Source organism: Pelodiscus sinensis, chromosome 14 (assembly GCF_052426305.1).
Source record: "Pelodiscus sinensis isolate ZL-2025 chromosome 14, ASM5242630v1, whole genome shotgun sequence".
Taxonomy (NCBI): Eukaryota; Metazoa; Chordata; order Testudines; family Trionychidae; genus Pelodiscus; species Pelodiscus sinensis.
In genome coordinates this window covers 30,596,903-30,741,081 of record NC_143065.1, presented here as the reverse complement: position 1 = coordinate 30,741,081, position 144,179 = coordinate 30,596,903, and the positions used below count along the sequence as shown (strand labels likewise).

General features: G+C 45.6%; 1 protein-coding gene across 2 annotated transcripts; it reads left to right on the top strand.

Annotated features, from left to right (window-relative positions):
* Positions 1-49,341: 49,341 nt before the first annotated feature.
* On the top strand, positions 49,342-139,430 carry ACAN (aggrecan). 2 transcript variants are annotated; one of them, XM_075897060.2, is made up of 19 exons: positions 49,342-49,781; positions 96,744-96,820; positions 97,290-97,673; positions 100,891-101,065; positions 101,792-101,919; positions 102,604-102,897; positions 105,372-105,830; positions 106,386-106,560; positions 107,445-107,572; positions 107,745-108,038; positions 108,472-108,669; positions 109,912-112,233; positions 113,827-113,940; positions 125,824-125,937; positions 130,596-130,754; positions 133,169-133,251; positions 133,745-133,889; positions 135,859-136,041; positions 139,230-139,430. In XM_075897060.2, exons 2-19 carry the CDS (start codon positions 96,751-96,753, stop codon positions 139,316-139,318), a joined length of 5,514 nt encoding a protein of 1,837 aa, XP_075753175.2. In that variant the 5' UTR covers positions 49,342-49,781; positions 96,744-96,750; the 3' UTR covers positions 139,319-139,430. The 2 variants fall into 2 exon arrangements, with proteins under 2 accessions (XP_075753175.2, XP_075753176.2); XM_075897061.2 differs by lacking the exon at positions 125,824-125,937 and having other exon boundaries at positions 49,343-49,781.
* Positions 139,431-144,179: the final 4,749 nt, after the last annotated feature.

Below are 144,179 nucleotides of genomic sequence, written 5' to 3'. Positions count from 1 at the left end.
AAATAGCCCCATTCCACACATTTTCCTTTGGTTTCTTGAGGTGTAGATGGTTGCAGCTCAGGGAGACTACAGATCCCAACATGCATAGCTCCATCTTGATCTTAGTGGCCTTGAGGCAAATTTGGATGTTCCTGGATTACAGCTCTGTGGTTTACTAATAAAATTCCAGACCAGAATAGATGTTTCTTTAGTTTTATACAAGCCCCATCTACTTGGCTTTTGGAGTCAGCTCTTCTCATCTTTTCCTTCAAAAAGCATTCACGCTAATGCTTTTTGGATAGGTACTAATGGCTGGAGTGTTAGACCCTGCCAGTTCCAGGAGGTTAAACAGATTGTCTTCCTCAGCCAACATTATTGCAATGTGAGTGCATGAAAGAGAGAGAGCAATTCTGAATGGCTCCCATTGTGCTTCTGTTAGCAGCCTAAATCTCTAAAATTCAGGCTCCTCAATGGGAGATGAGCTTGCTAATTAGTTGAGTCAAATGATTGCATGGTAGTTCAGTAGATCTCACTAGCAATCATATTGGTTTGCTACATGGCCTCAGAATACAGTTTGAGAAGACCTGGTATTATATGCCCCTTGTCAGATCTCATAAGCGGATGGGAGACCTTTAGGGTATGTCTAGACTACATCCCTCTGTCATCAGAGGGATGTAAATTAGACATACCGAAATTGCTAATGAAGCGGGGATTTAAATAGCCCCCACTTCATTAGAATAAAAATGGCCACCGCTTTTTGCCGAAGCAGCAATTTGGCAGCAAAAAGAGGCAGTATAGACGGGGATCGGTGAACATGGAAAGCCTTTTCCGACCGATCCTGTAAACCTCGTTGCACAAGGCATAAGGGATCGGTTGGAAAAGGCTTTCCTTGTCGACCGATCCCCATCTAGACTGCTGCTTTTTACCGGCAAATTGCCACGTTGGCAAAAAGCGGTGGCCATTTTTATTCTAATGAAGTGCGGGATATTTAAATCCCCACTTCATTAGCAATTTTGGTATGTCTAATTTACATCCCTCTGGTGACAGAGGGATGTAGTCTAGACAGACCCTTAGGGACTACCTCGGAGTTGCAAGAAGTTGTATCGGCAACTGGATAAGGGACATTCTTTCTCGTTGATTGAGTCACAAAGGCATGTTGTTAGGAAGTGCTATGCTGTTGGAAGCTCTAACCTTCAGAGGAGCAGAGTAAGCACCTTTCCTCTACCCAATAGCTCCTGCCTTTAGCGTCTTCATTGCTGTTACCATGCTCCTTACAGTGCAGTCCTATCTATCTATCTATCTATCTATCTATCTATCTATCTATCTATCTATCTATCTATCTATCTATCTATCTATCTATCTATCTATCCTCTCTTACCACTTGCTGATAAGTAATTTGTCCACTCTCTCCTTGCACTAGTCTCTTCCAAGCCCTCCTCCCAGTCAGTTTTTCCTTCCCTTTCTGGCCCCTCTTCTTCCCTGATGGGTACCTCTGTCTCATTTTCCTCCCATCCACTAGGGACAAAGCACGCAGTCAATGGGAGCTGGAGCCAAACAAGAGTTACCAACCCTCCAGGATTGTCATAGAGTAACTCAGAATTAAAAATTAATCTTTAATTAAAATGATGCTGTGATGAAACCTCCAAGAATATATCCAACCAAAATTGGCTACCCTATGCCAAGCACATAGACAATGTTTATTGACATCATGTATCATACGTGCCATTCATCGGGATGTCTTTTCCACTCACAAAAAAATGTTGGCGGAAACAAAAAAAAAGTGTACATTTCAAAATGTTGTTAAAAGCAACCCAAATCCAAAACATCTTTCTCTCCCTCACACGCACACTGAAAACAGACATTTTCTGTGCAAAGCTCCATTTTGATAAAAAAGCCACTGTTTAAAAAATTTTGACCAGCTCTGCTGGCTTCTCCAATTCACTTTCAATCCTGCTGAGGTGTGTTGCAGTACATTTTCAAACAGCTGTCTCTCCTTGTCCCATTGCCCCTGCTCCACAAGATAGCATCATGAAGAGATTCCACGGTGTACAATATGAACAATGGGAAATTCTGTGGGATCCTTTGAAATGAAAGGTACTAGATAAATAGCACAGCCTGCATTTGGAGCTCTACCACACTCTAAACTCTCACAGCAATTGCAGAGTGCATAAGGGCTACTGTGTTTCCTAGTGCCTATACTGCTATCTGTATTGAGGAGTATTAAGCTTGAGTATGAAAATCCTCATGCAAAAATAGCTGAAGTCTCTACCCAAAACAGTTTTATTACACAAAAATGACTAGAAGGCAACCAGGGATGTAGAGGAGGAGGTATATCTGTCTGTCCTCCTTTACATTGCTTATTTATATATCATGTCTGTGTGCCATTGTGTAACCACATCTATACATACAGGCTGTGTCTACATTGGCATCCCTTTCTGGAAAAGGGATGCTAATGAGACACATCGCAATTTCAAATCCGCGTAGGAATAAGAGATCCTCCAGAAAAGGGCTTATTTTCCGGAGAATCACGTCTAGACTGGCGCTTTTCTCCAGCTTATCCCCAAGCCGGAAAAAAGCGGCAGCCATGTAAATGCAAATTGCAATTGCGATGTGTCTCATTAGCATCCCTTTTCCGGAAAGGGATGCCAATGTAGACACAGCCACATTGTATATCACTAAATGAGTGCTGCTGTGGATTTCAGACCTTCCTTAGGGCATTGTGAGATGCCACCACAAGCCTTTGCAACACAATCACACACAGCCATGTATTATTTGTGTCTGTGAGCATCGACTACAGTTGCAGGCTACTTTCCTAACAAATCCATCAGTTCTTAATTGTTGATTTTACTAATAACTCCTTGGCAGCCTTACAATGGAAAGTATGGAGTGTGTAACGTGTTTGCCAAACTAGGGAAGGAAAAAGCCCAGCCCAAACCTTGAGGCACCCAGGCCTGTTTACAAAATTTCCAAACCTATTCAAACTTCCGGCTCTGCAGTCTGAGGGTGACTTTCCGAGCCTACAAGAGAACCAAATAACACAGCACACATCATTTTTTGGTCAGCTCGGTCATCCCAATCTGGATAGGAGTTATTTAAGGTCAATCTCAAATAAATGGGCCAGATCCCAAAGAGAGAGCATCATCACTTACAAGTAGTATTTATATATTCCTAGGTCCGGTGAGGATTTTTTCCTTTACAGACTGCTCTTTCAAATGGCCATTCAAGGGAAGATTTATATGATGAGCAGCTTCAGCTGGAGAGTCCTATGCCAGTACCATACTTAAGAGCAAACAGAACAGAGATTTTCAGGAGAAGAAAGTCATTCTTGGGTCCTGTTAACATCTTCACATTTTACACTTAGAAAAAATAAGTTCCACTGTTTCTTTCTCTTTTTATTTTTACACTAATTGTTGTAATAAAATAGTCACAGAAGTAACTACTGACTAGATCCTTGGTGGGGATAAACTGGCATAGCTCCTTAGAAATCCATAGATATATCAGCAGAGGGAAGCTTTCTTAGGATCCCACTTAAAGGTAAATGTGAAACCAACATACAGAGTCCTGGGTTTCTCTTCCTGAACTAAGTGCATGCTAACTCTCATTATCTAGATGGGCATGGATGAGAGCTATTTGTACACTGAAATAAACCCACCTTCAATTCCTTCAGTGATTAGATATGAAAACAAACACGCGCTTGTGCATTTCTTTGAATAGGATGCCATTAGTCGTGTAAACTGTTACTGGAAACTCTCATTGCCTATCTGATTGTGTGATCATTGACTCTCATATCACACAACAACACAGATGCAGGTCGTGTGTGTGTCAATTGCAATGTCCTCTGTTTTTTCTGCTGTTTTTTTAAGGCAAGGAAATTAATGGCAAATAACTCTTAGCGGGCTTTATAACCTTCAAGAGTCACAATCAGATTCCTAACTCTGGGGGAAGTCGTCCTTTAGCTATTTCCCCCTATTTCTGCCTCTGACCCAGCTCCTTTGCATTGGTCAGTGCATTTTAGGGGCATCATAGATTCAGAACCTTGGCTCCACCCACTCCCCAGGAGACGAGAAACCTAGTGGTGACTGATGAGGTTCCGGTGCTGGAGATTAACTGCATACACCAGTGCTCCCTATTGAGACCATCTGGAAATGTACAGTGATTGAGATTTTCATGATAATAATAAGGATGGTTATTGTAATTTTGGATTTTTGAATCTTTATGTATATCAAATCTCAGCCAAAACTCCACACCTCATTTGCATTTAAAATCTCTCCCTTGCTTTTCATTAGATATGTTTCTACACAGAGACTATGACAAGTTGAGTTAGGAACACAAGAGAAGAGGAGGGAGAAGCTTCAGGGAACAAAAGATTAGCTCCAAGCTTTTATAAGAATAACACACATTATGGAAAGTAAAATGAAAATTCAAACTCTTTAACAAAGCTGTGACAGTGTCTGTTGATACAACGAAGTCAGAGATTTATCCCAGGATTATGGTCTCCTGCTGCTACAGAAATGCCACAGGGAAGCCAAGATAATAATTTCAGTGCATGAGATCTGAACCTTGAGCTTATGTTTTATCCCAGTGACATTATTTCCTTTTGAAAGGACAGCTGGTAGAGACTGCAGCTTTTTTCCTGATGGATGTTGGAGCAGGAAAGTGAACATTGCCCATGGCCTCATGCTGGAAAAATCACCTTCTGGTTGGCTTGATGGAGGAAATTGACTGTAGATGTCAGCCGATCACAGCTCATCCATCCATCTGTATTTCTATAGCATACAATACTATCCTATTATATGTGCCTTAAGAGTTGGATCCTGCACTGGTATAAATTGTTGGAACTCCTTGGTAATTCAACTATTCCCCTCTCCCCCCCGAGGAGCTAGCCATTGATATGTGATTAAATCCATTTAGGAGAGGCAATTGGAAATATCTTCCCAGCTTCCTCATGAGGCTAAGGTTTGGGTATTTCCTTGATACACAGAGGAGCCAGAGGTTCTTGCCTCATTACCTGAACTGTAAATTGATAAATCCGTATTTAGTGAATTTCCTGTTGGTGGAATTTCATGTTGGATTGACAGGTCTGCAGATAGTCCTCCACTGACCCACAGGCTGGTACAGTATGGTCATTGGCAGAGATGGCTTCTTGCCTCAAACCTGACCTGGAAAGACTATGAAGAGTTGTCAATATGCATGGTTCATTCAGCCCGGAGTTTTTCTTCTGAGTGGGCCAACAAGGGAGCCAGTCAATGCAGGTTGCTTTGGTGGTTCCAGCTCTGTAAATATTTCTTTATTAGGAACAGAACTGAGAACCTCCAACTTATTTTAAACTAGTAGGTGAAGCCCATCATTAACCGGGTAAAGTCATTTTGCATAGATTAGACTTATAGGAACGTTCAAGAAATTAAATACATGTAAAATAATTTTTTATTAATATGCTTGCAAAAGGCAAGCAAAAGAACAGTTTTCAATCTGTAGGATTTCAACCTCAAACATTACTCATTTTCTTGGATAATCACCATGCATAGTAAATTTGAACCAGAAATTCAGAAACCTTCCATTACTCTTCCCATAACTAATTTGAATCGTAACAGTAAAAATTATTTTGTGATTTGTAACAGTAAAAATTTTCTTCCCATTAAAATGACAGTTGAATAGGCAACTCCATTTTAATTTTGTTAGCAAATATTTTTATGAACTCTAATCATAATAGTCATGACTTTTTTCCCATGAAAAGCAAAAATAATTATTTAAACCTTTCACCTAGCATATTCTGGTGTAAAAAGTAGTGCATTCAGCTAATGTAAGTGGCAGGATTGTTTATGCAAAATTTAATATCTGTAGGTAATTGTGAAGTATGACTTAATTTTGCACAAACAAATCCACAAATGAACAAACTCTTCAAAATATATAACAGATGAACACCATTATATGACCGCCACCATATGCCCACCAAAATGGTAAGGAATTGTGGATACTTCCAACTTGCTCCCATATCCTCTTAAGAAGGGAAAGTCCTCTTCTTCCATTACTAGTGCTGTTCAAATAAGTAAAAACTGACTCTAAAAATACTGAGTCCTGTTTGCTATGAGTCAAAGCCATATTATTTTGTAGTCACAACACTTTAACTGGGAACTTATGGAAATATCTGATAGTTTTGTACATTTTGACACACAGATTTATGTGGAAGGAAATCTGGAACCAAAGGCGTATTACTCATGGGATCCTTACCCAGAAGTTGGGAAATCAAGATCAATTCATGAGCAATCAAAAAGAAGGGAAAAAACCCCCAGAAGATCAGTTCATAATTATTACTGATGATGAATAGCTGACCCAGCCATATCATTCAGCAATGCCCCTGAATACCTGTATTCACCACTCTTTTTAAGGTGGCTATTTCCAGGAGCTCTGAGTAATACATAAGAAAAAGAAATACAAGATTCCACCCCTCCCTGATACAATGCCAATTTGTTTATTGAAATAAGAAAAAGTGACCAATGGGGGCAAATGACGGGGAGGCGGGAATGCTGAATAGAAAGGAGGTGTGAGTGTTATTTCCGATCTTGAAATTGCAAGTGAATGATGGTCTTTGCTCCCAAGATCCACTTCAGAGCTAAGCTGAGCCCAGAGGTGGGGCATGTTTTTCTGGCAACCTCCACTCTGATCCCTCTCCTCTCCCTGATGCCTCCCTGATGCCTCTCACAACAGCTCTGAGAGTGCCCGATTTGGGGATCTTACAACTTTCTTCTCCTTGGCATTTCCAATGTGTATTTGCTTTGGCCGCCTGGCTCTGACCTGCTTTCCGTGTCTTATTTTTTGTATTCAGTTGCTTTACACACACTGATCAGCCCTGGCTAGGTGCACACAGCTACTTGTTTGTTTCCCCAGCTGCCGTTAGAGAACATATAGTGCTTGGAACCTACAAAGAAGGGGAAAAATAGAAGAAGGAAAAGGAGAAAGGAGGGGAGGGGAAGGTGGCTTCTGGACCTAGGTAGAGAAGACACTATGGCCAATGAAGGGCTTGAGTGATGGGAATACAGACCTTAGAGGCACTTAGAGGTATGTTGGATTTCCTTTAAACAGACAACAGAAAGCTTTCCAATTAAAGGAACATCACATTAATTAAATGACCCTCTAATCGCACAGCCTCATCCTAGGGATTTGGGCATTTTTTCATCTGCAAGTACTTTTCCTTTACGTTGCCTCTGGCAAAATATCACCTTGCCAGGGCTCTGGCCAACCCAGTTTATTTTACCAGTGATGTGCAGGTGAACTGATGTCAGCATGCTCTGGTGAAATCAATTCAGGGCATGCTGGCTCTTTGCTGCTTGCAAGAGAATATGGAACCCCTTGTCACAGCTGACAGTCTCAGTCTGGGTCTAACTCTGGTTTGGAGCTGCGGCTGTTTCACTTTCCCCAGGATCTCACACGAGGTAATCTTTCATTTCCTTTTTGTAATTCTTATTCATTGTGTCACTAAGCATGTGCATGGCACTTCAAACAACAAGTTTAGGGCTAGACTGTGGTTCTCGCAGGGCAGAAAGGGACCTGTTGCACCCCTATTATTATTTATTTGTAAGGAAATTAAGAATGGGGATCAGGACTCTGCTGGGTTGGGCTTCCTAGAAGAGTTTACAGTCTCAATGGACATGACACATAAAGGTGGGAGAAAGAAAAAAAAGAGGGATCACAAAGAGGGAAACAAGACTAGAGAAACAAAAGGACTTGCCCACATTCACATTGGGAGTCTGGAGAAGAGAAACAAATTGAACACAGAACTTCTGAGCCCTTGATCAGCATCTCAGCTGAAAAGTCATCCTTCCTCTCCCCTCCACCTGCTGTACCTGCACCAACTTTAACCAGCTTCTAGCTCTGTGCATGGGGGGAGAAGGAGGAAGAAGGTGCCAGGCAATTTGCCTGATTCTCCCTTTTGTGAGCAAGTGGGCTGGGAGGAGGTATGGAGAGGTTGGGTGAATGCAGAGACCAGGTTCTGCCCCAGGGTTGACCTGCCACAATTAAGGGCATAAGCTGCCCCCAAAATAGGGTGAAATAATGTATTTCTCCCCAGGGAAGAGGTGAGTTCAGGAGCAGCTGGGCCTTTCTGAAATGGTGCTGTTCATGCATAAGGGCTAATGGCTCCGCCCTTCTCAACTAACAAATTGGGTTTGTGTGAGTTAAAGGACTAATCAGACAAGAGGCCCTGAGATCAATTTCCATCATCCCTTAGGCACAAGCTATCACACCAAGTGAGTTCAGGCTTCACTGGAAACATCTCCAGCTCCCCAGGCACTAAAATGCCAGGGTAATGAACCCCACCATCTGGGAACATGCCCAGTTCCTATTATGGACATCCTCGATTATTACATTTTCCAGACAGTGACACGCTGATGCTGCTTCACAAATGCCCAATGCAAATAGTTAGCCCTTAAGATCTAGAGAAGAGCTAAATAAGCACATAAATAAATAAATAATAAAATGCCTCTTGGAAATGGAACCAGAAACGTTAGCTATGAGAACACTCTATTATGTCTCATCTACCCCATGTGCTGGGGAACGACATGAAATTATTCCCTATACCCCACGTGCTGGTGCTCTGTCCACTCATATTTGAAGTAGGGGTATATATTATGTTGCTGACATGGGAGAATGCCAGAATTTGCCTTTGACAATTAAAAGAACTCTGCCACGTTTTGCCCCTGCAGAGAGGCTGTGGCAGGGTCCAGCACTGAAAAGGTTAAGCTGCAGCAAGAGGTTTGAAAGGCCTCAATGGAATCCACAGACGTCTCCAGACAGGCCATCCCTCTGAAGCAGCGGGTTTGTCCTGGAGCTGCTAAATTCCTTCCCTTGTCCATGGGGCTGTCAGTCATTGACATCTTTTTTTCTATGAGCATATTGGACACGTTCCATACCCTGCCCAGCCAGAGGAGAAAAATAAACAGAAACTAAGGATGGAAGATCCTGGCAGCTGGGCGTCCAGGACATATATGAGGAGGTCTACACTGCAATTAAAAACCAGCAGCTGGCTTGTTCCAGTGGACTAGGGCTCACAGGGCTCGGCTTGGGCTAAGGAGCTGTTTAATTGTGGTGTAGACATGGGCTTGGGCAGGAGCCCAGGCTTTCTGATCCTGCAAGATGGGATGGTCCCAGAGCTCAAGCTACAGCCTGAGCACAAATGTCTACACCACAATTAAACTGCCCCATTAACAGGAGTCTAAGTCAGCTGGCCCAGGCCAGCCATGGGGGTTTAATTACAGTGTGGACATATCCTGGGACATTCTTTAGGTAAACTAATAGCTCCCACCCCATCAGGGCTACTGCCTGCAGTCTCTCCAAGGGGAGCAGAAAAGTACTAGGGTTAGCTGTCCATACCAGGCATCATGGAGAAGGCTAGTGTTGTACATGTGCTGTCCGCTGTATCCATCTGCTGTCAGCCAGGGGTCGTAAGATAGGTTCATTATTTGGTGAAGCCATGGTTTTACAAAAGGTAGATCGTGCCAAACCAACCTGATCTCCTTTTTTGAGCAAGTAACAGATTTTTTAGATAAAGGAAATGCAGTGGATCTAATCTACCTCGACTTTAGTAAGGCATTTGATACAGTACCGCATGGGGAATTATTAGTTAAATTGGAAAAGATAGGGATTAATATGAAAGTTGAGAGGTGGATAAGCAACTGGTTAAAGGGGAGACTACAGCGGGTCATACTGAAAGGTGAACTGTCAGGTTGGAGGAAGGTTACTAGCGGAGTTCCTCAGGGATCAGTTTTGGGGCCAATTTTATTTAATCTTTTTATTGCTGATCTTGGCACCAAAAGTGGAAGTGTCCTAATAAAATTTGCAGATGACACAAAGTTGGGAGCTCTTGCCAATTCAGAAAAGGATCGGGATATCATACAGGAAGATCTGGATGATCTTGTAAATTGGAGTGATAGCAATAGGATGAAATTTAATAGTGAGAAGTGTAAGGTTATGCATTTAGGGATTAATAACAAGAATTTTAGTTATAAGCTGGGGACACATCAGTTGGAAGTACCGGAGGAGGAGAAGGACCTCGGAGTCCTGGTTGATTATAGAATGACTATGAGCCGCCATTGTGACATGGCTGTGAAAAAGGCTAATACGATCTTGGGATGTATTAGGCGAGGTATTTCCAGTAGGGATAAGGAGGTGTTAGTGCCATTATACAAGGCATTGGTGAGACCCCATTTGGAATACTGTGTGCCGTTCTGGTCTCCCATGTTTAAGAAGGATGAATTCAAACTGGAACAGGTACAAAGAAGGGCCACTAGGATGATCCGAGGAATGGAAAACCTGTCTTATGAAAGGAGACTCAAGGAGCTTGGCTTGTTTACTTTAACCAAAAGAAGGCTGAGGGGGGACATGATTGCACTTTTTAAATATATTAAAGGGATAAATACCAGGGAGGGAGAGGAATTATTTAAGTTTAATACCAATGTGGACACAAGAACAAATGGATATAAGCTGGCTAGTAGGAAGTTTAGACTTGAGATTAGATGAAGGTTTCTAACCATTAGAGGAGTGAAGTTCTGGAACGGCCTTCCAAGGGAAGTAGTGGGGGCAAAAGATCTATCTGGTTTCAAGATTAAACTAGATGGGTTTATGAAGGGGATGGTTTGATGAGATAACAGGAGCTTGGTAACTAATTGACCATTCATTATCAGTGGGAAATAGGTCAATGGAGGGATGATAGGAGTTACTATAGAGAACTTTCTGGGTGTCTGGCTGATGAGTCTTGCCCACATGCTCAAGGTTTAGCTGATCGCCATATTTGGGGTCGGGAAGGAATTTTCCTCCAGGGTAGATTGGCAGAGGCCCTGGAGGTTTTTCGCCTTCCTCTGTAGCATGGGGTACAGATCACAGCTAGAGGATTCTCTGCATCTTGGGTCTTCAAAGTATTTGAAGGCTTCAATATCTGAGATATAGGTGAGAGGATTATTCTAGGAGGGGTGGGTGAGATTTTGTGGCCTGCACTGTGCAGGGGGTCAGACTAGATGATCATAATGGTCCCTTCTGACCTTAAAGTCTATGAGTCTAAAGTCTATGGATGGTGTTTACAGACTCTTAGGAAGGCCAGGTGTCAGCCACAAACAGGATTAAAATAGGCACAGTATGAACAATTAGGGCTTACATGTGAGGCCTGGAGCACTTGGCATGCAGTTGTCGCTCCTTTGGTTCACGCTGTGGGTACAGCAGGACCATGGAATTGCTCGAGAGCTGTTCAGAGGAGCCAGGTGTCTCAGAGGAACAGGCCTGTGATCTTCTGAATGAGCAGAGATAAAAGAGGGATCGCAAGCCTGGGGGTAATCCTCTCTGTGCCAAAGACAAGAACTAGAGTGGAAATAAAACTGATCTAGGCCTATCAACAACTACAACTAAAATGGGCCACTGGCTGGCCCTGCTTCCAGGAACTGCTCAAACTGGGAATCACAGGGCATTTAAACGTAGTCATCTTTCCCAAACTGTAAACCTAGGCAGCCCCAGCCCTCTAGAACAAGGGTGGCCAACCCGTTTCAGATGAAGAGCCAAATTAGTGGTGAATACCATGCAAAGGGCTGAGGGAAAAAAGTTGTTGAGCATAAAAAACCCCACCCCGGCTGCTGCGTTTGGTCGAGCAAAAAAATAAAAGGCCTGGCCACAGCCCTTTTAAGAACATTTTGAAGGCGACCATTTTGAAGTCTGCACCGGCATCACATGCAGACAGAAACACGCAGCCCCTTTCGGAGTTCCGGGTGCGGGAGCTGCAATTTTTTCTTTGAAGAGCCGCATGCAGCTCGCGAGCCACGGATTGGCCACCCCTGCTCTAGAGCCCCATACCTCAGCCAACTGCAGACCCTATCAAACATTGAAGTCCAGCTAGTCCACAAACTTCCCCAATCTTTTTGTCCAGCCTGCTCCTGGAGGGATATAAGCCTTGCCACGTTTCCACCAATGGCAGAGCTGTATTCGAGTGACAGGGGTACAGATGCCTGAGTGAGCTGAAAATTGCTCGTACATATTACTGCTGTGGTTTATCAGTTGGAAGGGATGGGCCCTTGCCTCCTAGGAACCCTGGGTGAAGAACTTAGGACCATCTTCAGCTGACTTACCTGAAGCATTTCCTCTCTATCAATAGGCAAAGGAGTGAATCTAGCTAATGATACAAAACCCAACTGTTGTTTTTGTTCATTTATAGAATGTGTCTCTGGATCAGCAGCTCACAGGGATGAGGGAAGGGAAGGTCTTGACCTTTCAGAGTATTTTCCTTTGTGAAAAAACATCTGTATCAATCGGCTGAGTTTTAACATTTCAATCGCATTTGTCACAGAATCACAGAATTGTGAGATTGGAAGGGACCTCAAAAGTCTCCTAGTCCAGTCGCTAGGCAGGACCAAGCACCATCTAACCATTTCTGACAGGTGTCTGTGCAACCTACTCTTAAAAATCCCCAGCGATGAAGATTCCACAGCCTCCTAGGCAACTGATTCCAGCGCTTAGCTACTCTGACAATTAGGAAGATTTTCCTTAAAGTTCAACCTAAACCACTCTTGCTTCAATTTAAGCCTATTGCTTCTTGTCCTATCCTCGGAGGTTAAGAACAATTGTTCTCCCTCCTCCTTATAGCTACCTTTTATGTTCTTAAAAACTGTTAACATGTCTCTTCTTGATTGTCTCTTTTCCAGAGTAAAAAAAGAAACCATATTTTCAGTTTTCCCTCATAGCTCATGTTTTCTAGACCTTTAATAATTTTTGTGGTTCTTCTCTGAACTTTCTCCAATTTATCCACATCTTTTCTGAAATGTGGTGCCAAGAACTGAACACAATGTCTCACTGTTGGCTCATATTTACCTAATGATGCACTATGACCCACATATCCCATTCTGAAGCTCTCCTTGCGAGGCAAGAAGGAGCTTTATTATGGAGCGTTCGCAGTGGTTTCCAGAGCTAATGCAAAACCTTGACACTGGGCCTTTCAAATAGGCTATAGAATGGGGGTGGGCAATAAGTTTTGGTGGGGGGCCACTCCAAATGGTTAAGAGCTGCACTTTTCTATGGAGGGCATGTGGGGTCTAGGATGGAGGTTGGGTGAAGAAAGGCACATGGGGTAAGGGACTGGGGTGCAGGAGATGGTGTGAGGTCTGAGAAGAAGTTTGGGTGAAGGAAGAGGGTATGACCTGGGTCAGGGGGTTGGGGTGTAGTGTCAGGGAGGGAGTATGGGAGCAGGAGAGGATTCTGGCCTGGGGGAGGGGTTTAGGAGGAGGTACAGTCTGGGAGGGAGTTGTGAGCTGGGGAAGGGGGGTGCAGAGGGTTTGGGCGGTGACCTGGGGGAGGGAGTTGGGGTGTAGGAGGGGCATGGGTGCCAGAGACAGGTTCTGGCTGGGAGGCGCTTACCTAAGCATCTCCTGGCCAGCAGCCCTAGAGCATCCCTAAGGCAGGCTGAGCTCCCTGCCTGCTACAGCCCAAGACCACTTAAAACTGCAGGCTGTTCCCTTCAAGTGACTCTCAGCTCCAGGAATGGGAAGAGGCTCACGCTGCCCTGGTCCCCCAGCCCAATCTCTCAGCTCCTATTGGCTGATGGTTTCCATCCAATAGGAGCTGAGGGTCGGGCTAGGGGTGGGGAGATCACCCAAAGTCTCCCCCCAATCCAAAGCAGAGAAACCCATGGAACAGCCTTGCACTTAAAACAGTGGCTGCTGTGTGCCTGAAGGTCCTGGCAAGGGGGTCCGCAGGCCGGATCCGGTGGCTTGTTGGGCCGGATGCAGCCCATGAGATGTATCTTGCCCACCCCTGCTATAGAATAATGTTCCATAGAACAGACATCTCCCATATCCTGTAGTATTCTACCAATCCCTCAGCACAGACTTTGCAAAAGAACTCAACTTTTTCACGAGACTGCGCGGGGAGGGTACTAAACTTAGAGGACTCCTTATCTGAAAACTGTTGCTATTACTGCTACTGGCACAAGCATAGGCAACTAGACCTGCCTAGTTCCCACTAGAATTAGTTATAGTACACTCTAGGCCTGATCTTGCAAGCCCTCCCCATGCAATTCAGCCAGTAGATTCAACTTGAGGCCAGTACACATGGATAGTTGATAGCTGCAGTATCCAATCAGTTCTGAAGCCAACCAGCCACACTCAACTGGCCAAATAGCCACATGTGGCTAGTAGCTAGTGTGTTGGACACCACGGGTTTATACGCACATTGCACTGCTCCAAGAATCAGTAGATTCTGATTGGCTGAAGCAGCAGCATACAATTTCAAACAGTTCTGTATTATTGCTGGAACAATCAGGCAGTGGGGTCATCGCCTTTGTGGAGACACCTTCTGGTGTCAGACAAATAAGATGACCAATACACCCTAAACCTGCCAGAGCTGCACAGATGTATGTATTTCCTCAAGCCATTGTTGTATAAAGATAGGTCCTCTGGCTGAGAACTCAGTACAAATACACAGATGCAGAGAAGTCGCCTTGCTCGGACTCTAATATTCTGTCCTTTGAACCATCTCTCCTGGCTCCTGCCATCCAGTCCTGTGACTAATTGAGAACACAGGTCTCTTTGTAATTCTCCTCCATAAACACACGAGTCAGAGCTGCTGCTCCCATTTCCAGATCATTGAAGTAGCCAGCGGGTCTGCAGTAGATCTTTGCCTTTTAGTGCAATTTTTTTTAAATGCTCTGGATTTAGATCAACTTTCTGGTCTCAATATTTATGACCCATTCACCTGCCTTGAAATGGGGTCTGCAGGCTCTTTGACAAAGGTGTTGGGAGGTCATCCAGTTCCAATGGAGTTTCTATAAGTGGCCTTATACTCTAGTGAAACAATACTGCTTTGGAACATTTAACTTTGTCATTCTGGGTATGACTACACTACAGAGTATTGTCAGAAAAACAGTTGTTTTTCCAACAAAATCTGCATTATGTCCGCACTGCAATCGCGTTCTTCCAAAAGTAAATTGAAAAAACGGGGGGGGGGGGGGTTCCAGCGTTGGTAATCCTCTTTCTACAAGGAAGAAAACTTTTTCCAAAAGAGCTCTTTCAGAAAAAGGCATGTGTGGATGGAAGGAGGGGTTTGGGTTTTTTTGAAAGAAGAGGCCTCCAGGAAATAACACATGTGCCCTGGTGGACACTCTGTCCAAAGTAATTAGGACTCTATAGTTCCTGTCTCCTGGCCCCTCTTAAAGCTGCAGGAGAGTATCACCTGGGCTGCTTAGGCTGGACATCGTGCTGTGGTCCATGCACGTGGAACCACGTGCAGTGTTAGTGTGCAGCATTAGTGTGCACCACAGGTGGGATCCTGCTGCCAGGCTCAGGGGATGCTACACACATCCGGCCAGGTGTGGTGGGGAGGCGGCCAGATGGAAGGGGGGGACTTTCCAGAACCTGCCATGGCTGGAAGTAGGCTAGCCACAAGGGTACAGGCACGATGCCAGACACACGGAGGAGTGCCGCACACAGCACACGGCCACGCCTGCACATGCGAGGCACTACCCACTCCTGTAGGGCAGCGCTGCAACCCCGGGGAAGGCCAGGATGCTTCCAGCTCCTCTGCCGCCCACAGGGGGGATCCCACTGGGCTGGACACATGCCTTGCCTGCTTGTCTGTGGGCTGGCGGGTGGGAAATGGGCAGCACGGCCCCCTAAGCACCTCAGGGCCCCTGTGAGGCATGGCCCACTGTGCAGGCCACACATGGCCTTGCTCCCAGGATCCCCCTGGACAGCCGTTTCTCTGCTTCTGCTGTGTGCTTGCATACCTCTTCAAGGGACAGCAAAGCTCTTGCAGTGCCTACTGTGGATGCCTCAGCTTTTTCCTTCGAGCCATGGAGCCGGAGCTGCCCCTGGGCATGTGATGGCCCCACACAGCCATGCTGCAGTTTTTGCAGCACTTTGTGCTGACCAAGCTCAACCCCAAGCTCATTCTGGGAACCCTCCCCGCAGCCCTCAGACAAGCAGGCAAGGGAAGTGTCCGGCCCCAGTGGGATCCTCTCATGGGCAGCAGAGAGGTCCCTTTAAGAGCATGTCTCTACTAGACCCTGGCACCAGGAAGCAACTGGTGACCTCAAGCCCTGCCTGAAGTGGTTCCGGGTGGCCTTTTATGCGAGAGAGCATCCAACCAGTCTGGACGTTCTCTTACTGAAGCTGGGATCCATCTTGGACATTGTATTTTTCCACGAGAGCAGAGGGGACGTTTAGACTGAACACAAAGGATTCCTGCCTTCTGCAAAACCTACTCAAGGGAGGAGAATGAGGTAATCTCGGTTGTTGGTTCTCTATGCCTGCCTGGCGCAGGATGACTGCTGAAAACATCTAAGGCTGAACTGGGGGAAGGATCAGGCCCAGGCTGGAAGGGTTTCCAGTCTGTGAAAAAAGTTTATTAGAACAACATTGAGGGTGAGATTTTACATGCAACTAGTTTCTTTAGGGCATTAAGCTTAGCTTGAGAGTTCTGTTTTGTTTTTCTTAGTAACCTACATTGTTCTGTCTGCTGTCTCTTATAACTACTTACATCCCACCTTTTATACTTTTATATATTAATAAAACCTATTTAAGGCAGGAGAATGAGGTAATCTTGATAGTCACGGGTTATTACTAAACCCAATGTAAGTAATTGTTGCTGGGGGTGCAAGGAGTCTGTGCACTTCTCTTTACATTGAGAAAGAGGGTGAATTTCATGAACTCATACTGGACAGATCGCTGTACAGCATAAGACAGATTTATCTAGGGTTCACCTCCCAGAGGGGCTGGTATCAGAGGGTATGTCTAGACTATAGGCTTTTGTCAACAGAAGTTTTGTTGACAGATGCTGTCGACAAGGCTTCTATCGACAAAGAGCATCTAGACTACATCCAGTTCTGTCGACAAAGCAAGCCGCTTTGTCGACATGACAGTGTAGATGCAAAGAACAGTGTATATGCAATAACGCCTTCTGTTGAAAGAACTCTGTTGACAAAAGGTGTTATTCCTCACAGAATGAGGTTTACAGCTGTTGACAAAACTGCTGAGTTCTGTCAATGTTATGTCAACAGAACTCAGCAGCAGTGTAGACACAGGTATAGTTTTGTCTACAAAAGTCCACTTTTGTCGACAAAACCCTGTAGTCTAGACACACCCTGAGTGCTGGAGACTGATATCTCACCATGCTGTTTTCAGTTAAGGTCTGCAGCTTTGGGGTCCATGTGTCTGTGTTGCAGCAGGCTTGTGTCTGACTCAACAAGACAGGGTACTGGAGGCCCAAGGTGGCAGGGAAAACAGGCTCAGTGCAGGCTCAGTGCAGTCCAAAGGGAGCCCAGCACATCCTTCAACTAAGTGCAAGTTGCTATCTAGCCCATACCAACACCTTAGCTTTCACACAGGACTTTCTGTTTGAAAGGCTGGATGGACAATAAACAACTCCTGATACCTGATGAAAAGCGGCAGGTGAATCAGTGTTGTTATCCCCATTTTACAGCTTGGGATGTTAGATCTCAGGAGTGTTTGGCCTCGGTCCTGTGTTCAGAGACACCTTTCACACACCAAACCTCCTCCGTCAATTCCCAGAAGGCTACCTTGTCTCTGCAGATCCTTCAGTTTAGCAATGGCTTGTATAACATATTCAGGAGATGGAATGGGAAGGACATCAGTAGGCAGCTGCCCTTCACCCCAGCCCTATCCCAAAGCCATTGGCTTTGCTTAGTTGTGCTGTTCTGGCTGTGCCTTTTTCAGACTTTGTGGGTGGTTCTCTCTCTCTAGTCTACAGCCTGCAATCTTACCCCCAATGTTGTGTATTGGCCAAACATGGAGTTATGCTCATACCAGGTCATTTTTACAGTTTAATAACCACCCATTACAGCCCAGGATTATTTGTTACAGGAGCAGCAATATTTTCAAAAGAGCAGCAGGCAAAGTAGCCTAGATACGATGGGGAAGGTGCTCAGCCGAAAATGGCTGCACTGCCAAGCCAATGAGTGTGCAGCGAAGTGCCGGGGACATGTGCGAGGGTTTCTAAACAAGAACCGATTTGTGAGCAGAGAGCTGCAGGACTTCCAGTTCTTCCCCCAAAGTCAGTGTCCCAGAGTCGCTGCTCCCTGCCAGATTCCTGTGGTCATCTGCTTCTTGGCACAGGCAGCCAAGACAAGACGTCCAGAACTGTCTTTCCTCTGCCGAATCACAGAGCTATGCAAATTGCTTGCCGGTTTAACAAATTGCTTTAATTTAAACACAAGCATGCTTTTCATTTGGAGCCTACAGCATAATCAGCACCACCACTGAACACAGGAACTCCCCTCCTTCCTCCTTCAGGGCCTGAAAGAAGTCAGAGACTACGTGCACCTTAGTGTTTGTTCACAGCTCCCCTGCTTATCCAATACTATGCCTTTGCACCAATCCTCACCAATGGCTCTCAGTCCTGTCTACAACACCCTGTTAATCCAGTCCTGGGCTCTGTCATGCATCTTAGCGCTGATCTGGAACCACTCCCTGCTGTTGTAGCCTTGTGCTCTGGGCCTCTTTTGGTTTTCTGATGTGTTTAAATGCCTCCTGGTGACTTCGGAGGGCTCTCCTTTATGTCTTTACCAGCGCTGGCTCACAGGAGATGGCAATGAAAGTTATCTGGAAAATCTTTCTAGTGAAGGGATGAAGGACTCCAAGGCAGGAGTGTCCTAATCAGTTTGCACCAAGCCCTTCATGGTCCCATTGCTCAAAGTCCCTGAGCCGGTTGTATGGCCGTGCAGGGTGTGTCTGATGGCCAAGATTATCTACACATGGCTTCACTAGAGTGACTACTGGCCAACACCAGCACAGTTTGGCTGCTACTAGTGTGGCTGAAGGAGGAGATCATTGCTTGCAGCAGGCCCAGCCTAGTCTCTGGGCAGGCTGCTCCCAGCTGTGACCAGCTCGGGGAGATTCCTGCAGCTCCCTACCAATAAAACTGCAGCGTATGGCTCCTGTAAAACACCTGTATATGCAGGGCCACGCGCCCGATTGCAGCTGGAAGGTGTGCAGTGCACTGGGGTGCGGGGCCACGCATGCGTCGCGCACCCGCTGCCCGGGGCGCAGGAATGGCTCGAGCCGGCCCTGCATATACAGGTGTTTTACTGCAATCTAGAGACACCCTTTGAGCCCTGGATACCCATGACAGAAGGTTTCTAAATCCCTGGGAGGTGCCTAGCTCAATTCCAGTTGTCGGAGGAGGGCTCATGACACTAGGGCTGCCACAGGCTCCATCCCATACTCTGAATACAGCTGGGCAAGCTCTTCACTAAGCCACTAAACTGGTTTCTGGCCACAAGGAGGAGCAGCTCAATAGCATGAGACATATCCTAGACTAATGGACTAAGTACTATGTTGTATTACTTGTCTACATCACCACAGGCCATCAACCTAAGTTAAGTAACTCCAGCTACATGAATAATGTAGCTGAAGTTGACTTACTTAGTTCTGCTTACAGCGGTATTTTCACCATGGTAGGTCAACCGTTGATGCTATCCCATGGACTCCACTTACTCTTCTCATTTTGGTGGAGTACCAGAATGGATGCGAGAACAGTTGGAGCACTATTAGATGCGATAAATTGACCCCAGCTGGATCAATCAAACCCATCGATCCAGCCTGTAGTGAAGATATGCCCTTAGAAAGCAGGCCAGGAAACACGGTTTACCTTGTTATTTGCTATTTTATACCACTCTGGAGCCCCGTCTTCTTCATCTCCTTGCTGCATTCAACAGTCTTATGATCAGGCTCTCCTGGGTTAACTTTTTGCCATGTTGAAAACTACCCATATATTCCTATTCCATGTGTTCAGTCACTTAGCTGTTTCTAATCCTGTTTTTTTAGACTGTGAGCAATTTGGGTCAGGAACTGTCATGTATTATACATCTGTATAGCACAAGGGGGCCTTCGGTAATATTTTTTACCACCACATAAATGGTAAATAACTATACTAATAAGACACATAATACTCTCATTCCATGGCGACTCAGTGTCCTGAATAGCCTCTTGTGGAAGACTTTGCCAAAGGCTTTTTGAAAGCCCAAATATTTATATCAGACTGTCCTCCTTTATCCACTATTTTGTTGACACAAGCCAAGAGTGCTGAGAGATTAGAAGTACACTTTACAGAATTCGTGCTGCTGTGTTCCTTTCATGCCACGTTCATTGAGTTGTTTGATAATTCTACTGTTAATTAGCTTGTCAATCAATGTATCGGTCCACCCATCTGTAGTTCCCCGGATCCATCTTTTTAAAGATAAGCCCAACATGTTCTGTTCTTCGGTGCTCTGGGACAGTAGCTGGCTTTCAGGACAGATCGCATGTTTTTGTTAGCAGCCAAGCCGTTTCACTGTTAAATTTCTCAAGACTCTTGGGTGTGGGCAAGCCTGAGCTGAGGAGTGGTCACTGATTACTTTATTAGTTTGATCCAGCACAATTTCTTTTGATATCTAAATATGTGAGGCTGCCATCTTTTTATTACCTGAAAAGATTAGGGCTGTGATCAGTGTCTCTCAGCATCTTCTATGGTGAAGACTGATGTCAAAGACCCCTGTTAGCATTTCTGCAATGTCCATATTCCTTTTTATTTGCCCCTTTCCCACTAGAGGATGCACCAATTCTCTTGCAAGCTCCCTGCATCCAGTGTACTCGAAAACATTCTATTTATTTATTTACTCTTAAAATTCCCTCTTAACCCTACTGATTTCATTCTCACATGTTGCCAGATAATGATTCTGTTCATTCACTTGTGCTGGATTTCCATTTTCTGAAGGATATCTGTTTGACTTGAATAGCCCTTGAACTTTTCTATGTAGCCTGTCTTTTGGCATTTTGCTTGCTCCTTTTTTATTTAGTATTATGCAGGGAAACTCCAGTTCCAATATACTGTGAGTCTCAGATGGCATGTGCTGAGATCACAGTTAAGGTGGGGCTTTCGCGTTTGCAGGTAGCAATGGCTGAGAGGTGACATTCCCAGTTTCTATGCTCTGGTCTATACTAGAGAGTTACTTCAAAATAACTCCCCTTATTTCAAAATAACAAGCAGAGTGTCCACACTACTATGCCTGTTATTTCAAAATAACAGGCTGGTTATTTCAAAATAATAATTCCTGCTTTCCTTGAGGAATAATGCTTATTTTGAAATAGTTATTTTGAAATAGCGGTAGTGCAGACGTTCCACTGCCACTATTTCAAAATAACTACCCCCCAGAGTCATTCAAAGTAATTACTCCCCAGGGCTTCCTGGAGTCAATAAGTCGAGCTAGTGAGTCCACATTAAGGAAGCCTGCCTTGGACTAATTTCAAGGCTCCCCTGTAGTGTGGACACGCTATTTTGAAATAGTTATATCAGGAATTATTATTTTAAAATAAGCTAGTTCCAAATAATTTTCTAGTGTAGACATGTCCTACATGTGCAAGATGACTTGTTCCCAAGAAATCTTTAACTTGGTCCCATTGTGGCTCTCACAGCACATACAGCCCTCTTCTGCGTACGGTGTCCCAGCACTTGCTCCAGGTGCAGATAGACACCTGTGAATGGTAATGGAGATCAATATTCCAGCTGCATGGTGTCTTTGGAAAGGATCCCTGAAAAGAGCTCAGTGTTCAGGGTGGGAATAAGGTATGTTTTGGGCCACCTTCTTTTAAAACCTTTCTCCCCTTGCCTGTGCCTCCTATTTCCTCCTGCTTACTCTCTCCAGTTGCGCTGAGCTGCATACTGAATAGATACAGGCCAAAGCTTGCTGTGTCTTTGGCTTTTTAAACCAGAGATATCCCAGCAGCTTATTCACCCGCCTCAGCAGGGAAAGGATTAACGTCACAGACCAAACACAATGCTAAGAGAGGTGGAAAATTAGCCGGGAAGAGAGCAGTGCAATTCCAGTGTCTGTGGAAGCAGCAGAACGGAACTGCCCAGAGACAGACACGGGGAAGGAAAATTGCTGCAGCTCTGGCTAGCTGTGCCATTGGTCTCCCCTTCCCTCCTCCATCTTTTGTTTCATCAGACCTGCAGGCAGTTCTGCCAACTCTGCTCAACGCTGCTGCCAGCTCCCCACCTTCTCCTCCAGACTTGCAAGCAAACAATGTGGTTTTAACTGAGGCGAGGCAGGAATGGAGAGATGGCAACTTTCTATGTCTCTCAGGGACACCCTGTTTTCCCTCCCTGCACTTCGCCCCCATTGCCACAGTCTGGGTGAGATAGACACCCCGTTGTTTGGATATGATCGCAGCAGTGGCATTTCCAGGGCCTTGTGCTTGGCAGGAGACAAAGAACCAACCCACAGACAGGACAAATGGAAAAATCCAACCTGGTCATTTTGCTCATCTCTGGCTGGTGAAGGTACGTTTCTGATGTACCATAAAGGAGAGCAGGGAAACCACCCTCATCTCTCTCATGCCTCCCAATTGCTTTACCACCTGCTGGCACTATCCCTGAGACCTTCCTGTCTACACACATCTGGACTCTACCCCAAATATCCACTTACTTATCTAGGTCCAGATATCTTATTATCCCTGTAACTCGTCCGCCAGGTGGAGCCAGCAGCAGCCAGAGACAGGTTCAATATCAAGGCGTTCTTTTCCATTTATCCAACAAAAAATTGGCTTGAGTCCCCACCCAGTGACCTGGGAAATTCACACACCACCCTGGAGTGCCTCTGAGAGGTAATACTTCCCCACTCATATGCATAGAGTCTCAGTGTAGAAAAGAAACTTTTAATACAAGGAGGGAAGTACTTGGTCATTAATGTGCGAAAACACAGCAAACAGGTTCATAAACATAAACCATGAGTAAAAGATCCACCCTGAATAGGTTGGGCAGGGTTCTTTTCTCCTCAGGTCTTTAAGTCGAGCATCCAAAAACTTGACACCACTTGCAGTTGCTGCCTGTGGTCAGGGCAGACTCAGAGTTCAAAGGTGATCTGCAGAGTTCACTTCCCATCCTGGATGGAGGGAGGTAAAGTAGCATCTTACTTCTCAGCTAGTCACCCGTCCTTACACCCGTCCTCCCACAATAAGTACAAACATTATAACCATATTTCACTATGCCTGCATTCAATACTTTCCCTGGGGGCTATGGGGGCTGGGGACAACTTCCCCCTCTGCTCCAGGCTTTGCTCTCATCCCGCCACTTCCTGCCCCTGCTCTGCTCCTTCCCTGCCCCCATTCTGTTCCTTCCCCCAAAGCCATCTTCCCTGAGCAACACAACCCACCTCCCAGGACTAGTGGGCATGGGCAGCAGGGGTCAGTGGCGGGAAGCATAACAACCTGGTCTTAGCCTGCTCCAGTACCCCAGCTCCATCGCTCTGCTTTCTGCCACTGTGATGAAGCAAAGTGATGCTGGAAGCTACCGGAGCAGAGGAGGCAGGGGCTGGGTCATTTTGCTTCCTGCTTCTGGTGAGTGAAAGGGCAGGCGTGACCCCTACTGCCAGCGCCAGCACCAGGCCTCCCCCACCCTTTCCTGCTAATCTCCTTGGTTGCTCTGGGCCCCTGGGAACCCCCCAAAGCATGGGGCCTGAGGCAGCTGCCCCAAACTTTCCAGTGGGCAGGACAGCTCTACCTGCCTTTAAAACAAACTTAGCTGGGATTGGGTCACAAATTAAGTTGATAACAATGAAAAAAAATCCTCTCCATCTACTGACTATCTAGCAAATGTAAGCAAAGCAGGAGCAAACTGTATCTACACACTCTGGCTGCATCTAGACTGGCAAGATTTTGCGCAAAAGCAAGTGCTTTTGCGCAAAAACTTGCCAGCTGTACTGGCAATACTGAACACCACTGAACACCACTGGTTAATTTGCTAACATCACCTACCTAGCAGGCCTCTAAATATATTTTAAACATATGGCAAATGATTCAGCAAATTCACATAAAGCCTACAACAAGCCAGCCACGGCTCACTAGGGGTATGATGCAATGTACTGCAGGCCAAGGCAAACTTCCCACTGCCTGCCAGTGCTGAGCTTCATCTCGGTTACTGCCCAGCCCTTGCCCCTTCCCCTTCATGCACAGCCCTCCAGAGTTACAGAGCCAGAAGTTTTCTAGAAGATACAAAGAGATGGGACTCAAGAGGCAGGGTTGCCTGGGAGATGAACAAACAGCTCACCCCAGAACTGGAGTGAATTCTGATGCGTACGCACCCAGAGAGGGCCCAAAATTGGGTTGAGCTCTGAGGTACAGAGAGACATAGGGTCCCTTATTATTAATTGAAAACATTTTACATGCTTAAAGAATCTTTCACAGCAGAGGACATCAAAGCAATTTACAAATTCACAGTGAAATGCAGTCTCTGCAGTTGTGGTTTATAATAGTCAGCCGCATCCCTGTACATAGGTAGGGTATGTCTACACTACCACCCTAGTTCGAACTACGTGCGACACGCGGCACGGACTAGGTAGTTCGGACTAGGCTTCCTCGTTTCATGAGGAGTAACGGTAGTTCGGAGTAGGAAGCCTAGTCCGAACTACCTAGTCCGTGCCGTGTGTAGCCGCGCGGCACAGAGTCCGCACTAGCGAACATTTAAAAATGGCGGAACCCGGCTTTATGCAAATGAAGCCCGGGAAATTCAAATCCCGGGCTTCATTTGCAACTCCGGTTACCTACATTACCACCCTAGTTCGAAGTAGGGTGGTGGTGTAGACATACCCGTAGTGACTAAGAATCCTGTAGACATTAGGGATGCGAGAGGTTAACTGTTTAACCAGTAAACATTATCCTTAACAGGTGATGCTTGCCAGTTCTGGTTAGCCAGTGGGAGCTGGAGCAGCTCCCCACCTGCTGCAGGCAGGGGGCTGCTCCATCCCCAGGAGGCCCACCGCAGATAGGGCCTGCTCCAGCCATCTGCAAAAGCCCCTGTTCATGGTAGGCACGAGCACATCACAAGCAGCTAGGCAGGGGTTGCTCCCCCTGCCCAGTTGAGCTGGAGCAGCTGCTCCATCCACTCCCTCTTTAATTGGTTAACCAGTTAAACATCATGTTTAACCAGTTATCCAATTAAATGGGATTTTACATCCCTACTAGACATCTGAAATAGTCTGCAAGAGAAACTAATTGAGGTAGAAATGACCTAAAGTACAATCTGTCTAGGGCAGTGGGGCTAATACACAGACACTTACAGAAAATACAATGGAATCTTTACTGAGTACAGGTACCCAGGCCTTCTATTTACATCACGTCTAGCAGCAACACGTCGTCACACACCTTAGCTCCTGCATGGGGCATTTGGCTCAGTAGAGCTGCAGGAGGGAGGAGTGCTTCCTATGAAGGGGCTTATCTACGCTTAACATGATACAGCAGAACAACCACTTCCTATGCTGATGGGAGAGGTTCTCCTATTGGCGGAGTTAATCCATCTCCCCAGGGATGGTATCTAGGTTGATGGAAGAATTCTTCTGTCAACCTAGCACTTTATTCACCAGGGGTCAGGATAGCTTAACTATGTCACTCAGGAGCATGAATTTTTTACCCCGGGGTGATGTAGCTGCATCAACTTAAGTTCTTTAGAGTAGACCTGGCCTCAGTCACTCAAAATCAATCCAGGCATCATCTGGCTGTTCTTGGGAAATCTCCTTTCCATCCATTCAACTCATTCTTTGCTTGTTCAATCCCGGGACAAACTGACACAGCATCCTACCAGCACACCTATCAGGGAGTTACATGTAATTATACCCATATATACGCAGATGGGGAATGTGAGAAAGTCATGTGACCTACCCCCAAGTCACATAGTTAGTCAGTGGCATTATTGTGACTAGAATCCAGGGGTCCTGATTCCTAGCTCCCTGCACTAATTACCATCCAACACTCCTCTTGAAGGTCTAATAGCAGCTAGCAGGAGCATTTACTCTGAGTGCTACCTGGAGTAAAAGGCTCTGGAGCTGCTATTTTATTCCCACTTTACCCCCACGGTAACCCAGGGAAAGGAGGCTGCTATATGATAGAAAAGGCACTGCTGGGGATGGACTGATGTAGGTGGTTTTGACATGGAGCAAGCAGTAATAGTAAGGAATAGAAATACTGGATTACTGTTTGCTTCCAACTCCCCGCAGAGAGCCCTGCAGTCTGTTATTAGAGGAGAGCAGAATCTGGAGGCAGACAAGTCCAGATGTGGCTTGGCCTCAGTTTTGGGAGAAGATAGCAGAGGTTTAGAGCTATTGCTAGATACCTGAAAATACGTAAAGAAAAGATAACCTTGGGCAAGACCCTTATTCTCTCTGTGCCTCAGCTCCCCATCTGTGTGATGGTATGATAATCTTTTCCTGCCACATAGAGATGTTATGAGAATAAATCCATGCATGGGTATTAGGTACTCAGATACCAGAAATGGAAGCCATATAAAAATCTACCAACCTGGGTACCACAAACACATCACACCTGACCTCTGCTCTTAACTCCGGCTTCCTCTAGACAAGTGAGCAATGTTTCCTCTAATTTTTTCCATTCATGTGTAGTATAAATTTTGTTATGTGCACTAAGGCATGTGCAGATGTGAACCACCAGTAGAAACACATGCTGCCAGCTGTAGGCAGCTGTGAGCACTCTGCTAATCAGCTGGGCAGGATTTTAATCTCCCCTGGGCAGCCACCCAAGTGCTCAGCTGACAGGGAACACTGCTAGTGAGTCAAGTTCCTGGTCCTTATCTTCAAGGCATTGAGTCCAGGGTATCTAAAATATTGACTAAACCTCCAAGGATAAGCACTATGATGTGATATGTATTGAGGCAACCTGAAGTACCCATCCATGTAAAAGCATTATCACCATCTTACAGCAAGAGGGAACCCCATATGTGATCACCAGGGGTAACCATCTACAGCCTGTCAACACAGACTGTCTGCTCCTGGAACTAGGGTTACCAGATAGTTTAACCAAAAATACCGAACCCCCCCCCCCCAAAAAAAAACCCACTGGGGAAAAAATTCGGTTGAGAAAAAAAGGGGGGAGAGCAAAGTTGCTGAGGGAAAAAAAGGACCCCGAGAGTTATTAAGCAAAAAATAAATAAATAAATAACCCCAGCATGGTCCCTTTAAGAACTGCCTTTGAGGCTTTTTGGCCCTAACAGGCTGCTGGCAGCCATCTACCATCTTGTGTTCCTGCTCCGGGCTGGACAACTCCCCTGCAGAACCAGGTAAGCACCTGGGATTTTCACCTCCTAGCTAGGAAAAAATCAGAAAATACCGGACATTTTAGTTGTCTGGTATTTTCTGCATTTTTTTTTACCGGCCAGGAGGTGAAAATACTGGACAATCCAGGTCAATACCGGACACCTGGCAACCCTACCTGGAACCTCTCTGTTTCTTTCTGCAGGCTATCAGTTTAAACACCCTGTTTTGTTACTCTTTCATGCCTAGCCCCTTATTTTCTGAACCCCTGCAATGTACTTTGATCCACTGCCTCCATGGAAGTGGTGCATGCCTGTTCACTGGTTTCAGCTTTGCTCAACACTCTCACAAATAACTGAGACGTGTCTATAGTAAAACCAAACCAAAGTGTATTTACTAGAGAGCTCGAGAGAAAGATTCAAATAAAAGCCATACACACATTTGGGACTATACATTTACAGGTAAAAGAAACATGAAGCATAGTCAATGGCCTGTACATATTAACAAGTTACTTTCCTGCCTAATAAGGTATTTCAAGGATAGTCCTTGCAGCTCTGGGGATCCACCTTTCATGAAACACCATGGCTAGTAGTTTCCTCTCTGTAATGAACAACAGCTTGGGCCATTTTTTTTTTTTTTTTGCTCTTATACAAGTACAAGCTATTAGTTTATTAGGCTATTATAATGTCTCAGCTTAGGGGACCTCCCGTTCAGAGAACTTTCATGGGGTTTGTCTTCATAAATGCAAAGTGTGCATTTGGTCCAGACAGTAAACAAAGATGTCCACTGTTCTCAACTTCAATGTTGATTGTGTTAGCTGGGAGACCTTCCACCTCTCCTCAGGTAACACTTCAATGATTTGCCTAATATTCTACATTTTACATGTCACTTAACCTAGTTACTGCACAAACATCTCTCAATAGCTATTACCATAAGCCAGTGTTTAGCTTTCAGCAGAAACCACCCCCACCCCCCCCTTTGGTCAGCTTCCGCCGCTTGCCACCAAGTGGAAACTGGGAGAGCTTGGCAAGAAGGAAGGACCAAGGTCCTTGTCACTGGGGGGTGAGCCAGACCACTAATCTTGTCATCTCTTCCCAACTTGGGAATAGACTGTTCACCAGGGCTCTATAGGGGTAGGTCTGCACAGCAGTGTTATTTCAGAATAACAGACATTATTCCGAAATAACATAGTGTGCGTCCACACCACAAACCTTTATTTCAAAATAATGTCGAACTGGAGGACTTACTCTAACTCACGGTAAGCCTCATTGACGAGGAGTAAGGGAAGTCGAAGGAAGAGTGCTCTTCCTTCGACTTTCTGCTGGGTAGACAGCACCAAAAGCCGAATTAAGCTATTTCGACTTCAGCCACGCAATTAAGCAATGGGTATAAGAAGCCAAGTGATCCTCTCTAGGTTGGCTTATTCCAGGTACCTGATGTGGCTGCTGAGCTCCTGAGCAGTTTCTTTCTTGCAGTTTGAACACACTACATTGTCTCACCCACTCTTTTGCAAGCAGGGTTCTTCTCTTGGTGGCTAGTTGTTAACACAAGTTCCCCTTGTTCTGTCCCTTGAAATTTCCAGTAAAAGGTCTTTAATACAATCTCTCTGTGGCTGCTCTAATTATGTGTGAAATATTTCCCCCTGTAAACCAAAGAAAACAAATCAACACAGTAAGATTTTTTCTCTTCTGCTATTTGGCAGGCTACACTCTTCCAAAAAGTTACCCCAGGTCCACAAAGCCCAGGCTGTCTCTTTATAATTGTACTTTCAGGCTCCTGTAGAAGAATCCAACAAAGGAAGGAGCAAAACAAAACACAGAGCCCTGAAAGGATATTTTATTTCTATTTTTCCACCTGGATATTTGCCAGCTACTGGACATGCTGTTTGCAGGGCAACAAAATATACATGCTGCTAGTCAGGGCTGTACTGAGGGGGTTGGAAACTTATTTCTTGGAAGCAGGGGGGCTTGCACCATTAATCAGAAGTGATTTAAAACATGTCCGACTGAATGTAGAGAATTGGGGGGGGGGGCTAGGATACATTTGATTTGTACAACTTGCCCCAGGGAGTGAGGCTGTGAATTTTTTGCACATGCAGGTAAGGGGCTGTTCCTCCCTATTAGTGCATCTCAGCACCCTGCCATTCCAATCCTGTGCAAGACACGGTCTTCAGATGCTCCCCTCTATTTCAGTCTTGCTGCCCCCACGTCCTCCCTGGCACACACATCTCTGCCAATACACCTCGGTGCCTCCCAACACACAGTCCCAGTCCCTTTCCTCCAACACAAAGCTCCACTGAGGCATCTCAGCCCTGGCTTGCAGCAGTCTCTGCTCTCTCCCACTGTCCAGATCCTGTGTCCCTCATACATTCCTGTGCCAGGGCCCCTCCCTCCTGCAGCAGCCCTTGCTAATCAAGTTCTGGGATTTTCCTGACCGTGGCAGTCGTGCTGCTTAATTTTACATGTTTTAAAACAACCAGTTGCTTCTCAGTCTGGTCTCTCTTGTAGCCATTGCTGCTTCTACTCTGTGGGCACGTTTCTGTCCCTTTCCAGTGGTAACTGGAGAGAAGATAACCTAAGCTGCTTAGAGAAAGGGCTTTACAACTAAGCTGCTTTCCCTCCGTGCAGAGAGCATATTTTCCTTCTACAAGCACTGAACTCCAATACTGAACACCACTGGTTAATTTGCTAACATCACCTACCTAGCAGGCCTCTAAATATATTTTAAACATATGGCAAATGATTCAGCAAATTCACATAAAGCCTACAACAAGCCAGCCACGGCTCACTAGGGGTATGATGCAATGTACTGCAGTCCTGGTCTGTTCTAGCCTAGCTTTAGGCATGAGGTGGATAAGCCAACAAAGAGGTGTTCTGTGTGCTGCAGGGAGATCTGGCCTCTGCTACAGCCCTGGTTAGGAACAAGGCTGTGATGTCACTATAACAAACCAGGCCTCTTATCCACCCCTCTGATGCTGTAACATCACTGTACCCAAGGCTTAGCCTCTTACCCTCACCGCCTACTTGGAGCTGTAACATCACTGCCCCAAGGCCAAGTTTTTACCCACCCCTCTGGAGCTCGCAGGAGAATTTTTAATTCCTGTCTTAGAAGATCAAGGCGTGGTGATTTCTCACCTTGGTACAGGGGGAGGGGACAGCCACACAGGGTGGGCCTGCCAGGGGCCATGTTGGCCGTATGTGCAGCCCCTCCAAGGTCCAAACCTCATCCTGGAGCAGTAGCCCTGGATCCTGCTCAGGGGAGCTTGTTTCTGGAAGCAGCTGCCTGGGGCCCTTCCTACTTGGCAAATATTGACATTGTGATCTCTGAGTCTCAGCTCAGAAACAACATTTCCAGGGAGCCTTGGACCTACAGAGTTTTTTTTTTTTTTTTAAATTAAGTGGAGAGAACTGGGATTTTAGCCCCTCACCTCTCTGCTATGGTCATTGCTCAGACAGACATACTCAATCTCCGTGCAATCCCACCCCTTCCTCAGGGAATCCATGGAGAGCTCCCAGAAATGCCTCCCTAGCGGCACGCTGCCTGAAGGCCATTCTGTACAGACTGTATGAGGGTGTTTCCCAGGAAATACACAAGCCAAAGGCGGCAGCAGCAGCCAGCAGGTTGGCCTGTTAGTTTTAAATGCAGCTGCCCTCCTCCAAAGCCTGTCAGTGTGCCATCTTTGCTGAAGCTGGAGGGGGGGGGGAAGGAACCCTGCATGCTGGGCGCACGGTAATTAGCCACCATGCTCTTCAAAAGCTTTTCCAATGCTATTTGTGGGTGTGACTCTAGTGGTAGTGAAAGATGCAAGACCAGGGTCCGTCACAAGACAGGTGCAACCTAGGCAGGGACAGGCCAGTTTACCTCAACCTCGTGGGTGGAGAGCATAAGAGGCAGGGGAAGGAAATGCCTTTCCAAAAAGCCAAGCCAGCCCTGCCCCACCTCCGCTCCCAGCCCCCTTCAGTGGGGCTTCCCATGGACTGTCTGGGATTCCGCCCCATTGAGGTTGGGGCGCCCCCCTCCCCAGTGCTCTGGCTGGAGCCAGGGAAGGATGAGGCCAAGTGCCACCCACTATATTCCCCTGCCCCCCGCTCAGGTTAGGGCCACGTGCCGCCCACTCTCCCCCCGATACCTGTATACTCAGGCTGGTGCCATGCACTGCCTGCTCTCTACCCACTGCTCTCAGGTTGGGGGGAAGCTGGGGCTGTACACCACCATTGGGGGAGGGGTGGTCTGCCCCTCTAGGGAAAGGGAGAACTTGGCTCCCATGGGGCCCTGGGTGGGAGAAGAGAAGCTTCAGGCAGAAGGGGCTGGGCTGGAGGCTCACTTCCCCCAGCCCTAGGTTCACGCACTGTCCATTCTCAGCCTGCCTGACGGATCAGCCTCAGCCCAACTCTAGAGGCACAACTTTTGCCGTGTCCACCCTGAATGAGACTGCCATATTTTTCCTGGGCCTAGCAGAGGATTCAGAGTGGAGCTAAAGAAGACACACATTGCCTCAATGCCAACAACACTCCCCACAAGGGCAAAATTCAGAGACCATCCATTGGAGTTCCTACTCCCAGGCAATGGTGGATGGAGAAACTCTTGAAAACAGGCCATGTAGTTACACTGTAAGAAGTTGGAGGAAGACAGAGAAAGAGGCTCTAGAGCTGGGGTGATGGCACCTGGCCTCCACATGGACAATCCTGGTAGATCCCCAGAGATGGCTCTTTCTGGGGGCAGAATCTCTTGTTGATTTCATGTAGGAGGGAAACATGGAGATTTCTCCTTCCCTGTTCTGCTGAGTTTTTCATGGCAGCCAGAATGTCCAGAACAAAGAGGCAAGGGGGTGACACCTGGCATCAGATGGAGGAGAACAAAGGGATGTTATTATTAGTAACCTGAAGGACATTTTGTAACTTTTTTGCATTAATACCCCAGCCCCACCCTTCCCCACAGTCCAAACAGAAAAATCCACTCCCTCTGCAAACAAAAACACATTCCTTGGAAAACAAGGGGAAATCACTGAAACTACAGGATGAGGTTTCCTGGGCAAATAAGCAAAAGAAAAAGAAATACTAATAATAAATCCAATTGCGGGGGAAGCAACAAACTGCTAACTCACCTGCTGGCCCGGGGGTTGGCTGGTCCATCAGCCACACTCATCAAAGGCCTTTGTGCAGCTTGTCTGGAAGTACCCAGTATCTCCCTCACTTTCAATCCAAAATCACTCTAGAAGAGGAAGGGTTAATGGCTCAGTCGGTGGCAAGTTTCATGAGCCCATGATGCCTGTGCTCCATCAATGTTCAAACATGTGGGCCTGGCCCCACCAATGTTTGGTATTATATTGTCAGAGCCATCCCATCCATAGGACAAAGTGGGATGACTGAACTGGGCCCGCGCTTTGGGAAGCCCTATGCTTCAGGGGGCATGAGGTTCATGGTGGTCTGTGGGCTTAAGGGGGGGCCTGGTGCCAGCAGCTGTGAGTGACCTGGCCCCAGCTCACCCCACTGTTCCTCTAAACCCCTGTCCCTAGCCTTGCACTTCTTGCCAGAATCTGCCCCCTTTCTGCCCCTTTCCTCAAGCCTTTGCCCCATCTCTTTCAAGCTTCTGCCCTCTCCCGTGAGCAGCACTGGGAGCCAGTAGGGTGGAGGAGACTGGGACCTGGTCAATCCACATTCTAAGCAGATCCTATCTTGCATCACGTCATGTTACCTCAGGCTGTAAAAATGTGCCTGCACAAATGACTCTGCCCAAAGGGGAAATTATAGGTTGTTAATCATTGGACAGCATGGTAGAGATAAATCAGTCAGGAAAAGTCAACCTAGGAGTTGCCTAGTAAATAGCAACCTTCAAGGAGTCTGGATACAGCTTTGCAAGGCTGAGAAATAGACACCCCCCCCCCCCCCACTTGGTTTCCAGAGATAGTATGTGTAAGACTTGATCATGGGTTATATCAGCTTCACGACAGAAGTCTTGACTGTGTTCATCCAACCACTTACGTTAATTGCTGGTTTCATTTCATATTATGGTCAATTTGTTGATTTAGTGACTCAGTTCTAATTGTGATTTTGATATGCTTATTGTGCTGTTCAAGTTTTACGTAGTTTAGTAAAATTTATAGTGAGAAATTTGTTCAGCTTTGTTTGCCTTTTTGTTAATTTGTAAAAAAAAAAAAATCATAAAAATCACATGTATCTTTCAAAATTGCCATGATACTGGGATCATGATACTGTTCCCAAGAGCAAAGGTTTTTTAGTAAAATATCGAAGAACTACTTAGCTCTGTCCCTAAATACCCACGTCCTTCTCACAAATGCTTCCTAATTCGGATCTATAGCAACCATGGCTAGCCCAAATCTGGGCTGCCCCCTCAGCTATAGCAATGCCTCTTGAGCCTGACTTACAGCACCCTCTGCGATTCCACTCCTGGGCTCATGCACAGCTCTGCCAATGCACCGCAAGCCTAAACTGCCACCACCCCACCCCTGCTGTTCCAGACCTTTGTCCCTGCTACAGTTCTGCAGAGCTTTCTTCCTGACCTGCAGTGCCTCCTGATATCCCATTTCCGAGCCCTACCAGCGCCCCCCAGTGCTGACCTGGGAGCTACCTGTAAAGACTGGTCATTATTTGCTGCAAGGATTCTGCATCATGGGCAAATGAACTTGGGAAAGAGGCTGAGGCCATTAGATGTATTTGGTTTTGCCTCTATCCAGGGTTTCAACTCAGTCTGCCGGAGGCACTTCCCTCTTCTAGTCCATCCCTCACTTCTCTGGTAACAAAGGGCACATACGGTCCATGACAACACCTGAGTTATGGAAAGCCCTGAACATGATTAAATCCTGTTCCCACCTTTGCAGGGGGTTTCTATACAGTGATCCCCATGCGAACGGCGCCGTTGGGTCTCCGTGCAGCTGCTAGGCAACAAATGTCCATGCCACAAAAACCTCAACACCACAGTAATAACTGCCCCCCTCATTGGCAATATTAGCAGAAAGGCAAAAGATCAGCTGAGCTTCAAAGAGGAAGCCTCCTATCTCCCAACTTTATCCCCAGAGTGGCGCACTCCAGGATTGTCAGTCAAGCTGACCCCTTCCCCAGGGTTGGGCCATTGGTGTTTCTGTGATGACACCTCCTGAGGGTCTTGCCCCCACATCACAGGCTCAGATAAACTGACCCTTTTCCTCAGTATAGAGTTCACTAGTGAGAGAAACCCCTGGCCCCAAATTAACATGTATCAGAAGGTAAATCTTTCTCTGAAGTCCCCCCTCCCAACAAACAGATTTCCTTGGAGTCAACAAGTTCCTTTCACTTCTCTCTGCTGTATCTCTCCAGTGAGAGGGGTGTGACAGGGTGACTGACCCTGCTTCAGAGTCCAGCGCTGCCCTTAGTAGTAAGTGTGCATATTGTCAGTAATCTCCACAGCCAGGGGAAGAGGGTGCGAGGCCACAAATATCAACCCTGCCTCCCCTGACGTAATCTCCATCAGCTTCCAAAATCAATAGTGAGCTGTTTGTACTGTGTTGAACTAGGAAGGGAATTCTGGGAGAAAAGCAAACAGGGGAGATGTCCTGTGTCTATACAAAAGGCGCTGTATTCCTGACTCACTCCCTCTTGGGCTGGGAGGAACATAAAATTAGCACTGTGTTCATTTGTTCATTGTATCAATACCATGCTTTGTGCCGGCCCCTTAGCTTTCTTGCTGAGCTTTCAGGTTTCCATGGGGCAAACTGAAAAGGAAGACTGAGGTGAGTTTTTAGAAACCGCCTACTGACAGGGTGAAACCAGGGCAAGCCTGCGAAAAAGGAGGTCGCGCCAAACTGAAATGGGGCGTGAGAGAGAAATACGTGCAGAGGGATAAAATTTAAAAAACAACAAAAGGTCTTGCAGCACCTTAGAGACTAACAAAAATGTAGATAGTTGCATGAGCTTTCGTGGGCACAACCCACTTCTTCAGATGGATGGAGTTGTACCTCTGGACCCCTTGCTCCATTCATCTGAAGATGTGGGTTGTGCCCAGGAAAGCTCATGATATCACCTACGTTTTGTATTAGTCTCTAAGGTGATGCAGGACCTTTCACTGTTTTTTTAAGTTTTTTCAGTTACAGACTAACACAGCCTCCCCCCTGAGACTTTTGCACAGAGGGAAGTAGAGCTGACACCAGAAGAGGGAGAGACTTGGCTTGGCTTTAGGGAATAAGTCGGCCACTCTCACCAGAGGAAATGACACTTCACCCTATGCTCTCCAGAGAACAATTATCAGACTGTTGGAATGATACTGGTGGCAGAATAGTAATGCTGAGGGAACCATACTGTGGTGGCATCTAATGCCATGGGGGATAGTCTTTGCTTGTTTCTGTGTAACATGGCTGCAGCTTTTATTAGGGATGAATTAGAATTGTACTGGGTTATAAGTATCCATCAGAACAACACCCACCTCACCCACATACCCAAAGACCCAGTCACTGACATCCAGAATCTTTCCCTGAAATTGAAACACAGAGACTTGCTAGGGGTATCTATGAGAATGAGCTGTTTTCACTATGCCTGCACCAGAGAGGCTAAATCCCCAGAGTCCTGACTCAGCACGCGTTGTATGTAACCCTATGGAATGGTTCTCCTGAGGAGTCTGTGGTTGTTCCAAAGTGTAGTCAGGAAGATGGAGGGAAATTATCATCCGAATACCATGGGCTTGGAGCCCCTTCCACAGAAACAGGTGCCCAGCTGGCAGACACCATCTGTGTATCTGATTCATTGATCATTCAGGGTCCTCCGAATGATGCGGCCCACCACTCCAAGCTGGTGAGAAGCAAAACAAGCCTCTTTCAGTTTGATTCTTTGAGGCCCTCTGGAAAATGAAGTGATAACAGGTGCCAACATCCTGGAAGCATTGAGTTTCCAATCCCTGGAGATTTAAACTGATCAATTTCCTGCCATCCCTTTTCCCACGATGGAACATTAACCCTCTACAGGAGGCAAACAGATCCCCAGCAGAGCCCCAAGTCAGGGCCAGTAGCTTTGTTTTCAGATCATAGAATCATAGGGCTGGAAAAGACCCCATGAGATCATTGAGTCCAACCCTCTGCCCAAGCAGGACCGATCCCAACTAAATCAACCCAGCCAGGGCCTTGTCAAGCCAGGACTTAAAAACCTCTAGGGATGGAGATTCCACCACCTCCCTAGGTGACCCATTCCAGTGCTTCGCCACCCTCCTAGAGAAATAGTTTTTCCTAATATCCAACCTAGACCTCCCCCAATGTAACTTGAAACCATTGCTGCTCCTTCTGTCACTTCTGAGAACAGCCTCTCTCCATCCTCTTTGGAACCACCATTCAGGTAGTTGATGGCTGCTATCAAATCGCCCCTCACTCTTCTGTAGACTAAATAAGCCCAAATCCCTCCGCCTCTCCTCGTAAATCATGCGCTACAGCCCCCTAATCATTTTTGTTACTCTCCTCTGGACTTTCTCCAATGTGTCCACAACCTTTCTGTATTGGGGGGCCCAGCATTGGACACAATAGCCCAGATGTGGTGTCACCAGTGCTGAATAACAAGACAATGGCAAAAAAGACAGGAACCCCCTGAAAGCAAAGACTGGCACTAGCGAAGCAGCCTGTGCTGCCTAGTGCTGGATCTGGAGGTATCTGGTTCCAGATATACCCGCTGAGCAGTTGGAAGGACACTGAGAGGATATGGAAAGTGAAAAACATAACAGCTAAACAAACCCCACACTGTGAGCGTCAGCCTACCTGGAGACCTCAGCTTCTATTTTTATCGGATGATGAATAAACCACCATATTGGGGCTGGGGGAGTAGAGGGGGCAGTGAAGGGAGCGCTGCTGTTTATGTCTGAAAGTTTAAGAGATGCCCAGTGTGAGCAGGGAGAAGGCGACTCATTCAGAGGGATCCAGGGTAGAGTTCCAGTTGCTGCAGGTTGAATAGGTGCATTGTCCTGGAGCCGTAGGCTCAGAAAAGGCTCCGTTTCCAACCAGGGGACCAAACCGGGCTGTGAGGGCAGATCACTTCCCAAAAGTAAGGGGTGTATTTCCCATTCATACCAACAGGAGAGCAAAGGAAGTTTGGGGTCAAGGGAACTGGGGTGCCACCATAAGCCCTAAGGACACCCCAATTTTCTTTGCCTCCCATTCCTACAAGGCTCCCTGTCACCATTCCCTGTGCTATCTGGAGAGGCCTAGATTTGATTCTCTTAGGACCAGTTAGGGCCCCTCCTAAATGTTGTTTTGAAGCATTTCTGCAGCTTCTCCCTCCATCTCCCCATGGCCTGCATGGCAACCCCCAGAGCAGAGCCGGGAGACAAGCCCTCATGGATGTGTGAGCTGCACTTTGTGAAATAATGGAAGCACAGTGTGATCAGTGCCCCACGCTCAGCACTGTTTGCCCCAAAATGATTCAGTCTGGTGAGGCCTGCACCAAGGCTGCCCTCCTAGCAAGGTGCCAGTGCTATATATGTACTAAATTAGGGGAGGACAAAGGGAGCAAAGGGACAAAGGCCTCAGGGCCTGATGATTCAGAGGGGCATGGGGCTCCCGGCTGCCATCGATGGCTGGAGCCCCAGGCCCTTTAAATCACTGCTGTGCACTCTGGGTGGCTCTGAGGGCTGGCAAGGACTGGAGTGGTGCGCTCTGGGTAGCACAGAGGGCTGACTGCCCCAGCCCCACCCCCTGCACCTGAGGCTCCGCCCCTTCTGGAAATGCAGAGCCAGCCCCCACCACCACCTTGTTCAGGGGCCCACAGAGGCTGTCAGTGGCCCTACCTTTGCCCAGGCTGCCCATGTCATAAGGGATGTGTTCACTGTGCAGCGAGAGGCGACTGCCACAGCTGCTCTCTTGAGAATGCATCAACAGAGAGTGGGGCTTATTCCAATGTTTTACTAAATGAGTGAAATGCCAGGTACTGGTTTGACTTAGCACTCGGCCGACATTGGTCTCTGAATTACAAGGGCCTCAGCAGTTAGAGAGGCCCCCAACCCTGTGTCTTGGTGCCCTCAACGTGCAAACAAAGGACATGAGGCTGCCTGTAAAGAGAGGTGTTTTGAAATGGCGTCTGTATTTGTTATACAGGCCCTGCTATTCATGCATCTCAAAGCTCTTCACGGACATTCGTGGGAGGTGATGTTAGAATGATCATCTCCCTTTTACAGAGGGATGAAATTGAAGCACAAGGACAGGACGTGGGCTGTCAGCATGGAAGAATCCAAGAGGAGTGATTAGAATCCAAGAGGCGTGATGCCCAGTCCTGCACGCTCTCAACTAGGCAGCATCTGATTCATAATGTTAATGGCACTCAGGATGCTGCCTACGAGGGGTGTGCAGATGTGACTTCACACAGCATTTAGCATCTCTACTCATGTGCCTGTATCCATGCTACCTTGTGCAGCCACTTAGATATTAATCTGTGTATCTGCTGATAAGTAACCCAATGCCACTAGTGAAATATTCTCAGCTACAGAACTGATTCAGAAATGCACCTTAGCCCAGCACTGGGAGTAAGTCCCGTTTCTTCGTTCCCTACCCCCAGATAACACTGGAGAAATGTGAATTACTCAATGGCCACACTTGTCAGGAACATTGGTACACCTGCCTGGGGCTTGTGCAGGATCTAGCTTTTCCATGCAGGGCCTACAATGAAATGGAGTTGTCACATTCGGATTTTCTCAGGGTTCTGAGCCTGTTGCAATTGGGACCAATTTTTTTATGACAAGTGAAACCCAAGGAGTGTTGCAAAATGTCAAGCAACTGAGCAGGAAATACACAACATGCCTAACACACCTCAAATTAGTGACTCGTTTCCATATTCAGTCAATGAGGTGACAATCATTAGCATGCAAAAGGAGCTTGGAGTGTTTCTGTTTTGGCAGCAGTTATCTTGTTCATGCTGCCACAGGAGCTGATGATCTTTTGGCCTTTCATTTCTAAATGCTCTGCAGTACCATCTCACCATGAACTGAGGCTAGATGCTCAGATTCTCAACTCACAAGCAATGTTCCTGAGTTCAGAACTGGCCATCAGACTGGACTTTTATTTCCTACCCTACTAAAAGGATGGCAGAGTTTTTTGAGTGACCAATCTGCTCTCTCTCGATTAGGGGGAAAATACCAATTTTCCATTGCTAACATGCCATTCTCACATGGTGGTGATGGTTCCTGAGCCATTTTAGAGCATCAAGAACTTTGTCTGCTTCTTCATGAGAAAGATCTGGACCCTCTCCTAGCCATCCCAAGTCTGAATGGCAATGTGGTCCCACCAGTCTGTGCTTGTGGCCCTGCTGCACATGCAGCAATCTATGCAAGCGGAATCTGCAATGAAAAGACAACAGCAGGCATGAGCAACAACAGCTGGGAGGCAGCTGGCTTGTCAGTGTCCTGCTCTGAGAAGGGCCTTCAGTAGTTCAAAAGCTGCAGATGAAATATCCACTAAGAACTCCCAGATGTTCTGCTGTTGTCCTGAAATAGCACTGACAGCATGAGGCAGAGATCCCGGGATCATGTGGATGGCTGTCTATGTTGGGAGTGTGCAGACACAAAATGGCTCAAGACTAGCACCGCATCAGCTGGCCACGGTGGTAGGAACCCATATACACAGTTGAAGTTCTGACCCAGATGTGCGTACTACAGTATGGACACACCAGCACAGTTGTGAAGCCCAGATTGCCTTGACAGTGCAGATACTCAAGTGTGGGCTTGGAAAAGTGAGTCCACAAGCCCAGATCCTACAGACTGGGGCTTTCTGAGTTGTGTAGACAGAATTGCCGTACCTCTGTGCAAGATGGCGGGGGGAGTATCTCTGTGCTTCTGCCCCCTTTTCTCCCCTGCTCCTCTCTTGGTGGACCTGTGTATAAACATACCTAAGCTGTTTAAGGAAGAGGGTGGGACTGGGAATCGGGATTCCTAGATTCCTTTCCTGGCTTTTCCATAAACTTTCTGTGTAACCAGGGGCAAGTCACTTCACCTCTGTTGGCCATCTGGACAATGGATATTGTTTGTGTAGCAGTCTCAGTGCTTCATAATGGGTGCCAAGTAACTGTGTAGTAGTTGTTGGTTATTGGTCTATAAGGCATCATAAATTAATGCTTGCAAAGTACTTTGCAATAGTGAACACCTCAGTGTCAGACACTGTAAAAGTACTTAGCGGAGGTTAAGTGAATAGCTAAAGCCTCAGACTCCTGGGTTTAATGGTTTCTTAATATGACCTGCTATAGAATCTTAAATACGGGAGTTGTCCATTCAGCCCCCTTCGTACCACATAGCCAATACACTCTGTCCCCTGGTGACCTTCCTTCTATAGCCACGCAGTAAATCTTTTTAAATGACTTATTAATGTTTAACATGCAATAACTACAAATACTAAATGAAGTGCACACGGGGGACTTTAAACAAAGGGGTAACTGACTCTTCCAATAATTCTCCTGTTCTGAGAAAAGGTGCCATTCTTAATGAGAAAGGTCAAAGCCGCCCCATGGCACAGAGACAGAATCCACCTCTGCCAACTGGCACAAGCTTGGAAGGGCTGGAGTCCCTGGGATCCTGCTGTGTGTGGAGCAACAAAGGCTGCAAACAACAGGAGATACTAAGGATGATCTCCAAAGGATGGGCCCTTTCTAATCCTGGGAGGAATGCCAGTAACAACTTATAGGACAGCTGGGACATCTGTGTGAGAGACTTCCAGCTGAGAGATAAGACAGCAGCAGCACAAGGGGGCTTGGTTCAAAAGGAGGACAGGGATTCCCTATAACACAGCATTCGGAGTAGCAGGACAGGAGGTCCTGGCAGCACCAGGGTCTACATTTTACAGCAGTTGGCTCTAGAGCTGGACAATAAGTGTCACCATTTTTGTTTCATTGAATTCCAGCCAGAAACTTGCTGTTTCACACTGTGTGTTCTATCCTTCCACCCTTCCCAGTGAGATCCAGAAGGGAGCATCGCCCTCATTAAAAGGGAGGAGAGGGCATTTTGGGAAGGAGCCATTCATTCTGAAACTCCATCCTCTCCAACTTGGTCTTCCACTGCACAAAGTAAATAACCTTCTGGTTCCAGAGATAGGGCTGCCAACTCCAATTAACACTATCCCAGGAGATTTTTCCCCCCAAAAAATGACTTACTGTCATTTTCTTAAAATCTCTGGGATTGCTTTCAATAGTCACCCAGAGATTAGTGATAATTCCAGAGGACTCTAGGCCAATCTTGAAGGGGTTGGCAACCCTACTCTGGGCTGCTGGTAAGGGCTGCTTCACCTGCTGGATTAAATAAGACAAGGGGGAGAAGTAGGGTTGCATAGGGTGATTGTGGAACTATAATTACTGTGTTAGTTGTACAATTTGTTACACAGCCTGAGGATTTTATTCCTTGGCTACGTCTAGACTGGTATGATTTTCCAGAAATGCTTTTAACAGAAAAGTTTTCCGTTAAAAGCATTTTCGGAAAAGAGCATCTAGATTGTCATGGACGCTTTTCTGCAAAAGCACTTTTTGCAGAAAAGCGTCTGTGGCCAATCTAGACGCGCTTTTGCGGAAAAAAGCCCCAATTGCCATTTTCGCGATCGGGGCTTTTTTGCGCAAAACAAATCTCAGCTGTCTACACTGGCCCTTTTGCGCAAAAGTTTTGCGCAAAAGGGACTTTTGCCCGAACGGGAGCAGCATAGTATTTCCGCAAAAAGCACTGATTTCTTACAGTAGGAAGTCAGTGCTTTTGCAGAAATTCAAGCGGCCAGTGTAGACAGCTGGCAAGATTTTCTGGAAAAGTGGCTGATTTTCCAGAAAAACTGGCCGGTCTAGACACAGCCCTTGTGTCTTGGGTGTTTTATATTTTATAAAATCAGTCAGCATTCTGCCTCAGGGTTTTCTTGATAAAGTGAAATTAATTCACAAATTCAGAATTATTCTAAGGGTTATTTACCCCTTCACATAACACAAGTATCAGGGGAACACCCAATGAAATTAATAGGCAGCAGGTTTAAAGTATTTCTTCACACAACGCACAGTCAACCTGTGGAACTCATTGCCCAGGTGAGTTGTGAAGGCTAAAATTATAACCGGGTAGAAAAAGAATGAGATAAGTTCATGGGGAATAGGTCAATCAATGGCTATTAGCCAGGATGGTCAGGGGTAGTCTGACTGCCGGATATATGGCGCTTGATGACATTTGGATCACTTGGATCACTCAGTTCTGTTCATTCTTTCTGAAGCTTTCGGCACTGGCCACTGTCAGAAGACAGGTTCTGTAGCTAGACTATTGGTCTGATCCAATATGGCTGTTCTTAACCCTCAGGGCCCGATTAAGTGGGGGGGCTAGCTGGGCAGCTGCCCAGGGCACTAACCTATGGAGGGCACCTGATGGCAGCTGTAAGGGACGCCGCGCACCCAGGGCCAGGGGCCACACGGCACCCCTTAAAGCTGCCATCAGGCACTATGCACCCGGGGCCAGGGGCCGTTCGGCGCCCCTTAGAGGTACAATCAGGCGCCGCACGCCCAACTGCAGCTTTAAAGTGCACAGCATGCCGGGGGGCGGGGGAGGGGCTGCTCATGTGCCGTGTGCCCGGGGGCGGAGCTGCGCATGCGTCGCACGCCCGCTGCCCAGAGCACAGGAATGGCCCGAGCCAGCCCTGCTTACCCTCTATGCATTTTTATTGTGTCCATTATTTATTGTTGCAATTTAGGTGGGGGGGAGGGTATGTGCTTTTTTCCAGTGTAGTGGTTGTTTTGAGAAAGGTCACCAGTTTTCAGTTTAAACCCATCTTCACTCCAAAATGGATTTTTTTTTAACTACAGGCCATTTGCTATCAAAATATTTGCACCCCCGCTACTGAATTCTTCATGCAAATGATCCCTTTTTAAAATTAATGTTTTTAAAACAAACAATACTACCTACTTGAAATGGAAATACTTTGGAAAGATGTTACAAGTATTTCACAAACCTCTACATTTCTGCTTCCTCTGTTAAAATAACAGTCAGATGACTTTTCTTCCCTCCTGCAAGAACATGGGGATATATTTGGTCTTTTTATTTTGTAATGCCCCTAAAATAGCTATTCTTCCATTACAATTTCTGTGAAAATATGCTGCTTTATCCACTAGTTCTCTCCATTGACAAGAAACTGGGGTAGATAGCAGGTACTGAACATTTTTTGTCCTTTTTCTGAAATTGCAAATGAAGAGAAGAGAAGAGAAGAGAAGAGAAGAGAAGAGAAGAGAAGAGAAGAGAAGAGAAGAGAAGAGAAGAGAAGAGAAGAGAAGAGAAGAGAAGAGAAGAGAAGAGAAGAGAAGAGAAGAGAATTCCACTTTCCCTCTGCTCACTTCTAAAGTGGCATTTTCTTAACGCCTTTGGCTTCTGCCCACAAAAGGTTTAAATGGCTTCTTGTCTCTAAACTTCAATGGCACCAGAGGACAATCCAGGGTGCACATTTTCATGGTGAAACAAAACAATGCTGGTTCATTTCCCTGTGGACTATTTCTGTTATGGCGAGAAAGGGCTGAACTTTGTGCTGCGGATTGTGTGGAATAGTGAGGGCGCCAAGGCTGAGGCCAGGTCTACACTAAAGGGGAAGGTCAAATTAAGATGTACAACTCCAGCTATGTTAATGATGTAGCTGGAGTCGATGTACCTTGATTCGAGTTTCCCCACCATCCCCACAGCGGGAGGCCAATGGGAGCAAACACTCCTGTCAGCTTCCCTTGCTCCCCACAGGAGCAGGCGTACTGGGCCCTATCGGGGGCACCCTCTGAGTTTGATTTAGTACAGGTTGAACCTCTGTTAACCAGGACTCCCTGGTCCAGCAACATCCCTGGTCCAGCAGGACCATGGAAGTTCCAGGACCAGAGAGTCCCCATGGAAGGCTGGTGGCTGGGTTCTCTGCAGCTGAACCGCTAGGTACAACCCAGTGAGGCTGCCTGGAGGAGCCAGGAGCCTAGTGCACTGAAGCAGGGCTCCCAGCATGGCCAGGAATCTGGTGTGCTGCAGTGGGGGCTGCCCGACATGGCCAGGAGCCTGGCACACAGGGAGCAGGGCTGGAGAGGGACTGCCCAGCTTAGCAGGGAAGGGGAATGGACTGGCAGGACAACAGAGCTGGCAGTGGGGAGAGGATGGGGAGCAAAGCCGACCAAGAGGCCAGTGGCCAGTCCAGGGTTGGGGTGGGATCGGTAGCAGGAGGTCCAGATATGACCTCCCCAGTCTGGCAAAATCACTCATCCAGGACCAGTCAGCTCCCAAGGGTGCTAGACCAGGGAGGGCCAACTTGTAGGTCTTTACTAGACTGGCTAAACTGAACTCCAGAAGATCAATTGTGGCAGCCTCACTTTTCCACAGAGTGAAGACATAACTGAGATGTGTTTGGAGTACATTAAGTCCTGGAGATCCAAAGCAGACTCTAAGGTAACTAGCCTCAGAGAAGTAGCTGTGTTAGTCTGTATCTGTAAAAACAACGAGGAGTCCTGCGGCACATTAAAAATTAACAGATTTATTTGGGCATAAACTTTTGTGGGTAAAAACCACTTCATCAGATGTCACGTTGAGCTGATGAAGGAGATGGGGAAATGATTTAGCTCTATGCCCCAGTCTGCATGGCATCCGATGAAGTGGCTTTTATCCACGAAAGCTTATGCCCATCAGCCTTTAAGGTGCCACAGGACTCCCTCTTGTTTCTGAGGTAACAATTACTAGAGGGATCCTGCTTCTTCACTCCATTTCTGAATATTTTGAAATATCCAAAACTGCTCGTATGAGTATCACTCATAGGACAAAGCAGACATACTCAGTCTGAACTGATTCTTATCTTAGGTCAAAAAAGCTGAACGGTAGTGTCCCCATGAGAGACCAGTATGCATATGCTGGGCACTCATGTGCATGTAAGTCTCTCCCTTGTTACAGGTTGTAAGCAACTCAATAATATGTCTGCCATCTCTGGGCCTGGTCCAATGCCTATTATGTCAGTGATAGGCTCTTCTCTTCCTGTCGGTGGATGGTGGATCAGGGCCCCTGCAGACAGACTGAGTTCCTAAGCATGTAAAGGCATAAGACGCATCAAACAAAGGTGTAAGACGCTGCAAGGTATGTCTCTAGAGCTACGCCAATTCTATTGACTGCAGAGAGATTTCTTCCATTGCCTTTTTGACCTCTCACATTATGGAACCTGGGAAATAAAAATCTCACATTGAGTTGATGAAGGAGATGGGGAAATGATTTAGCTCTATGCCCTAATCAGCAAGGGTATGTCTACACTACAGCGCTAATTCGAACTAAGCTAATTTGAACTAACGCATCCAGACTAAAAAACTAGCTCGAATTAGCGTTTTGCTAATTCGAACTAGCATGTCCACATTAAGTGGACCCTGAACCGGGGTTAAGGATGGCCAGAAGCAGTGCCGGCAGGGCATCAGAGGAGGACTTAGAGCGTGGAGCTGCTGTCTCAGGCTAGCCGAGGGCTGTGCTTAAAGGGACCCGACCCCCACCCCGGACAGACAGTTCTCAGGGGTGCCCCGATTGCAAAGCAGTCCTGGCTTGGAGTGCCCGGAGTGCCCAGACTGGGCACATCACAGCACTCGGCCATCAGACCGGCTGCACTTGCCGCAGGCTGCCATCTGGGGAGAGGGGACAATTGGGGGGCTTCAGGAGAGCTTCCACCCCCAGAAGCCTGCAGAGCCAGCCCAGTCCTCCCCATCGGGGGCTCGTACCCCATTCCTCCCTCACCTCCTTCCACTTACCCCTCCCTAACCCCCCTTCCTGATGTACTAAATAAAGGACAAATGTGTTCAAAAATAGAATCTCTCTTTATTGAACAATACTGGGGGAGACTGGGAAAAGGAGGTGGGAGAGGGGAAGAGAGAGGGTGGGAGAGAGGAGGGCAACTAAAATGATGAGGGGTTTGGAACGGGTCCCATATGAAGAGAGGCTAAAGAGACTGGGACTTTTCAGCTTAGAAAAGAGAAGATGGAGGGGGGGATATGATAGAGGTCTATAAAAGCATGAGTGGGGTGGAGAGGGTGCATCCAGAAAAGTTCATCATTAGTTCCCATAATAGAAGGACTAGAGGACACCAAAGGAAAGGAATGGGTAGCAGGCTTCAAACTAGTAACAGAAAGTTGTTCTTCACAATGCAGAGTCAACCTGTGGAACTCCTTGCTGCAGGAGGCTGTGAAGGCTACAACTAGAACAGAGTTTAAAGAGAAGTGAGATAAAGTGATGGAGGTTGGGTCCATGGAGTGGTATTAGCCAGGGGGTAGGAGTGGTGTCCCTGCCCAAAGTTTGTGGAAGGCTGGAGAGGGATGGCACGAGAAAAATGGCTTGGTCACTATCTTCGGTCCATCCCCTCCAGGATCCCTAGGGTTGGCCGCTGTCGGCAGACAGGCTACTGGGCTAGATGGACCTTTGGTCTGACCCAGTACGGCCATTGTAAGTTCAGGGCTCAGGGTCGGGGGTCTCAGTGGACCACCTTGATTTTCATGCACACCTGCTCCTGGGTGGCCAGGCTGGCAGCTCTCGTGCCCTAGACGGCCACTTTCCTGAGCCTAGTGCAGAGGTCATGGACGAGGTCCACGATGTCCGCACTAGACCAGGCGGGTGCCCGCCTCTTGCGGTCCCGGGCAAGCTCCCGGGAGCCGCCAGCCTGGTCCCGGGAAGAGGGGGAGGGCTGGGGGGCATTGGGTGGCTGGCTCAAGCCGTGCCAGGTGCAGGGTCTGCTAGCTGGGTGCTGGTAGGCTTGCACCTGGCACGGGCACCGTAGCCAGCCTGTGCCCCTTTAATGGGTCCGGGGCCGGGAGGGGGGCAATAGAGTTTCCCTGGTGTTGGCCAGAGTGGCCACCAGGGAAAACTGGGGAGGGCTAGCCTCCCACTAGTTCGAATTAAGGGCTACACACCCCTTAATTCGAACTAGTAAGTTCGAACTAGGCTTAGTCCTCGTACAATGAGGTTTACCTAGTTCGAACTAAGCGCTCCGCTAGTTCGAATTAAGTTCGAACTAGCGGAGCGCTTGTGTAGCGCCTATCAAAGTTAATTCGAACTAACGTCCATTAGTTCGAATTAACTTTGTAGTGTAGACATACCCCAACTGAGTTATGATGAGTTACTTGTGGATAGGCAGGTCACCTACATGTGTTTCTCCAGGCTCTGTGATTTTCTGGATTAGCTATTGAATAAAAAAAATCAAGTATTTGCTTGGCTCTAATCATGAGAAAGGCAGTGGACGTGTGGCTAAGGAAATAGCAGACTTTGGATGGAAGGGACTCAGAAGCTCCTTGATGGAAAATATGATTCCTATTGGCCTTGTGCATGTGCCTGTTTTTAGCACCCTGGCGACTCCTAGTCACACAGCCAGTTGTAAGGAGCTTTCTCTAGGTCTTTCTGTCTTTCTCTCCTGTGAGGTATGGAAGTGGGGAGATGGCTTCCTTTTAAGAAGACCAGCATCTCTTTGCTCTGAAGTCCTGTGTTTTCCCATGGGGTTCTGTGCTTTGACATGGTGAGCCTCCTTGTTTGTCATTGCAGAATTTCCTGATCAAACGTGGACCACGTCGAGGTAAAAAGATGGTATTTTTAACTGTGCTATTCCAAACAGATGCTCTGGGGGTGGGCACATATGAAATGAGGGATAAACACTCAGCATAACCTGGAGAGGCCTCTGTAGGTATGAGAGGAGAGATCTGTTCCATGGCCCAATCATTTCTTGGTTTTTCTATTGAAGTTGCTACTAAGGTGTATCATTTGGGAGGTTACCAAGAGGACACCTGTCAATGAGATTGAACCCAGCTACTCTTTTCATATAGGCTGCCCCACAGGCATCATAGAGTATCAGCTTTTGATTGCTACTTGCCTAGGATGGATTGGATATGGCAAACTGGAGATGGAATTCTAGGCAACGTGCCACAATTCACACCCTCTACCACCCAGTCTTTCCACCAGCCAGGGTTTAAATCTGCAAAAGCAAATCTGCAAAAGCAAATATGTTCGGAGACCAACTTCTCTGCCACCAGAACTTGCTCACAGCCAGTGGAGTGAACACCCATTGCCATGTTTCAAATCTCTGCACCCTCAGCACTTCCCCCATCAGACTCACTCCAGATTAAGACTGCATTTAGTTATTAGAAACAAACTGAGGGTTTTTTGGTCATTGCTTCATTCCCAAGCTCTTCCTGGCTCAGTATTTTCTCCCATCTCATCTTTTATTCCTCCCAGCCTTTAAACAGGTTTCTTTCATTGACAGTATCTTGTTACTTCATTACTTTTAAGTGGCTCATTGGCTGCTGAGGTTTTGGGACCCTTTCCATTCCTTAGTGCTAGAAATCCTCATCATATTTCCATCTCCAAATTCCTCTTTCTTCTGCCTGTCCCCCTCTTCTTCCTACTCTTGATCCCTCCCCTCACTAAGGGTGCATCTACACTGTAGGTCTTAACTCAAAATAAGCTATGCAAATTGTGCCATGTCAATTGTGTATTTTATTTCAAAATAGGGAGTGTCTACCCAGCACTAATTTTGAAATAGAGCATTCTTCCTCCGACTTCCCTTATTCCTCATACAATGAGGGTTACAGGAGTTGGATTAAGAAGTTCTCCAGCTTGACAGTATTTTGACACTATTTAAAAATAACTGCCTGCTGTGTACACATGGACTAAGTTATTTCGGACTAGCGCTAGTTATTTCAAAATAGTGTTGCAGTGTAGATGTACCAGTCAAACAGTCAAAACCACACCAGAATGCACTAAACTAGTGGTTCTCAGCTTATGGTCTGTGGACTCCTGGTCTGCAGACTATATCTAAGGGGTCCATGAAAGGTGGTTGTTACCATAGAACGGTGGTTTTCAACCTGTGGTCTGCAGGTCCTCAGACTATGTGTAAAATTTCCAAAGGGGTCCATGCAAAATATTTAGGGTTCTGCAAATGAAAAAAGTTTGAGAACCATTGCTCTAAACTTTTTTTTGATGTTTCTAATTCTGGGCTCTTCCCATTCTACATTACTCCAAATAAGTCTGTTAATTCCTGTCCGCCTGCAGGCACACTCTAACACTTTTCACTCACCTTCTTTAATTAGATTTCTTCTATTTTATTTTGCATAAACCCCATATGGCTCTCTTCTCTCATTACCTAACTTATTCCTTTCTATCAATCACTTGTGGTTCCCAGTCTAACTAGTTCCAAACCGGAAAGCCATGTTAAATCCCCAACCCCTCCTCCCCATTCAGTTTTCTCCCTTTGCAGTTTTTTTTAAGTCATCTTTTCTTTTCTTTTGCTGCTTTTTTCCCCCTTCTTTCCAAGAGGCTGGGCAGGGCTTCTGTTTCTGTCCCAGAGCCCTCCTATTTCCCCCTGCCCATGTGTTATTTCCTCTGGATGCCTGCCTACCTTTACTCTGAGAGTCGAGGAGGATCCAATACATTTAGTAATCTGCCAGCTATTCCAGGAGGTATCTAAGGAGGCTGACAGGAGGAGTCTAAAGGTCTCTCTTACAGCCAGTGGCAGCTAAACGTGGTCTGATGTTGCAAACCGTCTCTCTTTTTTCACACTCACGTATAGTACTCTTCAACCGTGCTGCTGCTCCTGCTGCCACTGTCTGAAAGGAACCTGACATACCACACAGGGAATTTTGATTTCTTCTGGGGGGACAAAAAAAAAAAAAGGCTGGAAACACCATCTGGAGGCTGTGAAGAAGACATACAGTAGTAGCAAGAAGTGGCAAGCCCTTTCCTTATTAAACCCAAAAAAAGGAGAAAACCTAACTTCTCTGCCAGGTGTATGGGACTTAGATTCTTGAAACACTGCACTGAACTGTTAAAGGTAATGTATAACACTTTCATCCATCATCTCTGCTTTGATTGTTTTTAACCTTTTGTTTTCTTTTCTCAGTGCCCTAAGGAAGCAGGGTACAGATATGTGGATTGGTGAGCAGGGGTTGGAGGATGTGAGGGAATTTGCTAATAGATTGACTCCAAACTTCTCTAACAAGTTCTACTTGTGCACAGCTCCAGAAAGATAAAAGTTTGTCTAGAACATAAGTACTGTTTAAGGTTGCCAGGAGCACTTTCTGGATATTAAACCTCCAGTCAGAAGTAGCAACTATGTATTGAGTTTGTTGGTTCCTTTGGCAAAAAAAAAAGAAAAGAAAAACCCTCTGTAGCTGATTTTAAAGAAACCACTGCCAAGATCAACAGGTGGACGTAGAGGAGAGGATTTTCCTCCTTCCTCCCAAGCGACCCCCCAAACTCTGAATGTCTCTTTAAGACTTATTTCAGCTGGCAGCTGAGCACCGAGGACAGTTCTCATAGTAATGATGAGCACTATGGAAAGGAGCCTCTGCTTTTTATTTTCTTTAGAAATGTCCTAACCTGGGTTGTTGTTACTGCTGCTGCTGATGGTGATGACGATGATGATGATTATGCTCCATAGAGGGCAAAGGGAATAACTTAGTTAAAGGACTGTTGAACCCTGAAAAGGGGGTGGCTGGTACATCAGCTCATCCCCATGATGGGAATAACATGGGACTGGATCCTGAAAGTGTGACAGTGAACACTGCTTGTAAAAGAGTTATGGCACTGGAGCTGAGTGACCTGTAATGAAAGAGCATCTAGCAGAACCTGCCTCTCTTTCTGAATGAATGCACAGACAGTGTATGTCCTGAGCAATAGCCTACAGAGAGTGCAGGCTTTGTGTATTCAGGGGAATTCCTCCTTTCTCCCAACCAGCATCAGACCGTTCTTCTTAAATCAGTTCATTACTTTTGGAAGTTTTCATTTAAATCTGATGCCACATAAATATCTTTCTGCCAGGTGCCCCTGAAAGCTTGCTCTAGTTTAACTCTTTCCTTGTGAGTTTTCTAACCAAGAACTAAAAGCTTTAGTTTGTAAACTTTAATTTTCACCAAATGCATTATTTTTAGTGTGCAAAAAGGGGATCCCAAGAGGGAAAATAACAATGAGGTGCTGAGCCTTTCTCCTGCTTTGGTTTTTTTTTTATTTTATCTTTTTTTCCCCGGGTAGTGATCGATGAAATCCAGGTAAGGGACTTCAGTTTTGAGGGAGGAAACATTTTTCTCAGACTCTTCACCCACCCAAAGGCATCACACAAATTTGGAAGTTGAGCTACTGGCCTGCTTCCAGTAGGAGCTGCTTATTTACAACTTTAACATCTGGGGAAGCAAACTTTGATCTGTAGAAATCTTGGGTAGCTCTGAAATAATCCCCTCCCCTTGGCATTGCTAGTTGCTCTAGTTGAGTTTTGCCACACTTAATCTGATTTTTATTTTTACATTACATTCCCATGCTTGCTGTAAGTAGATAGATGACTGTTTCTGTCGCTAGAATGACAGATCAAAGGGGGTTGTCCCCTCTCACTGTCATTTCAAGTTGGTGTCAGAGTGCTGGATTGGGGGGAGACATGCTATAGACACAAAGATGTTGTTTGCTCACATGCTTCCCAGGTTAGGTTCAGTGGCTGAATTCCGGCAGCTAAAAAAGTCTGAAGAATTACACACACAGGCTGTCTGTTCCCAATAATACGCATGGCCTTTGGGGAGAATTTCCATCTGTTCCACTTGAACTATTATTTAATGTTCAACTACACCTCTGGCAGCAGTTACTTGAGAGCAGCACAACGCCTTGGACAATCAGTGGGGGAAAAAAGCCAGGAAGATAGGAAAGTGAGGGAGTGGGAAAAAGGAATATGAGTGAGACCAACTGCAAAGAAGTGTTAACATTTAGCAGGCATCTGAGCTTTACATCTGCAGAACAAATAGGAATTCATCACTACTACACGCTCAACTAATTCGAATGGGAAGGTAAAGTGTCAAGGGCAGGGAAAAGAATGGTTAATACCAAATAAAGTTAGAAATGATTAATATATACAGAACTGATGGAGGATCCCAAGTTATTTTTGGTTTGTTGCATGCTCTGATAGCTAACCAGGGATTCATACAGGAGCCTGAAGTTTGGGGGAAAGCAACTGTTAGCTCCAGTAAAATGGAAACAAAATGGGTTATACTATTGAGCTTTCCTTTCCCATCTGTGGTGCAGATCCTCAGCCAGTATAAATCAGCATAGCTCCGTTGACTTCACTGGAGCTATTTCCATTTGCACCAGCAGAGGATCTAAGCATGAATTCAGTTGTGGGCTAGAGGGACTGTGGCCAGCTGTTCCGTTGCCCACACCCACCCATTTTAAAAATCAACAGAGTCCTTCTACCATAATGAGGCGTCTTTCCCCCTTCACCCGCCGGCACTGTCTGCCCCTTTCCTTTTGCGGCTGTAGAGAGGGGTGTTCTGCTCCCCCAAGATGATGCCAGTTTTGCCTGGTCTCCCTCCACACACTCCAATTTCCATGTGCTGAATAAACCGGTCTGTGTGTGTAGTTCACAGCCAGCTTCCCAGCAGCAGCAACAAAAGCCGTGTTCATGGCCGGGTCTGGACCACATACAGTGCCAGCCAGAACTCAGCTGCTACAGAGCCACTTAGAACATTCAGGGCCATTTAAAGAGTGAAAGAGAGAGAGAGAAGGGAAAGAGAGGGAGCCGTTATATATATATAAAAAAATACTTGAGCCCAGTGCAAGAACGGAAACCTTACAGTTTACTTTTAAAAACTCAGTGCCTCCTTGTGAAAGAGCAGAACAGCTCAGCCTGTGTGTGCAGAGCTGATCTGCGGGCTCCAGCTGTATGAGTGGGGAGAGTGTGTGAGTGGCTCTCTCTCCCTTGCTTTCAATGAACATACAGTATAAATCTAAAGAAGCTTTTTGTTGGGCTCATGAATAGATGCGGGGAGGGATTTGTAATGGTCACCATCCAGCTTTTTAGATTCTCTTCACGTTGAGGCTTTGCCTGGGTTTTTTGTGTGTTTCTTTGTTTTTCAATAAAAATTTCCACTTCTTCCCTGGAAGATGCTGCATCTCATTCAGGAACTTGCCTTCGTCACATGGCTCAAAGCTGGACTAGATGCAGATCCAGATGAGCAAGGGTACAAGGTGCAGATGAGCATGTGGGCGAATAGTAGGACATTTGGCTTTGATCCCAAATGGTGCCCAAAAGCCTTGGTGATCCCTGGCTTGGAAACTCCCAGGCTGTTGACTGGCAGGCAGGCTGGAGGCTTTGTTCCAGTTGCTAAGGTTTCCTCCTCTACTTAATAAATCCATCCCTGCTGGAAATTTATTGGCTTTAATGGACTTACACTAGAGATGGAGTTAGCCCATTGCATGATTAATCTTCATGAGTCTCCATGAGACAGGTGGATATATATTTTTGGATATATACTATTGTCCCCATTTAGCAGATGGGTACATCTGAGACAGAATGAGATGAAGTAACTTGCCGAAGACAACAGAGTGGAGTCAGAGTCAGGGCATGGATTGTGTATGATTGAGGATGATTAAGCTACTAGGCAGAGAAATGTTACTCTGAGAGATAGAGTTGGCATTGGAGAGAAATGGGAGGCTGTGGTGTGTGGTCTAGATTTGGACTTTCTGCTTTGCCATTAGTAGCTTCACCAACCAAGTCACCACTGCATGGAAGTTCACTAAGGCCTTCGTGCTGGACTCGAATGTGAGCTACAGATAAGCAAAGATGGTTATGTAACCAGTGTGAAAAGTATATAATCAACACTGCTAACCCTGAAACTGGGGGCAGGGAGGCAGGCTTACAGCATGAAGAGGAGTGGTTATTATTACAAGGGATTTTGGTGAGAAGGTATCTTGGGAAAGGAAGGTCTGTGCTCCAGGACCTGGGACATGAACATGAGCTGGTGTAGAACTTTCTCCTATAACCCCAGGTGCTGGGACAGAGATCCCAGTAGCAGGGCACCTGGTGCTGGCAGAGGCAATATCCAGGCAGCAAATTAAGGAGCATTTATGAATTGAAGACTACCCTAGAAAACCTCCCTGTCTTAGAGGTAGAAAATGTGTGTGATGGGAACCTATTTGGTGGGGGCAGGGAGTGGCTATAGTTAGACCAGAGAGGGTTGAAACTGTCTGTTGAACCATGGCCAATAAGCTAGCTTACATTAGGAAAAAATGTGGAACAAAACTGTCATGATCCAAGGCTTAAGCCAACCACTAACTGCCTAGTGTTGGAAGAAACTTCTACCTCAGCAGTTTATTCCATGTTTCTCCATGATGGGAGCTTTACACTCCAAAGCTTTTCATGCTGACCACTTGTCAGGGACAGGATATTAGCTTAACTGAACCCTTTGTTAGCTCTGGGATGGCAATTCCTATTTGCCTATGGCTTCTGGAATGACACAGGTTAGCATCAGTCAGAAATCCATCTCTGAGACTTTGTCTTCAATAACAGAGGAAAAAACAGAAGGAAAGGAGTATTTATCTTAGACAGCTCAATAAGTAACAGCCTTAAATTAATGAAGAGGGATTTTAGACTAGATAAGAAGTTTAATTCCATAATAGAACAGACTCTGTGGCTGTGTCCAGACTCAGGGGGTTTTTCGGAAAAAGTAGCTTTTTTCCGAAAAAACTTCACCTGCGTCTAGACTGCAGCCGTGTTCTTTCAAAATTAAATTGAAAGAATGCGGCTTTTCTTTCGACGGCGGTAAACCTCATTTTACGAGGAAGAATGCCTTTTTTCGAAAGTGCTCTTTCGAAAAAAGGCGTTCTTGAATGCAAACAGGGGTTTTTCAAAAGAGAGCATCCAGACTGCCTTTCAAAAAAGCGGCTTGCTTTTTCAAAAGTTCCACTTGCAGTCTAGACGCTCTTTTTCGAAAGAGGCTTTTTCGAAAGTATCTTTCGAAAAAGCCTCTTTCGAAAGAGGCTTGCAGTCTAGACATAGCCCAAGAGAAGGCATTTGAGGACAACAAAGGGAAACATCCAATGTGAGATTAGACAGCAAACTCCAAAGGGAAAATTGCCAAATAATACTTGCTGGGAACAAGCAGTTGATGAAACAGGTGGTCTTGAACAGTGATTTCTCTCCAACTGAAGTCCATATTCTTCATTAGCATTTTCTCCTGAAGCCTCTAGTAACCTGTAACTCTTACTTACATGGCACCTGCACAGAATTACTCAATACATACCCTGTAACAGCATAAGAAATACTGATCACTGCAGACCATTACACAGGTTGGGCCATTGATTTTAATAGCTTATTCTGGTTTTATAGAGCAGAAGTAGATTCAAAATGAATAACCATTGTATGATTTGCAACATAGTTTCAAGATCCACAATAACTAAGTAATTCATTTAGAAATGCTAGTATAGTTTCCATGTACATAATAACCTGCCATTGGTTACTTAGCTTGTAAATAATATCCACGTCTGTATAGTATTTGGTTTGTTAATAACACCCTGCTACTCTATAGGATTTAGCCTGTAGCTAATACTTGAGGCTGTATGGTAGTGATTACCCTTCCAGTCTATATTAAGTGGCTTGGAAATAATATCTTTTCCCTCTAATAGAAATCACACCCTGCTGCTACTCCATAGAATCTGGCCTGTAAATAATACCTTTCCCTGGTATAGTATTTGGTGTTTAAATGTTACCCTGCCCCTGTATAGGACTTGACATGTAAATGTCCCCCAGTCCCTATATAGTATTTGGTGTGTCAATAATACAAATGTACTGTAGTAAATGATACCACTCCACTCCTTACTACTTGCCCTGTACATAATACCCTGCTGCTTTGTGTAGCATTTATTGTATAAATGGTACCCTGCTGCTTTATAGCAGCTGATATATACATAATACCCTGTGGCTGTGTAGTGCTTAGTTTGCAGTTATGACTATTACCTGCCATCAGAGAGTTTGTGGGCTATAAATAATCCTAGGATTGGAAGTGACCTTGATAGGTCATCCAGTCCAGTCCCCTATACTCATGGCAGGGCCAAGTATTTCTAGACCAGGGGTGGGCAATAAGCAGCCCACAGGTGGCTGTGGTCCACCAGGGGTAGTCCATGATGGGCTACCAGATGCTTTATTTACCTGCACATCCACAGGTACGGCCACTCATAGCTCCCATTGGCCACAGATCGCTGCTGGAGCGGACTGGGACATAGCTTCCCACAGCTCCCATTGGCCAGGAACAGCAAGCTGTAGCCAATAGGTGCTGGAAGCAGCCATACCTGTGGATGCCAACCCCTGGTCTAGATCATCCTTATCCCAGAGGAGTATAGTATTTGGAGCACAACTGCTTGGTGAAGGTCTCCCATCTAAACTTTAAGAATTTAGGCCACTGTGTATTACTTCTGCTCTATATCTGTTCTAAACGCACCCTGGAGAGTAGTGAAAGGCACTCAGAATCTACAGCCACATATGTGACAAAGTGAGGAGGATATCCCTTGGGCTTGAGCTCAACAGCCAAGTCGGTGCAGCAGTCTGGCTCATCCCTCAGTTCATAGGCATGTGCAGCACATTTCTTTAGGGCAGTGGTCCCCCACACTGTGCCCATGGATGCCATAGCGCCTGCCGGGCCATTTCTGTGCGCTCGCCGAGTGATCGGGCTGGCCCCACCCCTGGGTGTGTGGTGCATGGGCTGTGCCGGCCCCAAGAGTGCAGCATATGGGCATCCCCACCCCTGGGCGCGTGGCACAGGAGCAGCGCCGGCCCCAGGCATGCAGTGCATGGGCTGCTCCAGTCCCAGGCACGTGGCATATGGGCAGCCCTGCCCCTGGGCACGCAGCACAGGAGCAGCGCCAGCCCCAGGCATGTAGCGCATGGGCTGCTCTGGCCCAAGGCGTGCGGCATATGGGCGGCCCCGCCCCTGGGTGCACAGCACAAGAGCGGCGCCAGCCCCGGGCGCGTGGCTTATGGGCAGCTCCACCCCTGGGCGTGCGGCACAGGAGTGGCGCCAGCCCTGGGAGTATGGCGCATGGGTGGCACCAGCACTGGGCATGCAGCGTGGGGTGCCCGGTGCGTGAGTGGCCCTGCCTCAGGGCACCCGGCAGCCCCGAAAGGATGGGGACCACTGCTTTAGGGTGTGCACCCAGGGAATTTAATTTTTTATTTTTTTTAAAGGCGAGCATTTATTGAATACTCAATCATAAAGGACATTATTTTTATTCATCAAACAAACTACAGAAACTAAAACTAAACTTATTTTTTTAAAATTAACAACTAAACTTTCTTAAAAGAGCATATCATGCGATTAAATTAAAATGCAAAGCCACTTTTTTTGAGACATTAGGGTGTGCCTGGGCACACCTGGCACACTCCCTATGCACGCCTATGCCTCAGCTGCAAGGGTCATTGCTGTCCCTGACAACATGGGTGAGCCAAAGTAGATCCCCAAGGGAAGTGATGGTTTCTCCCAGGCTTTTAATTTCCTTTGCTGTATGTTTGCAGATGTAATGTGATTGTGTGGGATATTGCAGGGACAAGTTGAGATCACGGGATCCTTCTCTACCTTGGACCTTTTCCACCCATGCTACGTCTACATTGGCCCCTTCTCCGGAAGAGGCATGCTAATTTCTAACTTTGGAATAGGGAAATCCGCAGGGGATTTAAATATCCCCCGCGGGATTTAAATAAACATGGCCGCCGCTTTTTTTTCGGCTTGGGGAAAAGCCGGAAAAGAGCATCCAGACTGGTGCGATCCTCTGGAATAAAGCCCTTGAAAGTAGGAATAAGAGATCCTCTGGAAAAGGGCTTTATTCCGGAGGATCACACCAGTCTGGACGCTCTTTCCCTATTCCAAAGTTAGAAATTAGCATGCCTCTTCCGGAGAAGGGGCCAGTGTAGACGTAGCCCCAGTGTTTGGTCTCTCTGCTTTTGGAATCAGATTGCCCCTGGGCTTGGATCCCACAAAACTGAGCAAGCCAAAGAACACTGGACATGATCAGTACTTGTGTCTAGATGATTTTCCCAGGACACAGCCACTAAGGCCATGTCTATCCTTAACCTGGAAGGTTGGCTTAAGGTACGCAACTCCAGCTACATAAATAATGGTCGACATACCTTAAGATGAGCTTGGTGCCATCTTCACACTGGGAGGTCAATGGGTGCAAACACTTCAATCAGCTTCCCTTACTCCTCACAACTGTGAGGAGTACCAGCATTGACTGGGGCACCCTCAGGGTTTGATTAGGTGGATTTTTACTAGACCCACTAAATCAAACACCAGAAGAACGATCTCTGTTGCAAAAGTATAGATGTGGCCTAAGACTACTCATATTACGGCATATTATGTTGTAGTATCAACTTGCACTTGTGATGGCAATGCAATTCTGTATGTGGTGGCATTAGGGCTGCAGCTGCCTGTTATAATTCTGCTGGCTTTGGCCCACTCTCGTTCCTTTACCTATTCCTACCACAATTACATCTGCACCTGTAACTTTTTTAATTTGCTGATAACATCATCAGAGATGTGGGATAGCCTAATGATTTCCTCTGTCTGTTTCCACAGCATATGATTGTAGCTCTGGTCTGGTTTAATGTTTCCAGATGTTGTCTTTGAGCCATGATAGGCAACCTAGGCTAGTGAGTGGGCCACAGGAGTGGCCCTCCTCCATCTCAGTGGGCCACAAGATTGTTGTAATCAAGACGGTCTCTCAGAATAGGATAGTTTTGCTAACTGCATTTGATATCTAGAATTTGCAGGGTGTGCCAATTGAATGATAGCCGCAAATATGCCTAAATATTGATGGCAGAGATGGATCCTTTAAAATGGTATAGTGAGGCACACTGTTGTGTTATTCCAAAGAAAATATACAATACTGTAGTTACAGAAGCTTATAGAAATCTATAATAAAGCTTGTTTTGTTCAGAATTTAAAATGCCAGTATAAGGACAAGTAATAATTAATTTTTTTTTTAAAAAGAGTCTCACTTAAATTTCCAAAGAGTAAAGACAGGTAAATTACCTGGTGGCCTGATCCATTGAATTTTCCATTGAAAATAGTAATGTTGCAATTTACTTCAATGGTAGTAGGACTGGGCCCCTGTTTAGGACTACAAACTGGTCTAGACATTAATTTAATTTTAATGAGAAGTTGTTTCCTATAATTGTTTTGGAACCCTTAAAGATTTCCACCAAGAGAATTCTGAGACCTAGAAAGTTTGGATGGAGATTCTGATATTCACACAAAAAAGTAATTAACACCAAAGGTAAATCCAATTTGTCTTAGCAGACAGAGTTAAAAACTGAAATTAATAATAAAGAGAACTTAGGAGTTATTGAAAAGACAATACAACCTACAAATTAGATCAATTCCATGGCTATGATAAAAAAAAACCACCTAAGCCATGGATGTGCATCATTCCATGTGATTTAAGTTAAACCATGAAATATGGACATTATCCATTAAAAACTGCCAAGGAAGTGGCAACTGACTTCTCAAAAGCACAAATACTTTTAGCTTTTTATACAGAAAATGCATTCTGGAAAATAAAGTCAGATGTGTCATGCTCTAAGCTAGTAAAGTTTAACACAAATGTATTATAAATTGAAGTAAATGCCATTTGGTATTAGTTCCGCCCCTGAGATATTTCAGAGTCACTGCCCAAATCATTGAGGAATTATGAAGTGCTAAAGTTATAGGGTAAGATCTTCATCCCTGCTCCAGCCCCTTAAGGGCCAGACTATTTCACAAAGACCCTAAAAGACTCATACCTAGCTAGGAAAGGAGTTCCCTGATATAGGCACAAAGAAGCAGCTGAACAACTACCTGCCAAGGATACCCTCACAAGCCATATTGTAGGTAGGATTCTGGAAGTGGTGCCAGGATTGCCACCTGTCCATTTTTTCCTGAAATCATCCCTTTTTAAAGGTAGCTGTCCTGGAAAATCTGTAAGGGTGTGCAGAACATGGTAGCTGTCTAGTTTTTTGGGCTCAGGGTCATCTGGGATGTCCTACAATTTTATACCAAACTGGTATCAACTTTGGTAGGGTTATAGGGCCATGTCTAAAGTAAGGCAACAGGATAAAGGCTGAGCTGTAACTTGGGAGGCTATATATAGCCCTAAATGGGTTGGGTCTGGAGTATCTGAAGGACTGTCTTCTCCCATATGAATCTACCCAGTGATTGAGGTCATTTGGGAGGCTTTGCTTCATGTTCCTGCACTTGTAAAGATAAGATTAACATCTATCCGGAGCAGGGCCTTCTCAGCTTTTGCTCCCAGGCCATGGAATTCTCGCCCCTGGGATATTCACATGGAGCCAACATTAGCATTGTTTCAGCATCAGGCTAACACCACTCTTTTTACTTGTGCTTTTATTGATGTTTGAGTCTGTGTGTGTCCCTCCCCTCGAGATGACTTAGCAGGTTTTCTGTCCCCCCGGGATCTCGTATTTTATTTTTTTTATATATATTTATATTGTGTTTTAAAAAAATAGTAAGAAACGTTGAATATTTTAAATAGAGAGTTGGGGTAAAAATATTTTAAATAAATAAATAAATACTAGGTTTGAATTTGGGTTAGTGATGTTAAAGGAGACAATGGAAGGTTTAGGTGAGTGTTGCTGAGAGCAAGTGAAAGACACTTAAGACTGGACACTAAAAAGCAACAAGTAGTCTAACAAAAGTCACTCCTACATAACAAAATCAGAGGTTGATTATTAAATCAGATATAATAATAGGAGTAGCTAAAATGTATGCACCACATCATAAAATAGATTTACAGAGATTTATGGGCATGTTGAAACATTTAGCATAATTAATTTCCAATCTGGTTAATAGTGCCAAATTTTCAAAGGTATTTATGCACCTATAGAGGTAGACAGGGGATTTAGGCACCCAGATACTTTTGCGAATCTCACTACACACCTATCTGCATCTGTAGATGCCTAAATACATTTGTAAATCTGGCCCTAATCCATTAACGTAGCTCCTTGGAAATGTCATAAACTCAGATAACAAACATGATTACTCCTACAAAAGCAAATACCACTCTGACAGATACAGCTGGAAGAAAGGCAAAAGAAACAAAACTTGTTAGTGTAACACAAATACACAATTGTTCAGCCTGACAGCTGAGCAGCCTCAAAGACAATGGTAAGCAACGTTGTGGCCCATCAGGGTTTTATCTGTGATCTGTGAGACATTTTATTTACTCCTGCCTACATGCAGGGTTGCCAGATTCTGCTGGTTTACATCGGCATAGTCTTTCCCCCACCAGTATTACTAAAGTGATACACATATAAAGCAAGGGCATGTGAAGTAAGATGTGCTAACTGCACACAACATTGACAGCAAATATCATTCACTCCCTCTACATCCAATTTGAATCAGTTTGCTCTGCAGTCACTGCACCTACGAGGGGATCTGTGTTGCTGCCTTGATATTCTCCCAGAATCTGAATGCCTTTGGCTTTAACTGCTCTCCATACCTTTGGAAAAATAATATTTTCTGTTTCACTTTATGGTGTATTTCACCAAATACATAGCTCCTTGTTGGCTTGTATTTTCAACCACATCTCATGCACAGGATTTTTTCCTTCTCAGAAAACCTTCTATTTCTATTTAATAGTTCCTCTGGTTTCCTTCATTCCTAGCTTTCTCTTTTGAAAATGAGGCTGCATGAACTCTGCTCATTCCATACCAAGTTCAGTCAATGTCTATACGATGGGTATTGTACTAACATAGCTATGGCACCGCAACTATTGCAACATAATCCTGTAGTGTAGACAAAACCGGCAATGACAAAAGTGGTTTTTCCTTTGCCGTAGGAATACCACCTGCCCCAATAATGTTAGCTGGGTTGATGGAAGCTACACAAGTGAGTATGTTGACATAGCTATGGTGCTCAGGAGTATGGATTTTTCACACCCCTGAGTGCCATAGCTATAGTGACATTAATTTTAACTTTAGGCCAGGCTTCAGAACCCAGATCTTCACTTCACTAACTTCATGGGTTCTACAAATGTCCATGTCTTGGTACAACAATCTGTGGGGGTTCCCAGAGCTGTGAGCCACTGTGTTACATCTCAGCCTCAGAGAGTGAGAGCTTTGTCACCTCCCTAACACACCAGCTGTCTGCCTTGCCAGCAAACTCTCCTAGACTCTGCCACAACAGACCTTGACTAGCACGTAATGATCAGTGAACACCAATTTCTGAGTTCCTCAGTGACATCTTATTCTGCAGTGTTCACCACCTCTTATTGTAGCACCTTATCAAGCTCACTGCTCCTTTAAAGAAGTAGAACACACCAAATGATTAACTTAATTGTGGCTGACAAACCCTCCACTTCAATTTAAAGACTGAAATGTTTTTTGGAAAAAGTAAAACAAGTTTATTAACAAAAGGACATAGATTTAAGTGATACCAAGTATAAGAAATAAGGGTAGGAATGGTTACGAACAAGCAAAAGTAAATACACTTCCAAGTCATAAATTCAATTTAAACTAGAATATTTTGTTCAAAGATACTTTTCTTAATGCATGTTTGGCCTGTGCTTTGGACTCTTTCTTTCCTCTTCTTTTTATAGCCCAGTACATCTTTGAAATGTGTCCTTTGAAAAGTTAGCTTGGACCAAGTTTCTCTCTCATACTGGTGCATAGATGCATAGATGCTGTGCTGTCTTTTTCCCTGTTTGTTAGCTGGATCGCTTTATTTCCCTTATATGTAAATGTGCCTTCATTATCTTTGCCTGACAGCCAGGCTGGTTAAACAAGCACATACACATACCTTTGTCTTGGGCAGGGATGGGCAATAATTGGCCCACAGGATGCAGTTCACCCATGGGTCACTTATTGGTCACCCCTGGTCTAGGGCATACTGGGTTTATACATTGTTGGCCAACCACATTTTAAGAACATAATTATAGCATGTTTTTATAACTCCTTGTACACACAGGGCTCGTCTACACTGGCCCCTTTTCCGGAAGGGGCATGTTAATTTCAGCTATCGTAGTAGGGAAATCCGCGGGGGATTTAAATATCCCCCGCGGCATTTAAATAAAAATGTCCGCCGCTTTTTTCCGGCTTTTAGAAAAGCCGGAAAAGAGCGTCTACACTGGCCCCGATCCTCCGGAAAAAGCGCCCTTTTCCGGAAGCTCTTATTCCTACTTCGAAGTAGGAATAAGAGCTTCCGGAAAAGGGCGCTTTTTCCGGAGGATCGGGGGCCAGTGTAGACGCTCTTTTCCGGCTTTTCTAAAAGCCGGAAAAAAGCGGCGGACATTTTTATTTAAATGCCGCGGGGGATATTTAAATCCCCCGCGGATTTCCCTACTACGATAGCTGAAATTAACATGCCCCTTCCGGAAAAGGGGCCAGTGTAGACGTAGCCATACTGTACATTTACTACAGAATTATTTTTCAGGACCAGCACATTACCAGTTTCTATATGATACAGATTATGAGGACAGTGTGTTTGGTGCAGTCAGTATTGTCAGGCCTGACAAAAGTTGCTCACACAGAGCAGGAAGGTCACCAGTGGGCCACACTTAGGTTACAGTTAAATTGATTTCTCATCTGCACCTCACATGGTGATTTTCTATTTAACGGGGGGGTTGGGAGGCTAGCTTTTACTAAGGAATCACAATGGCTCCCCAAATTTATGTTTGACCTTTTGACTTTGTTAGTCACATAGTTCTCAAATGATACGTTCTTTGAGGCAGGGACCTAGTCTTTATACGTGTTTGTGCAGAACGAGGGGTCCCAACGTCTCTGCAATATAAATATGAAGTAAAAATAACATCTCTCCGTGCATTCATGTGGCCATGACCTGAGAATAAAAACAAATGTCTCTTATAAATCATTTTGATTCTCTTAAATGTATCCACCTCCCTTAGTGTGTTTAAAATGAAAACTGAGTTTGAACTAAAGGGGAGAAAATACCAAGTTAGTAAATGAAACTAGTTAGGGGTGACTGTTGGTGTCTTATTGCTAGTATTAATGGTGCGAGCTGGTGCATGACTACAAGTACTGGGAGGAGGGGTAGAGATGTTATTTTACAATGTCCAACAGTGTGCTAAGTACCTCAATGCACAGAGACATGGCCCCTCATCGTGGGATGAGGTTTTCCGGGGCGGTCGACAAAAGGGTTTTCTGTCAACAGGGGAACGTCTAGACTGACCCGCTCTGCCGACAAACAGCTGATTGGCAGAGCGGGGCAGCCATTTAAATGAAGCCGCGATTTAAATAATCGCGGCTTCATTTCCCTCTGCCGATATGTCTAATCTACATGCCTCCGTAGACGGAGGCATGTAGTCTAGACACACCCTAAGAGAATTAAAACAAATGGAAGGATGAAGGCTAAATTAACTGGATATATGCCATATGGCTTAGCTAAGTGAATGGGGGACTGTATGGGAGCACTCTACTACAGGGGTGGGAACCTTTTTCTGACCCACAGAAAAAAATCAGCCAGGAGCTGCACACAAGTGAGAAGCCCCAGGTTGAGAAGGAAAAAGGCACTCTTCACATTCCCCTTGCACACCGGAGTGTTGGGGGACCAGGCTAGTAGATTTTGTGTGCTCCTACCCTGTGGGTGGGTGGCAGGGGCCTGGAGCACCAGTGCAGGCTCCCCAGTGTTGGGGGGGGGATTCCTGAACCTCGAGGACCGGATCCAGGCAAGCCAGGGGCCACATCCGACCCCTGAGCCTGAGGTTCTCCACCCCTGCTCTACAAGTATGTGAAGGCTGTAAATACAGAAGAAGGAGAGGAAAGTAGCACGCAGAAGTGTAATTAGTGGTCATAAAATGACAGTTACCACCGGAATAAATCAGCATGAATATAAAGAAAAATGTCCCAAGAGTGAGGTGTGCTGGGCTGTGGAAGAGTCTCTCAAGAGAAGTGCAGGAAATCTTGTGGACTAAGCTAATCAAAAGTAGATGACATACTGAATGGAACAGTCCTAGGCTTGCTGGGAGTTGTGGACAATGTGACTTAATAGGTCTTTTGCAACAATCTTTGATTCTGTGATGTGGCAAAAGGACGAGGGATCTGAGACTGCTGCTTTTGTACCAGACACAGAGTATATACAATGTATATGCTAGAAAACTGGCGATGCTGAATTCTGCAAACAAACATGTGAATCTCCACATGCTGTGGAATGAAACTTCCCAACTCTCAACATGCTTCTTTTTAAAGATTATTTGAAGTGCTGGGGAAACATGCTCTAGAGACTGAAGTTCCATGTTACCTGCAGAGCAGATAGTGGTGCAACACAGGCAGCAATCATTCCGCTCACCCTGTCCAGGTCTTGGAGGGAAGAGGCAAATGCACTCTTCATGGCCTATTTAATCCTTAGCATCTCTGCTCGAACTGACACCAATGAGGCTAAGCATGGTGCTGTCTGGGATGTGGACTGAGATGGCCACCTACTTTCACACAATGTAGACCGCAGAATAGTTTAAGTGTGGTAGTGACACCCAGTCACTGTTGACCTCAGCCTGATTAGGCCCAGCAGCATAAAAGTGAAAGACTTTGTTTCCTAGGCCTAATCTGTGAAGCATACAATTCTCCGATCTAGAGCCAGAGTGGTACTGCTGATGTAGTGCTGAAAGGCTGTGTCCCATCTTTGATCCCTGAGCCATTTAGTCCCACTTTTCCTGGAGCAGCAGGACATTTCTGAGCCACATGAGTTCCCATCTGAGAAAGCTCCACCTCATGTTTAAAAAGGGAATGTGCTTCCTATGTCAGAGTCTCCTTCTCAGATTAAATTTGGAATGCCATAGCAGTGGAACTAGACTGCAAATGTAACATAGGGACACCTGCTCTGTGTGAAATCCTCAGATACCAAGTATAGCTCTACAAAAACCATAGACACACAGATAGCTGTAAAGAGACACTTATTCAAATGCCAGAGTTTCAGGGGGGAAGCCATGTTAGTCTGTCTTAGCAAAACCAAGGAGGAGTCCCGTGACACTTTAAAGACTAACAAGTTTATTTGGGCATAATCTTTCCTAGGGCTGGAGATGCAGGAAGTGGAATCTTCAGTTTGGCAGGGATATTTACACATGTGCAACACTCACATAACACTCCCATCTTTGCACATGTGTAAACAAAAGATTCCACTTCCTGCATGTGATGAAGTGAACGCCAGCCCATGAAGACCTATGCCCAAATAAATCTGTGAGCCTTTAAGGTGCTGCAGGACTCCTTGTTTTTTACTCAGAAGTGTTGCACAAGTCCTTTTTCAGACACAGATGAGTAGGAGGATCTTTGTCATCGGTAACAAAGCTCACACTTGCTTTAATGCCAGGAGCCCATGGTGCTCCAGGAAGACATCTAAACTGCTTCGTGAATGCTGGTGCCTAGTTGAGCATGAATGAAAGAACAAATGGCTCTCTTTTGCTACAAGGATCTCTCCGCCTTGGAAAATGATGCACTTGCCAGTTTGAAGCAACCATGCTGATGTCATGTTTATTACACATTTGTTCAGGTGGATATTCAGAGGCAACTGATTTCTCACTGTGTTTTCCCAAAGCTCGAAGAAAGCAAAGGATGTTTGCCACCAATATCTGGTTACACCAGTTATCAATGCCACCAGTATCTGCCACCAATATCAATGATCTCAGTAAAATCAAAATAATTCATCCTGTCTGAGGAAATTCCAGGGCTGTGAAGAAAATAGTTGGAAAAAGATTGAGTATCATACCCTAACCTCAAATCTTTTACAATATTTACATCAGCGGTATGTACATGGCCCATTGGTGCTGCGAGTGAATATCACAAGAGAGAACATCTTTCCCTTTCGCAATTGCTTTCCAGAAATGCACAGGATTCCTCCCATTGAAAGATGCTTTAATTTACTCTATTGTCTACCAGTTGCCAACAAGGTTACAAGGGGTGAAGGTTTCATCTTACAGATGAAGCTAAATTGTTCATTCCCTGAAATTATGAGACAGGAAACATTTTGGTAGGAATGTTTGAGCTGAAACAGCCTTGTTTAAGAGATTCCAAGTCCCGTGTTTACACAGTGTCTGGAATTAATGCAGAGAAACTTTCAGGTGCCAGCACTGGGAAGCAAAAATAAGGAGCAGGAAGGGGCAGAAACTGAACCTGAAATTTCATTGCCTAAATGGAATGGATGGTTGGAAAGTTGCTTTTCCCATTCTACACAACAGGGAGACATGTCATTTTATATCATATGCCATAAGCACCAGTCTGGTGGGCAGTCCCAGATTATGTCGTTAGGCTGTGTCTACATTGGCATGATCTTGCACAAATACTCTTTAACGCAAGAGTTCTTGCATTAAAGTATTTGTGCAAGAGAGATCTACACTGGCATGTGCCTTTGCGCAAGAGATGTGGTTTTGCTCAAGAGCATCCGTGCTAGTGTAGATGCTCTCTTGCACAAGAAAGCTCTGATGGCCATTTTAACCATCGGGCTTTCTTGCACAAGAAATTCAGTTGCGCAAGAGGGCTTATTCCTGAGTGGGGGCATCATAGTTCTTGCGCAAGAAGCACTTATTTCACACATTAGAACGTCAGTGTTCTTGCGCAAGAACTCCCCGCCAGTGTAGACAGGCAGCATGTTTTTAAGCAAAAGCGGCCACTTTGGCGCAAGATCATGCCAATGTAGACACAGCCTTAGAGTCAGCTTAAGGTGTAGTCATATGAAAAAGCATATGATTAATAATATCTGTGTATGCCATCATGTGCTATGTTATAAATGACAATAGATATAGTTATAAGATGTGGCTTTTATAGACACCAGGTTTGAAAGCTGTATGTCTATCACCATGTGCACTAACATGGCCCTGTGAGTCCCTAATCCTAGGTGTGAACTCACTTCAGATGCAAATCTTTGTAGTAAGTGGCTAAGTCCCAGACACGGGTCTACTCTGTGACTTGCATGACAGGGGTGACAAACTTCTCCACAGTAATGACTTTACATTGACAAATTCGTCACTTACCCTTGTTGACTTTAATGCTGACATCTAGGTGCCGCTTCCTACCCCTATGCTCTTGAGTAACATAAGGACATGAAGCCACCCAATGAGTGGTCAGAAACTAGAGCAAATGTGGCCAATTATTGGTGTCTCCCATCTGGTGGTTGACTGTGCATGGACAGTCTGCATACCACCACAGCAGCGCCTCAGCCGAGTGTTCTCTGTGTGCACCTGATCAAGAGGGAGGTGCCCATTGCTCATGAGGCTGGTGGGAGGTAGCGGGCTGTTTTTTGTGTTTTTTTTTAATGCAGCCCTTTGCTGCAATGTGCATAAATTAAAGGCTTCATGACAGTGCTTTTGCATGACAGGTGGCTCAGCCAGGGCCAGGGACTGGATCGCTCCTAGATGAGTAAGTGGCATGGCTGGAAGTTACTGCCGTATCAGACTCGGCCCCCATATTTGGGGATTTGGGGCCAGTTTTTAAAGTATTTAGGCACCCAAACAAAACGGAGCAAAACGGAGCAGTAGCCCCAGGGCCCAGCGACTCAAAGGGGCCCGGGGCTCCCACCCGCCACTGCTGTTACTGCAGCAGTGAGGGTGGACAGTGCCCCAGGCCCTTTAAATTACTGCTGAAGTGTTGCACGGTGCACTCCAGAGCCCTGGGTAGCATGCTCTGGATGGCGCTGAGGGCACGGGGGGCACAGTGTGGTCTAGGCAGCACTGAAGGCTGGCTTCCCCAGCTCTTCCCCTACATCCAAGCCCCCATCCCCTCCACCCAAAGCCCTACCCCTTCCAGGATTGTGGAACCAACCTCCTCCCCATGGTTCCAAACTTGCCCAGGGGCCCAGCGGGTGTATTGGCTTCCCTGAGCAGCAGGACTGAGCCATAAAGCAAACCCCAGGAGGTGGTGGGGAAGCAGGATAGCTCTGTTAATGCTGCAGGACAGGACTGAGTCAGGAAACAGGGCATCAGGTGAGAGAGAGGGAAGCAGAGGAGCCTGCTGAAATATTAGAGGACAGGGCAAAGCTGGGTGGGTTTGGGGGAAAACAGAACCCGCTAAATACGTAGAAAATATTTTCTGTCCAATTTCTGGCCATGTGAATGTGTTGCAGAGATTTCCCCAATTTCTCTTGTTCATGGGCTTTCTGTGTCATGACATGCACTCGTTGACTTTCACTTTTATTTAATTAACTGTCCAGGCCATTTGTGGCATTGTGGGAAAGCCCCGGCACACCAGGAAAGGAAACTGCTTTGGACTTGGAGAGTCAAAATTCCCTGAGGATGAAATTGCCCAACGTGCACAGGAGCCAGCACAGGCTCCTCTTGTGTCCCACTCAGGGTCATTGGGCCATAACCTCAACTGATGTAAATAAGCCTCATTAGGCTCTGGCTCTTTGTTTAGCTCATTGCATGCAGGCTACTAAGACCAGCTCTATACTACACCCAGAAGGTCGGCTTATAGTACGCAATTCCAGCTATGTAAATAACATACCTTAAGCTGAGCTTGGCACCATCTCTAGAGCGGGAAGTCGATGGAAGCAAATGCTTCTATCGACTTCCCTTACTCCTCATGAATCAAGGAGTACCAGTGCCGACCAGGGGCACCCTCAGCATTTGATTTAGCGGGTCCTTACTAGACCTGCTAAATCAAAAGCCAGTATATTGATCTCAAGACAGTAAGTATAGATGTGGCCTAATTGGTGCTTCAGAAAGAGTAAAAACTGCAAAAGTGGCCAGTCTGACACCCCAACAAAATGCTAACAAAACCAAATGCCCGCTCCAGTGCTCCTCTTCTGTCCTCTCCCTTTTGTCCTGTATTAGGTTTTGGGGAACTTCAGTGGCAGATGGTTCTTGCACTCTGGCTGATGTAAACTTAGATAGTAGGGATCTGCGATTCACCTCCATAAACAATGTTAGTATATCCCCTGGGTACCTTTTAAAAAGCCAATGTGTTCAATTAGGAATGGTTTGATTAAGAGCTCTTTAAAAGCCCCTATTGCACTTCCCTGGCTCACAGCCCATGCCTCTGTCTCCATCCTTGGCACCCAGGGAGAGATCACTTTCTAAGCTGACTTTTCTTTGGCAATGTTTGACATTTTGCTTCCAGCCCAGAATGCTGCTGGGGGCTAGCAGTGGAACTGGAAACCAATTGTTACTAAACACTTGTTTGGTGTGTGCAGGGCTGTTTGGTGACAAGAGGCTGCTAAAGGATAATATTACATTTCAATATTCATTCTCCTCCCTCTGACAAAATTTCTGGCTCTGATCATATCTAAGTGGACTTGAGTCAGAACCTTAGAGTAGGATCCATGAAAGTGCCCCATCCCTAAAGTCCTGCCTTAAGGCTCTACAGCAACCCACAAAACACCTGCTTGGCTGTCACCTAGCATTGTGGGTGCCTAAGCTCACTTGGCTGCTAAGTTTTTACTAAGGTATGAACATCCAGCCTTGCTCTAGGCATCTGGGCGCCTATGTCCTCCTGATTCCCAGATCCATTCACAAAGGTGGAAAGACAAGCATTCAGTTTATGTGCAGGGGCACCAGGTTATGGGCCGGTGCACCACAGGTGTCTCCTGAGTGTGCCTGCTAAATCAGACCCTTATGCCAGGAATAAGAGGAGCCAGCGACTTCCTTATAAGTGTTAGCCTATTGTACTCAACTAGTATGTGGAAGACCCTCAATTTGAGGTGCCTCCTGAAGGGGAGAAGGGATGTAAGTATATAGATTTGCCATCTCACTAGGCCTTAGAGTAATTCTAAATGCTGTTTCTGGTTCAAGTAGTATTTAAATATTCCACTTATTACAGTTTAATTACAGTGGAATGTCAACAGGAGAGATTGAAGGAAACTATGTCAGAATATTCCATACCACATGCGCCTAGGAGGTGATCGATCCCTGTTCAAATCCCTTCTCCCATACCGGAGGTGAAGGGTGCTATCCTAGGGGTCTCTCACATCCTGGGTGAGTACATGAGGCTAAAGGCAATAATGAAGTGCACCCCTGCTAGTTCTCTTGCTTCAGGTCCCACATTCCACTTAGGGCTGTGTACCTGTCTTCACTGTTGTTGGATCAGTAGCAGAGCTAGACACTTTCCTGCAGCCTAGACAGGGAATCTAGCATATCTGTGAGGAGATGCCAAAATAAGGGTCACATTATTTCGGCATCTCAGTAAACCTCATTCCACGAGGGTTAAATGATGTCTCTAAATGGCACATTATTTTGAAAATTTGGAACTGTGTAGACGCACTAAATTTCAAAATAAGCTATTTCTAAATAGATTCTTATTTTGAGTTTAGGGTGCTGTGTAGATGCTCCCTTTGTGAATTACTTCATAAAGGGTGCACCTACACAGCAGGGCTTACCTCAAATTAAGCTACGCAAATTGAGCAACGTCAATTGAGTAGCTTATTTCGAAATAGCTTATTTCAAAATTGGGAGCGTCTACACAGCACTTATTTTGAAATAGAGCACTCTTCTTCCAATTTCCCTTATTCCTCATACAATGAGGGTTACAGGACTCGGAGTAAGAAGTCCTCCAGTTTGACAGTACAGGCAGTCCCCGGGTTACGTACAAGATAGGGACTGTAGGTTTGTTCTTAAGTTGAATTTGTATGTAAGTCGGAACTGGTACATATTGTAGGGGAAACTCTAGCCAAACATTTCTCCAGAGCTCAGTTTTATTCTCCCACACCTCACTTCCCTCAGTCCTTTATTCTCAAGCTGAGGTGTCTGCTGAGAAAAGCCGCTCCGTGTCTCCCTGGTCTGCTGGGGGGGCGCTAGCTTTGCATCTCCCTGGTCTGCTGGGGGAAAGCAGCTAGTGCGGGGTTGCCTCACCCCGTTTGTAAGTAGGGATCCGATGTAAGTTGGATCCATGTAACCCGGGGACTGCCTGTATTTTGACATTATTTCACAGACTAAGTTATTTTGAAATAACGTTGCTGTGTAATGTACTCAAAGCTAAAGCAAATCAACTTTACTTTTAACACAAGTGGGTTTTAGGTCTCTTTTTAAAAAAAAATTATCCCAAAAAAGTTAGTGGTTTCAAAAATGTTTTCCACAAATAAGTTATGCTTTTTATATTTTTGCTGATTTTTTATTGAAAACACTATAAAATAGTTATACATTTTTCATTTACAGAAAACCCAGGTTTTGATAAATGAAACATAGCTTTCACAATCAGCTAATACTTTTTATTATTTTAAATAACAATTTTTAACTGTTTAAACAGTTTTGATCCAGTTTTTTATTTTTTTTAAACATATTGGGAATAAAATGTGCTTAAAAGGGGTTTTAAAAAGGAAAATTGGCTCTGTTTCCAACTCTTCCAATTTTCAGACATTTTTATGAACTTAATAGACCATCTCTAATGAAAACTACTAATCAGTACTATTAAAATATAAAATGATTCATCTATATCATTCAGGTGTGTTAGGTAGCTGATATATTTTCCAAGCATAGAGACTGGGTGCTTCTAGATTTATACCTCCTGCATGTGCAGGGGTGAAGAAATTTGATATGATGGAGTTAGAGAGAGAAGTCTGGATTGGCTTTCTGACACCCTTTAAAGTGCTACTAGACTATTTGTTGTTTTTTAATTTTTTACTGTGTGAACTGACTGTATTACTTTGTGGCATAAGAAGGAGAACCTGTATGGCCTGAGCTTGTGAAGGAAGCTCAGGTCAGGTCTATACTACAGAGTTAGGTCAATGCAAGCCAGGTTACATCAACCTAACTACGGAAGTGGCTACACTTAAATTTCACTCCTGCCAACATTAACTGCTATGCAGACTTAATAACTCCACCTCCATAAGTGGCGTAGAATGAAGGTCAGTATAGTTAGGCCTACATACAGATCAGTATAGACATTGTGTTGCTTATGTCAAATGTTACTGGCTTTCTGCTGCTTCACACTGATGGTATAATTGATACAATCATTCCTGGTGGGAACATACTCTGTGGACACAAGGAACAAAGTGTGGACATGCACAAGTGATGTAATTTCTTCACTGGCTACATGCCAACGAAAGTTAAGTTGACTTAATTTTGTAGTCAAGACATGGCCTCAATGACACAGAGAAAGTTTCAAGATCTCTACACAGGCTCCCAGCCTACAGAAAGAAATGCTCGCACCTGGGGGGAAAAGAGAGTCTATTCCTTAGAGTTGTTAAAAGTATCATAAAAGTGCTGGGTGAACAGTAACAATATGGACTAAACTGGCTGTTTTTCTAAAAGCTTTTTATGTTTAAGCCAATGCACTCCTATGTCCACTGGACTTGCAAATGTTCATGCAAACTGGGCAGAGACAAAAGATGACTGTGCCCATGGGCAATTGCCCTCTTTTTCCCCTTTCCCATCAGTGGAGCTGTCCTAGACAGCAATGATGTGAACTGGGATTTCCAGAGTGGACAGAGAGGAATGGATGGATTTTACAAATAGAGAAAAAACTAGAATGGATCACAGCCTGCATGTGAAGTGAAGAGGAAAAGGCAGAGTCAAAAGTACCAAATCTATGAAGAAAGATTAAAATTAGTGGGCATGTTTAGTCTTGGGAATAGATGATTCTGGTGGGGATCTGACAAAAGTTTCAAAATATGATAATGGTTATTACAATAAGGAAGATGACCAATTGTTGTCCATCTCGGTTCAAGGTAGGACAAGAAGTAATTGGCTCAATCTGTAGCAATGAAGAGTGAGGCTAGATATTAGGAAAAACTTTCTAACTGTAAGCAGGGGCAGATGAGGATTTTGGGGGGCCCAGGGCAGCACAATTTCACAGGACCCCCCCTTTGACACGGCGCATGCGCGATGGCACCACGCGCATGCGTGGGGCTTCTTGAAGCATGGGGCCCAGGGCGGCCGCCCCGCTCGCCCTGCCCTATATCCGCCTGACTGTAAGAATAGTTAAGCACTGGTGCAGGCTTCTGAGGGAGGCTACCGACTCTCCGTCATTCGAGGTTTTTAGGAACAGGTTACAAATACTGGTCAGGGTTGGCTGCGTATATTTAGTTTTGTCTCAGTGCTTGGGCCTGGACTAAATGACCTCTCAAAGTCCTTACCAGCCCTACATGTCTATGATTCTATAATTCCAAGTCTGCAAGCTTGAGTGACAGGAAGAATAGCAGAATTATCGCCAATGTCAGTGAAAGCAGGGTGGGGAGAGGGATCCAGAGAACAGATGAGTCCAGGTTCATCTCTATTTATTTCAGCAGAACAGATTGGAAGAGATGCAAGTTTGGCTGTAAGCAGTGTGGATCAAATAGATGCAGTTCAAAGTACTTAAAAGCTCCACTGCCAAAGCCTACAGAGTTTCTACAATGAACAAGTTACGTAGTGATGGATTTTTCCCATTTCCTCAAAACTCAGCAAGTCCCCATCATTCTGTTTCTCCCTGCTGTGCTAATATAGCCTTTTTGCACATATGCAGCATTATCTTCCTGTGCACAAAGCAGTCTTTAGCCCCACACTCACACCTATGCACACTGCTCTCCTTTCTCCTCCGTGCTCCCTTCTCTCAGCGAGCTCCCACCTCTAATCTCCACTTGGACACTATCTACCAGAGACTTCATAGACTTATAGAATCATAGAAGATTAGGGTTGGAAGAGACTCAGGAGGTCATCTAATCCAGCCCCCTGCTCAAAGCAGGACCAGCGCAAATTAAATCATCCATCTCAACCAGGGCTTTGTCAAGCTGGGCCTTAAAAACCTCTACAGTCCCAGCACCATCCTAGAAAATCCATTCCAGTGCTTCACCACCCTCATAGTGAAATGCTTTTTCCTAATATCCAACCTAGACTTCCCCCAATGTGAGACCATTGCTCTTTGTTCTGTCATCTGCCACCAGAATAGTCTGGTTCCAACCTCTTTAGAATCCCCCTTCAGGTACTTGAATGCTGCTATCAAATCCCCCCTTGCTCGTCTCTTCTGCAGAATAAATAAGTCCAATTCCCTCAGTGTCTCCTCATAAGTCACATGCCCCAACCCCCTAATCATTTTTGTTGTTCTCCATTGGACTCTCTCCAGTTTGTCCACATCCTTTCTGCAGGAGGCCCAAATACTCCTGATGTGGCCTCACCAGTGCCAAATAAAGGGGAATAATCACTTTCTTCGATCTGCTGGCAATGCTCCTACTAATGCAGCTCAATATGCCATTAACATTCTTGGCAACAGGGCACACTGTTGACTCATATTCAGGTTTTCATCCATTGTAATCCCTAAATCCTTTTCTGCTGAACTGCCATTTAGCCAGTCAGTCCCCAGCCTGTAGCAGTTCATGGGATTCTTCTGTCCTAAGTGCAGGACTCTGTACTTGTCCTTATTGAACCTCATCAGATTTCATCTTGTCAAATCCTCCAATTTCTCTGGGTCACTCCAGACCCAATCCCTACCCTACAGCATATCTATCTCTTTCTCCAGTTTAGTGTAATCCATGAACTTGCTGAGGGCGCAATCCATCCCATCATCCAGATCATTAATGAACATGTAGAAGAAAACCAACCCCAGGAACAGCACCTGGAGCACTCCACTTGATAGCAGCTGCCAACTAGATATTGAGCCATTGATTGCTGCCCATTGAGCCGGATGATCTAGCCAGCTTTCTATCCACCTTAGTCCATTCATACAAACCAGGTTTCCTTAACCTGCTAGCAAGAATACTGTGGGATTGAAAGCTTTGCTAAAGTCAAGGTATATCACATCCACCACTTTCCCCACATCCAGAGTCAGTTATCTCATCACTGAAGGCAATTAGGTTGATCAGGCATGATTTGCCTTTGGTGAATACACGTTGACTGTTCCTGATCACTATCCTCTCCTCCAAGTATTTCAAAATGGATTCCTTGAGGACCCACTTCATGATTTTTCCAATGACTGAGGTGAGACTGACCGGATTTATTACTAATCAGTGAGTTAGACCCAGATGATACAGTATGTAAGCTATTTGAGGCAGGTACCTTGTTCTCCTACAAGTTTATAAAACTATGCCCACGTGTGGTACTAAACAATGGTGGTTGGGGGTGGGGTGTAGTCTGTTACATCTGCCTCATTAGTAGTCTGAGCAATGAGAGGAACTATTGTGTAAGTGAAAAGTTAAGACTTGAACCAGGACCTTTGAGGTCTGGAAGGTCTTCTAGACAAGATGGGTGAGATAGTATCTTTTATTAGACCAGCTTCTGCTGGTGAGAGAGACAAGCTTCCAAGACACACAGAGCTCTTCCTGTCTGGGAAAAGTACTCTCAGTGTCACAACTAAATGCAAAGTGAGAGAAAAAATTTAGTACAAGTTGGATCTTCCTGGTCCAGCACCCTCGGGACCTGACTGGTCCTGAACGAGGGAATTTGCCAGACCAGGGTCAACTGCAACAGGCCCCACAACCCCTAGCCCCTCAGTCCTGCCAGGTCTGGCCCCATTCTGGCTGCTGGACACTGGCCCTCCTGCTGGTCACTGTTCCTGCCACTAGGCTCCTGGGGCTGTCTGGTTCAGGAACATCTGCAGTCCTGCCAGACCAAGGATGTTGCCGGACTAGCGAGTGCCAGTTTTGGGAAGTGCAGCCTGTATAAGTAGTTAGCACATATTGCAAAGGACCATTCAAGGCAGAGTGGCAGGGGGGATTAGTGGATTACAGATTATTCTAATAAGCCATAAATCCAGTTTCTGTTCAGTCCACGAAGTTTAGTGTCTAGCACAGTTACGAATTTAAGCTTTAAGCTCCCAGACTCATCTTTTCAAAGTGTTGTGCAGGTTTCCTTTGAGGAAGAAGACTGATAGGTCAGCTATAGAGTGAGCGCTTTGTAGAAAGTGCTCCCCCATAGCTGGCTTTGTCTTATATCGTTTTCCTGTGTGAGTCCATTGGAGAGTATAGTGCTCATCCAGTTTAATCCACATCATTGTTATTGAGGCATTTAATGCAGGGCACCGGGTACATGGATCTAGGATTCATGGATCTGATAAGGGGTGTTGTGGGAAGCGCTGATCATTATAGCAATGGAGCTATGCCTGCAAGTTTTGCATCTGTTGTTCTGGCAGGGTCCGGTGCTGCATTGAGTTGGTGTGTCCTGGCCTATGGTGAACTTGCATCTGATGATGAGCCTGGAGAAGTTGAGGTGGGGAGGGAGGTTGTTTGAAGGTCAAAAGATGGGGTTTCAGAAAAGATTTCTTTCAAGATGGAGTCCCCATCCAGTATGGACTGTAGTGGTTTGATCATGCCCCATCTGGGTTCAAGTCTGATATCCTATGTGACACTAGGGGTGTGAGGTTGGAGAGGTTTTAATTTTTTCTGTATAGAATCAGATTCTCTCTGGATATTTGGGTGGCCTGTTCCATGATGTAATAGACTTCTCTTGTGGAGTGTCCTTGTTCGGTGAATTCATTGAGGAGCATATTCTGGGCTTTCTCTTTGGAGCATACTCCCTGGTATCTGAGTACCTGGCTGTAAAGAACTGACTTTGTGGTGTGTTTCGAGTGTTTAGTGGATCTATGAAAGGAGGTGTGGTGATCTGTTGGGTTTCTGGTACATGGTTGTCCATGGGGCTCCATTACTGAAGCTGATTGTGGGTCCAGGAAGCTGATGCTAGTGTGGGAGTGTTAGAGAAGGCTTAGTGGACAAGTACTGCAGGTAAGATGAGAGTAAACAGTTCAGTGAGGGAGGGCAGGATATGTGCTGAGCTGTTCTCCAGTGAAAATCATTCCCCTGAGCAAGTCATACAAGCCATGCTGAGGTGTTGGATTTCATGCTGCCGTGTGACGTTTTACTGGAGGATACACTAAGAACAACATTCAAGAGCAAATGAACAGGTGCCAAGTTTCTAGTCATGCCTGCTAATGACACTAGATGCCAGGAATAATTTAGGGCAAACTTCACACAGAAGAGAGGGAACGTGGGCTACCCTGTCTCTGTAGTTCAGTGTTTCTCAAAGTGGGCTGTAGTTCCATGAGGAGTACACTGCACATGTCAGTATTATGACTGAAGCAGGAGTTGCGTACTGGGCAGGAGACTAGCATATTTGCAGACTGTTTGCAAGATTCTCACTTAACATTAGTGCACTTATGCTAGGTACACAGTGAAACTAGTACACAAGATCAGTCCTATTAAGCAACCTCCTATCTTCAGCATCTGCCCCAAAGTATCCCCACGTTTACAGAGTGCAGTCCTGTAACACCTCTATTAGGAGACCCAGCACTGTTAAATAGCCACTGTTGATTGGCTTCTTAAATGGTGGTTTATCATACTGAATTCAGCCATTCTTTTCTCTCTCTTTCTATCTACAATACAATTAATGCATCACACATAGAGCTAGAGTTCAGCGGATACATGAGTCAGTTAATTTGTGTTTAAAACACTATTTCCCACTGTTCATTTATTTATCGATCCGTGCTTCTGCTGGGAATTTGTTTCCCTGGTGTAGACTCTACCATTGCCTGCTTGCATGTTGTTGCTGAGAGATTGATCCTTTTGGAGGGCAATAAATTGATTTCTCTATATGAAGATATTTCTGAAATGTTAGAAGTACAGTGTTGAGATTCTTTAGCAATAACAAGCAAAGGGATTTATGTAAGAAAGGAGCCACAAAAACCTTTGTAGAGAGCTCTAACAGGACCAGAACTCTCTTTAGGTTTTAAGAAAAGCCAGGTATATCAGAAACAATTTCCTTCATCAAAATACCATTGCAGAGGTTGTTCTCCTGATCCTTCTAGAAGGTATTGGAAATTTCATGGCAGGATCTATTGTGGTGGCATTTCTAGCTTGGTTTACAGACCAGAAAGATTCAAAAAAGTATCCAAGCTTTTAGGTAAGAAATGAGATTTCTAAACAGTTTTTTTTTAACTTTCCATATCATGGTGCCTCATCTGAGTTATAGTTTGGACATCTTATGTCACCATTCTGAACTGTATCTCCTATGAATACAACTTCCATTCAGCTGTAGTCATCTTTCTACTTCATAGGGCTGAGCTAAATTCCCAAAGGAATGCAAAAGCTATGTAGGTGGTTTTTCAACTGCTTATTCCACTGCACAGGTCACCCTAAAGCAGTTGAAAAACAGAGATTTTACCTTGTGACAATTTCTGGTATTTCAAAATTTGTCTTTGTCCTTGTATCAGAGTTTTCACCTTGTGGCAACTTTTGGTATTTCCAAATTTGTCTTTGTCCTTTTACAGGACCATGGCCTATCATAGACCCCCCTTCCTGAATGGGTCCAAATTTGCAGTTGCTTAGTCAGCTTCCTCTCTGGGGAACCCTGTCTGGAACCCTCCAGGGAAACAGTTTCCAGCAATGCTAGTTGTTTTGTTTTATTTCAAGTCTTCTTTACACGATCAAAGCTTCATAGAGTGTTCCCTCAAAGTCTGTGCAGACCATGTAGTCCCTTCCCCAAGTCTGTCCTGTGTACCAGTATGTTCATCAGCTCATATTTCCTGTCTCTCACCTCAGAACTTCAGGATATGTCTCCAATTGCCACAGCAGAGATCGATCTTCTGGCATTCGATTTAGCAGGTCTAGTAAAGACCCACTAAATTGAACACTGAGGGCACATCTAGACTACATGGCTCCGTCGATGGAGCCATGTAGATTAGGGTTGTAGGCAAAGGGAAATGAAGCGGAGATTTAAAGAATCGCCGCTTCATTTAAATTAAAATGTCTGCTGCACTGTGCCGATCAGCTGTTTGGCGGCACAGCACTGTAGTCTGGATGCTCCGCGGTCAACATCAAAGGCATTTGTCAACCTCCCCATTATTCCTCGTGGGATGAGGTTTACCAGGGAGGTCGACAAATGCCTTTGATGTCGACCGCGAAGCGTCCAGACTACAGCACTGTGCCGCCAAACAGCTGATCGGCACAGCCATTTTAATTTAAATGAAGTGGCAATTATTTAAATTGCCACTTCATTTCCCCTTGCCAAGTAAACAAATCTACATGGCTCTGTCGACGGAGCCATGTAGTCTAGACGTGCCCTGAGAGCACCCACAGTTGGCACCAGTACTCCTTGCAGTTGCAAGGAATAAAGGAAACCACTGTGAAGACAGTGCCAACCTCGGCTTAAGATATGTCAACTCCATCTATGTTATTTGCATAGATGGAGTTGTGTACCGTAAACCAGCCTTCCAGGTCTAGTATAAACCTGGACTCAGAGATAACAGGACACCCACAGCCACCCTCCTGTGCTTCTGGTTCTTAGAGCACTTCCTTTCTGCACCAGCCACAGTCCTGCCCTTCAGCTTTCTGACAGGAATTGCAATCCTTCTGTTGCCTTTTTCATGGTGCCTCTTTGGAGTTGTAATTGGGATATCTTATGCTCCTGTTCTGGACTGTATCTCCCATGATGCACCATGGTAATTAAACAAAAGAAGAGACTGCTATGCATCATGGGAGATATAGTCCAGCAGGAAACCTGGCTCATGGAGGATAATGGAGGCATGAGAAACTCCAGCAGCTCACAGACTAACACAAAACCAAAAAAATAATTTTGATTTTCCCAGAAGAAAAATCAAAAATGTTAGGCAACATCAAGAAATTACATTTTCTATTGAAAAGAAAACTTTTCAACAGAAAATCTCTAACCAGTTCTAGTCAGAAGTCATAGATCTGAGAGCCAGGATATGTCAGTTTTATTTCAGAGGAAGGAGACTCTTGTGGTATAAGGGACTGCTGTCTATTCTGGCTCCAGAGAGAGACAGTGTTTATCATAGTTAATTGAGTGGACTGGGAATCTGCATGTCTCCGTGCAAATCTGTCACTGTACAAGCCACTTCTCTGCTCTGTGTCTTGGTCTCCCCATGAGCAGAAAGGAGATGATGAGCCTTGCCCTTCCGTACTTCATGGCCGTGTTGTGAGGCTTGGTTAACTAACTTTCGTGGAGACTTTTGTGATCATCAGATGGTGCATGTAGACAAGAGCAAAGGACTATTATGCTTGCTTACATTTGGCACCTATGGATGCCCTCAGCTTCGATAGATAAACTAACACATTGACAGAGCCAGGATCAAGATAACTGAAGGCATTTGCCCCAGACCAACTATTTGCCAGTAAGAATTAGATCTATGAAGAGCATGTTCTCTTTTAAGGGTACAGGGAGAATGATCACCTAATCCTGTGTAACAGCTGGTGGAACAGACACTCCCATCATAGGTACACAGGCAGCAAAAGGAATTTGAGACCTAGAATCCATGCCAAAGATTGAAACCCCTCTGGGTGACAATGAGTAGTTAATGAGAGTTTTCCTTTATTTACCCCCACTAAATGCTTTGGATGTGTTGTGGGAGTCAGCAGGGAAGCCAGAGAGATGGGGTCTCCTAAGCATTCATTTAGCTGATGGCAATGCTCCCTGTAAGTTGTGCGCTTGTATGCTTGCTCAGGAGAGATTCAAATGCCACCCAGCTGATTAGCAGAGAACCCACAATAGGTTTTTTGTTTCTACTCGTGGTACACATTTGCACATGCCTCAGTGCACATGGATGGAAAAGATTAGAGGGAACATTTGCTGACAGTCAAACAAATGTACAGATACAAGTAGAAACTGACGTGGGAGATCTTTCTTTCCTGAATCACTGAGCAAAGTTTTGAGATAAGGACGTGGTCTCCATACAAGACCTGCACGGGGAAGCATGGCACCTCACAAGTAATTTAGTGCTGATGTTGTATCTAGCATGAAGGTTTCCTGCTCATTCCCCAAGATATTACACCTTAGTCTTGAATGGTGGAAAAGTAAATGCTGCCCATTGTAAGTGGCAGTGTGATCTGCTCTCTGCTACTAGTTTTATGAGAGATCTGTTGGATAATTAATGTTAGTGGTTGGCTGGGAGATATGATTGTGCTGTTGCGGGCAAGAAGGACAATATGTCCAGCCTGATTTTGCTCTCACTCATACTGCTGTGACACTGGAGGAACTCTGCTGATGTCACTGGAGTTACGTTGGTGTGAGACTGGTGTAAATGAGAGAGACTTAGGCCCACTGTGTGTTGGATACTGTGCCAACAGTAGTTTATATGGCAGGGGCGGGCAAGTGGCCATCAGCAGGTTGGATCCGGCCTGCCAAACTGCTGGATCTGGCCCACGGCCGCTTCCCCAGAACCGTTAGGTAGAGAGCAGCTCACACTATGCTCTGGATGCTGGGAAGGGAGGAGGGAAGCTCTGCGTGCTTTCCCGCCTCCCAGCAAAATCTCTCAGTTCTTATTGGCCAGATTCTGAGGTGAGAAATCTTGCTGGGGGGAACGGCAGGGTGTGAAGCCTCCCTCCTTTTCCCCCCACACTCCCTCCTGCACTCCAGTCCCCTACCCCAAGCTCCCTTCTGCACCCAACCTCCATACCAGACCCTGCACCCCCTCCATAGAAATGGAGCCCATGACCACTTGCCAAGATCTTGGAGTGGCCCTCCCCCCATTACAAATTTTGCCCACCCCTGTTATATGGTATTATGTGTTCAAAGGGAAATCCGCTCCAGGCAAATTGTTGGGGGTTGAATCTCCACTACCTGAAACTTAGCAGGTTGTTGGTTGTTCAGATTGTTACTGGAATCTCATCCTGGCATCTCTTCTCAGAGGATGGGAGCAAATCCTCCTTGGAAATGGAATGTGAGATAATTGTATCAGTTATCCTTGACAGCTTTAGTTTTATTTTGGTTTAAGTCTATGTGTGGATATTTTTATTTTGATATAAGATTGCCTTTATGTTGATTTAGTTAAGCTGGAAGTTATAAGGAAACAGGGCTCTTATACTGAAATAAGAGTGGGCACAGAGGCCGTGTCCAGACTCAGGGGTTTTTTCGGGAAAAGTAGCCTTTTCCCGAAAAAACTTCCCCTGCGTCCAGACTCAAGCCGCGTTCTTTCGAAATTATTTCGAAAGAACGCGGCTTTTCTTTCGATGGCGGTAAACCTCGTTTCACGAGGAAGAACGCCTTCTTTCGAAAGTTCCTCTTTCGAAAGAAGGCGTTCTACAATGTAAAGAGGCCGTCTTCGAAAGAGAGCATCTAGACTCGCTGGGTGCTCTCTTTCGAAAAAGCGGATTTCTCTTTCGAAAGATCCGCCTGCAGTCTAGACATAGCCAAAGAGACTTGACCTGAAATAACCCAGTGTGTGGATTAGAGCAGGTCTAGTTATTCTGGCTCCATTTACTGCATACCCAAACTAAAAGAGAAGGAAGCTACGTCTACACTGCCTCTTTTTTGCAGAAGAGGCAATGCAAATGAAATGCTCATTAACATATCATGCTTCATTTGCATATTCTCTTCCGATGCTTTTTGCGCAAGAGGTTTTTGCACAAAAACAAGCACTGTAGGTAGATCTGTTTTGCGCGAAAAACCCCTTTTGAATAAGATCCTTATGCCTCAAAAAAGAAGGCATACAGATCTTGTGCAAAAGGGGGGGGTTGCGCAAAACGGACCCGCCTACACAGCTTGTTTTTGCGCAAAAACCTGTTGTGCAAAAAGCATCGGGCAGAGAATATGCAAATGAAGCATGAGAAGTTGCTAATGAGTGCTTCATTAGCATACTCTCTGCCAGCGAGAGGCAGTGTAGACATAGCCAGAGTGAGCCATGAGTTGTTATTACAGAGGGGCACAATATTCCTGTCAATCCAGTCAACAGGGAAGGGCCAAGTCCCGCCAGCCCAGTGAGCAAGCTGTGTGCAGGAGAGCCCTTGACCACAGTAACAAGAGGTACTTCCGGATAGATGTGAGATACGTTGGCCGTGGTGTGTGAGGAAATCTGTTTCTGTACTGAGCCCAGAGTAATCTTGCCTTTTCTTGCTGCCCTCGCTCTAATAAAATCTCTTTCTGTGCTTCCAACTTGCTGGCTGAAGCAGGAAGCTGACGAGAGGTAAGTCAGCCCCTGTCAAGCTGTGGGCAACACACCACAATGACACAATATCACAGTAACCGCTGCCACGTTTCATTCTTGATTCAAAAAGGACTTTCTTGTCCCAGGAATCACGTCAAAAACAGCTCTGGCAGGAGCAACAGCCAAGCAGCCCACTGCATAAAGGGCTCAGTCTCAGAATGGTTTGGAAGCCAGACAGAATGGAATCGTTTTTCTATTTTCTTTACAGCTGAGAAAACACAAAAAGTCACAGGAGCATATTCATTACTATACTTCTATTCCAAAACTTGCCTTATTTGAAAAAAATAAAATTGTTTCTCCCTTCTCTCTTTTTTTCCCTCCCTCCCCTCCCATTTCCTGGACCAGACTGGGATTAGAACAGAAAAGCTCAGTCCTGAAAAAGAGCTTGTAGCATGCAGAGACAATGGAGGGTTTGTTCATGGAGATGAGAGAGAAGTATTCCTTATTCTCACTGAAACAAAAAGCCATTGGCAGGTTTGAAGACTGAAGGAACCTGGGACACCCCATAGACATGTCTGTCAAGAGGAGATACATTTTCTGAATTCTCCTTAAGCCTTCATTCAAAGTGTTGCCATCATATTAAGTCCTGAACATAGCAGAACTGGAAGAGTTAGTTGAAATAAACAAGATTGACTGGAGATGTTTGAAATTCCCGAGAGAAGCTGAGGTGCATTCCCTGGAGGGTAAGAACGGAATAGAGACTAAATATTTGAGGGAAGAGAGTCCATTAAAGTATCGCTGATTTGATCTCCTAGTAGATGCTTCTTTACATCCAAATGTAAAGGACTATGTTCTCCTGGAAAATGCTGTTATACTAAAAGGCACATGCACCTGCCCATGAATGCTGTTTTATTACCAGTCCAAGAGCCTACTAAGGTTTATTAAAAGTTTTCCAAATCTTGCAATGTGCCTGGATCAAATCAAAGAATGGAAGCTACGTGGAGTTTTGCTCACATAATTTGCAATGAGATGACATTTGTATTGTCATGAAGATGGTGTATCAGTGATGTAACATCAAGATGTGTTATAGTGTCCACTTTGTCCCAAATTTCAAAAGCAGCACATTTCTGAAAGGGTAGCAGACTGAGAAACAAGGTGTGAAATGAACCCAAGAAAAGAGACAGCATTAAGGGTGATTAAAATAAACTTGCTGCAAGGTTGATTAATATGAAATGAACAACCAAAAGCAGCAGGAGAAACTGTGGAAGGGATAGACTCAAAAGCAAGCTAGAAAAAAGACTGGCAAATGCATGCCAAAAAGCAAACAAATTGTCTAGACAGATTGAGCTTTAAATAGGCGGCATGTCTGCCTGCCTTCCTGGGATGTTACTATGCAGGCACTTTGTTGGATATAGAAATTTCCTTGCCTCTAAAATACCATTTTTACTCTCACAAGATTTTTTAGTTCTGTGAAAATCTGGGTAAAGAGGTAGAAAGAGAGAGGGGTTTAAAAAATCCCAAATACTCAGATTTCTCAAACATGCACTTTTACTTGCTGTCCACTTGTGATTGTTTGCATACAATCCCGGATGCAGGAGCCCAAATGAGAGGCTGCACACATGCATAAGTGGGCTAAATATAAAGTGGCAATAAACCCAAGTTAAAGTAGCAATGGGCCTCCAGGACAGAAATCTCCTGTGCTACCCAATCCTTTCCAGTTCTGTCTGGTTTGGAAACTCAGGGAACTCAATTACATCCAGATCTGACTGAATTAGGAAGATAGACAGAGCTGTCCTTACAATTTATGGGGACTTATCCAATTCACTGAGGCCACCCTTCTCCCCAGTGCAGCTTCAGGGCTTGGGGCTTCCCTCTCCCACACAGTTTCTGGGAGACCTGGGACTTCCCTCCTCCCCCCCCCACCCGCAGTGTGGGTTTACCAGCACTTGGGGCTTCCCTGGGGCTGGAGCAGAGCCACAGAGTCTGAGGGCTCCTCTCCACCCCCAGTCTAGCAGAAGGGAGTCCCCATTTAGCAGTCGGCTGCTGACAGAGAGGAGCATGTAGAGGGGGGGGACAGAGAGAAGACCTGCCACCAGTCGGAGAGAGCAGCCAGGTGCAGGGGCTTCAGAGGAGCCTGGCACTGGAGGTGACAGAGCTGTCCTTAGGCACATAAGCACACACAGTTGCAATTTGGTGCCCCAAATTTTCAGGTGTCCTACACTGCCGTGTAGTTCATGTATGCCTAGGGATGGCCCTGAAGGCAGATACATAAATAAATCCAAGGAAAAATGCTAACCCAGCCTAGTTCCAATTCCTGTTCATGTTTAGAGAACAGGAAGACTGGCTGGAATTTTGGGTGAGCAGTAAGCCTGAATGCTTTTCATCCAGACTAGCTGGCCTAGGATGTGCTCTGACACTCCGTGTGGGTAGCAGTAACCCTGTATAATATCTCCTGCCTCCTCCTCTCTCTCTGCTCCACAAAAGCCAGAAGAAATTGTCTTGAACACTCCGTCTGACGAGTTTCAATTGATCTGCAATCCTGTTCAGCACAAACAAAGCTTGTAAACTTAAAGGAAGTCACCTCACATTTAATAACGCGCTCTACTTTACATTTAATAAAGTGCTCCCATTGCTAGGCATACAAGAAATACACGGCTGTGTGCTCTACTCTGCACTGATTAGGCCTCAACTGGAGTAGTGTGTCCAGTTCTGTGGAGTAGTGTGAAAGATGTGGAGAAATTGGACAGGGTCCAGAGAAGAGCAACAAGAATGATGAAAAGTCTAGAAAACATGAGCAATGAGGGAAGACTGAAAGAATTGGGCTTGTTTAGTTCAGAAAGGTGAAGACTGAGAGGAGACATGATAGCAGTTTTCAAGTATCTAAAAGGGTGTTACAAGGAAGAGGGAGAAAAATTGTTCTCCTTGGCCTCTGATGATAAGACAAGAAGCAATGGGCTTAATCTGCAGCAAGGGAGGTTTAGGTTGGACATTAGGAAAATCTTCCTAACTGTCAGGGTGGTTAAACACTGGAATAAATTGCCTAGGGAGGTTGTGGACTCTCCATCACTGGAGATATTTAAGAACAGGATAGACAAACATCAGTCAGGGATGATTTAGACAGTGCTTGGTTCTACCATGAGGGCAGAGGACTGGACTTGATGATCTCTCAAGGTCCCTTTCAGTTCTAGTGTTCTGTGATTGATTGGGGGCTGGGAATTGTTGTTCCTATAACGCAAACTCCTCTGAGATTCTCAGTACAATCCTGATTCTCCATTTGTGGCACTGGCTGCCATCAGAAACAATTTTCAGTTTATGAGGGTGATTTGTAGAATCTATCTTCTCAGTATAATCTAATCAGACACATATACCCTCCAAAAGGTACCCATCCTCAGAATCTCTCTGCATAGTGGGGGAGGTTTTCTACAGAAGGATAATGACACCAACAGGTAATTTGTGTTTCTCGGAAGGGACATCTAGTGGTTCGTGTGAGTTAATGAACTAATTTTCTATTAGTACAGATACTCAGAAACATTCAAACTGAGGCATTTAATCTGTACCTTTATAGAACTTCTGTGTCACTTATTTTACTTCTTAAGCATTCTATGTAGACAGCTTAATTATATCCCTAACCCTATGTTAAAATTCATCTTTTTAACACTATCCTTAACCTTAACTGACCCTAACCACAACCTTAATTGTAACCCTACATTAGCCCTAACCCTCAAATAATATTGTATGTACTCAAAGAGGTTCAGACCCCTAACAGACTGGCCCTGGGGATGTGGGTGAGGATGGAGCTTTGTAACAGTCTTTGGGCCCTATAAAAGCACTCAATCTTTTGCTCTTTTCTTTGTGAAAAGCCTTGATAATGCAACTCATGCTGGCGAAACCTACAATCCTATATCCCAATTCAAGAGCCAGTGGGGATCCATTTCCTAACCCCTAGACCTCAGTCCCCAGCTAACTAATCACTGCTTGGCCAGAGCCCACAGAATCACTTTCCTGCTACCACTCAGCTGCTGTTGGAGGCCACCTGGTGGAACTTCATGGAGGTCCTGAGGTGTGGGCAGACCCTTCTCTCCTTAAACCCTCCAGACTCCATGCTTCAAACAGTCACACAATTAATGGTCACAAAGTTCCTTCCTTTCCTTAGAAGCCTATGACGCATCCCAGCCATAGCAACTGCATACCACTCCTGATTTGCCCAGCACTGGATAGACTACAGCATCACACGCTGAGGGCTTTCGACAAGGGCCTGTTGTTTATTCGGTGATAGGAGCTCTCTTTAAAGTGGAGATAGTCACCCACTGTCGTGTACCAGATGCTCTAATAAATAATAATCGCTGAAAGAAAACGGAATCATAAAACAGTAGGATATAAAATCATTGTTGCTAATGATAGCAAATTATCCAGCACCATCTACGCAGCATAGACCTGGGCTTTGTATGAGCTGTAGAATAAGATTTCCCTGCAGTAGTTAGAATACTGAGAAATGGAGAACATGTTGCAAACATGATCATGAGAAGTAAGCACCAGATTGAATTTCTCACTGGTAGGGAGTCAGGGATCTGAAGCCGGCAGAATGTACTCTATACAATTATTCTAATGTGTTTAAGTTGCCATTGAGAGAAAGAATTCACTGTCTGTGGGATACTGCAGGGGAGGGAATATGGAGGGAGGGTGTTTCTTTTTCATAAATAAGCCAAATGTAAGTTGGAAAAGTTCCTGCTCTTACTGTATGATGAAATAACCCCTGTGTGAAGGACCAGAAAAAAACAAAGTGGGATTTCAGGGGTGAATGGGATTTGTGTAGGAGTGAATTTGATCCATTCAAACTCTGCAAATTCTAACCAGCACTGGCATGACTCTGCTCCCCTTCCTCATTTGCCTCTGGCAATGAATATTGACACAGAAACTTCTTTTGCTGCAACTTTTCAGTGCCCAGTGGCAATACCAGCCTATAATAGGTAAAAGCCCTGAAGGTGTTTTTAGCCAGTCGGCGCCCATTATATTTGATTTCTCAGTTTCGGTGCTCTAAGATGTTTCAATCCAGGCTTCTTCTGCAGAGAAATCAGACAAAGGGATGCCTGTCTCTTTGCTTAATGGCATGTGATGCACTAAGCCAAGGCTATTTAATTTAAATTGTTTTGAGCAGAATGCTCACGCTGCTGCAAGGTACAAGATTTGTTGACACTAGAGAAGTGGCATGTTTTGTTTAAAGCTAGAAAAGCTATGATGGTACAAGGTTTCCCACAGGCTGATCCTTCTAAATGTACCTTCTGCCTTGGAGGCCTCCCCCACCATGACACTTAGTGATGATAGGGGACTTCCATCTCCATGGCGTATTCAATCCTTGGCCTCTCTATTGATTCTGTCATCATGAGATCCAATTAGTCCTCAAGGCTGCTTATTATAATTGCATATTTTTCATGATATCCACACGTTAGAAACTGGACTGAGCTCCCCTCTCCCTGTTCCCAATTCATTTAGCATCATCAGGGGGTGACATGGGGCTTGTGCTGGCTTTCCAAACAGGAGTGAATGTCACCCATTCAGAATAACCATGCTTGGCAAATCCTAACCCGCGCTGGTGTGAACCTGCTCTCCTGCTTCATTTCCCTCATCGGCAATGAATATTGACACAGAAACAACTTTATTGCTGCAACTTTTAGTGCTCAGTGGTAATACCGGCCTATAATAATAAATGCCCTGGAGGTGTTTCAGACAGCCAGGCCCTTATATTTAATTTCTCTGTTCTGAGATATTTCAATTCCAAACTTCTTCTGCAGAAACTCCCTGTAAGGCTACACTTCAAGTTGGAAGATGTAATTTCCAGCCTGAGGAAACATAACCCACACTAGCACCTTGTCAACAATATATGGAAGATCGCCGCTGCCACCATCAATCTTCCAGAGTTTGATTTAATGAGTCTAGTTAAGACTCTCTAAATCAAACTCAGAGGGCACTGGCATCCTCCTCCAGTATTCCAGTTTTTTGTGAGAAGGAAGGGAAGCTGACTGGAAGATTTGCTCCCATCAGCCTCCCACTGTGGGGACACCGCCAAGCTCGGCTTAGAGTAAAATAACTCCAGCTACGTAATCTACATAATGTAGACCTGGCCTAGCTCTGATCAAGCTAACACACTAAAAATAGAGCTAGACACCTGAGCACAAGCCCATCTGAAACACTCATGTGGCTAGCCCCCCTTATCCCTCTCTGCCCTCACACCTCTGCCACTCAGTCTGCCATGGCTAATCTCTATATTAAGTGCAGTAACTTGATTGGAGCTAGTGCAGGTATGTCCCCTGGAGCTAGAATTCAGTGCAGACACAACCTAAGTCACCAAAGACCTGGACCTTATTAAAACTAGTGTCCTATTAGTGGCCTCTCTGTTAAATAAACAATCTCCTGAGTTATGCTCTCTCCTAGCATTTGTTCTTTCTAACAAACATGCAAGGGCTCCATTTATGGGGATTAGGAGACAATAGCCCTCTCCCTTGAAGTTGGAACCTCTGGATTTAATTCTTGAGGTCTGCTTAAAGCTGCATGCCCTGGCTCCAAATGCAACAGTCTGAGCTGCTTGCAGCTTTGCCTTTGGGGCAGGGAGTTCATTATAAAAAAAATGGAGGTTGTGACTGAGAATAACAAAAGGCTGGTCATTCAAGTAATTGAAGGATCACTAGATCCTCATGAAAACATCGGTAGTATTTAAAAGATGGGGGGGTAGCAGTGAGTGTTATGCTGCTGGGATTTGAATTTGGACTAGTACTGTTAAACTTATAAATGTTCTTATAAAGGGGGTAAATAGTGAGGTGGCAAAACTTGCAGATGATATAAAATTACTAAAAATAATGAAGTCCAAAACAGACTGTAAAGAGTTACACAAACCTGGATGATTGGGCAACACAAGGGAAGACGGAATTCAGTGTTGATAAATGCAGAGTAATGCACATGGAAAAATATAATTTCAACTATACATACAAAAATGATGGGGTCTAAATAACCATTCAAGGTAGAGATTTTGGAATCATTGTGGATAGTTCCCTGACAACACCTGCTCAATGTGCAGTGGCAGTCTAAAAACTAAAAAGCTAACAGAACATTGGGAATCATTAAGAAATGAATAGATAACACAGAAAATATCATATTTCCTCTATATAAAATCATGGTATGCCCACATCTTGAATATTGTATACAGATTTGCTAACTCCATCTAAAAAGATCTATTGGATTTGGAGAAGGTACAGAAAGGGCAACAGAAATGATTAGGGGTAAGGAACAGTTTCCAAATGAAGAGAGATTAACAAGACTGAAGCAAAACGCAGGACTATGTAGCACTTTAAAGACTAACAAGATGGTTTATTAGATGATGAGCTTTCGTGGGCCAGACCCACTTCCTCAGATCAAATAGTGGAAGAAAATAGTCACAACCATATATACCAAAGGATACAATTTAAAAAAAGGATACAATTTAAAAAAATGAACACATATGAAAAGGTCACCTAGGGTATGTCTAAACTACATGCCTCTGTCGGCAGAGGCATGTAGATTTGTTTGTTCAGCAAAGGCAAATGAAGCCGCGATTTAAATGATCGCGGCTTCATTTACATTTACATGGCTGCCGCGCTGAGCCGACAAACAGCTGATCAGCTGTTTGTTGGCTCGCGCGCTAGTGTGGACGTTCCCCCTGTCGACATCAAAGCCCTTTGTCGGCAGCCCCGGTAAACCTCATTCCACGAGGAATAACGGGGCTGCCGACAAAGGGCTTTGATGTTGACAGGGGGAACGTCCAGACTAGCGCGCGAGCCGACAAACAGCTGATCAGCTGTTTGTCGGCTCTGCGCGGCAGCCATGTAAATGTAAATGAAGCCGCGATCATTTAAATCGTGGCTTCATTTGCCTTTGCTGAACAAACAAATCTACATGCCTCTGCCGACAGAGGCATGTAGTCTAGACACAGCCCTAATGAAATGTATAGGCAGCAGATTTAAAACAAATTATTTCTTCATAGTCAACCTGTAGAACTCTTTACCAGCAGAGGGTGGGAAGGCACAAACTATAACAGGGTTCCAATAAGAATAATATAAGTTTTCCAGAAGATGGGAATGGGCGACAGGGGATGGATCATTTGATGAATGCCACTTCTGTTTATGCTTTCTGAAGCACCTGACATTGGCCACTCTTGGCAGTCAGGATACTGGGCTACATGGACCATTGATCTGACCTTTCTGATCTTATATATCTGATGGCCTTTCTGATCTTATATAGAGCCCAAATGTATCTGTCCTCTGCAACCCACTAGACCCACTCCACTTCCAGAGCTAAGATAGAGCCCAAGAGTCCTGGCAGTCTCTCTCTTTCGCTCTCATTAATGGATCTCCAAGTCACCTGTTGTTTCAGGCCAATGCCACAAGCCAAATACACTGGGAATGGTTGGAGCTTAACTTCACTTATAAATTTGATTGTTATAAAAATGGAATGAACAGGGATATCAGCTGACTCTCACACTACTTTCCACATCCTAATGACTTAACCAAACAAACAAACAATGGAGGTGCTAATTGTGCCCAGGAAAGCTCATGATACCATCTATATGTTTTGTTAGTCTATAAAGTGCTACCAGACCATTTGTTGTTTTTTAAATGTATCCTATACAGGCTAACTCAACTACCCCCTGAAGCTTCTAATTGTTCTTATCAGCCTCTTGTAACTTGAACAATCTTTTCGCTGTCTTTTTTCTCCTTTTTTCCCTCTCCTTTCCCTACCTCCATTCACTTATTTATTCTTGAATCTGGACTTTTATTACTCCAGTCATCTGAAGAAGTGGGTTTTGCTCACAAAAGCTCATGATGCCATCTCCATGTTTTGTTAGTCTTTAAGGTGATACTAGACTATTCATTGTTTTTTAAGTTTGTCTAGTTACAGACTAACTCGGCTACCCCTCTGAAGCTTAAGAAAGTAAGGATATATATTAACATTTTAAGGCTAACCAGTGTCCCTTAAGTGGCTTGCCACAAGATGTGGGAATGTTAATATTAGAGCTGAGTGGATCTAATATTTATTTAAATGTTCTTTATTTTATATAAGAATTAACTGAGTCAACTACTTGCTAAGTTATCTGCCCAAAAGACTAGAGTTTTCCAGTGCCTTAGTAGACCTAGACAGGTGATATGTATGTGGGGGGAAAGTGAACAGAATCGGTCCCCCCAATTTGCTTCTTGGCTTGTACTGAGTATGCTAAGTAACACTGCTGAAGCCGCTGTCCTCAGTCTTCACTCCCGCCCCCCTCCATGCTCTCACTCCCTTTCCCCTCCCCCATTAGGGCATGCACAGATCAGCACACACACACCCCAAAAAAATCTGAAATGGTGCCCCTGCAAACCTTAGCAAGTTAGAGAAATGGTCAGAGGTAAACAGGATGAAGTTTAATAAAGAGAAATGCAAAGTGCTCCACTTAGGAAGGAACAATCAGTTCCATACATACAAGATGGGAAGTGACTGTCTAGGAAGGAGCATGGCAGAAAGGGATCTAGGGGTCATAGTGGACCACAAGTTGAATATGAGTCAACAGTGTGATGCTGTTGCAAAAAAAGCAAATATGGTTCTAGGTTGTATCAACAGGTATGTTGTAAGCAAAACTCATGAAGTCATTCTGCCGCTCTACTCTGCACTAGTTAGGCCTCAGCTGGAATACTGTGTCCAGTTCTGGGCACCACATTTTAAGAAAGATGTGGAGAAATTGGAAAGGATACAGAGAAGAGCGACAAGAATGATTAAAGGTCTAGAGAAATGACCTATGAAGCCAGGCTTCATGAACTGGGCTTGTTTAGTCTGGAAAAAAGAAGATTAAGAGGGGACATGATAGCGGTTTTCAAATATCTAAAAGGGTGTCACAAGGAGGAAGGAGAAAATGTGTTCCTCTTGGTTTCTGAGGACAGGACAAGGAGTAATGGGCTTAAAGTGCAGCAGGGGAGGTTTAGATTGGACATTAGGAAAAAATTCCTAACTGTCAGGGTGGTCAAATATTGGAATAAATTGCCAAGGGAGGTGGTGGAATCTCCCTCTCTGGAGATATTTAAGAACAGGTTAGATAGACATCTGTCAGGGATGGTGTAGACGGAGTTTGGTCCTGCCTTGAGGGCGGGGGGCTGGACTCGATGACCTCTTAAGGTCCCTTCCAGTCCTATAATTCTATGATTCTATGAAACAGTGGGTACATTTCTGACATTTGGCTTGAGCTTCTTCCCCTTCCTATCCCCACAGACACCCCATGCTAAAGTCCTTACCTAGAGTCTAAGACTGAGGGTATGTCTACACTTGCCCCCTACTTCGAAGTAGGGAGGCAAATCAAGCCTAGGATTTAAATATCCCATGCTTTATTTGCATGTTCCCGGCCGGTCATTTTAGAAATTCACTAGCCCGGAGTAACTGCCCGTATCTACATGCGGCAGTAAAACAGAAGTCCAATTTAAAGCCCCAAATTCAAATTAGCTGGTAAACCTCATTACAGGAGTAATACCAGCTAATTTGAGTTAGGGCTTTAAATCGGACTCCTGTTTCACTGCCGCATGTAGACGCGGGCAGTTACTCTGGGCTAGTGAATTTGTAAAATGGCGACCAGCCAGGAATATGCAAATCAAGCGCAGGATATTTAAATCCCGGGCTTGATTTGCAACTTCGGTATGCTTCATTTGCCTCCCTACTTCGAAGTAGGGGGCAAGTGTAGACATACCCATAGTCTGTCCATTTTTAAGGCTTTGTGTCTAAAGTGGGACTTCCATCCTCTTGGCATACAAATAAATAATAGCTTAAAACTTAACAGGGATGGGTACATAACTTCTGCAGCCAGCGAGAAACTATAGTGTTTCCCTGTGATACAAATTAATATCTTACTCCCTGTCTCTTGCTGCTTAGCTTTCTATTTGACCTCGGCATTGCTGTTTGACAAAATGCTATGGGACACTGTGCAGACTGAGCAATGGCAGTCTGATTCTGGTTATTTATTTATTTGTTTGTTTGTTTGTTTGTTTGTTTGTTTTACAGGGTACTTTTCATGGATACTATGAAAGATGCTTACAAATATACGTGTGAAGTAATCATTCGTAAAAATGACTTTTTGTACTGCCTAGAGCCACACATAATAAATAATACATGAGCAAAGATTGAGACTTCTCATACATATTTCAGTCCTACCCTGCAGCACCCATTGATGTTCTAATCCCAGACATCAACACAGCTCTGCTGATTCTCCTTAATGTTGTCTGGCAGCCCTTCCTCCCCTCCCCTCACCCTCACCCTCAACCCCCCATACACATCAGTCCTGACATGCAACAACCCACGTTTTACAAATCTAGGCCCACACACATCTCTGCCAATGAACCTCAGCCCTGACCCACCACAGCTCTTGCTTGTTCAATGTTTAGCCTCTCTGGAGTAGAGAAGGGCTTAATATTTTTTTCATGTCAATAACAGTTCACTATGTACCAAGTTGAAACTTTGAAACACATTTTCTCTTTTGACTTAAGTAGGATTTGAACCCAATTCTTCAGAAGTGAAACCCTAAAGGCCTGCCTTCATACAATGTAATTTATATTTTCCCTTGTCCTGTGCCATGCTTTCAAGTATACTAGTTAATGAACTTTACTACTAAGCCAAAAGAAATCTACACAGTCTCCCATAATGTTTTCTGGCTACAGTGACACCCACACAACCTGAGATCTCTAGCTCTCAGGAGACAAACAACCAGTATTTGGATAGGTGACTGAAAAGGAAAACCTAAATGACTGAGGAGGTGGGCCTCTTCCTTCTGACTCTGTTGAATCAGTCCTACAGGGCAGAGTTAGTGGGTGCTGTGCCGTCTTTTGGAGGCAACACAAAACTGAGATTCTGCCCACTTATGGTTATTTAAAATCCCATGGCATTATACACAAGACTAGAGGCATTCCCATTTGTGTGATTCCTTCCACCTCCCTTCATTCCTTCTGCCATTTCATCTAGATACAGGATAGTCCCCCACTTCCTGTTCTGAAGTGGTGAGCTCCCTGATGAAAGGGATCCCTACTGGATAGATGTGTCATGTAGGCCTTAGAGTGAAGTTGCTGAAGAGCTGTGGAATCCATTCGTATTTAAAGTGATATAGACTGTAAAGACAGGCTAACTGGTTGTGTGGTGACCTTTGACCTTTTCACTCTGAAGGGACCAGACTTCCGCTAGAATAGCCTGAGTGGTACAAAGTACATCCGAGCAGCTGGCCAAGGATTCCATGTTGGCTTGGTAGAGGAAGGATATCGGTAATGTGAAGGAGCTTCTACTTTGGGTGTTCCAAGTGGTAGCTGAAGTGTAAGTTTAAATATAGAGAGCATCTGACCGAGTGGACATTGCTAGAATAGATGTAAAATAAATGAGATGCTCCATGGCAAAATCGTCTTTCTGACCAGATGTGAAGATCACAAGAGAGAGTGTGAGAACAGAATAGTAATGCTTAGGGATGTTAAATTTAGTTGACTCAACTAATCGACTACTCGATGGAATTTCCATCGACTAGTCAATTAGTTGATAAGCAGGGAAGCTGCAGTGGGGTTAGCTCCTGGGACTGGGAGCTAACCCTGCTGCGGCTCTGCTTCTAAACGTATTAAGAGCTGGCTCTTAATACATTTAAAAAGCAGAAGTGCAGCGGGGGGAGGATACGGCGCAAGCCAGGAATGAGCTGTCCCAGCTCGCGCCAGATCCCCCATGCTGTGCACCAGTCTTTTAAATGTAATAAGAGCTTGCACAGCACCTGAGATTGGGTGCAAGCCGAGAATCAGCTGATTCCCAGCTCATGCCCAGTCCCTACTACCTCTCTGTCTCCCCTGTGACCCCACAAAGTCGGTGCGGGGGGGAACCAGCTTTTAAGCCAGCTCCCCCCAGCACCGGCTCCTGCTCCCCCGCCTTGCTGCCACTGATAGAGGCAGCAAGGGGCAGGGGAAGAAGTGAAAGCTGAGGGACTAGTTGACTATCTGATAAGCTTGTGCTTATAGGGTAGTCAACTAGTCGCTTACATCCCTAGTAATGCTACTGTACGTAATGAACACTCTTTGTCTGGAGCAATACTCTCTCTATTAGACAAAGTGTTGCCCAGAAAACTCTCTCTTGTTACTGGTTATATTTTAAAACATCCTGTGTTTAGATATTGTAGGTTAATGAGCTTGTTCCCTCTTAAGAGTCCTGTAAAGATTTCATTCCCCTATGATCGGCCAGCTGTAATTAACCCCTGCTTCCATGTTTTGTTTGTTACAGGTAAACTATGACCACTTTACTATTAGTGTTTGTGTGTTTGCGAATCATCACTGCAGCGACCTCTGTGGAAGTTTCAGGTAGGTACAGTTGTCAGGATCACTGTTCAGTGCAGGAGACCATACATGCAACAGGCTAACATACCCCTCACACAGCAGACAACAAATCTACCTATGAGCGGTCTAATTTTACCCTCCATTGCCAAGGGCCTCCTCTCTGAGCTGCTGCAACACCATGACATGCTGTTGCTGTGTTTGGTGGGGTGGAAGACAGTCCGAGCTGCTTGTATCCTCATGCCAAGTCCCACACTACATTCACTATAATAGTGTAATATTCCACCAGGGTTGTTACCAAGGCGCTGGTGCTCTTTTAGGAACATCAATAACTTCAATTTATATTGACTAGAATATACAAAAACTATGTGCTAATATTGTGGGTGTAGATCGATGAGCTAGACTGAGGCTATTTCGAAAACATTGATAGTTATGACTGATGATTGTTATCGATTATTAATCCGCACTTTGTCTCCCTCCACATTGGGATTGGCAGATCATGGTAGCACATTGAGTGTGAGCATACCTGAACAGTCTCCTCTGCGTGTCGCCCTGGGAAACTCTCTGACTATCCCCTGCTACTTCATCGAATCATTGGATCATGTCGCCACAGCCCTCTATACACCTCCTCTGACCCCAAGAATCAAATGGAGCAGACTCTCTAATGGGAAGGAAGTCGTCTTACTAGTGGCCACAGAGGGGCAGGTTCGAATCAACACAGAGTACAAGGAGTTGATCTCTCTGCCCAATTACCCTGCCATTCCCACCGATGCCACCTTGGAAATCAAAGCTCTGAGGTCCAATGACACTGGGACCTATCGTTGTGAGGTGATGCATGGTATTGATGACAGCCAGGATACGGTAAAGGTTGAAGTGAAAGGTGAGGCCATTACTTTAATGCTTTCTCTTGGTGATAGTGTTGATGCTTACACTGATTTGACTGGGGAAAAAGAGGGAGGAAGAAATCTGACCAGCTGCATCATGAATAGGAGTGGGAACATTTTACCATTTCCATGAACATCTGGCATCACTCGCTGTTATACAAAGGTCTCAGACTTGATGGATCATTGGTATGATCTTGTATATAAGTAGGAACCAAACAAATGGATCATTCATTTATTCTAATGTAGGCAGGATCTGGCACACCAGATTAAACAGACCAACAGTGTCTCCCAGTGTGGTAGAAGATGACACCAGTGTGTTTTGATATGGGCAGGAGATGGAACATTGGATGAGATGGACTGGTGGTCTGATGTGGTGTAGCAGGAAACACAACATTGGACCTATCTAAGGATATGTCTACACTACAGCGCTAATTCGAACTAACTAAGCTAATTCGAACTAACGCATCCAGACTAAAAAACTAGTTCGAATTAGCATTTTGCTAATTCGAACTAGCATGTCCACATTAAGTGGACCCTGAACCGGGGTTAAGGATGGCCGGAAGCAGTGCCGGCAGGGCATCAGAGTAGGACTTAGAGCGTGGAGCTACTGTCTCAGGCTAGCCGAGGGCTGTGCTTAAAGGGACCCGACCCCCACCCCGGACAGGCAGTTCTCAGGGGTGCCCCGCTTGCAAAGCAGTCCTGGCTTGGAGTGCCCTGAGTGCCCACACTGGGCACATCACAGCACTCAGCCATCAGATCGGCTGCACTTGCCGCAGGCTGCCATCTGGGGAGAGGGGGCAATTGGGGGGCTGCAGGAGAGCTTCCACCCCCAGAAGCCCGCAGAGCCAGCCCAGTCCTCCCCATCGGGGGCTCGTACCCCATTCCTCCCTCACCTCCTTCCACTTACCCTTCCCTAGCCCCCCTTCCTGATGTACAAAATAAAGGACAATTGTGGTCAAAAATAGAATCTGTCTTTATTGAACAAAACTTGGGGAGACTGGGAAAAGGAGGTGGGAGAGGGGAAGAGAGAGTGTGGGAGAGGGGAGGGCAACTAAAATGATCAGAGGTTTGGAACAGGTCCCATATGAAGAGAGGCTAAAGAGACTGGGACTTTTCAGTTTAGAAAAGAGGAGACTGAGGGGGGATAGGCTAGAGGTCTATAAAAGCATGAGTGGGGTGGAGAGGGTGCATAAAGAAAAGTTCTTCATTAGTTCCCATAATAGAAGGACTAGAGGACACCAAAGGAAAGGAATGGGTAGCAGGCTTCAAACTAGTAACAGAAAGTTGTTCTTCACAAAGCAGAGTCAACCTGTGGAACTCCTTGCTGCAGGAGGCTGTGAAGGCTACAACTAGAACAGAGTTTAAAGAGAAGTGAGATAAAGTGATGGAAGTTGGGTCCATGGAGTGGTATTAGCCAGGGGGTAGGAGTGGTGTCCCTACCCAAAGTTTGTGGAAGGCTGGAGAGGGATTGCACGAGACAAATGGCTTGGTCGCTGTCTTTGGTCCATCCCCTCCAGGGTTCCTAGGGTTGGCCGCTGTCGGCAGACAGGCTACTGGGCTAGATGGACCTTTGGTCTGACCTAGTATGGCCATTCTAAGCTCAGGGCTCAGGGTCGGGGGTCTCAGTGGACCCCCTTGATTTTCATGCACACCTGCTCCTGGGTGGCCAGGCTGGAAGCTCTCCTGCCCTAGACGGCCACTTTCCTGTGCCTAGTGCGGAGGTCATAGACGAGGTCCACGATGTCCGCACTAGACCAGGCGGGTGCCCGCCTCTTGCGGTCCCAGGCAAGCTCCCAGTAGCCGCCAGCCTGGTCCCGGGAAGAGGGGGAGGGCTGGGGGGCATCGGGTGGCTGGCTCGAGCCGTGCCAGGTGCAGGGTCTGCTAGCTGGGTGCTGGCAGGCTTGCACCTGGCATGGGCACCGTAGCCAGCCCGTGCCCCTTTAAGGGCTCCGGGGCCGGGAGGGGGGCAATAGAGTTTCCCTGGTGTTGGCCAGAGTGGCCACCAGGGAAAGCTGGGGAGGGCTAGCCTCCCACTAGTTCGAATTAAGGGGCTACACACCCCTTAATTCAAACTAGTAAGTTCTAACTAGGCTTAGTCCTCGTACAATGAGGTTTACCTAGTTCGAACTAAGCGCTCCGCTAGTTTGAATTAAGTTCGAACTAGCGGAGCGCTAGTGTAGCGCCTTTGAAAGTTAATTCGAACTAACGTTCATTAGTTCGAATTAACTTTGTAGTGTAGACATACCTTAACCTAGTATGTTAGGAGATGGGATATTGTATGGATGGCCTCATCCGTCTGTTTCGGTAAAGACATTGTTATATTCTTTCAAGAAATGTAAAAGTGGTTTAGTTCACTGATATGTAGATAATATAACACACAATTAACTTTCCCCAGTGGATATTGTTTCTCTCACCAATGAAACTGGTGAGTGAGAAGAGGGACCAAAAAAGAGAGGGTGCAAGGAGGTTTAACCCTTGTTGATGTTTATGCATATAGCCACCCACTCCTTTTAAAAGTCCCTCTCTCTGGAATGCTGTGTCTTAACTACATTTGCAGTACAGACAACTTTTCAAAGCACATTTGCTTTGTATGAAATAAAGGAATCCTTAAGGCAAGGGCCATGCTTTCCTGTGTGTTCGGACAGGGCCCCATGCTTTGGAGCCTCTATCCTGATTGGGCTATTGGACATACACAAGTCTATAATAAATAATTCACCATTATACTGATAACACACAATTAGCCAATTTCCATAGAGGGTTTTCACAATACTGTGCTGTGCAATGCCAGACACTGTAAATGTCTTGAATGTTTTGAATCCTTCTGACTGACGTGTTCGTTGCATTTTGGTTTATGGTGAAGCAGTTAGCATTAAAACACTGGATTTAGATGTACCAAGTGTGCTCCAACATCATAGGATAAAAAACCCTGGACTGAATGGCAGGTCTGTTCACCAAAGGGAGCACATCTCATTGCCCTGAGATTGAAGCCTGGTGGACGTGGGATGGTGGAATATAGCATTGGGGAAACATAGTATCTTCAGGGCACAGTGGACTATCCTTGCAATATGAGCAATCCGTGGCAAATGCATGATTTTCCACATGAGTTAGAATGCCTCTTCTCTGACTTGTTGACCCCTTCGAAAGGGAAACTGGCGAGGGGCTGGTTCTTCACTGACTGATGCGTGTGTGTGTACTGGTGAATGTGTTTTCCAGGAATCGTGTTCCATTACAGAGCCATCTCCTCCAGGTATACTTTGGACTTCGAGAAGGCAAAGCAGGCGTGTATCCAGAATAGTGCTGTCATTGCTACCCCTGAACAGCTGCAGGCTGCCTATGATGATGGGTTTGATCAGTGTGATGCCGGCTGGCTGGCTGACCAGACTGTCAGGTAATCAACTGAAAGAAAGGAAGCCAGGTGGCCAAGAGGGAAGAAAAGAGGGCTATACAGGCAGGAAGGGAAATGGGACACAAAGCTTTTCACATGAAAATAGTTAGGTTAAGCCTGTTTCAGGTAAATAATGACTATCAGTTACCATCTGATAGTCATATGGTGTGGAATGAGCTGGTGGATCTCAGTCCATTTCTCAATAGATAAGTATCCACGTCATAAAACCACTCTCACAACCAGCCCCTTTGTTTGGTGGTCACAGCTGAGAAACTAAGGACTGAATGGCCCAGAGACTTGAGAGTGGTGGTTAAATCCTCATCCACCTACCCTCTCCTTTTGCCCATGCAAACTGCATAGGTTACGTGCCAAGCTCAACAGATGTGGTGGTATTTTGCACACATCTAGGAGTCATCTAGCTGGGCTCAGAGAAGTCTGAAAACCAGCAATTTCCCTTCATCAGAGAGACACCTGGAGGGCTCCTCTCCCCTTCCCTGCATTGTCAAGAATAGAAAGGAATAAGTTAAGTTCAACTTCTGTTCAGGAAAAATTCTGGGGTTTTATCCTGCTCCAATTCCTCCCTCCCTCCAGAATGTCATATCCCAATTCTTATTCTCCACCATTTGTTCAGCTCATCCTGATGGTACCACAGAGCCATGTGGCTGTCATCTTTCCAATGAAACTTCTGTCTGCTCACTAGACATTTCCTGTGTGTACTCTCACTCTCAGGTACCCAATGCACCATCCCCGAGAGGGTTGCTATGGTGACAAGGATACGTTTCCTGGAGTGAGGACCTATGGCATTCGTGAGACAAATGAAACATACGATGTTTATTGTTACGCAGAGGAAATGCAAGGTACTTTTGGGTTTCTCTTATGTAATTCCCATGGGGCTGAGCAGGCAATATTATGAGCACCTTCACTGCAAATAAGGATAAAATGAGAGGCAAGGAACTAGAAGTCAGAGGCATTAGAGATGCAAAAGCCATGTCATGTGAGATTCCAAACTAGTCCCATCCCCTGCCAAGGCTGGATTATCCCCTAAAGCCTAGTTTTTCTGGGCTTTGTTCACTCTAGTTTTAATGACTAAAGCCAAGGAGCTCCCATTATTTACCTCAGGGAGAAATTCCATATTCTGGTATCTCTCATTGGGAAATGATGTTCACAGATGCTGACCACCAATGCTTACAACTGATGTCAATGGGAGCAGTGGGGGCTCAGTGCCTCTGAAAAACAGGCTAAAAATATTCTTTCACTTAATGTCATCACATGACTCCAAGTAGAACATACACCCCTTTGTTCTACCCTAGAAATTCCGCTCCCTCCTTGAGGTTTGTACCTTCCTAATACTGGTCTTCCCCCATAGTTGTGCGTCTCCCCCCTTAGTTGTCACTCGTCCAGGCTGTAAACATCCAGTGTTTTTAACGTTTCCTTCATCCCGCCAGCCCCTAGGGAAAGAATGCAAAGGGAAGAGAGAGGTTGATGGAACAGGAACTAAACACTGCAGTGAATTCTTGAGTCCATGGTTTGTGTAATTGCAGGTGAAGTCTTCTATGCCAGCTCCCCACAGCAGTTCACGTTCCAGGAAGCCGCAGAGAAGTGCCATAGACTTGGAGCCCGTTTGGCCACCACCGGAGAGCTATACCTGGCATGGAAGGGTGGCATGGATGTGTGCAGTGCAGGTTGGCTGGCAGACCGCAGCGTTCGGTATCCCATCTCCAAGGCACGTCCCAACTGTGGCGGGAACCTGGTGGGAGTGCGGACGGTGTACCTCCATGTCAATCAGACGGGGTACCCTTACCCCCACTCGCGCTATGATGCAATCTGCTACATAGGTGAGTTGCACTTCTTTTGCTGAATTAAGTACCTCTGTCAGTATTTTTTAAGCAGCAGGCTCCAGGAGCTGTATATAGGACTTTCCCATGGAAATTAGAGACAAAAAACTGTTATTCTTGTCCAATGCCTGTTTATTTGTCATTGTCTGTTCCACACTGGTGTGTCTATGCCAGTTTTTAGTAAGTCAGGTGATAGGACTTCCATAATTTCCCTTGAGAGACCATTTCACAGTCTATTTTATTACAAAATTAATTAAATTAACAGTAGCAATCATAGTGATAAATAATAAAAATAGCTATAATCACAGGGATCCCATTACATTTCCCTCCACTTTTGATACTTCCTTCAAATACGTTCTGATCCCCTCTTAATCATGGCAGTGCACAATTAACTCAGATATTATAGTATATAGGAGTGCTACGTCACTTGTACTCTTTCCCCACTGATCGCTTATGATGTCCGTCTCTGAATGCCTTTGACTCTGTTGCAATCTCCTCTTCTGGATTAACACTGAAAAGCTTCTTACAGTTTCACTTAAAGAAAGAAAGCAAATGTCAGTTTACATCAGGGGTGGGCAATAATTTTTGATGGGGGCCACTCCCAAGATTTTGTAAAGTGGTCAAGGGCTGTACTCTTCCATGGATTAATGGGGGAAGTATGGTGTCTGAGATGGAAGTTGGGTGCAGAAGGAAGCTTGGAGTAAGGGGATTGGGGTGCAGAAGGGAGAATGGAGTCTGGGAGGGAATTTGGGTGAAGGAAATAATTGTGACCTAGGGCAGAGAACTGGAGTGCAGGGTTTTGGGATGTGACTTAGGGTAAGAGGGGATTATGATCTCAGGCAGGAGATTGGGGTGCCAGATCTGGGAAGGAGTATGGGTACATGTGGAGTAGTGAGGCAGGAGTGGGGGGAAGAGGATTGAGGAAGGAAGGGGTGGAGGTGTCAGAGGCAGGTTCTCATCAGGAGACTTACCAGCCTGCCTACCTACCTGCAGACCTAAAGGCTTGCAGAGCTTAAAATGTTTCTGCCTGCTCGGTCATGTGTTTGAGGGAGTGAGCAGGAGGGTTGTGCTTTCTGGCTGCCTGTTATTGAAACAGGCAGCTCCCATTAGCCAGTGTCTGTTCAGAAACTAGCCAATGGGATTGTGCTGGGGGCAGGAGCAGTGTCTGAATCTTCGCTCCTCCCCTCTTCTCCTCTGGACTCAAAGGGTGTGTTTAGACTACATGGCTCCATCGATGGAGCCATGTAAACTAGTTTACCCGGCATAGTCAATGAAGCGGGGATTTAAATAATCCCCGCTTCATTAAAATAAACATGACCGCCACTCTGTGCCAATGATCAGCTGATCCGGCACAGCACAACAGTCTAGATGCGGCTCTGTCAGCTGGGGAAGCCTTTGCCGACCGATCCCCTATGCCTCGTGAAATGAGGTTTACAGGATCAGTCAGCAAAGGCTTCCCCAGCCAACAGATCCGCATCTAGACTGCCGCGCTGTGCCGGATCAGCTGATCATCAGCACAGCGCAGTGGCCATGTTTATTTTAATGAAGTGGGGATTATTTAAATCCCCGCTTCATTGACTATGCCGGGTAAAGTAGTTTACATGACTCCATTGATGGAGCCATGTAGTCTAGACATACCCAAAGAGAAAATGCCTTGAAATATGACAGGAGATTCCTTATCTCCCCACATCTCTCTGGGCTGCACTCCCAGGCTGAGCCTGCAGTGCAGCATTATGGGAGCATCCTTTCCTCTCCCCATTTTAAGCTTTGTATTTTAAATTCCCTGCTGCTGGCACTAGAGATCACAAAAGACTAGACTTAGTGTGCGGTGTGCTAGAGGTTTAGAATCAGGAGTATAATGGGGGTGGTCAGGCAACAAAGGGAGTTCTTACTCCCTAACACATGTGAAAGGTAGAGAACAGATGGGAAAAAACCAAGAGACTCGCCTTTTAACTCAATATCCATTGTAGGAGGTTTTAGAGGGAAGAGAGCAGTAGAAGGAGAAATGGTCACTATTTTACTATTTAAAAGGTAGAAGCCATCCTCTAAACAGGGGCACTCAGTACCCAGCAGGCCAGTGCCCCACAGTCTCAGTGAATCCCTCTGCAAAATCGAATAATTCCCAGAGTATCCACATGTTCTCACTCATCACGGCACCTGTTCACATGGTTTATATCTCCCATCACGCACATGCCTTGTGCAGTAACAGATCCCCTCACAACACTTGCACAATCACCCCATTATCTACCATAGCTCTCGTCACATTACCTGCCCCATCTCCCATCACACCCCCCTATCTTTTGGCCAGGTTCCCCTCACAACCTCCTTATTCCTCTGATCACCGTCCCTGTCTCACACCAGAGCGTCCACACGTCCAGTCCTTCTCTGAGTGTCCGTACACAGATTTGTTTCCAAAGCCTGAGCCTGTGCCCCTTGGAGATGTCAGTAAAGGAAACGTTTGCCTCTTGTTGTAGATGAGGACTTAGCCCCTGAAAACTTCACCATCCAGACCGTCACTGAGAGAGAAGAAGAGATGCCTCCCTCACACAGTGTCACCGAGGAGGAAGCCCGAGGTAGCATTGCAACTCTAGAGCCAATCAACCTCACGGCCACTGCGTCAGAGCTGTATGAAGGCTTCACTGTGACTCCAGATCTCTTTGCCACTGGTATCACTGCCGAGACGGCTTTCACCGAGGCAGAGAACGTGACTGAAGAGGCAGTCACAGCTGTAGGGGTGACTCCTGAGGAGGTCACCACCTCGGTCTTGGAGACTCTTTTCACCAGTGAGGCCCTGGAGGCGAGCTCTGTGAAGGAGGTCATGGGGGTGACTGCCACACCGGAACTAGAGTCTGCCTCGATGGAAGAGGCGATTGTGCCAGTGACAGCCGCTCCTGAAAGTGGCCTTATTCCCAAGAAGCCCATTTCTCCCACTGGTAAGTCACAGGGACAACAAGAAACCTCACAATCCATTTCTTCCAGGGCCAGCCACACCACTGCTTCAGCTGACAAAATCTGACCTCTGTCCATCTAGCAATGAATCTGGCTCTACTGGGGAAGGTGTGTCTGGTCAGGCACTCCCAGCCTTTCTTCTGCTTCTAGCAGTTCATGGCAGGACTAGTTACCTGCCCACTGCCAGCAGCTCTCCTCTGCGTGGCACAGGAATGGGCAGGGGAGCCTTGAGGGCACCTCATCTTGTTGTAGAATGACCCCCTCTGTCTGATAAACCAGATTCCTAAGGTCGGTGAGTTTCCTTCTACAACTGAAAGGGAGGTCATTGCATTGTAATGGTTGAGGAGGAGGAGATCCCCAGGGTAACCCCTCCCTTTATAGCCTCTTTAATAACAGCAGAAATCTGTTAACATGGCACTTTAATCCACGTTACTCCAGAAGGTCCAGCTCCTACCAGGATGGTTTTGAAGGCCCTTCCATCCAGGATGCATGGAGATCTCCATGTCTGTCCATCACAGCTCTCTCCTCTTTCCCAACAGGTGTCGTGTTTCATTACCGACCAGCCTCCGACAGGTATTCCCTCACCTTCACCAAAGCCCAGCAGGCCTGCCTGGATAACAATGCCGTCATTGCCACACCCGAACAGCTGCAGGCTGCCTACGAGGCTGGTTTTGATCAGTGTGATGCTGGCTGGTTGAGGGACCAGACTGTCAGGTAAGGACAGCTCAGGCCAGGTCGAGATTCCCATGAAAGAAATGTTCAGCCATGAAACTGAGTCACTTGGGTTACAGCAAATGTGCTGCATGGCCCCTCATGGATGCAGGATCCAGTGATAACACAGTCGCAGCGGCACCTGACATGGGTCAAACACATATCGGTCTGTGGCATAATGGGAACATGCTCCCTGCATTTTCCCATGTTGTGTGTCCACAACAGGTTTCCAAATCATACTAATGAAAAGCCCAATATAACATCCAGATATTACCATCAGGGCACCTCTAAATGCTAAGTAGGTACTCTGCCATTCAGCTGGGTTGTACTCTCCTGGGTGGCTACTCAAGCGCTTAGCTTACAGGTAATACTGCTTACCTCCCTTCCATATGAACACCCACCAGGTGCATCTAGACTGGCAAGATTTTGCGCAAAAACTTTCCAGCTGTCTACACTGGCCGCTTGAATTTGAGCAAGAGCACTGACATTCTAATGTAAGAATTCAGTGCTTCTTGTGCAAATACTTTGACGCTCCCACTCAGGGATAAGCCCTCTTGCGCAAGAATACTTGCGCAAGAGGGCCAGTGTAGACAGGCACCTTCATTTTTTGCGCAAGAAAGCCCAATGGCTAAAATGGCCATTGGAGCTTTCTTGCGCAAAAGCGCATCTATACTGGGCACGGATGCTTTTATGCAAAAGCACTTTTTGCGCAAAAGCATCCGTGCCAATGTAGATGCTCTTTTGCAGAAATACTTTTAACGGAAAAGTTTTTCTGTTAAAAATATTTCCGCAAAATCATGGCAGTCTAGATGCAGCCACCGAGATTCTTCAATCACAGTGTATACAGCACCATCACCAGAGAGGCCCCTTTCTTTCTGTTTTGGCAGATACCCCATTGTGAACCCACGGAGTAAATGCATAGGAGACAAGGACAGCTCCCCAGGCGTTCGGACGTATGGAATGCGCCCAGCTTCTGAGATGTTCGACGTGTACTGCTACATAGACAAATTACAGGGTATGTTCTTCACATGCCTGTGAGAAAGTACTGTTTTTAGGGAGTGTGTGTTTGTCTGTGTGTGTGTGTGTGTGTGTGTGTGTGTGTGTGTGTGTGTGTAATGTACAGCAGAGGGGCAGAAATGTCCAGAGTTTCTATGTGTCAGTGACTCACACTTGACTTTTTCCCCTAGGCGAGGTGTTTTTTGCAACCCAGCCAGACGAGTTCACCTTCTTAGAAGCCCAGGAATACTGTGAGACCCAGAATGCCACCCTGGCCTCTGTTGGGCAACTTCATGCCGCCTGGAAGCTGGGCCTGGATAGATGCCATGCTGGCTGGCTTGCTGATGGCAGCATCCGATATCCCATTGTGACCCCACGTCCTGCTTGTGGGGGAGACAAACCTGGTGTGAGAACCATCTACTTGCACCCCAACCAGACAGGATTCCCTGATCCACTGTCAAGACACCAGGCATTCTGTTTCCGAGGTACTGACCCACTCTTCAGAGCCATGTACATAGCACACAATGTCGATAGCACAAGGAAATCTCTACATTCTGTAGGGGAGGGATTTCATGAAGGAGATGATTACACAGGGGTTCCACTCTATGATGTTTACCAAAAGGAGTTGTTCCTCCCAAGGACACACAGGGATGGCATATTGCTTATACTTCTGCAGTCGTTTCATTCTCAAATCAGAAAATTTGAGATGGAAATGAGCTATGAAGTCTCCTCTGCCCCTATTTTCTCCAGTCTAATTTAGTCTATTTATCTCCTAGTATGAGAAATGTCATGTATTTAATTATAGAAAGCTCTATATTGCTCGTCACCATGGTATCAGGATGGTTTATGGAGCAGCAGCAGGCTTCTGAGAGAGCCAATGCAGTCTTAGAAATTGTCTTTAATACCTTTCGGTTCCAGCCCTGCCATCTCTGCAAGAGGTTGAAGAGGTCACCCCATTCTTTGTTGAGGAGCACATTGTACCCCAGATGATCCCTGGATTGGAGGAAGTACCCTCTGGAGAGGAGACAACTGTGGAAACTGAGTTTACCACTGAACCTGAAAATCAGACGGAGTGGGGAACGGAAGTCTTTCCAACTGACATTTCCTTGCTATCAGGTGGGTCTAAACACAGCAGGCTGGCGGAGGACCGGGGCAATCCAGAAATAAAAGTACTGTGTCCTTACTAAGACGAATCCCTGTCTGAATCCAGCTGAGAAGTAGTATGATGAAGGAGGAAGCTTTGAACTGCAGCACTCTCTTCAGGGGGAGTCCGTTCTCTAGCAGAGTAATCCAGATTTGCCTCTCATGCACCTTTAGCCAAGCCAATCTCTGAGGCCTGGAGCTCAAGGCATCTCTCCCTTGGATCACACTGAGTGAAATATGGCATTGTTCATAGACACTACATTATTCACATGCAGGCAACCCAGGGCAAATGGGGCTTTATGTGACTGTAGAAAGGGAATTCTGAGACAAGGAAGTGAGGGCTCTTTTACAGCAAATAAAACCAAGAACTCTCACCTGTATCAGCTCTGCTTGTGACAGGAATCTTTTTTTTAAACCTGTTAGCAAAATCCAGGTAATTCATTATGGCCCGGATTTTCAAAATTGCCCATACAGAAGATGTGCGTACAGATACCACAAAGCCAGATGCCAGTTTTGTACATGCTTTTTTCCACATGCAGTTCTGGAAAACTGAGCTCAAATTGTGCTTATTTTTTGAAACAATGATTCAGTGCACATCTTTTTACAATAAAAATAGTCAAAACCAAAGTATTGGACTTATCAGCCAACCCTACACTGATAAACCAGTGCTAATAGCCCAGCATTCATTAACTACCTTATACACATTGATGTGCATGTAAAGAGGGAAAAATACAGCCAAGAAACATATTTTAGTTTCTGGCTTTCCAGTGTAGGGAGGGGGTACAGCTTTACTGGAAGCAACATTGAGACAAGAACAGCAGGACAGCTTTAGATTTTTTTTTCTGTGGAACAGCAGCAGCAGTTTCCATCCACTAATGGTAGCTGGGAATGCTGGCTTTGTTCTGCTGATTATCCTTTGGGAATTTATGTTGCAATTGTACTGTCACAGGAGGCAATAAATTGAACCACTTTTCCAGAATTACTGTATTTGAGATAAATCCTCATTAACAGAGTTTAGGGGAGAGAGAGCTATCTGGAATGTGTATAGGATCTTCAGAGTCTGTGAGTATTTTGGTATATGTCAATTTTTGTGCACAAACAGGAAATTTTCAAAAGCTTCTTGAAACTGATTTGTTAAATTCTTCTTCTCTGCTCTCTTGCTCTTCTCTCCTTTCTCCTCCCCCTCCTCCCCCCTCCCCCCCGCTTCTTCTCCAGTGAGTCCATCAGCTTTCCCTCCTGTTAGTGCAATACCAGAGGAGCCAAGTGCAGAGACTTCTCTCAGTGGAGTGCCTTCAGGAGAGATATCTGCATCTGGAGTACCTGAAACCAGTGGTGAACCATCAGCTTCTGGATGGATATCTGGAGAATCAGCTTCTGGAGCATTGGAACCTAGTGGAGAGCCTTCAGGGATCGAAGAAAGTGGATTGCCATCAGTAGACCTGGATTTCAGTGGACTTCCTTCTGGACTGCCATCAGGGGATGATAGTGGGATGCCCTCGGGTATTGAAGTCAGTGGGTTACCGTCTGGCGAGGAAGACGTGTCTGCTTCTGGAATCCCGGAACTTAGTGGGATAACATCTGGACTGCAAGAAACCAGTGGAATTCCAGAAACCAGTGGGCTGCCTTCTGGAGAAGTCTCTGGTGTTGATCTTCCTAGTGGCCTGCCATCCGGAGAGTATGATGAAAGCGGACTCCCATCTGGGTTTCCAACTGTCTCTCTTGTGGATACGACTTTGGTGGAAGTTGTCACAACAGTAGCAGGAAGGGAACTGGAAGGAAAAGGAACAATTGGGCTCAGTGGAGAAGGAGACCTATCGGGGTTACCATCTGCTGAATGGGACATTAGTGGGAAAATCAGTGGATTGCCCTCAGGATTTGATTTCAGTGGAGCACCCTCTGGGATACCTGACATCAGCGGAGCACCCTCTGGGATACCTGATATCAGTGGAGCACCCTCTGGGATACCTGATATCAGCGGAGCACCCTCTGGGATACCTGATATCAGTGGAGCACCCTCTGGGATACCTGATATCAGCGGAGCACCCTCTGGGATACCTGATATCAGTGGAGCACCATCTGGGTTACCTGATATCAGTGGAGCACCATCTGCGATACCCGATTTAAGTGGCCTCATAGACCTAAGTGGCTTCGTTTCTGGTGTTGATATAAGTGGAGAGTCCTCAGGCATAACCTTTTTAAATGCCAGTTTGGTTGAAGTGACAACCCCATCTATTACGGAAGCAGAAGCAAAAAAGTTTTTGGAAATCAGTGGCTTGCCCTCTGGTGATGAAGATATATCAGGCACAGTGTCTGGAATTTTGGATGCTAGTGGTCATCCTTCTGGGCAAATAGACTTCAGTGGTGGGGTTTCTGGAGCTCCTGAAATGAGTGGACTGCCATCTGGAATTTATGATTATAGTGGACTCCCATCTGGCTTTCCCACTATCTCTCTTGTGGATACAACTTTAATGGAAGTTGTAACCCCGACATCTGTTGCACAAGAGGTAGGAGAAGGGCCATCTGGGATATTAGAAATCAGTGGACTTCCTTCAGGGGAAAGAGAAACATCTGGAGAAGTATCAGGAGTTATGGATATTAGTGGGTTGCCATCAGCAACAATAGACATCAGTGGAGAGCCATCAGGAGTCCCATATTTTAGTGGAGAGATTTCTGGAGTCACAGACTTAAGTGGAGAATCCTCAGCAGTGACTGGAGTCAGTGGGGAGGCCTCAGGACTTCCAGGAGTCACCTTGGTTACTTCTGAGTTGGTGGAAGTTGTGACAAAACCAACAGTTTCACAGGAGCTAGGTGGAGAAACAGCCGTCACACTCCCCCATATTTTTGAGTCAAGTGGGGATGGCTCTGCATCTGGAGAAATTGGTAGAGAGACCTCAGCATTTCCTGAAATTACTGTAGAAATATCTGGAATTCCTGAAATTAGCATAGAAACATCTACAGCTCCTGAAACTAGTGGTGAAACATCTGGATTGCCTGTAATTACCATAGAAATTTCTACAGTTCACGAAACTAGTGGTGAAACATCTGCAATATCTGAAATTAGCATAGAAACTTCTACAGTACACGAAACCAGGGACAAAGAATCTGTATTGCCTGAAATTAGCTTAGAAACGTCAACAGTTTACAAAACTAGTGGTGAAACATCTATAATACCTGAAGTTAACACAGAAACATCTGACATAGCTGTGGTCAGTGGTGAATCTCCTGCGGTACCAGAAGAGAGAAGAGAAGATTCTTCAGGAACATCCACACCCACACTCCCATTTCCAGATGTTTCAGGGGAAACCTTTGTGCCAGATGTTGTAATTAATACCAGTATGCCAGACATTGAATTAACACAAGATCCCATGGGTCCTGAAGAGGCCCAGCTTGAAATACAGTTCTCTACCCCCATGGCATCAGAACAGGAGACAGAAGTAGCTGTTGTTCTAGAAACTCTAGAGATAGTACCTACTGCCACTGCTATCTTGCCTCAGGTTTCACCAGAAGCCACCGATGTGCCAGAACCCACTGCAAAAGGTATTCTTAAAAATATTTCTTGCTTTTCTAGCAAACCTTTTTCTATAGAAAGGGGGTGGAAAGTTCCCTTCTGTGTACAGCAGAGGGAACATAATGAAAAGGTATTTAAGCAGTATTTTATCTGAGTGGAAAGCTATAGAGAGGTAGGATTTGCCACACCAGATCACACCATTAAGCCCTCAAGCCTAGTAGACTACCTCTCAGAGTGGCTGACAAATGATGTAAAAAGGAGGAGGTAAATAGGATGAAGTTTAATAAGGACAAATGCAAAGTAATCCACTTAGGAAGGAACAATCCATTTCACACATACAGAATGAGAAGTAACTGTCTAGGAAGGAATACTGCAGAAAGAAATCTAGGGGTCATAGTGGACCACAAGCTAAATATGAGTCGACAGTGTAGCGCTGTTGCAAAAAATAGCAAACATGATTTTGGGATGCATTAACAGGAGTGTTGTGGGCAAGACACGAAAAGTCATTCTTCTGCTCTACTCTGCGCTGATCAGGCCTCAATTGGAGTATTGTGTCCAGTTCTGGACACCACATTTCAAGAAAGATGTGGAAAATTGGAGAGGATCCAGAGAAGAGCAACAAAAATGATTAACAGTCCAGAGAACATGACCTATGAAAGAAGACTGAAAGAATTGGGCTTGTTTAGTTTGGAAAGGAAAAGACTGAGAGGGGACATGATAGCGGTTTTCAGGTATCTAAAAGAGTGTCACAAGAAGGAGGGAGAAAAATTATTCTCCTGGGTCTCTGAGGATGGGACAAGAAGCAATGGGCTTAAACTGCAGCAAGGGAGATTTAGGTTGGACATTAGGAAAAACTTCCTAACTCTCAGGGTGGTTAAACACAGGAATAAATTCCCTAGGGCGATTGTGGAATCTCCATCTCTGGAGATATTTCAGAGCAGGTTAGATAGACATCTACCAGGGATGGTCTAGATCAGTGTTTCTGAAAGTGTACCACAGAAACACTTTCAGAAACACATTAACTGGCCGCCCTGGTTTATTTATGTACCGGCGCCGCAGCCACGGAGCCTTGCGGCTCCCATTGGCTCTGTTTCGTCCTTTGCAGCCAAGGGGAGCCGCAGGAAGCAGCCAGGGCTAGGCTCAGAAACACGGGTCTAGACGGTACTGGGTCCTCCCCTTCCAGTTCTAGTGTTCTATGATTCTATGGTTCTATGATGGAACAATCATAATGCACCAGGCCAGTTGTACAGTTCTGCAGATGGAGGGAATGTGAGGAATGGCTCCTTTCCCACACCTGCAGCAATTTTGAGTTATGCCTGGAAACACAAAATATCCAACTGCTTTTATCTTCACAAGCACAACTGCTGTTGTTGGCCCTACAATTATCCAGCCCTCATCCATCCCCATTACTTGACTCTGACCTTCTGTGGCAGTGTAGCCAAAGTAAAGTACTCTTAAACCAAAGCTAACTTCAGAGTAACATGGCAAGTAGAGAGTGAACCAGCACAGAGATGTGAGTGGCTGGCATCTCTCCACATCGGGCAGCAACAGTAGTCATGCTGCATAACTGCAAAAGGCATTGGTATAATTTGGCTGATATTCCTTTCTCCTGTGAGTTACAGCTACACCCATTACATGTGATGAGAAGCCCTGTGGAGCTGGGACCTGCCAGGAAATAGATGGAAACATCACCTGCTTGTGCCCACCTGGGTACATGGGTGACCACTGTGCTATAGGTAAGTTCTGTCCTCTGCTTTGTTTGGGGATGTGCAGTAGGATAGTGGGGAGAGAGAATATATAGATAAAAAACCTAAAGTGAGTGCAGTTGTGGACATGTCCAGGAGCACAGCAGATCTGGAGGAAACCATGAAGAGTTCACTTCCCTTTCACTATCACTGTTAAATGCTGTTCCAGCCCAGAGAAAATAGGGATGCACTGTTCTTCTGAAGCCCTAGAAAAGGCATCTGCTCCTTCCATTCCTGATCAATAGGGAAATTTTATCCTGGCAACTCAGGGGTGAGAGGAAGAGGCAGAGAAGTACTGTAACATGGAATATTCACCATTGTTGGTCCTATTTCTTTAGCCTCCCACCCTTAGCTACACATATATGCCCTGAATTTAGAGCACTAGAATCTATATGTACTTATGGATGGAGGCCTTGTGTTTCATTCTGTTGCTGGGGTGCAGTAGGTTTGCTACCATGGACTCCCTGGCCTCTTCTGTGGCACTCAAGGTAAAAAACAAGCCAGTATGAAAATCAGAACTTTCTGCTCTCTGAGCTGGATGCAGTACATGCACATGCCAACCCATGTTCCTAGCCTTTGCATTGTCCACTGGCAACTGTTGGCAGGCAACCCCTCACCACCCATCGCTTAGCCTGGGTCCCCTTCTGTCACCAGAATTTGTCACTTCATTGCCTATGGCAGCTAGGACTTGCCATATCCAAAAAGGATCTTTTGGTGGACCTTCATCCCCATCTAAGGTGCAAGTGACTTGGCATCAGTTTGTCAGGCCCAGTTATGCATTGGGAATGAAAGAAAATCTATTTCTTCAAAGCTTTCAAGGAAGAGAAGTGAACTGCAGTTCTGCCTGATGTCCTGTGTCTTGTGCCTCTGTTTGTGGGGACTGGCTCCAAAGGGTACTATGCATGAGATGGGGTCTAATTCAGATTAACTCTTACTTTTTATTAGCTCTTTTGGCATATGTCTGTTTCACTCCTCTCTTTCAATCTGTGCATTGGTGGGCTTATTCACTGGTGTACGTATACATTGTTCTGGAACTTACAAACAGCTCAATATTATTCATACAGTGAAGGCATGTCTACACTAGGAAACTATTCTGAAATAACTAAAATTGATTTAATAACTCCCAAAGTAACAAAATCAAAATAGCCCAAAATTAATCCGAGGCAGGTTCCATTATTGTGATCACGCTACCTTGACTTAGAACCCCAGGAAGCACTGGGGAGCAATTATTCAAATTACTCTGGGGAGTCTTAAACCCTTGTACTCTGAGTAGAGCATAGGTCATCTACAAGTCTCCTCCACTTCACTCTGTCTCAAGACAAAACTTCCTGGAGTACCCCAGTTGTTGTCCTTCAATCTCAGTAGATCTTCTCCACGTTGTCCAAAGTCTTCCTCTTTTGCGTTTTCCTTGCAGGTTCCATTTGAGAGCTTAACAGACTATGCTGGATGATGGTTTTCTGAGAGTGTGGCCTAGCTATCCCCACTTTCTTCTCTTGATTTGAACGTCAAGTGGTTCTTGTCCTGCTCTGTTCCAAAGAGTAGTTATTTCAAAATAACAGCACTGGATTATCCACACTATTTTGAAATAACAATTTCGAAATAAGCTTTTTTCCCTGAGGAAAGCAGGAGTACAGATTTCAAAATAATCAGCCTATTATTTCAAAATAACAGGCTTGGTAGTGTGGAAGCTCCACTTGTTATTTCTAAATAAGGGGGGTAATTTTCAAATAACTCCCTAGTGTAGACCAGCTCTGAGTGTGTAAGCTGCCTAACCTAATGTACTGGAAGATTACTGAAGAAAAAGTCATTCCTTAGCAATTAATTGGGAATTTTCTTCCACAGCAATCACCTATCTGGCTATTGCTGTCGGCCAGGGTGAGGAGAACTATGTGAAGGATAACATAGAATTCCTTGGCACGTCCCATTTCTGGATAGCAAAACAGAATGTACCCTAGGCTAGACCAAGTCAAGGTTGCAATATGGAAGGATGGACATGCCTTCTGTATAAAATAAGGGTCTCTTTAAGTAATTGTGCCTCACAGTTGTTAACATGGTGTGTGTGTGTGTGTGTTTGGTTGCCTCTCTCTCTATGGCTATGTCTAGACTGGCAAGTTTTTCCGCAAAAGCACTTGCTTTTGCGGAAAAACTTGCCAGCTGTCTACACTGGCCGCTTGAATTTCCGCAAGAACACTGACTTCTTATTGTCTGAAATCAGTGCTTCTTGTGGAAATACTATGCTGCTCCCATTCAGGCAAAAGTCCCTTTTGCGCAAAGGCTTTGCGCAAAAGGGCCAGTGTAGACAGCTCAGATTTGTTTTGCGCAAAAAAGCCCCAATCACGAAAATGTCGATTGGGACTTTTTTGCGGAAAAGCGTGTTTAGATTGGCACAGACGTTTTTCCGCAAAAAGTGCTTTTGCGGAAAAGCGTCCGTGCCAATCTAGATGCTCTTTTCCGCAAATGCTTTTAACGGAAAAACTTTTCCATTAAAAGCATTTGCGGAAAATCATGCCAGTCTAGATGTAGCCTATATATCAAACGAGAGTACAATCCATGGATGCAACCAGACTTAGTCATTTCTGGTTAAAAAAAATTATCAGCAGCCCCCCCAGAACTATTTTCTCACTTTAACTCAATTATACCACTAGTGCAAACTGCTTTGGAGGTAGGCAGGGGCTTTTAGAAGCATTGGAGATGAGAGATGGGTTCTGATTCTGTACCTGCCACTGAATCGCTGCACTCTCTGTGCTTCACTTTTCTCATCTATAAAATAGAAATAGTATTAATTACCCATCTCTGAGGTAGATTGTGAGGCTTAATTCATTTCTGTTCATAAAACACTTCTTAGGTGAATGGTGCTATGGTAATACAAAGTATTATTTTGTCTCTGAGATCTGAATTGACCATCAAGCTTGTTATATTTCTGACTTTTCAGTGCCCTCTTGCTCTCTCCCCACTGCCTTCTCTTTTTGACTTACTAATAAAATGTTTACTTTGTCCGGTGGTTTCTTGATGGTGTATCCCATGCATGTGATCATCTCTGCAAATCTTGCCCACACCTGTGGCGGATTATGAAACTGCAGTCTCTTCTTGTTTGCAAGGTTACCAACACAACTCCAGGCATAGATCATGTATGAAGAAAGAAACCCTGAAATCACAACCTTGTCGGTTCTTAATACATGATGATGGAGAATAGGTGACAGGAGCCAGCATCTATTTTCTTTAAGTTGTAGTATTGTGGAGGCTACATGCCTCACTACAGTCTGCATCTCATTTGAGGTGTTGTCTCTTTCCTTTGCTCCAGAATCAGTGAAATCAAAGGATTCCAATATCCGATATACAGGGGACTATTCAGAACTGACCTGAATTCCCCACCAGAGTAGTAGGGGGGCAATGGTGTAGGGAACAGTGTGGGTGACTCTGCCGGGGGCAAGTCTCCCTATCAGTAACTATTCATCTTGATACCCCAGCACGGTTCTAGGTGCACTGTGCTGCAGGGAATGGTATTGGTAACTCAATAGAAGACACTTTCCTTTCTGAGTCAGTACTAATGGCAGAGCCCCCGTTTGTTGCTAAAATATACTGTGTTGGTATGAAGGACTCAAGAGGGACATTATTGAACCACTGTTCTTACAGGATGCCAGCCATGGGATTTGGTACTATGCTAATGGAGTTGTGGTCCCGGCCATTAAATAGTTGCCAGCCCTTTTTGCAAGAGTACTGGTTAAAGTCTTGGCTTAACTCACTGTTGGCATGGTCAGCCCCAGAGACGGTGGTGTAGCAATGACATAGGAAATGATTATATGGCTGTACGTTAGAGCTCATCAAATGAGCTGTATGAAATAACTGGCCTGATCGTTGTGCTTCTTTTTCTATCTGTAAATTACCCATAAAAACTGCAAAATTCTCACGTTAACCTGTTTAAAATTCTTGGCAACTCTCTTTGGGGAATAGTTTGTGATCTGCATCTCATTTGTGTATAGCTCGCTGTACATGTTCAAAATCTGAAATGTGCTTTGTAGTGGTAACGTACAAAAGTCACAATGTATTGTTTTTGTTTGTCAGTTGGAAAATTGATGTAAGTAATCAACAGTAAAAAGTTGGAATGAATATATATGACAGTTTAGTTATATGGTTTAGAATCTGTGTTCAGTGACTATTCTAGCATTGAAGCTGAAAACATGCCTTTTAGGCTAGTAAAGCTTATTTACTAACATATTCGTGCAGAGTGAAATTCACCCATGGGCAAAGAGCCCACACGAGTCCTATGTCAGAAAAGAACTTAATGGATGCCTACTCCTTGTACTAACCCTCTACAAAAGGGTGAATTTCATCTAGAAATAAGAACTAAATGTGTAAACAATGTCATTTTTTAATGAAACAAATATTCACAAAGATTGTTTTGCAGGGTTAGCCTAATTCAACTAAAATGATAATCTTCAAAGTGCTTTGGGATCCTTTGAGATGAGAGGTGCTAGAGTAATGAAATGGGCAATTACTGATAACAATAATGGTATTTAATAATGGACCTTCAGTGCCTCCTTCTTCTGGCTCTTCTGCTGTGTCTTGCCTTCTTAATCTAGAAAGTGAGCTCTTTGGAACAGGTACTGTCTTGATAGTTGTGTCTTGTGCTGTGCTGAACATTTGTTGGCACCAGAAGAATAATCAAAAAAAGATAATCTACTATATATTTGAGAGAGTTTGTCTGTTTGTCTTTCTGATTGATCAAGAACTCCTTCTAAACAATTAGAGCTAGGATCACCAAATTAGGTACACAGCATCCTCTTATCATAAATTAAAGTAACGTAAGAATTTGGTTGTGCCAGGTAAATGGGATGTACCTGGAATGGGATTGCTTCTCAAAAAATCAAACAGAAAAGGGACAATCACCAAAGCAAGTACAGCCCTCATGACTGATAAAACTGAGCAAATGTTGAAAGAGGAGCCAGAAAAATAGGATGGACCTGAAATAGAATTGCTTCTCAATAAACCTTACAGAAAAGAGATAAAATGGAGAAATGTGGATTAATGCTCTGTTTTGGCACTACAGGGAAATGCTGGGTAAATCTGCTAGTTGATAATAAAGCAGAATGCATTCTAGTTTGTCTTGAAAGAAGAAACCCAAAGCTAAGACCCAGTGGAAGTGGGGCTTTAACGATAGTTTTTCATATACATTCCTATTAAGCTTACCTGGCTAAGGGTTTCAAGTAGATTCAGTGATCACAAGGGTTTTTTTATATGAAGATTTCTTTCCTTTACCATACCATATTATTCCCCCAAGATAACAACATTAGAAGCCAAAGTGGAAGTTGTGTTACCCAGTGGATTGAAAATTAACTCGTGGAATGCTGGCATTTTCCAGGCTTCTAGACAAGGAATTATAAGGTCGATGTGGCATGGAAGTAATCAGCAGTCTATAATTGTCCTCAAGACTAGGATCTCACAAAAGCCTCAGATTTAAAGTGCTGTTCACATCACTGGTCTCTTCAGCCAGACTTTTGACAACTATGTGTAGAAGTCTGTTACCATTGGCAGAATCTGAGGGCACACAAGTATTAGCAAAAATACTGTGTGGGCATTTCACTGGAAATGCTGTGGTTTGCATCTTTTGAATTAGCAGATGGTTTAAAGACTGCAGTCAGGTGGAGGCGAAAACTGACATTTGCTGAAATGTCAGCAATTTACCACAAGGTTTGCATCTGTCTGGATCTGTTGCCCAACCAGCCAAAGCAGCTAAATAGTATTAGGCAATTTTGAAGGAGTCTTGGTTGGTGCAAGGATTCTTTAGGGCCTGAAAGCCTGAAGGGTATATTTTGTCAATTAAAGGAAAGCAAGAAAAGAAAAACTTTTTTTTAAAATCATACGACTGCTTCATACAATTCTATTTAATGTGGGAATGTGGCTATGAAGAAGGAAGGTAGCTCTAATAAGTTTCAGCTGAGATATCAGCACTGGCAGCTGTCTTTACTGGCCAGTCCTGTTATTTGCTGTCTCTTGGCTGTTTTATGACATGACGCCAGAGGCTTATTTGCTTAATGGAAAACCAGCTCTGAGGACACAACCTAAAAGAATGGCCTGTTGTACAGGTAAAGTAGGTTTTCTTTCACACATAATATTATGGAACCAAGGATTCCTGAGCTCTGAATGCTTGTAATCAAATCATCACTTGGAAACGTAGCCCTGAGAGGGAGCACTGCAAGATAAACTTGTTTTCCTGATAAGTGTCTGCGTTTTGTAGTTTAATAGTATATGTTTTGTGTTGTGGCAGGTTATTTTCTCCTCCTCTGGACCCTGAGGCTGAAATTTCATTATTTGATATATATTTCTGTGGCTTAAGTCAGAGAACTATACTCTTTCCATCTGCTGTCAAAGTCACTATTTGGCTGTGCTCTTGCCACGAGCCATTAATTATCTCTCACATCTACGATAATTGTTTTCTCCAGCTGCTTCTTTTCTTCTTTGATCAGGAGAGATAAAGTGTGAATGGAGTTATCTTTTAGGTGCCACTTTACGGACTTTGGAACATTCTTCCCTGCTTAACACACAAGATCAGTATTTATCATATTCCCAGGAATTCCTGGAAAGCAGAAGCTATGACTTCTGGAAAGATTTTCTCTAAAAAGTATTGTTTAGTTGGTCCTTTGAGTCCCTATTTAGTGATTCACATACATCAGAAAATCCCATAAACACAGGTTAGTGTTGTTGTACACTTTGAAAATGTCTTGCTACTCAACCTGCAGAATGGGGTCAAGACTTGGATGTCAGATTGTATTTCCAGACAGGTTACCCTAAAACCCAAGATGGCAATAGGAATTTTTTCAGTGTTTAAGTGATGCTTCACAGCCTTCCTTGCATGCTGTTCCTCATCAGTGAATGTTTTAAATATAAAACAAAACTTATTTAATCAATACTCAAATCTGTCAGTGATAAAGGATGCCTTTTTAATAAAACAATATATTGTATTTTTTAAAAATCCATACTACTTTTACTGCCAGTAAGTTATTAGATATTTAAAAGGGAAATGGTTCTGAAACTCTTAATGTATTTTTTCATCACTTATGCTGTTTGGTCATGTTTGTAATTATATAAAATGGTTAGTTTCACTTTTGTTTACAAAGGGTTTCTCTTCCTGATTTTTATGTCCTGGTACAGTGCTACTGTGTTTAAGTTTGCAAGACTGCGTGGGAAGATCTTTGTTGCATCTAATACAAGGGGTATGTCTAGACTACATGCCTCTGTTGCCATAGGCATGTAAATTAGACTACCCGACATAGTCAGTGAAGTGGGGATTTAAATATCCTCCGCTTCATTAAAATAAAAATGACTGCTGCGCTGTGCCGGCTCAGCTGATCGTCAGCACAGCGCAGCAGTCAAAACGCGGATCGGTCAACAGGGAACGACTTTGTTGGCCGCTCCTGTAAACCTCATTTCACGAAGCATAAGGGAGCGGTTGACAAAGGCATTCCCTGTCGACCTATCCGTGTCTTGACTTGCGCACTGTGTCGACGATCAGCTGAGCCGGGAAAGCGCAGCAGCCATTTTTATTTTAATTAAGACAGGGATATTTAAATCCCCGCTTCATTGACTATGTCAGCAGAGGCATGTAGTCTAGATATACCCTAGGTGACTAGAGTAGCAGTAAATGTAATATGTACCTGGGAACACTGGAACTTAGGAAGGGGATAACAAACTGGTGAAGCTATTTTGTATTTGCCTAAATGAAACATCTAGTGCAGGTGTGGCCAATTCGTGAGCCGCATGTGGCTCTTCCCCCCCCTTAAATTGCAGTTCGTGAAGCCTCCCTTGCAGCCCTAGAAATGGCCCCCAATTCTCTGAGCTCTCTGGGGAGCTGTCCGGTGCGGCAAAGCAAAATAGTGCTGACAGGAGCATGATGTGTCCAAAAAGCCAATCTGAGGTTTTTTTAAAGGGGCAGTGTCTATTTTGCTCGACTGAACTGGTTTTTTTTTGTTTTTGTTTGTTTGTTTGTTTGTTTTCTTAACAACATTTTCCCCCTATCTCTTTGCACTATATGCACAACTATTTTGGCCCTTTGACTGTAAGAGTTTGGCCACCCCGATCTAGTGCAATCCTGCTACCTCCTTGCTTTCGTCAATCAACAGTTTATATTTATTAAATAGGACATCCTATTTTCATTTTTTTTTAATCATGAAAACATTTTTTGTAAAAATGCTAGTCCCTTTAAGAATACATCAACTAGAAACCTCATGTTGTGACAAGACGTTTGAATGGTCTTTTTTAATGTTCTGACGATACCAACGTAAGTATAAATCATCTTCAAAAGACTCCTTATTTTCTTGATGTTCTGTTCTCAGCTCCCCAGAACATGCCATCTTCTGTCTTTCTGTTAGACTGGAAGCTCGTCAAAGCAGGGACTTTCTCAATCTGTTTTGTACCACCCCAAGTACATTGTTAGCCCTTAAATAATAGTCATCTTTTCTTCCTGTCCTTGTTAAAACCAGCAATGCTGGGGGACTAGTGAGGGAATCGTGAGAAAACAAACATGCATTTTAGGCAAAATTTACATAAAATAACAAATATCAAATTACAGTAGCTTTGTAAATTCCTTCAGTGTTAAGATACATGACACAGCTGCTGGCTGCTGAAGGATCCTTGCATCCTCCCCTAAACTCTGAAAGTCTCTGTCGTGAAGGGTTGAATGGTGAGCCAGACTATGGAGGCTATGGGTGTGTAATATATACTTGTGGCAACTAAAGGGATAACAGTAAAATGCCAAGCATTACGTGTTTGAATGGTTTAATATTTCTTTTACTTAAGTTTCCTTCTCATGTAAAGCTCCGGCTCCAGAACATACATATCATAGATCTATTCTCCAGTGTCTCTAAGGTCTATATTATGTTTGATACGAGCAGGTGATATTATTTATTGTTCTAAAACATCTCTAAAACCCAAATACCAGCAGGGTGAATAGAAACTCAGCCACACCAACTCCATATGTCTTGACTCGTGGGAGACTCTATAGATACCGGTAACTGCTGAGACAAGATGGTTTCTAAATATAGACAAAAGCACAGTCCCTGCCTCAAAGAGCTAACATGCTAAATGGCTAGTTCAATATTTATTATTGTCATGTGTTTTAAATGTCAGCTTTCAAAATATTTGCAGCATGCATTTCATGTCTGAATGTTCTTATGTTATTTTTACCAACACTGTTAAAATATATCGTGTGTGTGTGTGTGTGTGTGTGTGTGTGTGTGTGTATAGGCGTTTATATATATATTGAGTATCCATATAGCATATATAATATGTACAGTGCATATTATATACAAGTACAACAGCAAGTTCTGCTCTGATGTTATTTCCTGATTTGAAATTTGATGCAGTATACTAGCCCACGTGTATATCTGCTGCCCTTCTTCCTCCAGGTGGGACCACTGCAGATCAGCTGTGTCTGAAAGTGATCTTGGGTGCATAAAACGTTAATCCTTCTCACTGAACATAAATGAAGAGCCCATTGCAACTCCTTGCTAAACATTCTGCTTTAGCTCCTATACATGCTTTATTTCCATTTCTACAGTGTGGCTTTCCACTTATAGAAGCTAATGGACAAAGGAGAACCCTCCCTTACTTGTTCAGGTGGCGACCACTGTAATTGGCATCAACTCCTGCTGCTACTGTTCCTGGGAAATTTGGTGTGTACTGGGATTTTAATCTCCTCTCAACACATTTCAGTTTCCCTTTTGTGTTTTAAATCTTTTAGGATCCAAAGACGTGAGCCCATAAGTTGTTATCAACCTGACTCATCCTTTCTTTTCTACAAAATCATTCCTTTTTTGTTCTGGAAAGTCCCAAAATGCTTATTAGTGTTGTTGAAAGCCTCACATTACACTAAAAATAATAGCTCACAAAAGATGAATTAGTATTTCAGTGGAAAGTCCAGAGAAGAAGCCAAGTGCAAAACTAGTTTAAATGTTTCATAAGCCATTTGCAGAATATTTGCAATACCCCCCAGGCCCACAAATTAGGATACAAATAACAAGGGCTCTCAATCTTTAAGTGCAAACTGACTACCAGCTGGTGCCAGGAAGACTTGCTGCTCATCATTTCTCTCTCCATATACAAAAAAGTTTTTCCTGCCAGATGACAGAATGTTCCTGCCGAGCAACAGAATAACATCATCACATCATCAGCATCAACAGGCTCTCTCAGCGAAGCAAAAGCAGCCAGAGAGAGGGGGGTAGGCAAGCATAGCGAGTAAAGGTTGCAGCTCCTTAGTAATATTTTACAATTCAATGTGCTAAAAGAGTCAATTTTTCTCTGAAGTATCTGACTAGACAATAGCAAAGTTAAAACATTCATCTGTTTTCTTATGGCTGAAGACAAAATACTTGATTAGATGGATCGCTGTTCTGCTCTGGTATGGCAGCAGAGAGGATATTGGACTAGACAAACGATTAATCTGATCCAATGTGGCAGAAGACAGAATATGGAACTTGATGGATTGTTGTTCTGCACCATGATGGCCATCTCCACGCCCTTCTGTGATTCATCTTCTCTTAGTCTGTTTTCCCACTAACCCCTCTGGCACTGACGTGTGGTGTCAGGAAGATGACTTCTGTTAAAGTCAGTATCTTTAAGACATTCTAGTACTTCGGTGTTTGAGGAGCAAGACTTTGAAAAAAAAAAGAATAGTCTCACTAAAGGAGCTAACCAGAAACTACTGTTTTTAGCCTACAAGCTTTTCTGTATGCATTTGGAGACAATTACATTCTTACTCATTGGCGCTTTGCTACAGTTTCTTGAGCTGACTTCATCTCTGCAGCCCTTTCATTCTAATTAACTTGTTTCTTCTGTCTGATTTCAAGACTCACTGAGGAATAGGATTAAGTTCAGACTTGAGAGATATTAAGAAAAAAATATAGAAGATTGTATTTTGTAGCATATAGATCCAGACTGTTCATTGTGGTATCATTCTGAACATAACAACCAATTGATCCAAGCCACTTTCTTTCCCTCCCTGAATTGGTGGGAGCTAGGCAAGCCATTACAGTAGTGACATGTACTGTCCATATTGGGGGTAACTGACAAACTATGAGACTTGGGACCAAAGCTGGATCTACCCAAAGGCCTCTTTGTACCAATGGAGCAGTACAAAGAGTCCATAAAACTGTCCTAAATGGGCAGCTAGAAGTTCCTGCTGTATGGAGAAAAGCTGCTAGAGCTGGCTTTACTCCTGCCCCATCACTAGCAAGCAGGGTCAGGTGCATGGCAGGGCCAAGGTTGGAACATATGGCATTCCAGCATTTCTTGCCAAAGAAATGACCCCTGCAACCCGCTGTTCTATGGAACAGGTGAGGAGTTAGCCCTGGGAGTTCAGGATCAAGAATGACATCTGGACTTTGGTTAGAAGAAGTCAAAAATGAGGAGTCCAGGAGGGAAAGGGAAGTATTGTTCCATGTTTGAGGATGTTCTCTTGTTTAAGAGAAGTCCAATGTCTGACTTTTAGACATTAGCTTATGGAGGCTGAGACACAAGTTAAGCAGAAAAGATGGACAAGGAAGAGCCACAACTGACGTCAAAAGATACTGAGCAGAATACATTGAAAGTCATCTCTCCAATCTCCGCTGATGTTGTCCTAATATCACCATAGCATTCTCCAGCCATCAAGTGACAGAAATTTGAGTGAAAAATGTCAGCCTTTTAGGGTGGGTTGGGCTTTTAGCTTTCTTTTCTTCAGCAGTAGCAGCAGCAGCAGTAGTTTTAAAAGTTATCCCGTAACCCAAGCTTGAGCTCTCCCAAAACCATGGATGCTCCCTGTTGAACAAGTAAACAAACAAGTTCTCCTGTTGGTGGAGTTCCCTGCCCGGAGTCCTAATGGCAGCCCTTGATTTCTTGCAGACATTGATGAGTGCCACTCAAGCCCCTGTCTGAATGGAGCTACCTGCGCTGATGGCATCGACTCTTTCAAATGCTTATGCCTTCCCAGCTACGGAGGGGACCTGTGTGAGATCGGTACGGCCTACTAGCTTCAGCTAATTTTACTAACAGCTGCACCACCCAAAAAACTGACCCCCAACATTCTCCCACCAATCCCGCCCTCATCGCAATAAGCTAACTCCTAACAGCAGTTAAAATACATCTTACAGGGGAAAAGACCGAGCTGTTTGCTTACAATTATTGTTATTTTTCCATCACAGCATCTTGTTTATCCAGGAAATTCTTCTTAACTTCTAGGAGACAGTGGCATCTTTAGGGCTTCTAGGGAACCTACTGTCTTCTTGGCTTCTTGAAGAGAGAGATTACTCTCTTTCTTGTTGTTTTTGCTAAAAAAAATTGCATAAAGCACATTTGATACTGTTTGCCATAAGCACAAGCATGCTGTTGGCTCAAAGAAAACCATTCCAATCTACCTGTAATAATCCATCTGTAGTAATAGGGCACATTTTTATGGCATGTGAATCTTGTCTGCTCTTCTGGGACTTCAGTGAAAGATGGGTGAATTGAGTCATGTGACATGACCATGTTTCACTTTGTGAGGATTCTTCTATGAAGGACTTCATTCATGCTTGTGAATCTTCTCAGATTCCACCTGACGTGTGTCATTTCCTTCCAACGAATGCAGTTTTCACGGCAACAATGGCAAGCAGTGAGAATCCTTGAGGGAAAAATGAAATATCCTGTTTTTTCATCAGAATGATATTTTCTTGTGTGCACAAATATCATTTGTTTTGAGAGAGAAAACAGAAGAATATTTTACCTCAAGTCCATGAAAGTTAGCTTTTTTGACACTTTCTCCAGGAGGAAAAATGCTCCTGCCTTTCTCCACAGGGACAGAGAGAAGCAGGTTTGAAAATACTACCCATTCACCTTCTAATGGGCAATAGAAACAATATTTGATCTTCCCCCCACTCGTTCTCCTTTTAATATGAATATATGATAGAGTCAATGGTAGAAGAAGAACTGTTAAGAATGAGTAGAGTTTGTGAGCAGGCGCTATTCAAGCTTCCTTCACTTATCTCTTCCAGTGTACCTCAGTCCTAATGTTTAGCATCTCCTACTGGTCTGGCATAGGAGCCCCACCTTAGATGAAGCAAGAGACCTCCTATAATATGGAGTATTGCTTCTAATGGCTGTATTGAAACACCACTCCCATATTTGACCCAAACCTAGTGTAATCTCTTCTCTTTTCAGAACAGTTTGTCTATTAATGGAATCTTGATATCAATGGGTATCTTTATATTGGATTACTTTGGAATGTATGAGAGCAGTCTACTGCCCTAAATAGCAGTGGAAATGCCCCCTTTAAAATCCAGCCTTACCCCCAAGACAGAATGAATGAGCTACTTTTTCCTTCTCTAACTTCTTTGATTCCCTAAGAACATCTATGAAGTCAGTAGCATTTTAGATAGAAATATAGAATCATGGAACACTAGGACTGGAAGGGACCTCAAAAGAAGACATCAGGTCCAATCACCTGCACTCACGGCAGGACCAGGAACCACATCCCTTCCAGATGTTTATCTAACCAGTTCTAAAATAAATCCAAAGGTGGAGATTCCACAACTTCCCTAATAATTTATTTCAGTGCTTAACCATCCTGACAGTCAGGAAGTTTTTCCTAATGTACAACCTAAACCTCCCTTGCTGCAATTTAAGCCCATTGCTTCTTGTGCTATCATCAGAGGTAAAGGGGAATAATTTTCTCCTTCCTCTTTGTAACACCCTTTTAGATACTTGAAAGCTGTTATCATATCCCCTCTCAGTCGTCTCTTTTCCAAACTAAACAAGCCCAGTTCTTTCAATCTTCCCTCATAGGTCATGTTTTCTAGACCTTTAATAATTTTTGTTGCTCTTTTCTGGACCTTCACCAATTTCTCCACATCTTTCCTGAACTGTGGTGCCCAGAACTGGACACAATACTCCAGTTGAAGCCTAATCACCACGAAGTAAAGCAGAAGAATCACTTCTCATGGCCATATACACAGTCAGTCATTCTTAAATGCCTATAAATGTGAAATCAACCTGTAGAACTCCTTGACAGAGGATATTGTGAAGGATAAGACTATAACAGGGTTCAAAAAAGAACTAGATGAATTTATGGGCAGTAGATTCATCCATGGCTATTAGCCTCTTTGTCCCTCACCTCTGTCTGCAGAAAGCTGGGAATGAGCGATAGGAGATGGATCACTTGATGATTACCTGTTCTGTTGATTTCCTCTGGGTACCTGGCATTGGTCATTGTTGGAAGACAGGACCCTGGGTTAGATGGACTTTTTGTCTGTCTGAACCAGTATGATCATTTTTATGTTCCTATGTGAAAGCTTGGAGTGAGTGCCACTTGATATTCAATTTTACCTGCTTCTTATAGACAGCTGCTCTACATATTTATGTATAGGTTACTGCTTTATAAGAAAGCCTTTTGTTTTCTGGTAGAAAGTCCTATTGAGATTGTGCATTGCGTTCCATCCTAAATCAGTGAGTGTGATAGTTTATAAAGGTCTGTGTGACATAACCAACCAGAAAAAGACACTTAGGCATATTATGTGCTCCCTCCCCAGCTCTTGGAGATGTGGTGGACATGACCCAGGTTTGTGAACAGCTCCTGCGCCCCAAGGTTGACCCAGTGGAGATGGTCTGTTTGGTCTGTAAAGGAAGAAGCAAAAAAAGAGAATTCAAAGGACCCACCAACCCCTTTCTATAGATATATCTATATTTCATTAAAGTGGAATATACAACGTCTTCCTTGCTTAGGGTTAGAGGGATTTGTTGAATGGTCAAAAGGAAAAATAAAACCCATGACCTGGAAGGCACAAGGAGCTGAGAAAGGATGACAGATGGATGAACTCTCTCTGCCACTGAAAGGATGCGACTAAATCTCCATCTTGTCACCATTAGATCTTCCTTCCTTTCACATCACTGATGCTCCCTTTTCTCATCAATGGGCTCATCGCATCTCCTCTTCCTCACAGTGACAGTTCCTCTCTGGCTTTGTACCTTGTCATGGTGGTGCAGATTCTGGGTGCTAGTCAGTGGAGGCCGTGATTAGAGATGATAGGCTATAGTAAATTCAAAGACCGAAAAAGATAATCATTCCATGATTTGAGTGCAACTGCCTGCAATGTAAGTGTCTATTTGAAGGAGATCGTTTTATCTTAGATTGGACATTAGGAAAAATGTCCTAACTGTCAGGGTGGTTAAGCACTGGAATAAATTGCCTAGGAAGGTTGTGGGATCTCCATCATTGGAACTGTTTAAAAGCAGGTTAGACAAACACCTGTCAGGGAAGGTCTAGATGGTGCTTGGTCCTGCCATGAGTGCAGGGGACTGGACTCGATGACTTCTTGAGGTCCCTTCCCATCCTATGAATTTATGATTCTGTCATCACACGAGCATCTGCCCCAACGATTTCTGTGTTTGTCCCTGTTTCTTCTTGGTTTTCAGAAGGTATTTGTATGCGTTTGTTAACGGCAGAGAACAAAGGATTCCCCAAAATCCCATCTTTTCTTTATTCTGTTGCATCTGCTCAGCCCTTTTCCATTTTTAAAAAGGATTGGGTTCTACTTTTATGTATTTTCTGCCTTACATCCCTTGCTTACCTTTTCCCCTCAGTCCCCAAGCCCTGGACAGCTAGTCTCATAGTCCCTGTGCCCTGTGAATCAGTTTCCAGAGTTTCTGTGGCCCCAAGTATTCATTTCCAGGACCCACACTTCCTGATGTAGGACTCAGCTACCATCTGATGCCCTTTCCTGGTATCTATTCCTTGTAGAGAATCTCCCATATGCATCCTCTCCATATAAGAGCTAGCATTTCTGTTCAAAAGAAACTACCCCCCTCCATTATTAAAACAAATTAAAATAGCTAACTTCTCTGAGGTGAAGAGGGTAGGCACTAACTTCCCTTTTAATGACTTTACCTTTCAATCCTTGACCCCAGTCATAATGTAAAAAGTCAAATATTTTGTGCCTTTAATTTTCTTTGATGGCATTTCTCAGTAATCACTAGCAATAACCACTTAAAGAGGTGATAGATTTTTGCTCTTTTCCTAATCCTTTTTTAAAATATTTTCTTTAGCGGTTGTTTTTTTCTGTCTCCCATATGGTAAGTCCTGCCCCACGTTGCTTTTCTGTGATCTCACCGGGTTGCTTATTCCATCTGAGAAGACTCAGAATAGTGATTGTATCCCACTGAATCTGAACTGTGACCTCTCCTTCCCCTCCCTCCCATCTTTGATGCATAAACACTGATTGTGGGGAGCAAAATACAGGTTTCAAAGATGAAAGCTGCTCCCCAAGGTGAACAAAATCAGCAGGACAGCCCTGGGGGGGAAAGTGGTGTAATCTGAGGGTATTTCTCAAATGTAGAGTTCTGGAACCTGATTGGGAATTTGAAATATTCAGGAATTTATCTGTCAAATTTTTCAGTAGTGCCTATCTCCACTTCTACCACAGGGTCTTTAGTCTACATCCCCTCCATAAACTATTCCTTGGTTGCCTTCTGATCATTTTACCTTGGAGACTATAACATACAAAAATATCAAGGTTTATTCTTTAGTGGGTGTGACCATGTGTGTATTTTTGTTCCATGAATGCTTGGTCAACCGAGAGGTGAGTTGGATGGCACTCTGCTCTGACACATGCAGTTCCCTTTCATTCCCTTCTTGTGTGTTTCAGACCTGGAGGATTGTGATGAGGGCTGGACCAAGTTCCAGGGCCATTGTTACAAGCACTTTGAACAGAGAGAGACGTGGGTGGAAGCTGAGACCCGGTGCCGGGAACATCAATCCCATCTGAGCAGTATCATCACTCCAGAAGAACAAGAGTTTGTGAACAGTGAGTGCTGGGGTTAATGGCTAGGATCTGAGGGAGGATGGGCAAAGATCAAGCTGACTATTTAGGCCTCAAAAAGTCCACTGAACTTGCTGGGTGAATTCCACTGACTCTCACAGTTCTTGTCAATCGAGGCCTGTCAACCTAAAGGAGAGGAGGAATCGTCAGTATCTGGGGCCATATTGGGAAACAAACCCGGTTCATTCCATAGATCTGTGGTTCATACAGACTTGCTATGGTATCCCATTGCCACATTAGCTGCTTCCCAAGATGTTTGCACCTGTTGGCATGTTCATACCAATGCAGAGGTTTGTGGGGAGCAGGATATTGGAAGATGTGGGTGTTGCTGAGGGGTGGGTGCCTGGTGACTTGTTGAGAGGAGGGGAAGGGATGGGAGTGTGAGAGATAGCTGGGAGGAAGGTCTTTGGGGAGTGGGAAGGTGTGACATAGGTGGGAGAGGAAAGGCAGGGTGTTAAGGAGTGGGAGTCTGAGGTCGGGGAGGGGAACTGGCAGGAGGGCAAGGCACTAGGAGCAGAGGGCCTGAAGTGGGGAGGGATCTCGGTGGGGGTGAGGCATTTGTGGGTTGAAGGCCTGAGGGAGGGGAGGGGGCTTGATGAGGTGAGGCATGTGGAGCTCAAGGGCCTGAGGCAGGGATGGGGGCTTGGCAGGGGTGAGGCATTTAGGGGTCAAGGGCCTGAGGCGGGGGAGGGGATCTTGGCAGGAACAAGGCATGTCTGGAGTGGGACCCTGAGGCGGGGGAATGGGGCTTGACAGTGGGTTTGAGCATTGGGAGCCTGCGGTAAGGAGAGGGGTTTGGTGAGGATGGGGCATGTGGGAGTCTGAGGCAGGATGGGGGGAATGGGAGCAGGGGTGGGGAACTTGGCATGGGCAGGGCATGTGAGGAGTGGGACTCTGAGGTGGGGTGTGTGGGGAGCAGTTCACACCAGCCAGGAGAAGGATCCAAGGGGAGTGCTTCTCCCCCCCACCCGCGGCACTTGTGCCACTGTGCTCTTGGTGGCCCAGAGGAAGAAAGGCAGGGAAAAGTCCTGCTGGCTGTGGGAAACTCTGCAGGGCTGGTCCATGGGGCTGCCCAGTCCTGACTGTTCTGCCTCCCACCTCTCCAATCTTGGTAGAAATAGCAAGACCTGGGAGTGGGCTGGGGTGGAAGCAGCATCTTTCTTACACTGGAGCCAGTGAGACTGCACCCCAGGACTCCAAATAGCTCCAGACCAGAGAGGGAGATGGTCTCCTCTGAGCTGGTGCAGTGAGGAGGTGCTGGAGAAGTCTTCTCACTCCGGGAGAAGAAGGAATAACCCTCCCATTTTTCTGGAGGAGAGGGAGCTGAGATGAGAGTACACCCCATGGATCGACTTGGAGTGGGATCGTCATGCAGCCGGGGTGGGGAGCAGAACTCTGTCCAACCAAGTTTCAGTCTAAGGGGATTAGAACTGGTGAAACTTCTACTATGGTGCACAGTCTTGTCCAGGATGCCTGGGGACTTCCCTTATGCCAAAACCAACCAGAATGCCAGTGTGCCATTCTCTGGCCCCATTAGTGAGCGAGGGAGATATGAGGGCCTGCAGGCATGTGGGAAAAGTGGCCCAGTTTGGACCCAACTGGGGTTTTATGTTGGGGCACCAAGATGCAACATTTCCCTTCTTGCTGTGCCCTTCTGCATCCTTGCTTCTGAAGGGGTGATAGACCACAAAGTAAGACCTGCCCTTCGTCCGCACTAGGATAATAACATCTCTAGTCGGAGTAGCCACCTGGCAGCCCATGGCAAGGGTACTACAGGAGACTTTCATGAGATTAATAAGGCAAACTAGAGCCACCTGTACAGTGACACTCCAGAGCAGCGTTTCTCAACCAGTGGTATAAGTACCCTTAGGGGTACTCAAGAGAAATCTGGGAGGTACGTCAACACAACTGAAATTTGGAGAATCTGACTTTTTGTTTTAAGTTTTACAGCACTTTATTATTTTTGTACTTTTTACACCCAAAAATTTCATCGCCCGCCCGGCTACGATGAAGTTGTTTAAACAAATGTGTTGCGACGGTAGAAAAAAATGTTGTCTGTCTGAAAACTGTAGGTACTGGGGGTACTTATAATTTTTTTTGTAAAGGGGTACTTTATAAAAAAAGGTTGAGAAACACTGCTCCAGAGCACCGCCAGCTTAGGCACTCTCAGTTCCTAGCTGAGGGAGATTTATCCACCGCTCCTTTAACTGATCTGACTTCATCATTCAGAGCCACCCTTTGTCAAACAACCATGATACAGACCTGTCACTATGATGTTCCAATCCTTGGCAGAACCCAGGGTGCCTCTGTTGCGTCTCCTGCCACTAGCGTGGGCGAGGTGAATGGTGGTGGAACTCCCTTCCCCATTCCTTACTCTTCTCTCCATCTTTCTTTTTCAGACTACGCACAGGATTACCAGTGGATTGGACTCAGTGATAGGGCCATTGAACATGACTTCCGCTGGTCCGATGGAAACTCCCTCGTGAGTTGTGTGTGGGGATGGGAGCATTTCTTCACTGAGAGTCATTTCAGGAAAGCACCACCTTTTCCCATGCCCACTTTAACTTTTTGTGCTGTGGTGTATGGTCATGAAGCTGTTGTCTGGGGACTGGATGTTAGAGTCATTGGAGTGAGGCAACTGGGACACGCACTGATTGGAGTCAGTTATGAGCTATTTTGCAGAGGGAGGGACCAACGTTCCTTCTCATTTTTTCCATCCATGTGTGGAATAAATTGTGTTAGATGCACCGAGGCATGTGCAAATATGCACCACTTGTAGAAACACATGCTACCGGTTGTGGGTGTTCTGCTAATCAGCTGGGTAGTATCTGAATCTCTCCTGGGTGGCTGCTTAAGCTCACAGCTTATAGGGAACACTGGGACCATCCCGTTCAGTGTTTGCACAGTATGAAAGCTGAAGAGAATAGGGAAAATGTCTCTGTAACTTAGAGGAAGGGCTTCTCATCTCTTCACAGCAATATGAGAACTGGAGGCCCAACCAGCCCGACAACTTCTTTGCGGCAGGAGAGGACTGTGTGGTGATGATCTGGCATGAGCAAGGAGAGTGGAACGATGTCCCATGCAACTATCACCTCCCTTTCACGTGCAAGAAAGGAACAGGTGAGCTATGGCGCTCCTTGTTTTTGGGTGCGGGTCCATATCCAGGCTTAGGCTGCAGCTCTTAAATCTGTAGCACGAGAGCAGCTAAATTTTATCCTACCAAGGGTTTCATCGGCATCTTGCCAGGATGTAAAGGGCTTCAGTAGAGTACTTAGCAAAGCCCTTCCTCCTTGATACGTAGGGGCAGCTTACGAGATGACTAGGCCCGGAAAGCAGTGTGACTTCTGCTTCGATAAAGGTGGAACATTGCAAGCTGGGATACTTACCCTCCATGGAGTTCACAGAGGCACTGCAGGACTTGGTGGACCATACTTTAGTTATCGCTTGGCTCTAACAGGAGTAAACACCTGGCTGTGAACCCAGGAAACCTCACCCATTCCTTGGGCAGAATCCAGGAGAACCTTAATTTTTGCAGAGTGACCCCGCTTAAGAGATTAGTACAGGAAATGGAGACAAATCCCACGTGGATTTGAAACAGCAAAAGGGATTTATGGAAGTAGAATTAGGATTTGACCAGGATCCCCAGTACCAACACCTCTCAAGTCTTGAAGAAAAGTGCTGTAAAATTTTTAATAAACACGCATGGTCAGGACCTTGGCTTTATGTGGTATGATGGTATTTCCAGCAGCACCACATCCCTTAGCATTGTACAAAAATTAAGGCCATTGAGTCCAGACTGCCTGAGGATGGAGAGCACCGTCTACTGAGACACCCACCCATCTCTGCAGCACACCACTGTCTAGAATCGCCTGTGACTTCGTACTCCCCAGCCCTGCATTGGGGTGTTTGAGTCCGTGCTGATTCTGGGTCACTCTCACTGCTCTTTTGATACACCTTGGAGGTCTCCGGTCCAAGCATTGATCTCGTCCAGCCCTGGATCAAGCTGCAGAGGTGGTGTGATTGCAGGAAGATGATGGAGTATGGGAAGTGCCCTTTCCTAGCTCACTTTCTTCTTCAAGCCATCCACTCCCATCCACCCACACCCCCAGTGGCACAGAAACAACAAAAGCCTTCCTGACAGCCACTTCCTTGTGCCTGACCCTCACTATGGCCCTGCCTTTCCAGAGGGGAGGGATGGAACCCTTTGGAAGGTTGTTGCTAAGTTTCCCAGCCTGTCGCAGAATTTCAATATCCCCCCGATTAAATTTCCAAAACAGAAGTAACCGCAGCAGAATCTGAAAAGGAGTTTGGTTTGTAATTAACTGGCTTTTATTTAGGGCCTCCGTCTCTAGTCCCCCAAACAAAGGAAATGATCCCTCCTTTGTTTGCTGCTTCCGTGGCCCCCACGTCTGGCTGACAGATGTGGCAATACAGCAAGCCAGGCCTAGGCAAGGGCAGGCACTTAGCAACGCTGGCATCAAGTACTGGCATGTAATAGATGCCCAACAGAGCTCCAGTGTAGAATCCCCTTCCCTGTCTGGATCCAAGGCATCCGCAGGGAGCTGGCCATGTGCTTTGCACTGCAGCCAGGTGTGCTTGTCAGCCGAGCAACGCGGAGGCCTCTGCTGTGGCTGCAGTGAATCAAACAGGCTGATGTTTTACCTGTGTCTCTGAGATAATGCACACTCAGGGTTCCCACCACTCACGTGCCACATGGAGCAGCTCATACTTCACCCCGTGCAGCACAGAAGCACTGAGCAGCACACTAGCCAGTCAGCCTATTCCTGGTGGGGTGAGAAATGATCCCTGTATATGCAGCTGCCCCTTCCCCCCCAGAAAGGACTGCGTTTCAGTGGTAGGTGAAGCAGTCCTTTTATGTACAGCCTGTAACCCACTTTGGGATCCCCTGGGAGAAACTGCACCAGGGAGCTGTAGTTGAATGGTTCTTATTCTAGGGAGAGTGTGTGAATGTGAGCAGCATGGTTAGACTCGAGCTGCTTGGCGGACAGCCCGCTTTGGCCCATTGCCTAGCAGGGGCACCTTGAGGTTGGAGCCTCCAGTTGCTCATTGTCTTGCTTGCCTGTGTCAGTTGCCTGCGGGGACCCACCTGTGGTCGAGAACGCCAGGACCTTTGGAAGGAAGAAGGACCGATATGAAATAAACTCCATGGTGCGGTACCAGTGTAACCAGGGCTACGTACAACGCCACGTGCCCACGATTCGGTGCCAGCCCAATGGCCACTGGGAGGAACCACGGATAGCCTGCATAGATCGTACGTATTGTTCTCCCTGCCTGCTCTTTGCACCATGGCCCTCTGAGTCTCCCGCGTGACACTTAGCCCAAGGCCAAGCTCTGGGAGTCCATGGGTGGATTCCTGGAAACAATCCACACCAGTGGTCCCCAATGCGGTGCCTGCGGGCGCCATGGCGCCCACCGGGCCATTTCTGTGCGCCTGCGGAGTGATCAGGGCCAGCCCCGCCCCCAGGCACGTGGTGCATGGGTGGTGCCGGCCCCAAGCACGCAGTGTATGAGTGGCCCCGCCCCTGGGTGCACAGCGCAAGGGCGGTGCCAGCTCCGGGCGCGCGGCATATGCGTGGTGCCGGCCCCTGGGTGCGCAGCACATGGACGTCCCCACCCATGGGCGCATGGTACATGGGCTGTGCCAGCCCCGGGTATGTGGGGTATGAGCATCCCCGCCCCTGGGTACGTGGCATAGGAGCGGCGCCGGCCCCAGGAGTGCGGCACATGGGTGGCGCCGGCACTGGGCACACAGCGTATGGGTGGCCCTCTCCCGGGCGCGTGCACGGCCCCAGCCCCGGGTGCCTGTGTGGCCTCGCCCCCAGGCGCATGTGCGTCCCGGCCCCTGGGTGCCCAGCGCGTGAGTGGCCCCGCCGCCGGGCGCACGGCAGCCCCAAAAGGTTGGGGACCACTGATCCACACTCTACAATGCAGGGCAGGGTGGCCGACAGACTTTGCTGGGCTTTGGGAAAGGTGGGAGGAGATAGCTCTAGACCCCTGCAAGGGGTGGGACCTTGGGCAAAAGGGTTGTGGCTGGGTGCTTGCCGCCCCAAGTCAGCCCTTCAGCACTGCCCAGTGCATGCTGCCCAGTGCTCCAACAGCAATTTAAAGGGCTTAGGGCTCTGGCCACTGCCATTGCTTCTATAGTGGTGGCTGGGAGCCTGGGGCCCTTTTAAATCTCTGAGGCCTCAGGGCCGCTGCCATCTTTGCACACCCACTGCCATTGGTGGGGCCTGAATTGAAAAGGCAGCCTAACCAGGGAGAGGGCAACTTTACCCCCCCCCCCCCCCCCGCCCAGATGTAGGACTGATGGCTTCTGGAGGGAGTTGCCTCCATTTCTTTTTGTCTGGAGGGACTTGAAGGACATGGAGCAAAGAGGTGGGATGGTGGAGAGCCAAAGTGCAGGAGGAAGGGTGATATTTATGGCTCCAGGACAGAGGTGTCCTCCACCCACTCTCTCATCCACGGAAGATACAGGTTTGCTGTCACCCAGACTAGTGGAAAGGGCTGTTTAGCCTGTGCCAGAAAGTCAAGATTGTTCTTTGTCTCAGTTAAAACTCCTGCGTTACCAGGATTATTGGTGCTGGTATTTCCCAGGTGGGTCTGGACCACGGGGACCAGCTGGAAACACAGCCTTGACTCTTCCAAGTCAGTGCAGCCGCCAATGGTCTGAAAGCTTCTGCCTAGTCAAAATGTGCTGGCTTCTCTGAGCCCAGGGATCCTTATAGCTGTCGAGGAAGATGGGGGACAGCTCATGGGGAGGGGAGGAGAAGCAGCTAAAATGGATCTACCAGGATTCCCATGGAGGGAGAAATCTGCACGTGGCGGGGGTTGAGGGAAGAAGATTAAATGGTTTGTTATGGCAATATGTGCGGGGAGTTAGGGTGCCACCTTAAAGGGCACCCTAAGACCTCACTGAGACTCAGTTTAGGCCTGTCTAGCCAATGTGGTCCCTGTGTATCCCACTCCCGCAGTGAGGCTCTGAACAGAAGCAGGAAACATAAAATTCCAAGGAAGGGTTAGTCCAAGAGCCAGGCAACCAGGGGTCTTTGTCCCCTCTTCTCCTGGCTTGTTCCCTCCCAAGCATCTAAACAACAGCAACCAACACATCCAGGAAGTATGACCAAGCCATTCTGTTCAGTCCCCTGCCCGGGTGCTACAGGACCCCTCATTCACTGGCTAATCTGAGCCTGGGTTTAATTTGATCTAAAGCCTGCAAAAAACAAATCATTTTAATCAGAACAACTCAGTTGCCTCCCTCAGTTGTGATCTAGTTAGGTGACTCCAAGGTAAATCAAAGTGTGGCTAAATAAAGTTGCTACTGAATTCAGAAGCAAGAGGAAAAAAATGGACCAGGAGATAAGTGAAATACAACTGCAGGTAAACACTGTATTAGTCAGCCTTGGCTCCTGACTCCCCTTGGCACTGCACATGTTGCACCATGTTCCTAAGGCCCATAGGCGCTTATCCACTGCTGGTGCCAATCAAGCCAAGAGGAAGGGTCTGAACTCAGGGACAGATGCATGAAAGGAAGGTCTTTGTTCCTAACTAGCCCATCTGTGCTCACTGCTCATTCCCCACTGATGTCATATTTGCCCCTACGGCAACCTGCTGAGCTATCCTGAGTAGAAGGCTCCACATGTAGGTGGGGAGGCACCGCTCTGTGAGCTGTATTCACAGCCATCTGCCCCTGTGATAAATGAGATCACTGCTGGGGGTGGGAAGAAACTCTCCCACTACACGTAACACTAATTCATTTTCCTCTTGTAGCCTCTTCTATCAGAGGTGCTCAAAGTCTCCCCGACTCCACCCCATGGGTTAAGTTGGAATTAGCCTCATTTTACAGATGGGAAGACTGAGGCACAGACAGGGGACGGGATGTGCCCAGTGCCACACTGTGCAGCTGTACAATGGACAGACCTTAGAGCTCCTGTCTCCCTAAGCAAAGTCTTTGGGTGCATTATGGGTGCTTCTGGGGGCGATCTCATTCCTTGCTGGGCCAGTGGTCTGGGCTGTGCTGGCTGCTTCTATGCTTGTCTGCTCACAAGGAGAGGGAAGAAATACACAGCGTATTGGACAGACAGCAGCCCAGTTGTCTCTGAATAGGATGCTTTTCAACAGGCTCCCAGGAGGCACCTGACTCTCTTTAAATTCGGTGTTTGCGGGGGGACAGGGGCCATCACAAAGTGCACTGAAAAAGCTCCACTGATTTCTCCGGTCCCGGCGCGCCAGAGGCAAGAGAAGGCCTGATTGTCTGGTGGCGAGCGGGCTGGCGCCACAGCACACTCTGCCCGGATGGTCAGAGGCAGAGCTTGCATAGAAGCCCCTGCTGTGTTTTTCCAGGGAGCGTGAGGCCTGGGGTGAGCCAGCTAAGGACAAGCAGGGGCTCTGTAACTTTCTCCCAGTAACAAGCTGCCTTTTCTTCTCCTCCTCCTCCCGCAGCCTCCATCTACAAACGCAGACTACACAAGAGGAGCCCAAGGAATCGGTCAAGACCCAATGGCAGAGAGGCACAGACACCCACCCATTAGAGAGGGGAGCGAGAGATTTTTACCAAAATTATATTAGCAGAGTCAGTGTCTTCTTCTTGATGTTGTTGCTTTTTGTCATATAAGGAAAAAAATATATTAAAGAAAAACTCCACCTTTGTGTATATATATCAAAAACAAACCAACCTCAGCACACCAAAGCACCGTGAATTCGATTCCAGCATTTTTACTAACCGTCCGGTTCCAAACACCTTTGTGCCTTTGGGGATGGGGTGGGAGGGTTGCAGAGGGCAGCGGGGGGTTAAGTTAAATAATAAAGAAGATTATTTTTTCCTGATTTTATCCACGAACAATGTAATTATTTCTGTTATTTAATCGCTGGGGTGGACGCCACCTCTGTTTTATTTTAAAGAATCCTTCCACTGCTGCAGTACGGCGGGAGAGTGGGGGGGGACCGTCTGTAGTTGTGAAGTGTTGCTGAATGTATGAGAGGGGCAAGTAAAGTCGGGGGAATGGAAGGGAGTGAGAAAGATGGACGAGGGGGGAGGAAAGCTAAAAATCTGGGCCCAGATGCCTCTTGGTTTTGGCCCCTCCCCTCTCTCCCGCCGCTGGTTCCTAGATGCCGAGTCTCCCCAGGCCCCATGGCGAAGCAGCTCCCATCCTGTGATGGCACGCTCTTTCTGGGGGACCGTGCGGGGCACCAGGGTTCCCTGCACCTATTTATATTTTCAAAACATGAAGCTGAGAAATGATAGTAAAGAAAAATTGGAATAGTCTTGGGGGGGAGGGGTAATTTAATGTCTTAGCCAAAATCTCCGGGATGCTGGTAGGAGCTTATGTGTGCATAGCCTGAATTGTGCTTTCAGTCATGACAAGGGGTGGGGAGACTCAGTCTGGGAAGGGGCAGGGGAGCTTTGAGATTTTCTTCTTGTAAAAAGAAAAAAAAAAACCAAACTTTTTTTATTATAAGTCTTGTGCCTAAAATGAGACCCTGACACACGGCAGTGCCTGCTGCTGTCAGCGCTATTGTGAAACCTGGACAATAAAACTGGTTGTATTTTATTCTTCCTGTTACCTGATGGACTGCGTGTAGGTGACCATGTGGTTGTGTGTCACAGCGTGTTTGTGTGCGTGTTGCCAAGCGTGTGCTTATGAAATGTTGTGTGTGTGTGTGTGTGTGTGTGTGTGTGTGTGTGTGTGTGCTTGCACATGCGCCAGGAAAGCCCCATGTAAATCAAGAAGCCCCTTCCGTGATTTACCCACACTGGATGGGAGTCAGATCCAGCCCCCATCTCCAGAGCCTGACTCTTTAGTTCAGGCTGCAAGGCCAGTGGTTTTAGCGCTAAAGTTCCCACTGTTCCATGCCCTGATGCTGGTCACAATGGCATCCATCACTCAGGCACCTGGGAGTCTGGCTGTGTGACCGCTCTGTGTGCATGCGGATGCATATCTGTGGGTGCCATGTGCACACATGCAGCTGGGGTTGAGTGAGCAGGGGTCCGTCCCTTCCCCAGGTGAGCGAGTGTATGAGTGGAAGCAAGCAACATGCCTTAAAACCCCAAGCAAAAGGTGCCTCCCTGATCAGGCCAGGCTGTATGTTTGCAGCAATGCAAATGAGCCGCCCATAAGTCTTTTGAGACCAAACTGGTGGTGACATGAATTCCTGCTAGAGCTGCTCCTCCAAACCTCTCTGGAAGTCTCCGGTCACCTATGGAGCAGGAAAGTTTATAATGCTCAGGGCAGCATTGTCTAGAACAGGAGTGGGGACCCGAAGGCCCAGGGGTCCCCAGCTTGTGTGAATTCAGCCCCCACAGCTTGCCCTTCCCCTAGCATCAGGGAGCGGTACTGGCTCTCCAGCCCTGCAGCCCCACCAATCTCTCCCATCTGGAGCACCCCAAGCCTCGTGGTCTGCAGCCAGGCAAACCAGGTCCAGATCTGACCCATGGGCTGTGCCCAGTGGGCTCCGGCATCCCCCCACATGCAGACCTCGCACCACCCTTCCCACCCAGACCCCACCTCCATTCTGTTCCTGCACCCTCCCACCAGCCTAGACCCACACGTCAAGCCTGCTTCCCAGTAGCTCTCCCTCCCCCACACTGACCCCCCCTCAGTTTTGGCCCCACCCCAGAGTTTGGGAGGGGCACAAAAATCTACCCCCTAGGCTCTGGCATGCGAGGGGAATGTGGGCAGCATCCTTCTCCTTCTCAGTTGCAGACCACGTCAGTGAGGTGGAGGTTTTGGGCAGGGGGAGTGGTTTTCGTTTTGGGGGGGTTTTTTCTTCTTGCTTTTGTGTGGCCCCCCCAACTGATTTTTCTGTGGGTTAGTGCCCCCCAACCCAAAAGTTTCTAGGATATAGCGCAGACTCTAGGAAGAGAGTCTTTCTTTAGCTCTCTATCACCAACATGTCGCCTTGGGTTCTCTTGCTCTGAGGGGGCATCCAGAGCTGGGGAAACGTGCTTTCCGCAGAGTGGGGCCTGTGGGGAAGCATGAACTGGTGATTCATGCTACGTCTCCACATGCATGCTGCCCCCTGCTCTGCGGAGCTCTTAGGGTTAACTCTGCTATTACAGAACTGTGTTGGGAGCAGCCTTCTTGTCCAGGGCAGCAGCAGGTCTCAGCATCCCCCAGCCTGACTTGCCAATGCAAATAGGAATCTGGGGGCCAGACCTAGGTCCTTAGGTCACAGCAGATGAGCTAAAGAAGCACCCCTTCGGCTTCTGGGCATAACCAGTTGCCGGTAGTTTCCCTCACCCCAACATGACACAGCAGCCCTCTACCGTAATCCACCCCACCATGCTATTTCACAGGCTCCCTACCCCCACTTTCCTTGCCTTGCCCTCCTGTTCATGATCCTGCAGACCCCTTTCATTCCACTCCTTTAGGTTACTCAAAGGATAAGAACCTAATACTCCTCTGGTAGCCACAGTCAGTGCTCCCTGTAAGCTGTGCACTTGGGCAGCCACCCAGGAGAGATTCAAATGCTGCCCAGCTGACAAGCAGAACTCCTGCAGCTGGCAGCATGTGTTTCAATTGGTAGTACACATCCCCTATGCCTTGGTGCACATTACAAAATGTATTCTGTGCATGGGTGGAAAAAATTAGAGGCAACATTGGCCACTGCCACTGCTCCCAGAAAAAACTAATAATGTCAAAGTATAAAGCCAGCTTGCTGTACATTTAATACCTCATTTACATCAAAAGCTAAGTATGGGACAATGCCAGTCCATTCAATTAGCCTCATTAGTACCAGCATTACCATTGACAGGTAATTTTTTTTCTTACCTTCCTTTTCTGGTATAAATTCTGGGTTCGTATTATTTCCATTCCAGCTTCCAGCTCATCTGAAGAAGTGGATTTTGCCCATGAAAGCTCATGAAACTATATTTTTGTTAATCTCTAAGGGCACGTCTACACAGCAGGGCAAAACTCAAATTAAGATATGCATCTTCAGCTACGTCAATTGCTTCCCTGCCTCCTCGTAAAATGAGGGTTACAGAAGTTGGAGTAAGGAGCTCGACATTATTTCGAAACAATGGCGTGCACGTTGGTTATTCCAAAATAATGCTGCTGTGTAGATGTACCCCAAGGTGCCACTGGACTATTCATTATTTTTAAAGCATTCAATGCACTTTTACTACAAGAAACAAGGCGGTGGTACATGCCCAGCCAGCTCTCTGCCAGCCACCAGCACATCATCTATGAGTCATTGTTTGGGAACCCCCCACTCCCTTCTGTGCTCTCGCCTGAAGGCAGCCATACCAATCACCTACCATAAAGAAGTTCCCGCATTGTCAAGCTCAAGCCACAACACTCAGCATTTCCTTCCTGGCCAGTGCTGGCTGCCAGCATTTCATTAGCCCTAATTAGAGCAACAGCTTCAGAGGGAAGTCAAGTTAGTCTGTAACTGAAAAAACTTAAAAACCAACAAATAGTCTTTCAGCACCTTAGAGATTAACAAAACATGTAGATGGCATCATGAGCTTTCGTGGGCACAACCCACTTCTTGAAGAAGCCCTCCAGCTTCTTTACTTGAAGTGAGTTGTGTCCACAAAAGCTCATGATACCATTTTCACCAGGGCTGCTCTTCTTTGGAAGCTCTGGGGGCCACAATGATACTCACAGCACATGCCAAGAGTCACAACTTCAGTGTGGTTGCATATACATGCAAATATATACAAATAGCTTCTTTCACGCTGACGGGCATGAATACAAAGATTAGGGCAAGACTACACAACACACAGGCCCCATTTGAGTCAGTTCTGCTGATATTAATAAAATGCAATATTTACCTGATTTCCACCACTTTTAATGCGCAGTGACAGTCCAGGAATTTAACTACTAATACACATATCAACACAAGACCATTATAATGACTACTTTTTTGTTTTGGCTCCCACCTGTGGGCCACAAACAAATGGGCTGGCCCACAGGCTGCGAGTTGAGTAGCCCTGATCTACATTTTTTTCAGTCTCTAAAGTGCTGCAAGACTAATAGATCAACAGCTGATGAGGCTGCAAATACTGAGATGCCCCGCTCTTAGGCCTGCACTGCTGAACTTGTACTCAGCATGCCAGGTGCTTTGGGAGCCCACAGCTGAGACAAATGCCAACACATTGCAGCAGGAGACAGAGGCAAATCAGAGGCTTGCTTGGGTAAGTCAAGGGCACTTAGCCCATGACACCAATGGTATTTTAAAGGCATGGGAGAACCCCACCGTGCCAATGTGGGGAGGCACCAGCACACTGCATTGGGGAATTTGTTTGGAAAATCTCCTTATTCTTTAAAAAGATCGAAAGAGTTGGGAGGAAGGGACACTGCTCTGCTGTCAGGGGCATTAGCAGGTAATGCAGTTAGAAGCTCAGCAGGCTTCCAACTTACCCCCACGCCCATTTCATCCCCTCAC

Coding starts and splice junctions, on each gene's coding strand:
- ACAN (XM_075897060.2), top strand. CDS start 96,751: ATGACCACTTTACTATTAGTGTTTGTGTGTTTGCGAATCATCACTGCA. Junction 101,066..101,791: donor CTGGCTGACCAGACTGTCAG/GTAATCAACTGA, acceptor TCTCACTCTCAG/GTACCCAATGCACCATCCCC. Junction 130,755..133,168: donor AGAACAAGAGTTTGTGAACA/GTGAGTGCTGGG, acceptor TTTCTTTTTCAG/ACTACGCACAGGATTACCAG.